The sequence below is a fragment of the Apostichopus japonicus genome, chromosome 5, assembly GCF_037975245.1.
Source record: "Apostichopus japonicus isolate 1M-3 chromosome 5, ASM3797524v1, whole genome shotgun sequence".
NCBI classification, from domain to species: domain Eukaryota; kingdom Metazoa; phylum Echinodermata; class Holothuroidea; order Aspidochirotida; family Stichopodidae; genus Apostichopus; species Apostichopus japonicus.
Window position 1 is genome coordinate 17194502 of NC_092565.1, and position 113716 is coordinate 17308217.

A 113716-nucleotide genomic window follows, 5' to 3' on the forward strand; every position below is an offset into this window, starting at 1 on the left:
AAGATTTACACGTATTATGTCATTAATTTTCAATACATTCAGATCCTTGAATAGAAGGTTGGTGTGATCACGTGGTGCAGCATGTGATATGTGGCGGACAGCTTTCTTTTGTAATATAATAAGTGGCTTAAGATTAGTATCACGTGTACCAGACCAAATTATCGAGCAATAAGAAAAATGTGGGACCACTAAAGTTTGATAAAGTGTCTTTAATATGTGTTGTGGCAGGTAGTGTTTCAATTTCGATAATATTCCTATATTCTTTGCAACTTTCTTGCATACTATGGAAATATGATCACCCCATGAAAGTTTATGATCAATATGTACACCTAAGAATTTATTAGAAAATACCTCTTTGAGAATTTTACCTCCCATAAAAATATTTTTATCCCAGCTAAAATTTCGGGATGTATTAAAAACGATATAATTCGTTTTGCCAATGTTAAGCGATAGCTTATTAGAGGCAAACCAGTCGTTAAATTTATTCAATTCAGAAGACACTTTAATATGAAATAAATTTTCATTTTCATTTGATTCGATATTAGTATTAGTTAATCCACCTAATATCTCAGTCCATACAGTGGCGCGATGGCTTGGCGCACTGTACGCGCTGATGATCGAGACTCTCTTTTGCGTCCGTGGTTCGAACCCCGGTGATGACGTCTTCTGCCGATCTTTTACAGCTCTTGCCGACACGTTCCGCTGTAAGTATTAGTTAATCCACCTAATATCTCAGTCCATACAGTGGCGCGATGGCTTGGCGCACTGTACGAGCTGATGATCGAGACTCTCTTTTGCGTCCGTGGTTCGAACCCCTGTGATGACGTCTTTTGCCGATCTTTTACAGCTCGTGCCCACACGTTCAGCTGTAAGTATTAGTTAATCCACCTAATATCTCAGTCCATACAGTGGCGCGGTGGCTTGGCGCACCGTACCAGCTGATGATCGAGACTCTCTTTTGCATCCGTGGTTCGAACCCCGGTGATGACGTCTTTTGCCGATCTTTTACAGCTCGTGCCCACACGTTCAGCTGTAAGTATTAGTTAATCCACCTAATATCTCAGTCCATACAGTGGCGCGATGGCTTGGCGCACTGTACGAGCTGATGATCGAGACTCTCTTTTGCATCCGTGGTTCGAACCCCGGTCATGACGTCTTTTGCCGATCTTTTACAGCTCGTGCCTACACGGGGAGCTGTAAGTATTAGTTAATCCACCTAATATCTCAGTCCATACAGTGGCGCGATGGCTTGGCGCACTGTACGAGCTGATGATCGAGACTCTCTTTTGCATCCGTGGTTCGAACCCCTGTGATGACGTCTTTTGCCGATCTTTTACAGCTCGTGCCTACATTGTGATCTGTAACTATTAGTTAATCCACCTAATATCTCAGTCCATACAGTGGCGCGATGGCTTGGCGCACTGTACGAGCTGATGATCGAGACTCTCTTTTGCATCCGTGGTTCGAACCCCGGTCATGACGTCTTTTGCCGATCTTTTACAGCTCGTGCCTACACGTTCAGCTGTAAGTATTAGTTAATCCACCTAATATCTCAGTCCATACAGTGGCGCGATGGCTTGGCGCACTGTACGAGCTGATGATCGAGACTCCCTTTTGCATCCGTGGTTCGAACCCCGGTGATGACGTCTTTTGCCGATCTTTTACAGCTCGTGCCTACATTGTGATCTGTAACTATTAGTTAATCCACCTAATATCTCAGTCCATACAGTGGCGCGATGGCTTGGCGCACTGTACGAGCTGATGATCGAGACTCTCTTTTGCATCCGTGGTTCGTACCCCGGTGATGACGTCTTTTGCCGATCTTTTACAGCTCGTGCCTACACGTTCAGCTGTAAGTATTAGTTAATCCACCTAATATCTCAGTCCATACAGTGGCGCGATGGCTTGGCGCACTGTACGAGCTGATGATCGAGACTCTCTTTTGCATCCGTGGTCCGAACCCCGGTGATGACGTCTTTTGCAGATCTTTTACAGCTCGTGCCTACACGTTCAGCTGTAAGTATTAGTTAATCCACCTAATATCTCAGTCCATACAGTGGCGCGATGGCTTGGCGCACTGTACGAGCTGATGATCGAGACTCTCTTTTGCATCCGTGGTTCGAACCCCGGTGATGACGTCTTTTGCCGATCTTTTACAGCTCGTGCCTACACGTTCAGCTGTAAGTATTAGTTAATCAACCTAATATCTCAGTCCATACAGTGGCGCGATGGCTTGGCGCACTGTACGAGCTGATGATCGAGACTCTCTTTTGCATCCGTGGTCCGAACCCCGGAGATGACGTCTTTTGCAGATCTTTTACAGCTCGTGCCTACACGTTCAGCTGTAAGTATTAGTTAATCCACCTAATATCTCAGTCCATACAGTGGCGCGATGGCTTGGCGCACTGTACGAGCTGATGATCGAGACTCTCTTTTGCATCCGTGGTTCGAACCCCGGTGATGACGTCTTTTGCCGATCTTTTACAGCTCGTGCCTACATTGTGAGCTGTAACTATTAGTTAATCCACCTAATATCTCAGTCCATACAGTGGCGCGATGGCTTGGCGCACTGTACGAGCTGATGATCGAGACTCTCTTTTGCATCCGTGGTTCGAACCCCGGTGATGACGTCTTTTGCCGATCTTTTACAGCTCGTGCCAACACGGGGAGCTGCAAGTATTAGTTAATCCACCTAATATCTCAGTCCATACAGTGGCGCGATGGCTTGGCGCACTGTACGAGCTGATGATCGAGACTCTCTTTTGCATCCGTGGTTCGAACCCCGGTGATGACGTCTTTTGCCGATCTTTTACAGCTCGTGCCCACACGTTCAGCTGTAAGTATTAGTTAATCCACCTAATATCTCAGTCCATACAGTGGCGCGATGGCTTGGCGCACTGTACGAGCTGATGATCGAGACTCTCTTTTGCATCCGTGGTTCGAACCCCGGTGATGACGTCTTTTGCCGATCTTTTACAGCTCGTGCCTACACGTTCAGCTGTAAGTATTAGTTAATCCACCTAATATCTCAGTCCATACAGTGGCGCGATGGCTTGGCGCACTGTACGAGCTGATGATCGAGACTCTCTTTGGCGTCCGTGGTTCGAACCCCGGTGATGACGTCTTTTGCCGATCTTTTACAGCTCGTGCCTACACTGGGAGCTGTAAGTATTAGTTAATCCACCTAATATCTCAGTCCATACAGTGGCGCGATGGCTTGGCGCACTGTACGAGCTGATGATCGAGACTCTCTTTTGCATCCGTGGTTCGAACCCCGGTGATGACGTCTTTTGCCGATCTTTTACAGCTCGTGCCTACACGTTCAGCTGTAAGTATTAGTTAATCCACCTTGTATCTCAGCCCATACAGTAGCGCGATGGCTTGGCGCACTGTACGAGCTGATGATCGAGACTCTCTTTTGCGTCCGTGGTTCGAACCCCGGTGATGACGTCTTCTGCCGATCTTTTACAGCTCGTGCCTACACGTTCACCTGTAAGTATTAGTTAATCCGCCTAATATCTCAGTCCATACAGTGGCGCGATGGCTTGGCGCACTGTACGAGCTGATGATCGAGACTCTCTTTTGCATCCGTGGTTCGAACCCCGGTGATCATGTCTTTTGCCGATCTTTTACAGCTCGTGCCTACACGGGGAGCTGTAAGTATTTGATTTTGATTTGATTTATTTTTGTTTTTTTCACGTGCAAATATACAAGGTGAAAGGAAGTCTTCTATAAAGCATACAATAGCTTAACAATGTAGAAGACTCCCTGAAGAAAGAAAAGAGAAGAAAAAAATTAAAGATCAAATTAAGCGTTTCGACAATAAATCAATTATATGATATTTAAATTATCAACAATAATCGACAATAAATCAATTATATGATATTTTAATTAATATGATGCAATTATTTCTTTAATATAACATTTTCTAAATGTCCTACACGATAATTTATTTTTAATAATGTCAGTAATAGAATTCCAGGTTTTTATTGCTCGATTTCTGAGGCTTAACATTCCTGTTGAGGTATTCGTGTTGTGATAATGCGCATGATTTGCATGTCTTGTGTTGTGGTGATGTATATCCGAATTACTGATTAAATAATTATGAAATGCATTAGGTAGGAGTCCATTCCAAGCCTTATAAGTGAAGGTGGCAAGATTTACACGTATTATGTCATTAATTTTCAATACATTCAGATCCTTGAATAGAAGGTTGGTGTGATCACGTGGTGCAGCATGTGATATGTGGCGGACAGCTTTCTTTTGTAATATAATAAGTGGCTTAAGATTAGTATCACGTGTACCAGACCAAATTATCGAGCAATAAGAAAAATGTGGGACCACTAAAGTTTGATAAAGTGTCTTTAATATGTGTTGTGGCAGGTAGTGTTTCAATTTCGATAATATTCCTATATTCTTTGCAACTTTCTTGCATACTATGGAAATATGATCACCCCATGAAAGTTTATGATCAATATGTACACCTAAAAAATTATTAGAAAATACCTCTTTGAGAATTTTACCTCCCATAAAAATATTTTTATCCCAGCTAAAATTTCGGGATGTATTAAAAACGATATAATTCGTTTTGCCAATGTTAAGCGATAGCTTATTAGAGGCAAACCAGTCGTTAAATTTATTCAATTCAGAAGACACTTTAATATGAAATAAATTTTCATTTTCATTTGATTCGATATTAGTATTAGTTAATCCACCTAATATCTCAGTCCATACAGTGGCGCGATGGCTTGGCGCACTGTACGAGCTGATGATCGAGACTCTCTTTTGCGTCCGTGGTTCGAACCCCGGTGATGACGTCTTCTGCCGATCTTTTACAGCTCGTGCCTACACGTTCAGTTGTAAGTATTAGTTAATCCACCTTGTATCTCAGTCCATACAGTGGCGCGATGGCTTGGCGCACTGTACGAGCTGATGATCGAGACTCTCTTTTGCGTCCGTGGTTCGAACCCCGGTGATGACGTCTTCTGCCGATTTTTTACAGCTCGTGCCTACACGTTCACCTGTAAGTATTAGTTAATCCGCCTAATATCTCAGTCCATACAGTGGCGCGATGGCTTGGCGCACTGTACGCGCTGATGATCGAGACTCTCTTTTGCGTCCGTGGTTCGAACCCCGGTGATGACGTCTTCTGCCGATCTTTTACAGCTCTTGCCGACACGTTCCGCTGTAAGTATTAGTTAATCCACCTAATATCTCAGTCCATACAGTGGCGCGATGGCTTGGCGCACTGTACGAGCTGATGATCGAGACTCTCTTTTGCGTCCGTGGTTCGAACCCCTGTGATGACGTCTTTTGCCGATCTTTTACAGCTCGTGCCCACACGTTCAGCTGTAAGTATTAGTTAATCCACCTAATATCTCAGTCCATACAGTGGCGCGGTGGCTTGGCGCACCGTACCAGCTGATGATCGAGATTCTCTTTTGCATCCGTGGTTCGAACCCCGGTGATGACGTCTTTTGCCGATCTTTTACAGCTCGTTCCCACACGTTCAGCTGTAAGTATTAGTTAATCCACCTAATATCTCAGTCCATACAGTGGCGCGATGGCTTGGCGCACTGTACGAGCTGATGATCGAGACTCTCTTTTGCATCCGTGGTTCGAACCCCGGTGATGACGTCTTTTGCCGATCTTTTACAGCTCGTGCCTACACGTTCAGCTGTAAGTATTAGTTAATCCACCTAATATCTCAGTCCATACAGTGGCGCGATGGCTTGGCGCACTGTACGAGCTGATGATCGAGACTCCCTTTTGCATCCGTGGTTCGAACCCCGGTGATGACGTCTTTTGCCGATCTTTTACAGCTCGTGCCTACATTGTGAGCTGTAACTATTAGTTAATCCACCTAATATCTCAGTCCATACAGTGGCGCGATGGCTTGGCGCACTGTACGAGCTGATGATCGAGACTCTCTTTTGCATCCGTGGTTCGAACCCCGGTGATGACGTCTTTTGCCGATCTTTTACAGCTCGTGCCTACACGTTCAGCTGTAAGTATTAGTTAATCCACCTAATATCTCAGTCCATACAGTGGCGCGATGGCTTGGCGCACTGTACGAGCTGATGATCGAGACTCTCTTTTGCATCCGTGGTCCGAACCCCGGTGATGACGTCTTTTGCAGATCTTTTACAGCTCGTGCCTACACGTTCAGCTGTAAGTATTAGTTAATCCACCTAATATCTCAGTCCATACAGTGGCGCGATGGCTTGGCGCACTGTACGAGCTGATGATCGAGACTCTCTTTTGCATCCGTGGTTCGAACCCCGGTGATGACGTCTTTTGCCGATCTTTTACAGCTCGTGCCTACATTGTGAGCTGTAACTATTAGTTAATCCACCTAATATCTCAGTCCATACAGTGGCGCGATGGCTTGGCGCACTGTACGAGCTGATGATCGAGACTCTCTTTTGCATCCGTGGTTCGAACCCCGGTGATGACGTCTTTTGCCGATCTTTTACAGCTCGTGCCTACATTGTGATCTGTAACTATTAGTTAATCCACCTAATATCTCAGTCCATACAGTGGCGCGATGGCTTGGCGCACTGTACGAGCTGATGATCGAGACTCTCTTTTGCATCCGTGGTTCGAACCCCGGTGATGACGTCTTTTGCCGATCTTTTACAGCTCGTGCCTACACGTTCAGCTGTAAGTATTAGTTAATCCACCTAATATCTCAGTCCATACAGTGGCGCGATGGCTTGGCGCACTGTACGAGCTGATGATCGAGACTCCCTTTTGCATCCGTGGTTCGAACCCCGGTGATGACGTCTTTTGCCGATCTTTTACAGCTCGTGCCTACACGTTCAGCTGTAAGTATTAGTTAATCCACCTAATATCTCAGTCCATACAGTGGCGCGATGGCTTGGCGCACTGTACGAGCTGATGATCGAGACTCTCTTTTGCATCCGTGGTTCGAACCCCGGTGATGACGTCTTTTGCCGATCTTTTACAGCTCGTGCCTACACGGGGAGCTGTAAGTATTAGTTAATCCACCTAATATCTCAGTCCATACAGTGGCGCGATGGCTTGGCGCACTGTACGAGCTGATGATCGAGACTCTCTTTTGCATCCGTGGTTCGAACCCCGGTGATGACGTCTTTTGCCGATCTTTTACAGCTCGTGCCTACACGTTCAGCTGTAAGTATTAGTTAATCCACCTTGTATCTCAGCCCATACAGTGGCGCGATGGCTTGGCGCACTGTACGAGCTGATGATCGAGACTCTCTTTTGCGTCCGTGGTTCGAACCCCGGTGATGACGTCTTCTGCCGATCTTTTACAGCTCGTGCCTACACGTTCACCTGTAAGTATTAGTTAATCCGCCTAATATCTCAGTCCATACAGTGGCGCGATGGCTTGGCGCACTGTACGAGCTGATGATCGAGACTCTCTTTTGCATCCGTGGTTCGAACCCCGGTGATCATGTCTTTTGCCGATCTTTTACAGCTCGTGCCTACACGGGGAGCTGTAAGTATTAGTTAATCCACCTAATATCTCAGTCCATACAGTGGCGCGATGGCTTGGCGCACTGTACGAGCTGATGATCGAGACTCTCTTTTGCGTCCGTGGTTCGAACCCCGGTGATGACGTCTTCTGCCGATCTTTTACAGCTCGTGCCTACACGTTCAGTTGTAAGTATTAGTTAATCCACCTTGTATCTCAGTCCATACAGTGGCGCGATGGCTTGGCGCACTGTACGAGCTGATGATCGAGACTCTCTTTTGCGTCCGTGGTTCGAACCCCGGTGATGACGTCTTCTGCCGATTTTTTACAGCTCGTGCCTACACGTTCACCTGTAAGTATTAGTTAATCCGCCTAATATCTCAGTCCATACAGTGGCGCGATGGCTTGGCGCACTGTACGAGCTGATGATCGAGACTCTCTTTTGCGTCCGTGGTTCGAACCCCGGTGATGACGTCTTCTGCCGATCTTTTACAGCTCTTGCCGACACGTTCCGCTGTAAGTATTAGTTAATCCACCTAATATCTCAGTCCATACAGTGGCGCGATGGCTTGGCGCACTGTACGAGCTGATGATCGAGACTCTCTTTTGCGTCCGTGGTTCGAACCCCTGTGATGACGTCTTTTGCCGATCTTTTACAGCTCGTTCCCACACGTTCAGCTGTAAGTATTAGTTAATCCACCTAATATCTCAGTCCATACAGTGGCGCGATGGCTTGGCGCACCGTACCAGCTGATGATCGAGACTCTCTTTTGCATCCGTGGTTCGAACCCCGGTGATGACGTCTTTTGCCGATCTTTTACAGCTCGTGCCCACACGTTCAGCTGTAAGTATTAGTTAATCCACCTAATATCTCAGTCCATACAGTGGCGCGATGGCTTGGCGCACTGTACGAGCTGATGATCGAGACTCTCTTTTGCATCCGTGGTTCGAACCCCGGTGATGACGTCTTTTGCCGATCTTTTACAGCTCGTGCCTACACGGGGAGCTGTAAGTATTAGTTAATCCACCTAATATCTCAGTCCATACAGTGGCGCGATGGCTTGGCGCACTGTACGAGCTGATGATCGAGACTCTCTTTTGCATCCGTGGTTCGAACCCCGGTGATCATGTCTTTTGCCGATCTTTTACAGCTCGTGCCTACATTGTGATCTGTAACTATTAGTTAATCCACCTAATATCTCAGTCCATACAGTGGCGCGATGGCTTGGCGCACTGTACGAGCTGATGATCGAGACTCTCTTTTGCATCCGTGGTTCGAACCCCGGTGATCATGTCTTTTGCCGATCTTTTACAGCTCGTGCCTACACGGGGAGCTGTAAGTATTTGATTTTGATTTGATTTATTTTTGTTTTTTTCACGTGCAAATATACAAGGTGAAAGGAAGTCTTCTATAAAGCATACAATAGCTTAACAATGTAGAAGACTCCCTGAAGAAAGAAAAGAGAAGAAAAAAATTAAAGATCAAATTAAGCGTTTCGACAATAAATCAATTATATGATATTTTAATTATCAACAATAATCGACAATAAATCAATTATATGATATTTTAATTAATATGATGCAATTATTTCTTTAATATAACATTTTCTAAATGTCCTACACGATAATTTATTTTTAATAATGTCAGTAATAGAATTCCAGGTTTTTATTGCTCGATTTCTGAGGCTTAACATTCCTGTTGAGGTATTCGTGTTGTGATAATGCGCATGATTTGCATGTCTTGTGTTGTGGTGATGTATATCCGAATTACTGATTAAATAATTATGAAATGCATTAGGTAGGAGTCCATTCCAAGCCTTATAAGTGAAGGTGGCAAGATTTACACGTATTATGTCATTAATTTTCAATACATTCAGATCCTTGAATAGAAGGTTGGTGTGATCACGTGGTGCAGCATGTGATATGTGGCGGACAGCTTTCTTTTGTAATATAATAAGTGGCTTAAGATTAGTATCACGTGTACCAGACCAAATTATCGAGCAATAAGAAAAATGTGGGACCACTAAAGTTTGATAAAGTGTCTTTAATATGTGTTGTGGCAGGTAGTGTTTCAATTTCGATAATATTCCTATATTCTTTGCAACTTTCTTGCATACTATGGAAATATGATCACCCCATGAAAGTTTATGATCAATATGTACACCTAAGAATTTATTAGAAAATACCTCTTTGAGAATTTTACCTCCCATAAAAATATTTTTATCCCAGCTAAAATTTCGGGATGTATTAAAAACGATATAATTCGTTTTGCCAATGTTAAGCGATAGCTTATTAGAGGCAAACCAGTCGTTAAATTTATTCAATTCAGAAGACACTTTAATATGAAATAAATTTTCATTTTCATTTGATTCGATATTAGTATTAGTTAATCCACCTAATATCTCAGTCCATACAGTGGCGCGATGGCTTGGCGCACTGTACGAGCTGATGATCGAGACTCTCTTTTGCGTCCGTGGTTCGAACCCCGGTGATGACGTCTTCTGCCGATCTTTTACAGCTCGTGCCTACACGTTCAGTTGTAAGTATTAGTTAATCCACCTTGTATCTCAGTCCATACAGTGGCGCGATGGCTTGGCGCACCGTACCAGCTGATGATCGAGACTCTCTTTTGCATCCGTGGTTCGAACCCCGGTGATGACGTCTTTTGCCGATCTTTTACAGCTCGTGCCCACACGTTCAGCTGTAAGTATTAGTTAATCCACCTAATATCTCAGTCCATACAGTGGCGCGATGGCTTGGCGCACTGTACGAGCTGATGATCGAGACTCTCTTTTGCATCCGTGGTTCGAACCCCGGTGATGACGTCTTTTGCCGATCTTTTACAGCTCGTGCCTACACGGGGAGCTGTAAGTATTAGTTAATCCACCTAATATCTCAGTCCATACAGTGGCGCGATGGCTTGGCGCACTGTACGAGCTGATGATCGAGACTCTCTTTTGCATCCGTGGTTCGAACCCCGGTGATCATGTCTTTTGCCGATCTTTTACAGCTCGTGCCTACATTGTGATCTGTAACTATTAGTTAATCCACCTAATATCTCAGTCCATACAGTGGCGCGATGGCTTGGCGCACTGTACGAGCTGATGATCGAGACTCTCTTTTGCATCCGTGGTTCGAACCCCGGTGATGACGTCTTTTGCCGATCTTTTACAGCTCGTGCCTACACGTTCAGCTGTAAGTATTAGTTAATCCACCTAATATCTCAGTCCATACAGTGGCGCGATGGCTTGGCGCACTGTACGAGCTGATGATCGAGACTCTCTTTTGCATCCGTGGTCCGAACCCCGGTGATGACGTCTTTTGCAGATCTTTTACAGCTCGTGCCTACACGTTCAGCTGTAAGTATTAGTTAATCCACCTAATATCTCAGTCCATACAGTGGCGCGATGGCTTGGCGCACTGTACGAGCTGATGATCGAGACTCTCTTTTGCATCCGTGGTTCGAACCCCGGTGATGACGTCTTTTGCCGATCTTTTACAGCTCGTGCCTACATTGTGAGCTGTAACTATTAGTTAATCCACCTAATATCTCAGTCCATACAGTGGCGCGATGGCTTGGCGCACTGTACGAGCTGATGATCGAGACTCTCTTTTGCATCCGTGGTTCGAACCCCGGTGATGACGTCTTTTGCCGATCTTTTACAGCTCGTGCCTACATTGTGATCTGTAACTATTAGTTAATCCACCTAATATCTCAGTCCATACAGTGGCGCGATGGCTTGGCGCACTGTACGAGCTGATGATCGAGACTCTCTTTTGCATCCGTGGTTCGAACCCCGGTGATGACGTCTTTTGCCGATCTTTTACAGCTCGTGCCTACACGTTCAGCTGTAAGTATTAGTTAATCCACCTAATATCTCAGTCCATACAGTGGCGCGATGGCTTGGCGCACTGTACGAGCTGATGATCGAGACTCCCTTTTGCATCCGTGGTTCGAACCCCGGTGATGACGTCTTTTGCCGATCTTTTACAGCTCGTGCCTACACGTTCAGCTGTAAGTATTAGTTAATCCACCTAATATCTCAGTCCATACAGTGGCGCGATGGCTTGGCGCACTGTACGAGCTGATGATCGAGACTCTCTTTTGCATCCGTGGTTCGAACCCCGGTGATGACGTCTTTTGCCGATCTTTTACAGCTCGTGCCTACACGGGGAGCTGTAAGTATTAGTTAATCCACCTAATATCTCAGTCCATACAGTGGCGCGATGGCTTGGCGCACTGTACGAGCTGATGATCGAGACTCTCTTTTGCATCCGTGGTTCGAACCCCGGTGATGACGTCTTTTGCCGATCTTTTACAGCTCGTGCCTACACGTTCAGCTGTAAGTATTAGTTAATCCACCTTGTATCTCAGCCCATACAGTGGCGCGATGGCTTGGCGCACTGTACGAGCTGATGATCGAGACTCTCTTTTGCGTCCGTGGTTCGAACCCCGGTGATGACGTCTTCTGCCGATCTTTTACAGCTCGTGCCTACACGTTCACCTGTAAGTATTAGTTAATCCGCCTAATATCTCAGTCCATACAGTGGCGCGATGGCTTGGCGCACTGTACGAGCTGATGATCGAGACTCTCTTTTGCATCCGTGGTTCGAACCCCGGTGATCATGTCTTTTGCCGATCTTTTACAGCTCGTGCCTACACGGGGAGCTGTAAGTATTAGTTAATCCACCTAATATCTCAGTCCATACAGTGGCGCGATGGCTTGGCGCACTGTACGAGCTGATGATCGAGACTCTCTTTTGCGTCCGTGGTTCGAACCCCGGTGATGACGTCTTCTGCCGATCTTTTACAGCTCGTGCCTACACGTTCAGTTGTAAGTATTAGTTAATCCACCTTGTATCTCAGTCCATACAGTGGCGCGATGGCTTGGCGCACTGTACGAGCTGATGATCGAGACTCTCTTTTGCGTCCGTGGTTCGAACCCCGGTGATGACGTCTTCTGCCGATTTTTTACAGCTCGTGCCTACACGTTCACCTGTAAGTATTAGTTAATCCGCCTAATATCTCAGTCCATACAGTGGCGCGATGGCTTGGCGCACTGTACGAGCTGATGATCGAGACTCTCTTTTGCGTCCGTGGTTCGAACCCCGGTGATGACGTCTTCTGCCGATCTTTTACAGCTCTTGCCGACACGTTCCGCTGTAAGTATTAGTTAATCCACCTAATATCTCAGTCCATACAGTGGCGCGATGGCTTGGCGCACTGTACGAGCTGATGATCGAGACTCTCTTTTGCGTCCGTGGTTCGAACCCCTGTGATGACGTCTTTTGCCGATCTTTTACAGCTCGTTCCCACACGTTCAGCTGTAAGTATTAGTTAATCCACCTAATATCTCAGTCCATACAGTGGCGCGATGGCTTGGCGCACCGTACCAGCTGATGATCGAGACTCTCTTTTGCATCCGTGGTTCGAACCCCGGTGATGACGTCTTTTGCCGATCTTTTACAGCTCGTGCCCACACGTTCAGCTGTAAGTATTAGTTAATCCACCTAATATCTCAGTCCATACAGTGGCGCGATGGCTTGGCGCACTGTACGAGCTGATGATCGAGACTCTCTTTTGCATCCGTGGTTCGAACCCCGGTGATGACGTCTTTTGCCGATCTTTTACAGCTCGTGCCTACACGGGGAGCTGTAAGTATTAGTTAATCCACCTAATATCTCAGTCCATACAGTGGCGCGATGGCTTGGCGCACTGTACGAGCTGATGATCGAGACTCTCTTTTGCATCCGTGGTTCGAACCCCGGTGATCATGTCTTTTGCCGATCTTTTACAGCTCGTGCCTACATTGTGATCTGTAACTATTAGTTAATCCACCTAATATCTCAGTCCATACAGTGGCGCGATGGCTTGGCGCACTGTACGAGCTGATGATCGAGACTCTCTTTTGCATCCGTGGTTCGAACCCCGGTGATCATGTCTTTTGCCGATCTTTTACAGCTCGTGCCTACACGGGGAGCTGTAAGTATTTGATTTTGATTTGATTTATTTTTGTTTTTTTCACGTGCAAATATACAAGGTGAAAGGAAGTCTTCTATAAAGCATACAATAGCTTAACAATGTAGAAGACTCCCTGAAGAAAGAAAAGAGAAGAAAAAAATTAAAGATCAAATTAAGCGTTTCGACAATAAATCAATTATATGATATTTTAATTATCAACAATAATCGACAATAAATCAATTATATGATATTTTAATTAATATGATGCAATTATTTCTTTAATATAACATTTTCTAAATGTCCTACACGATAATTTATTTTTAATAATGTCAGTAATAGAATTCCAGGTTTTTATTGCTCGATTTCTGAGGCTTAACATTCCTGTTGAGGTATTCGTGTTGTGATAATGCGCATGATTTGCATGTCTTGTGTTGTGGTGATGTATATCCGAATTACTGATTAAATAATTATGAAATGCATTAGGTAGGAGTCCATTCCAAGCCTTATAAGTGAAGGTGGCAAGATTTACACGTATTATGTCATTAATTTTCAATACATTCAGATCCTTGAATAGAAGGTTGGTGTGATCACGTGGTGCAGCATGTGATATGTGGCGGACAGCTTTCTTTTGTAATATAATAAGTGGCTTAAGATTAGTATCACGTGTACCAGACCAAATTATCGAGCAATAAGAAAAATGTGGGACCACTAAAGTTTGATAAAGTGTCTTTAATATGTGTTGTGGCAGGTAGTGTTTCAATTTCGATAATATTCCTATATTCTTTGCAACTTTCTTGCATACTATGGAAATATGATCACCCCATGAAAGTTTATGATCAATATGTACACCTAAGAATTTATTAGAAAATACCTCTTTGAGAATTTTACCTCCCATAAAAATATTTTTATCCCAGCTAAAATTTCGGGATGTATTAAAAACGATATAATTCGTTTTGCCAATGTTAAGCGATAGCTTATTAGAGGCAAACCAGTCGTTAAATTTATTCAATTCAGAAGACACTTTAATATGAAATAAATTTTCATTTTCATTTGATTCGATATTAGTATTAGTTAATCCACCTAATATCTCAGTCCATACAGTGGCGCGATGGCTTGGCGCACTGTACGAGCTGATGATCGAGACTCTCTTTTGCGTCCGTGGTTCGAACCCCGGTGATGACGTCTTCTGCCGATCTTTTACAGCTCGTGCCTACACGTTCAGTTGTAAGTATTAGTTAATCCACCTTGTATCTCAGTCCATACAGTGGCGCGATGGCTTGGCGCACCGTACCAGCTGATGATCGAGACTCTCTTTTGCATCCGTGGTTCGAACCCCGGTGATGACGTCTTTTGCCGATCTTTTACAGCTCGTGCCCACACGTTCAGCTGTAAGTATTAGTTAATCCACCTAATATCTCAGTCCATACAGTGGCGCGATGGCTTGGCGCACTGTACGAGCTGATGATCGAGACTCTCTTTTGCATCCGTGGTTCGAACCCCGGTGATGACGTCTTTTGCCGATCTTTTACAGCTCGTGCCTACACGGGGAGCTGTAAGTATTAGTTAATCCACCTAATATCTCAGTCCATACAGTGGCGCGATGGCTTGGCGCACTGTACGAGCTGATGATCGAGACTCTCTTTTGCATCCGTGGTTCGAACCCCGGTGATCATGTCTTTTGCCGATCTTTTACAGCTCGTGCCTACATTGTGATCTGTAACTATTAGTTAATCCACCTAATATCTCAGTCCATACAGTGGCGCGATGGCTTGGCGCACTGTACGAGCTGATGATCGAGACTCTCTTTTGCATCCGTGGTTCGAACCCCGGTGATCATGTCTTTTGCCGATCTTTTACAGCTCGTGCCTACACGGGGAGCTGTAAGTATTTGATTTTGATTTGATTTATTTTTGTTTTTTTCACGTGCAAATATACAAGGTGAAAGGAAGTCTTCTATAAAGCATACAATAGCTTAACAATGTAGAAGACTCCCTGAAGAAAGAAAAGAGAAGAAAAAAATTAAAGATCAAATTAAGCGTTTCGACAATAAATCAATTATATGATATTTTAATTATCAACAATAATCGACAATAAATCAATTATATGATATTTTAATTAATATGATGCAATTATTTCTTTAATATAACATTTTCTAAATGTCCTACACGATAATTTATTTTTAATAATGTCAGTAATAGAATTCCAGGTTTTTATTGCTCGATTTCTGAGGCTTAACATTCCTGTTGAGGTATTCGTGTTGTGATAATGCGCATGATTTGCATGTCTTGTGTTGTGGTGATGTATATCCGAATTACTGATTAAATAATTATGAAATGCATTAGGTAGGAGTCCATTCCAAGCCTTATAAGTGAAGGTGGCAAGATTTACACGTATTATGTCATTAATTTTCAATACATTCAGATCCTTGAATAGAAGGTTGGTGTGATCACGTGGTGCAGCATGTGATATGTGGCGGACAGCTTTCTTTTGTAATATAATAAGTGGCTTAAGATTAGTATCACGTGTACCAGACCAAATTATCGAGCAATAAGAAAAATGTGGGACCACTAAAGTTTGATAAAGTGTCTTTAATATGTGTTGTGGCAGGTAGTGTTTCAATTTCGATAATATTCCTATATTCTTTGCAACTTTCTTGCATACTATGGAAATATGATCACCCCATGAAAGTTTATGATCAATATGTACACCTAAGAATTTATTAGAAAATACCTCTTTGAGAATTTTACCTCCCATAAAAATATTTTTATCCCAGCTAAAATTTCGGGATGTATTAAAAACGATATAATTCGTTTTGCCAATGTTAAGCGATAGCTTATTAGAGGCAAACCAGTCGTTAAATTTATTCAATTCAGAAGACACTTTAATATGAAATAAATTTTCATTTTCATTTGATTCGATATTAGTATTAGTTAATCCACCTAATATCTCAGTCCATACAGTGGCGCGATGGCTTGGCGCACTGTACGAGCTGATGATCGAGACTCTCTTTTGCGTCCGTGGTTCGAACCCCGGTGATGACGTCTTCTGCCGATCTTTTACAGCTCGTGCCTACACGTTCAGTTGTAAGTATTAGTTAATCCACCTTGTATCTCAGTCCATACAGTGGCGCGATGGCTTGGCGCACTGTACGAGCTGATGATCGAGACTCTCTTTTGCGTCCGTGGTTCGAACCCCGGTGATGACGTCTTCTGCCGATTTTTTACAGCTCGTGCCTACACGTTCACCTGTAAGTATTAGTTAATCCGCCTAATATCTCAGTCCATACAGTGGCGCGATGGCTTGGCGCACTGTACGCGCTGATGATCGAGACTCTCTTTTGCGTCCGTGGTTCGAACCCCGGTGATGACGTCTTCTGCCGATCTTTTACAGCTCTTGCCGACACGTTCCGCTGTAAGTATTAGTTAATCCACCTAATATCTCAGTCCATACAGTGGCGCGATGGCTTGGCGCACTGTACGAGCTGATGATCGAGACTCTCTTTTGCGTCCGTGGTTCGAACCCCTGTGATGACGTCTTTTGCCGATCTTTTACAGCTCGTGCCCACACGTTCAGCTGTAAGTATTAGTTAATCCACCTAATATCTCAGTCCATACAGTGGCGCGGTGGCTTGGCGCACCGTACCAGCTGATGATCGAGACTCTCTTTTGCATCCGTGGTTCGAACCCCGGTGATGACGTCTTTTGCCGATCTTTTACAGCTCGTGCCCACACGTTCAGCTGTAAGTATTAGTTAATCCACCTAATATCTCAGTCCATACAGTGGCGCGATGGCTTGGCGCACTGTACGAGCTGATGATCGAGACTCTCTTTTGCATCCGTGGTTCGAACCCCGGTGATGACGTCTTTTGCCGATCTTTTACAGCTCGTGCCTACACGGGGAGCTGTAAGTATTAGTTAATCCACCTAATATCTCAGTCCATACAGTGGCGCGATGGCTTGGCGCACTGTACGAGCTGATGATCGAGACTCTCTTTTGCATGCGTGGTTCGAACCCCTGTGATGACGTCTTTTGCCGATCTTTTACAGCTCGTGCCTACATTGTGATCTGTAACTATTAGTTAATCCACCTAATATCTCAGTCCATACAGTGGCGCGATGGCTTGGCGCACTGTACGAGCTGATGATCGAGACTCTCTTTTGCATCCGTGGTTCGAACCCCGGTGATGACGTCTTTTGCCGATCTTTTACAGCTCGTGCCTACACGTTCAGCTGTAAGTATTAGTTAATCCACCTAATATCTCAGTCCATACAGTGGCGCGATGGCTTGGCGCACTGTACGAGCTGATGATCGAGACTCCCTTTTGCATCCGTGGTTCGAACCCCGGTGATGACGTCTTTTGCCGATCTTTTACAGCTCGTGCCTACATTGTGATCTGTAACTATTAGTTAATCCACCTAATATCTCAGTCCATACAGTGGCGCGATGGCTTGGCGCACTGTACGAGCTGATGATCGAGACTCTCTTTTGCATCCGTGGTTCGTACCCCGGTGATGACGTCTTTTGCCGATCTTTTACAGCTCGTGCCTACACGTTCAGCTGTAAGTATTAGTTAATCCACCTAATATCTCAGTCCATACAGTGGCGCGATGGCTTGGCGCACTGTACGAGCTGATGATCGAGACTCTCTTTTGCATCCGTGGTCCGAACCCCGGTGATGACGTCTTTTGCAGATCTTTTACAGCTCGTGCCTACACGTTCAGCTGTAAGTATTAGTTAATCCACGTAATATCTCAGTCCATACAGTGGCGCGATGGCTTGGCGCACTGTACGAGCTGATGATCGAGACTCTCTTTTGCATCCGTGGTTCGAACCCCGGTGATGACGTCTTTTGCCGATCTTTTACAGCTCGTGCCTACGCGTTCAGCTGTAAGTATTAGTTAATCCACCTAATATCTCAGTCCATACAGTGGCGCGATGGCTTGGCGCACTGTACGAGCTGATGATCGAGACTCTCTTTTGCATCCGTGGTCCGAACCCCGGTGATGACGTCTTTTGCCGATCTTTTACAGCTCGTGCCCACACGTTCAGCTGTAAGTATTAGTTAATCCACCTAATATCTCAGTCCATACAGTGGCGCGATGGCTTGGCGCACTGTACGAGCTGATGATCGAGACTCTCTTTTGCATCCGTGATTCGAACCCCGGTCATGACGTCTTTTGCCGATCTTTTACAGCTCGTGCCTACACGGGGAGCTGTAAGTATTAGTTAATCCACCTAATATCTCAGTCCATACAGTGGCGCGATGGCTTGGCGCACTGTACGAGCTGATGATCGAGACTCTCTTTTGCATCCGTGGTTCGAACCCCTGTGATGACGTCTTTTGCCGATCTTTTACAGCTCGTGCCTACATTGTGATCTGTAACTATTAGTTAATCCACCTAATATCTCAGTCCATACAGTGGCGCGATGGCTTGGCGCACTGTACGAGCTGATGATCGAGACTCTCTTTTGCATCCGTGGTTCGAACCCCGGTGATGACGTCTTTTGCCGATCTTTTACAGCTCGTGCCTACACGTTCAGCTGTAAGTATTAGTTAATCCACCTAATATCTCAGTCCATACAGTGGCGCGATGGCTTGGCGCACTGTACGAGCTGATGATCGAGACTCTCTTTTGCATCCGTGGTTCGAACCCCTGTGATGACGTCTTTTGCCGATCTTTTACAGCTCGTGCCTACATTGTGATCTGTAACTATTAGTTAATCCACCTAATATCTCAGTCCATACAGTGGCGCGATGGCTTGGCGCACTGTACGAGCTGAAGATCGAGACTCTCTTTTGCATCCGTGGTTCGAACCCCGGTGATGACGTCTTTTGCCGATCTTTTACAGCTCGTGCCTACACGTTCAGCTGTAAGTATTAGTTAATCCACCTAATATCTCAGTCCATACAGTGGCGCGATGGCTTGGCGCACTGTACGAGCTGATGATCGAGACTCCCTTTTGCATCCGTGGTTCGAACCCCGGTGATGACGTCTTTTGCCGATCTTTTACAGCTCGTGCCTACACGTTCAGCTGTAAGTATTAGTTAATCCACCTAATATCTCAGTCCATACAGTGGCGCGATGGCTTGGCGCACTGTACGAGCTGATGATCGAGACTCTCTTTTGCATCCGTGGTTCGAACCCCGGTGATGACGTCTTTTGCCGATCTTTTACAGCTCGTGCCTACACGGGGAGCTGTAAGTATTAGTTAATCCACCTAATATCTCAGTCCATACAGTGGCGCGATGGCTTGGCGCACTGTACGAGCTGATGATCGAGACTCTCTTTTGCATCCGTGGTTCGAACCCCGGTGATGACGTCTTTTGCCGATCTTTTACAGCTCGTGCCTACACGTTCAGCTGTAAGTATTAGTTAATCCACCTTGTATCTCAGCCCATACAGTGGCGCGATGGCTTGGCGCACTGTACGAGCTGATGATCGAGACTCTCTTTTGCGTCCGTGGTTCGAACCCCGGTGATGACGTCTTCTGCCGATCTTTTACAGCTCGTGCCTACACGTTCACCTGTAAGTATTAGTTAATCCGCCTAATATCTCAGTCCATACAGTGGCGCGATGGCTTGGCGCACTGTACGAGCTGATGATCGAGACTCTCTTTTGCATCCGTGGTTCGAACCCCGGTGATCATGTCTTTTGCCGATCTTTTACAGCTCGTGCCTACACGGGGAGCTGTAAGTATTAGTTAATCCACCTAATATCTCAGTCCATACAGTGGCGCGATGGCTTGGCGCACTGTACGAGCTGATGATCGAGACTCTCTTTTGCGTCCGTGGTTCGAACCCCGGTGATGACGTCTTCTGCCGATCTTTTACAGCTCGTGCCTACACGTTCAGTTGTAAGTATTAGTTAATCCACCTTGTATCTCAGTCCATACAGTGGCGCGATGGCTTGGCGCACTGTACGAGCTGATGATCGAGACTCTCTTTTGCGTCCGTGGTTCGAACCCCGGTGATGACGTCTTCTGCCGATTTTTTACAGCTCGTGCCTACACGTTCACCTGTAAGTATTAGTTAATCCGCCTAATATCTCAGTCCATACAGTGGCGCGATGGCTTGGCGCACTGTACGCGCTGATGATCGAGACTCTCTTTTGCGTCCGTGGTTCGAACCCCGGTGATGACGTCTTCTGCCGATCTTTTACAGCTCTTGCCGACACGTTCCGCTGTAAGTATTAGTTAATCCACCTAATATCTCAGTCCATACAGTGGCGCGATGGCTTGGCGCACTGTACGAGCTGATGATCGAGACTCTCTTTTGCGTCCGTGGTTCGAACCCCTGTGATGACGTCTTTTGCCGATCTTTTACAGCTCGTTCCCACACGTTCAGCTGTAAGTATTAGTTAATCCACCTAATATCTCAGTCCATACAGTGGCGCGATGGCTTGGCGCACCGTACCAGCTGATGATCGAGACTCTCTTTTGCATCCGTGGTTCGAACCCCGGTGATGACGTCTTTTGCCGATCTTTTACAGCTCGTGCCCACACGTTCAGCTGTAAGTATTAGTTAATCCACCTAATATCTCAGTCCATACAGTGGCGCGATGGCTTGGCGCACTGTACGAGCTGATGATCGAGACTCTCTTTTGCATCCGTGGTTCGAACCCCGGTGATGACGTCTTTTGCCGATCTTTTACAGCTCGTGCCTACACGGGGAGCTGTAAGTATTAGTTAATCCACCTAATATCTCAGTCCATACAGTGGCGCGATGGCTTGGCGCACTGTACGAGCTGATGATCGAGACTCTCTTTTGCATCCGTGGTTCGAACCCCTGTGATGACGTCTTTTGCCGATCTTTTACAGCTCGTGCCTACATTGTGATCTGTAACTATTAGTTAATCCACCTAATATCTCAGTCCATACAGTGGCGCGATGGCTTGGCGCACTGTACGAGCTGATGATCGAGACTCTCTTTTGCATCCGTGGTTCGAACCCCGGTGATGACGTCTTTTGCCGATCTTTTACAGCTCGTGCCTACACGTTCAGCTGTAAGTATTAGTTAATCCACCTAATATCTCAGTCCATACAGTGGCGCGATGGCTTGGCGCACTGTACGAGCTGATGATCGAGACTCTCTTTTGCATCCGTGGTTCGAACCCCGGTGATGACGTCTTTTGCCGATCTTTTACAGCTCGTGCCTACATTGTGAGCTGTAACTATTAGTTAATCCACCTAATATCTCAGTCCATACAGTGGCGCGATGGCTTGGCGCACTGTACGAGCTGATGATCGAGACTCTCTTTTGCGTCCGTGGTTCGAACCCCGGTGATGACGTCTTCTGCCGATCTTTTACAGCTCGTGCCTACACGTTCACCTGTAAGTATTAGTTAATCCGCCTAATAGCTCAGTCCATACAGTGGCGCGATGGCTTGGCGCACTGTACGAGCTGATGATCGAGACTCTCTTTTGCATCCGTGGTTCGAACCCCGGTGATCATGTCTTTTGCCGATCTTTTACAGCTCGTGCCTACACGGGGAGCTGTAAGTATTAGTTAATCCACCTAATATCTCAGTCCATACAGTGGCGCGATGGCTTGGCGCACTGTACGAGCTGATGATCGAGACTCTCTTTTGCGTCCGTGGTTCGAACCCCGGTGATGACGTCTTCTGCCGATCTTTTACAGCTCGTGCCTACACGTTCAGTTGTAAGTATTAGTTAATCCACCATGTATCTCAGTCCATACAGTGGCGCGATGGCTTGGCGCACTGTACGAGCTGATGATCGAGACTCTCTTTTGCATCCGTGGTTCGAACCCCGGTGATGACGTCTTCTGCCGATTTTTTACAGCTCGTGCCTACACGTTCACCTGTAAGTATTAGTTAATCCGCCTAATATCTCAGTCCATACAGTGGCGCGATGGCTTGGCGCACTGTACGCGCTGATGATCGAGACTCTCTTTTGCGTCCGTGGTTCGAACCCCGGTGATGACGTCTTCTGCCGATCTTTTACAGCTCTTGCCGACACGTTCCGCTGTAAGTATTAGTTAATCCACCTAATATCTCAGTCCATACAGTGGCGCGATGGCTTGGCGCACTGTACGAGCTGATGATCGAGACTCTCTTTTGCATCCGTGGTTCGAACCCCGGTGATCATGTCTTTTGCCGATCTTTTACAGCTCGTGCCTACACGGGGAGCTGTAAGTATTAGTTAATCCACCTAATATCTCAGTCCATACAGTGGCGCGATGGCTTGGCGCACTGTACGAGCTGATGATCGAGACTCTCTTTTGCGTCCGTGGTTCGAACCCCGGTGATGACGTCTTCTGCCGATTTTTTACAGCTCGTGCCTACACGTTCAGTTGTAAGTATTAGTTAATCCACCTTGTATCTCAGTCCATACAGTGGCGCGATGGCTTGGCGCACTGTACGAGCTGATGATCGAGACTCTCTTTTGCGTCCGTGGTTCGAACCCCGGTGATGACGTCTTCTGCCGATTTTTTACAGCTCGTGCCTACACGTTCACCTGTAAGTATTAGTTAATCCGCCTAATATCTCAGTCCATACAGTGGCGCGATGGCTTGGCGCACTGTACGCGCTGATGATCGAGACTCTCTTTTGCGTCCGTGGTTCGAACCCCGGTGATGACGTCTTCTGCCGATCTTTTACAGCTCTTGCCGACACGTTCCGCTGTAAGTATTAGTTAATCCACCTAATATCTCAGTCCATACAGTGGCGCGATGGCTTGGCGCACTCTACGAGCTGATGATCGAGACTCTCTTTTGCGTCCGTGGTTCGAACCCCGGTGATGACGTCTTTTGCCGATCTTTTACAGCTCGTTCCCACACGTTCAGCTGTAAGTATTAGTTAATCCACCTAATATCTCAGTCCATACAGTGGCGCGATGGCTTGGCGCACCGTACCAGCTGATGATCGAGACTCTCTTTTGCATCCGTGGTTCGAACCCCGGTGATGACGTCTTTTGCCGATCTTTTACAGCTCGTGCCCACACGTTCAGCTGTAAGTATTAGTTAATCCACCTAATATCTCAGTCCATACAGTGGCGCGATGGCTTGGCGCACTGTACGAGCTGATGATCGAGACTCTCTTTTGCATCCGTGGTTCGAACCCCGGTGATGACGTCTTTTGCCGATCTTTTACAGCTCGTGCCTACACGGGGAGCTGTAAGTATTAGTTAATCCACCTAATATCTCAGTCCATACAGTGGCGCGATGGCTTGGCGCACTGTACGAGCTGATGATCGAGACTCTCTTTTGCATCCGTGGTTCGAACCCCTGTGATGACGTCTTTTGCCGATCTTTTACAGCTCGTGCCTACATTGTGATCTGTAACTATTAGTTAATCCACCTAATATCTCAGTCCATACAGTGGCACGATGGCTTGGCGCACTGTACGAGCTGATGATCGAGACTCTCTTTTGCGTCCGTGGTTCGAACCCCGGTGATGACGTCTTCTGCCGATCTTTTACAGCTCGTGCCTACACGTTCAGTTGTAAGTATTAGTTAATCCACCTTGTATCTCAGTCCATACAGTGGCGCGATGGCTTGGCGCACTGTACGAGCTGATGATCGAGACTCTCTTTTGCGTCCGTGGTTCGAACCCCGGTGATGACGTCTTCTGCCGATTTTTTACAGCTCGTGCCTACACGTTCACCTGTAAGTATTAGTTAATCCGCCTAATATCTCAGTCCATACAGTGGCGCGATGGCTTGGCGCACTGTACGCGCTGATGATCGAGACTCTCTTTTGCGTCCGTGGTTCGAACCCCGGTGATGACGTCTTCTGCCGATCTTTTACAGCTCTTGCCGACACGTTCCGCTGTAAGTATTAGTTAATCCACCTAATATCTCAGTCCATACAGTGGCGCGATGGCTTGGCGCACTGTACGAGCTGATGATCGAGACTCTCTTTTGCGTCCGTGGTTCGAACCCCTGTGATGACGTCTTTTGCCGATCTTTTACAGCTCGTGCCCACACGTTCAGCTGTAAGTATTAGTTAATCCACCTAATATCTCAGTCCATACAGTGGCGCGGTGGCTTGGCGCACCGTACCAGCTGATGATCGAGACTCTCTTTTGCATCCGTGGTTCGAACCCCGGTGATGACGTCTTTTGCCGATCTTTTACAGCTCGTTCCCACACGTTCAGCTGTAAGTATTAGTTAATCCACCTATTATCTCAGTCCATACAGTGGCGCGATGGCTTGGCGCACTGTACGAGCTGATGATCGAGACTCTCTTTTGCATCCGTGGTTCGAACCCCGGTGATGACGTCTTTTGCCGATCTTTTACAGCTCGTGCCTACACGTTCAGCTGTAAGTATTAGTTAATCCACCTAATATCTCAGTCCATACAGTGGCGCGATGGCTTGGCGCACTGTACGAGCTGATGATCGAGACTCCCTTTTGCATCCGTGGTTCGAACCCCGGTGATGACGTCTTTTGCCGATCTTTTACAGCTCGTGCCTACATTGTGAGCTGTAACTATTAGTTAATCCACCTAATATCTCAGTCCATACAGTGGCGCGATGGCTTGGCGCACTGTACGAGCTGATGATCGAGACTCTCTTTTGCATCCGTGGTTCGAACCCCGGTGATGACGTCTTTTGCCGATCTTTTACAGCTCGTGCCTACACGTTCAGCTGTAAGTATTAGTTAATCCACCTAATATCTCAGTCCATACAGTGGCGCGATGGCTTGGCGCACTGTACGAGCTGATGATCGAGACTCTCTTTTGCATCCGTGGTCCGAACCCCGGTGATGACGTCTTTTGCCGATCTTTTACAGCTCGTGCCTACACGTTCAGCTGTAAGTATTAGTTAATCCACCTAATATCTCAGTCCATACAGTGGCGCGATGGCTTGGCGCACTGTACGAGCTGATGATCGAGACTCTCTTTTGCATCCGTGGTTCGAACCCCGGTGATGACGTCTTTTGCCGATCTTTTACAGCTCGTGCCTACATTGTGAGCTGTAACTATTAGTTAATCCACCTAATATCTCAGTCCATACAGTGGCGCGATGGCTTGGCGCACTGTACGAGCTGATGATCGAGACTCTCTTTTGCATCCGTGGTTCGAACCCCTGTGATGACGTCTTTTGCCGATCTTTTACAGCTCGTGCCTACATTGTGATCTGTAACTATTAGTTAATCCACCTAATATCTCAGTCCATACAGTGGCGCGATGGCTTGGCGCACTGTACGAGCTGATGATCGAGACTCTCTTTTGCATCCGTGGTTCGAACCCCGGTGATGACGTCTTTTGCCGATCTTTTACAGCTCGTGCCTACACGGGGAGCTGTAAGTATTAGTTAATCCACCTAATATCTCAGTCCATACAGTGGCGCGATGGCTTGGCGCACTGTACGAGCTGATGATCGAGACTCTCTTTTGCATCCGTGGTTCGAACCCCGGTGATGACGTCTTTTGCCGATCTTTTACAGCTCGTGCCTACACGTTCAGCTGTAAGTATTAGTTAATCCACCTTGTATCTCAGCCCATACAGTGGCGCGATGGCTTGGCGCACTGTACGAGCTGATGATCGAGACTCTCTTTTGCGTCCGTGGTTCGAACCCCGGTGATGACGTCTTCTGCCGATCTTTTACAGCTCGTGCCTACACGTTCACCTGTAAGTATTAGTTAATCCGCCTAATATCTCAGTCCATACAGTGGCGCGATGGCTTGGCGCACTGTACGAGCTGATGATCGAGACTCTCTTTTGCATCCGTGGTTCGAACCCCGGTGATCATGTCTTTTGCCGATCTTTTACAGCTCGTGCCTACACGGGGAGCTGTAAGTATTAGTTAATCCACCTAATATCTCAGTCCATACAGTGGCGCGATGGCTTGGCGCACTCTACGAGCTGATGATCGAGACTCTCTTTTGCGTCCGTGGTTCGAACCCCGGTGATGACGTCTTTTGCCGATCTTTTACAGCTCGTGCCTACACGTTCAGTTGTAAGTATTAGTTAATCCACCTTGTATCTCAGTCCATACAGTGGCGCGATGGCTTGGCGCACTGTACGAGCTGATGATCGAGACTCTCTTTTGCGTCCGTGGTTCGAACCCCGGTGATGACGTCTTCTGCCGATTTTTTACAGCTCGTGCCTACACGTTCACCTGTAAGTATTAGTTAATCCGCCTAATATCTCAGTCCATACAGTGGCGCGATGGCTTGGCGCACTGTACGCGCTGATGATCGAGACTCTCTTTTGCGTCCGTGGTTCGAACCCCGGTGATGACGTCTTCTGCCGATCTTTTACAGCTCTTGCCGACACGTTCGGCTGTAAGTATTAGTTAATCCACCTAATATCTCAGTCCATACAGTGGCGCGATGGCTTGGCGCACTGTACGAGCTGATGATCGAGACTCTCTTTTGCGTCCGTGGTTCGAACCCCTGTGATGACGTCTTTTGCCGATCTTTTACAGCTCGTTCCCACACGTTCAGCTGTAAGTATTAGTTAATCCACCTAATATCTCAGTCCATACAGTGGCGCGATGGCTTGGCGCACCGTACCAGCTGATGATCGAGACTCTCTTTTGCATCCGTGGTTCGAACCCCGGTGATGACGTCTTTTGCCGATCTTTTACAGCTCGTGCCCAAACGTTCAGCTGTAAGTATTAGTTAATCCACCTAATATCTCAGTCCATACAGTGGCGCGATGGCTTGGCGCACTGTACGAGCTGATGATCGAGACTCTCTTTTGCATCCGTGGTTCGAACCCCGGTGATGACGTCTTTTGCCGATCTTTTACAGCTCGTGCCTACACGGGGAGCTGTAAGTATTAGTTAATCCACCTAATATCTCAGTCCATACAGTGGCGCGATGGCTTGGCGCACTGTACGAGCTGATGATCGAGACTCTCTTTTGCATCCGTGGTTCGAACCCCTGTGATGACGTCTTTTGCCGATCTTTTACATCTCGTGCCTACATTGTGATCTGTAACTATTAGTTAATCCACCTAATATCTCAGTCCATACAGTGGCGCGATGGCTTGGCGCACTGTACGAGCTGATGATCGAGACTCTCTTTTGCATCCGTGGTTCGAACCCCGGTGATGACGTCTTTTGCCGATCTTTTACAGCTCGTGCCTACACGTTCAGCTGTAAGTATTAGTTAATCCACCTAATATCTCAGTCCATACAGTGGCGCGATGGCTTGGCGCACTGTACGAGCTGATGATCGAGACTCTCTTTTGCATCCGTGGTTCGAACCCCGGTGATGACGTCTTTTGCCGATCTTTTACAGCTCGTGCCTACATTGTGAGCTGTAACTATTAGTTAATCCACCTAATATCTCAGTCCATACAGTGGCGCGATGGCTTGGCGCACTGTACGAGCTGATGATCGAGACTCTCTTTTGCGTCCGTGGTTCGAACCCCGGTGATGACGTCTTCTGCCGATCTTTTACAGCTCGTGCCTACACGTTCACCTGTAAGTATTAGTTAATCCGCCTAATATCTCAGTCCATACAGTGGCGCGATGGCTTGGCGCACTGTACGAGCTGATGATCGAGACTCTCTTTTGCATCCGTGGTTCGAACCCCGGTGATCATGTCTTTTGCCGATCTTTTACAGCTCGTGCCTACACGGGGAGCTGTAAGTATTAGTTAATCCACCTAATATCTCAGTCCATACAGTGGCGCGATGGCTTGGCGCACTGTACGAGCTGATGATCGAGACTCTCTTTTGCGTCCGTGGTTCGAACCCCGGTGATGACGTCTTCTGCCGATCTTTTACAGCTCGTGCCTACACGTTCAGTTGTAAGTATTAGTTAATCCACCTTGTATCTCAGTCCATACAGTGGCGCGATGGCTTGGCGCACTGTACGAGCTGATGATCGAGACTCTCTTTTGCATCCGTGGTTCGAACCCCGGTGATGACGTCTTCTGCCGATTTTTTACAGCTCGTGCCTACACGTTCACCTGTAAGTATTAGTTAATCCGCCTAATATCTCAGTCCATACAGTGGCGCGATGGCTTGGCGCACTGTACGCGCTGATGATCGAGACTCTCTTTTGCGTCCGTGGTTCGAACCCCGGTGATGACGTCTTCTGCCGATCTTTTACAGCTCTTGCCGACACGTTCCGCTGTAAGTATTAGTTAATCCACCTAATATCTCAGTCCATACAGTGGCGCGATGGCTTGGCGCACTGTACGAGCTGATGATCGAGACTCTCTTTTGCATCCGTGGTTCGAACCCCGGTGATCATGTCTTTTGCCGATCTTTTACAGCTCGTGCCTACACGGGGAGCTGTAAGTATTAGTTAATCCACCTAATATCTCAGTCCATACAGTGGCGCGATGGCTTGGCGCACTGTACGAGCTGATGATCGAGACTCTCTTTTGCGTCCGTGGTTCGAACCCCGGTGATGACGTCTTCTGCCGATTTTTTACAGCTCGTGCCTACACGTTCAGTTGTAAGTATTAGTTAATCCACCTTGTATCTCAGTCCATACAGTGGCGCGATGGCTTGGCGCACTGTACGAGCTGATGATCGAGACTCTCTTTTGCATCCGTGGTTCGAACCCCGGTGATGACGTCTTCTGCCGATTTTTTACAGCTCGTGCCTACACGTTCACCTGTAAGTATTAGTTAATCCGCCTAATATCTCAGTCCATACAGTGGCGCGATGGCTTGGCGCACTGTACGCGCTGATGATCGAGACTCTCTTTTGCGTCCGTGGTTCGAACCCCGGTGATGACGTCTTCTGCCGATCTTTTACAGCTCTTGCCGACACGTTCCGCTGTAAGTATTAGTTAATCCACCTAATATCTCAGTCCATACAGTGGCGCGATGGCTTGGCGCACTCTACGAGCTGATGATCAAGACTCTCTTTTGCGTCCGTGGTTCGAACCCCTGTGATGACGTCTTTTGCCGATCTTTTACAGCTCGTTCCCACACGTTCAGCTGTAAGTATTAGTTAATCCACCTAATATCTCAGTCCATACAGTGGCGCGATGGCTTGGCGCACCGTACCAGCTGATGATCGAGACTCTCTTTTGCATCCGTGGTTCGAACCCCGGTGATGACGTCTTTTGCCGATCTTTTACAGCTCGTGCCCACACGTTCAGCTGTAAGTATTAGTTAATCCACCTAATATCTCAGTCCATACAGTGGCGCGATGGCTTGGCGCACTGTACGAGCTGATGATCGAGACTCTCTTTTGCATCCGTGGTTCGAACCCCGGTGATGACGTCTTTTGCCGATCTTTTACAGCTCGTGCCTACACGGGGAGCTGTAAGTATTAGTTAATCCACCTAATATCTCAGTCCATACAGTGGCGCGATGGCTTGGCGCACTGTACGAGCTGATGATCGAGACTCTCTTTTGCATCCGTGGTTCGAACCCCGGTGATGACGTCTTTTGCCGATCTTTTACAGCTCGTGCCTACATTGTGATCTGTAACTATTAGTTAATCCACCTAATATCTCAGTCCATACAGTGGCGCGATGGCTTGGCGCACTGTACGAGCTGATGATCGAGACTCTCTTTTGCATCCGTGGTTCGAACCCCGGTGATGACGTCTTTTGCCGATCTTTTACAGCTCGTGCCTACACGTTCAGCTGTAAGTATTAGTTAATCCACCTAATATCTCAGTCCATACAGTGGCGCGATGGCTTGGCGCACTGTACGAGCTGATGATCGAGACTCCCTTTTGCATCCGTGGTTCGAACCCCGGTGATGACGTCTTTTGCCGATCTTTTACAGCTCGTGCCTACATTGTGAGCTGTAACTATTAGTTAATCCACCTAATATCTCAGTCCATACAGTGGCGCGATGGCTTGGCGCACTGTACGAGCTGATGATCGAGACTCTCTTTTGCATCCGTGGTTCGAACCCCGGTGATGACGTCTTTTGCCGATCTTTTACAGCTCGTGCCTACACGTTCAGCTGTAAGTATTAGTTAATCCACCTAATATCTCAGTCCATACAGTGGCGCGATGGCTTGGCGCACTGTACGAGCTGATGATCGAGACTCTCTTTTGCATCCGTGGTCCGAACCCCGGTGATGACGTCTTTTGCAGATCTTTTACAGCTCGTGCCTACACGTTCAGCTGTAAGTATTAGTTAATCCACCTAATATCTCAGTCCATACAGTGGCGCGATGGCTTAGCGCACTGTACGAGCTGATGATCGAGACTCTCTTTTGCATCCGTGGTTCGAACCCCGGTGATGACGTCTTTTGCCGATCTTTTACAGCTCGTGCCTACACGTTCAGCTGTAAGTATTAGTTAATCCACCTAATATCTCAGTCCATACAGTGGCGCGATGGCTTGGCGCACTGTACGAGCTGATGATCGAGACTCCCTTTTGCATCCGTGGTTCGAACCCCGGTGATGACGTCTTTTGCCGATCTTTTACAGCTCGTGCCTACATTGTGAGCTGTAACTATTAGTTAATCCACCTAATATCTCAGTCCATACAGTGGCGCGATGGCTTGGCGCACTGTACGAGCTGATGATCGAGACTCTCTTTTGCATCCGTGGTTCGAACCCCGGTGATGACGTCTTTTGCCGATCTTTTACAGCTCGTGCCTACACGTTCAGCTGTAAGTATTAGTTAATCCACCTAATATCTCAGTCCATACAGTGGCGCGATGGCTTGGCGCACTGTACGAGCTGATGATCGAGACTCTCTTTTGCATCCGTGGTCCGAACCCCGGTGATGACGTCTTTTGCAGATCTTTTACAGCTCGTGCCTACACGTTCAGCTGTAAGTATTAGTTAATCCACCTAATATCTCAGTCCATACAGTGGCGCGATGGCTTGGCGCACTGTACGAGCTGATGATCGAGACTCTCTTTTGCATCCGTGGTTCGAACCCCGGTGATGACGTCTTTTGCCGATCTTTTACAGCTCGTGCCTACATTGTGAGCTGTAACTATTAGTTAATCCACCTAATATCTCAGTCCATACAGTGGCGCGATGGCTTGGCGCACTGTACGAGCTGATGATCGAGACTCTCTTTTGCATCCGTGGTTCGAACCCCGGTGATGACGTCTTTTGCCGATCTTTTACAGCTCGTGCCTACATTGTGATCTGTAACTATTAGTTAATCCACCTAATATCTCAGTCCATACAGTGGCGCGATGGCTTGGCGCACTGTACGAGCTGATGATCGAGACTCTCTTTTGCGTCCGTGGTTCGAACCCCGGTGATGACGTCTTCTGCCGATCTTTTACAGCTCTTGCCGACACGTTCCGCTGTAAGTATTAGTTAATCCACCTAATATCTCAGTCCATACAGTGGCGCGATGGCTTGGCGCACTGTACGAGCTGATGATCGAGACTCTCTTTTGCATCCGTGGTTCGAACCCCGGTGATCATGTCTTTTGCCGATCTTTTACAGCTCGTGCCTACACGGGGAGCTGTAAGTATTAGTTAATCCACCTAATATTTCAGTCCATACAGTGGCGCGATGGCTTGGCGCACTGTACGAGCTGATGATCGAGACTCTCTTTTGCGTCCGTGGTTCGAACCCCTGTGATGACGTCTTTTGCCGATCTTTTACAGCTCGTTCCCACACGTTCAGCTGTAAGTATTAGTTAATCCACCTAATATCTCAGTCCATACAGTGGCGCGATGGCTTGGCGCACCGTACCAGCTGATGATCGAGACTCTCTTTTGCATCCGTGGTTCGAACCCCGGTGATGACGTCTTTTGCCGATCTTTTACAGCTCGTGCCCACACGTTCAGCTGTAAGTATTAGTTAATCCACCTAATATCTCAGTCCATACAGTGGCGCGATGGCTTGGCGCACTGTACGAGCTGATGATCGAGACTCTCTTTTGCATCCGTGGTTCGAACCCCGGTGATGACGTCTTTTGCCGATCTTTTACAGCTCGTGCCTACACGGGGAGCTGTAAGTATTAGTTAATCCACCTAATATCTCAGTCCATACAGTGGCGCGATGGCTTGGCGCACTGTACGAGCTGATGATCGAGACTCTCTTTTGCATCCGTGGTTCGAACCCCGGTGATGACGTCTTTTGCCGATCTTTTACAGCTCGTGCCTACACGGGGAGCTGTAAGTATTAGTTAATCCACCTAATATCTCAGTCCATACAGTGGCGCGATGGCTTGGCGCACTGTACGAGCTGATGATCGAGACTCTCTTTTGCATCCGTGGTTCGAACCCCTGTGATGACGTCTTTTGCCGATCTTTTACAGCTCGTGCCTACATTGTGATCTGTAACTATTAGTTAATCCACCTAATATCTCAGTCCATACAGTGGCGCGATGGCTTGGCGCACTGTACGAGCTGATGATCGAGACTCTCTTTTGCATCCGTGGTTCGAACCCCGGTCATGACGTCTTTTGCCGATCTTTTACAGCTCGTGCCTACACGTTCAGCTGTAAGTATTAGTTAATCCACCTAATATCTCAGTCCATACAGTGGCGCGATGGCTTGGCGCACTGTACGAGCTGATGATCGAGACTCCCTTTTGCATCCGTGGTTCGAACCCCGGTGATGACGTCTTTTGCCGATCTTTTACAGCTCGTGCCTACATTGTGAGCTTTAACTATTAGTTAATCCACCTAATATCTCAGTCCATACAGTGGCGCGATGGCTTGGCGCACTGTACGAGCTGATGATCGAGACTCTCTTTTGCATCCGTGGTTCGAACCCCGGTGATGACGTCTTTTGCCGATCTTTAACAGCTCGTGCCTACACGTTCAGCTGTAAGTATTAGTTAATCCACCTAATATCTCAGTCCATACAGTGGCGCGATGGCTTGGCGCACTGTACGAGCTGATGATCGAGACTCTCTTTTGCATCCGTGGTTCGAACCCCGGTGATGACGTCTTTTGCCGATCTTTTACAGCTCGTGCCTACACGTTCAGCTGTAAGTATTAGTTAATCCACCTAATATCTCAGTCCATACAGTGGCGCGATGGCTTGGCGCACTGTACGAGCTGATGATCGAGACTCTCTTTTGCATCCGTGGTTCGAACCCCGGTGATGACGTCTTTTGCCGATCTTTTACAGCTCGTGCCTACATTGTGAGCTGTAACTATTAGTTAATCCACCTAATATCTCAGTCCATACAGTGGCGCGATGGCTTGGCGCACTGTACGAGCTGATGATCGAGACTCTCTTTTGCATCCGTGGTTCGAACCCCTGTGATGACGTCTTTTGCCGATCTTTTACAGCTCGTGCCTACATTGTGATCTGTAACTATTAGTTAATCCACCTAATATCTCAGTCCATACAGTGGCGCGATGGCTTGGCGCACTGTACGAGCTGATGATCGAGACTCCCTTTTGCATCCGTGGTTCGAACCCCGGTGATGACGTCTTTTGCCGATCTTTTACAGCTCGTGCCTACATTGTGAGCTGTAACTATTAGTTAATCCACCTAATATCTCAGTCCATACAGTGGCGCGATGGCTTGGCGCACTGTACGAGCTGATGATCGAGACTCTCTTTTGCATCCGTGGTTCGAACCCCGGTGATGACGTCTTTTGCCGATCTTTTACAGCTCGTGCCTACACGTTCAGCTGTAAGTATTAGTTAATCCACCTAATATCTCAGTCCATACAGTGGCGCGATGGCTTGGCGCACTGTACGAGCTGATGATCGAGACTCTCTTTTGCATCCGTGGTCCGAACCCCGGTGATGACGTCTTTTGCAGATCTTTTACAGCTCGTGCCTACACGTTCAGCTGTAAGTATTAGTTAATCCACCTAATATCTCAGTCCATACAGTGGCGCGATGGCTTGGCGCACTGTACGAGCTGATGATCGAGACTCTCTTTTGCATCCGTGGTTCGAACCCCGGTGATGACGTCTTTTGCCGATCTTTTACAGCTCGTGCCTACACGTTCAGCTGTAAGTATTAGTTAATCCACCTAATATCTCAGTCCATACAGTGGCGCGATGGCTTGGCGCACTGTACGAGCTGATGATCGAGACTCCCTTTTGCATCCGTGGTTCGAACCCCGGTGATGAAGTCTTTTGCCGATCTTTTACAGCTCGTGCCTACATTGTGAGCTGTAACTATTAGTTAATCCACCTAATATCTCAGTCCATACAGTGGCGCGATGGCTTGGCGCACTGTACGAGCTGATGATCGAGACTCTCTTTTGCATCCGTGGTTCGAACCCCGGTGATGACGTCTTTTGCCGATCTTTTACAGCTCGTGCCTACACGTTCAGCTGTAAGTATTAGTTAATCCACCTAATATCTCAGTCCATACAGTGGCGCGATGGCTTGGCGCACTGTACGAGCTGATGATCGAGACTCTCTTTTGCATCCGTGGTCCGAACCCCGGTGATGACGTCTTTTGCAGATCTTTTACAGCTCGTGCCTACACGTTCAGCTGTAAGTATTAGTTAATCCACCTAATATCTCAGTCCATACAGTGGCGCGATGGCTTGGCGCACTGTACGAGCTGATGATCGAGACTCTCTTTTGCATCCGTGGTTCGAACCCCGGTTATGACGTCTTTTGCCGATCTTTTACAGCTCGTGCCTACATTGTGAGCTGTAACTATTAGTTAATCCACCTAATATCTCAGTCCATACAGTGGCGCGATGGCTTGGCGCACTGTACGAGCTGATGATCGAGACTCTCTTTTGCATCCGTGGTTCGAACCCCTGTGATGACGTCTTTTGCCGATCTTTTACAGCTCGTGCCTACATTGTGATCTGTAACTATTAGTTAATCCACCTAATATCTCAGTCCATACAGTGGCGCGATGGCTTGGCGCACTGTACGAGCTGATGATCGAGACTCTCTTTTGCGTCCGTGGTTCGAACCCCGGTGATGACGTCTTCTGCCGATCTTTTACAGCTCTTGCCGACACGTTCCGCTGTAAGTATTAGTTAATCCACCTAATATCTCAGTCCATACAGTGGCGCGATGGCTTGGCGCACTGTACGAGCTGATGATCGAGACTCTCTTTTGCATCCGTGGTTCGAACCCCGGTGATCATGTCTTTTGCCGATCTTTTACAGCTCGTGCCTACACGGGGAGCTGTAAGTATTAGTTAATCCACCTAATATCTCAGTCCATACAGTGGCGCGATGGCTTGGCGCACTGTACGAGCTGATGATCGAGACTCTCTTTTGCGTCCGTGGTTCGAACCCCGGTGATGACGTCTTCTGCCGATTTTTTACAGCTCGTGCCTACACGTTCAGTTGTAAGTATTAGTTAATCCACCTTGTATCTCAGTCCATACAGTGGCGCGATGGCTTGGCGCACTGTACGAGCTGATGATCGAGACTCTCTTTTGCGTCCGTGGTTCGAACCCCGGTGATGACGTCTTCTGCCGATTTTTTACAGCTCGTGCCTACACGTTCACCTGTAAGTATTAGTTAATCCGCCTAATATCTCAGTCCATACAGTGGCGCGATGGCTTGGCGCACTGTACGCGCTGATGATCGAGACTCTCTTTTGCGTCCGTGGTTCGAACCCCGGTGATGACGTCTTCTGCCGATCTTTTACAGCTCTTGCCGACACGTTCAGTTGTAAGTATTAGTTAATCCACCTAATATCTCAGTCCATACAGTGGCGCGATGGCTTGGCGCACTCTACGAGCTGATGATCGAGACTCTCTTTTGCGTCCGTGGTTCGAACCCCTGTGATGACGTCTTTTGCCGATCTTTTACAGCTCGTTCCCACACGTTCAGCTGTAAGTATTAGTTAATCCACCTAATATCTCAGTCCATACAGTGGCGCGATGGCTTGGCGCACCGTACCAGCTGATGATCGAGACTCTCTTTTGCATCCGTGGTTCGAACCCCGGTGATGACGTCTTTTGCCGATCTTTTACAGCTCGTGCCCACACGTTCAGCTGTAAGTATTAGTTAATCCACCTAATATCTCAGTCCATACAGTGGCGCGATGGCTTGGCGCACTGTACGAGCTGATGATCGAGACTCTCTTTTGCATCCGTGGTTCGAACCCCGGTGATGACGTCTTTTGCCGATCTTTTACAGCTCGTGCCTACACGGGGAGCTGTAAGTATTAGTTAATCCACCTAATATCTCAGTCCATACAGTGGCGCGATGGCTTGGCGCACTGTACGAGCTGATGATCGAGACTCTCTTTTGCATCCGTGGTTCGAACCCCTGTGATGACGTCTTTTGCCGATCTTTTACAGCTCGTGCCTACATTGTGATCTGTAACTATTAGTTAATCCACCTAATATCTCAGTCCATACAGTGGCGCGATGGCTTGGCGCACTGTACGAGCTGATGATCGAGACTCTCTTTTGCATCCGTGGTTCGAACCCCGGTGATGACGTCTTTTGCCGATCTTTTACAGCTCGTGCCTACACGTTCAGCTGTAAGTATTAGTTAATCCACCTAATATCTCAGTCCATACAGTGGCGCGATGGCTTGGCGCACTGTACGAGCTGATGATCGAGACTCCCTTTTGCATCCGTGGTTCGAACCCCGGTGATGACGTCTTTTGCCGATCTTTTACAGCTCGTGCCTACATTGTGAGCTGTAACTATTAGTTAATCCACCTAATATCTCAGTCCATACAGTGGCGCGATGGCTTGGCGCACTGTACGAGCTGATGATCGAGACTCTCTTTTGCATCCGTGGTTCGAACCCCGGTGATGACGTCTTTTGCCGATCTTTTACAGCTCGTGCCTACACGTTCAGCTGTAAGTATTAGTTAATCCACCTAATATCTCAGTCCATACAGTGGCGCGATGGCTTGGCGCACTGTACGAGCTGATGATCGAGACTCTCTTTTGCATCCGTGGTCCGAACCCCGGTGATGACGTCTTTTGCAGATCTTTTACAGCTCGTGCCTACACGTTCAGCTGTAAGTATTAGTTAATCCACCTAATATCTCAGTCCATACAGTGGCGCGATGGCTTGGCGCACTGTACGAGCTGATGATCGAGACTCTCTTTTGCATCCGTGGTTCGAACCCCGGTGATGACGTCTTTTGCCGATCTTTTACAGCTCGTGCCTACACGTTCAGCTGTAAGTATTAGTTAATCCACCTAATATCTCAGTCCATACAGTGGCGCGATGGCTTGGCGCACTGTACGAGCTGATGATCGAGACTCCCTTTTGCATCCGTGGTTCGAACCCCGGTGATGACGTCTTTTGCCGATCTTTTACAGCTCGTGCCTACATTGTGATCTGTAACTATTAGTTAATCCACCTAATATCTCAGTCCATACAGTGGCGCGATGGCTTGGCGCACTGTACGAGCTGATGATCGAGACTCTCTTTTGCATCCGTGGTTCGAACCCCGGTGATGACGTCTTTTGCCGATCTTTTACAGCTCGTGCCTACACGTTCAGCTGTAAGTATTAGTTAATCCACCTAATATCTCAGTCCATACAGTGGCGCGATGGCTTGGCGCACTGTACGAGCTGATGATCGAGACTCTCTTTTGCATCCGTGGTCCGAACCCCGGTGATGACGTCTTTTGCAGATCTTTTACAGCTCGTGCCTACACGTTCAGCTGTAAGTATTAGTTAATCCACCTAATATCTCAGTCCATACAGTGGCGCGATGGCTTGGCGCACTGTACGAGCTGATGATCGAGACTCTCTTTTGCATCCGTGGTTCGAACCCCGGTGATGACGTCTTTTGCCGATCTTTTACAGCTCGTGCCTACATTGTGAGCTGTAACTATTAGTTAATCCACCTAATATCTCAGTCCATACAGTGGCGCGATGGCTTGGCGCACTGTACGAGCTGATGATCGAGACTCTCTTTTGCATCCGTGGTTCGAACCCCTGTGATGACGTCTTTTGCCGATCTTTTACAGCTCGTGCCTACATTGTGATCTGTAACTATTAGTTAATCCACCTAATATCTCAGTCCATACAGTGGCGCGATGGCTTGGCGCACTGTACGAGCTGATGATCGAGACTCTCTTTTGCATCCGTGGTTCGAACCCCGGTGATGACGTCTTTTGCCGATCTTTTACAGCTCGTGCCTACACGTTCAGCTGTAAGTATTAGTTAATCCACCTAATATCTCAGTCCATACAGTGGCGCGATGGCTTGGCGCACTGTACGAGCTGATGATCGAGACTCCCTTTTGCATCCGTGGTTCGAACCCCGGTGATGACGTCTTTTGCCGATCTTTTACAGCTCGTGCCTACACGTTCAGCTGTAAGTATTAGTTAATCCACCTAATATCTCAGTCCATACAGTGGCGCGATGGCTTGGCGCACTGTACGAGCTGATGATCGAGACTCTCTTTTGCATCCGTGGTTCGAACCCCGGTGATGACGTCTTTTGCCGATCTTTTACAGCTCGTGCCTACACGGGGAGCTGTAAGTATTAGTTAATCCACCTAATATCTCAGTCCATACAGTGGCGCGATGGCTTGGCGCACTGTACGAGCTGATGATCGAGACTCTCTTTTGCATCCGTGGTTCGAACCCCGGTGATGACGTCTTTTGCCGATCTTTTACAGCTCGTGCCTACACGTTCAGCTGTAAGTATTAGTTAATCCACCTTGTATCTCAGCCCATACAGTGGCGCGATGGCTTGGCGCACTGTACGAGCTGATGATCGAGACTCTCTTTTGCGTCCGTGGTTCGAACCCCGGTGATGACGTCTTCTGCCGATCTTTTACAGCTCGTGCCTACACGTTCACCTGTAAGTATTAGTTAATCCGCCTAATATCTCAGTCCATACAGTGGCGCGATGGCTTGGCGCACTGTACGAGCTGATGATCGAGACTCTCTTTTGCATCCGTGGTTCGAACCCCGGTGATCATGTCTTTTGCCGATCTTTTACAGCTCGTGCCTACACGGGGAGCTGTAAGTATTAGTTAATCCACCTAATATCTCAGTCCATACAGTGGCGCGATGGCTTGGCGCACTGTACGAGCTGATGATCGAGACTCCCTTTTGCATCCGTGGTTCGAACCCCGGTGATGACGTCTTTTGCCGATCTTTTACAGCTCGTGCCTACATTGTGAGCTGTAACTATTAGTTAATCCACCTAATATCTCAGTCCATACAGTGGCGCGATGGCTTGGCGCACTGTACGAGCTGATGATCGAGACTCTCTTTTGCATCCGTGGTTCGAACCCCGGTGATGACGTCTTTTGCCGATCTTTTACAGCTCGTGCCTACACGTTCAGCTGTAAGTATTAGTTAATCCACCTAATATCTCAGTCCATACAGTGGCGCGATGGCTTGGCGCACTGTACGAGCTGATGATCGAGACTCTCTTTTGCATCCGTGGTCCGAACCCCGGTGATGACGTCTTTTGCAGATCTTTTACAGCTCGTGCCTACACGTTCAGCTGTAAGTATTAGTTAATCCACCTAATATCTCAGTCCATACAGTGGCGCGATGGCTTGGCGCACTGTACGAGCTGATGATCGAGACTCTCTTTTGCATCCGTGGTTCGAACCCCGGTGATGACGTCTTTTGCCGATCTTTTACAGCTCGTGCCTACACGTTCAGCTGTAAGTATTAGTTAATCCACCTAATATCTCAGTCCATACAGTGGCGCGATGGCTTGGCGCACTGTACGAGCTGATGATCGAGACTCCCTTTTGCATCCGTGGTTCGAACCCCGGTGATGACGTCTTTTGCCGATCTTTTACAGCTCGTGCCTACATTGTGATCTGTAACTATTAGTTAATCCACCTAATATCTCAGTCCATACAGTGGCGCGATGGCTTGGCGCACTGTACGAGCTGATGATCGAGACTCTCTTTTGCATCCGTGGTTCGAACCCCGGTGATGACGTCTTTTGCCGATCTTTTACAGCTCGTGCCTACACGTTCAGCTGTAAGTATTAGTTAATCCACCTAATATCTCAGTCCATACAGTGGCGCGATGGCTTGGCGCACTGTACGAGCTGATGATCGAGACTCTCTTTTGCATCCGTGGTCCGAACCCCGGTGATGACGTCTTTTGCAGATCTTTTACAGCTCGTGCCTACACGTTCAGCTGTAAGTATTAGTTAATCCACCTAATATCTCAGTCCATACAGTGGCGCGATGGCTTGGCGCACTGTACGAGCTGATGATCGAGACTCTCTTTTGCATCCGTGGTTCGAACCCCGGTGATGACGTCTTTTGCCGATCTTTTACAGCTCGTGCCTACATTGTGAGCTGTAACTATTAGTTAATCCACCTAATATCTCAGTCCATACAGTGGCGCGATGGCTTGGCGCACTGTACGAGCTGATGATCGAGACTCTCTTTTGCATCCGTGGTTCGAACCCCTGTGATGACGTCTTTTGCCGATCTTTTACAGCTCGTGCCTACATTGTGATCTGTAACTATTAGTTAATCCACCTAATATCTCAGTCCATACAGTGGCGCGATGGCTTGGCGCACTGTACGAGCTGATGATCGAGACTCTCTTTTGCATCCGTGGTTCGAACCCCGGTGATGACGTCTTTTGCCGATCTTTTACAGCTCGTGCCTACACGTTCAGCTGTAAGTATTAGTTAATCCACCTAATATCTCAGTCCATACAGTGGCGCGATGGCTTGGCGCACTGTACGAGCTGATGATCGAGACTCCCTTTTGCATCCGTGGTTCGAACCCCGGTGATGACGTCTTTTGCCGATCTTTTACAGCTCGTGCCTACACGTTCAGCTGTAAGTATTAGTTAATCCACCTAATATCTCAGTCCATACAGTGGCGCGATGGCTTGGCGCACTGTACGAGCTGATGATCGAGACTCTCTTTTGCATCCGTGGTTCGAACCCCGGTGATGACGTCTTTTGCCGATCTTTTACAGCTCGTGCCTACACGGGGAGCTGTAAGTATTAGTTAATCCACCTAATATCTCAGTCCATACAGTGGCGCGATGGCTTGGCGCACTGTACGAGCTGATGATCGAGACTCTCTTTTGCATCCGTGGTTCGAACCCCGGTGATGACGTCTTTTGCCGATCTTTTACAGCTCGTGCCTACACGTTCAGCTGTAAGTATTAGTTAATCCACCTTGTATCTCAGCCCATACAGTGGCGCGATGGCTTGGCGCACTGTACGAGCTGATGATCGAGACTCTCTTTTGCGTCCGTGGTTCGAACCCCGGTGATGACGTCTTCTGCCGATCTTTTACAGCTCGTGCCTACACGTTCACCTGTAAGTATTAGTTAATCCGCCTAATATCTCAGTCCATACAGTGGCGCGATGGCTTGGCGCACTGTACGAGCTGATGATCGAGACTCTCTTTTGCATCCGTGGTTCGAACCCCGGTGATCATGTCTTTTGCCGATCTTTTACAGCTCGTGCCTACACGGGGAGCTGTAAGTATTAGTTAATCCACCTAATATCTCAGTCCATACAGTGGCGCGATGGCTTGGCGCACTGTACGAGCTGATGATCGAGACTCTCTTTTGCGTCCGTGGTTCGAACCCCGGTGATGACGTCTTCTGCCGATCTTTTACAGCTCGTGCCTACACGTTCAGTTGTAAGTATTAGTTAATCCACCTTGTATCTCAGTCCATACAGTGGCGCGATGGCTTGGCGCACTGTACGAGCTGATGATCGAGACTCTCTTTTGCGTCCGTGGTTCGAACCCCGGTGATGACGTCTTCTGCCGATTTTTTACAGCTCGTGCCTACACGTTCACCTGTAAGTATTAGTTAATCCGCCTAATATCTCAGTCCATACAGTGGCGCGATGGCTTGGCGCACTGTACGCGCTGATGATCGAGACTCTCTTTTGCGTCCGTGGTTCGAACCCCGGTGATGACGTCTTCTGCCGATCTTTTACAGCTCTTGCCGACACGTTCCGCTGTAAGTATTAGTTAATCCACCTAATATCTCAGTCCATACAGTGGCGCGATGGCTTGGCGCACTGTACGAGCTGATGATCGAGACTCTCTTTTGCGTCCGTGGTTCGAACCCCTGTGATGACGTCTTTTGCCGATCTTTTACAGCTCGTTCCCACACGTTCAGCTGTAAGTATTAGTTAATCCACCTAATATCTCAGTCCATACAGTGGCGTGATGGCTTGGCGCACCGTACCAGCTGATGATCGAGACTCTCTTTTGCATCCGTGGTTCGAACCCCGGTGATGACGTCTTTTGCCGATCTTTTACAGCTCGTGCCCACACGTTCAGCTGTAAGTATTAGTTAATCCACCTAATATCTCAGTCCATACAGTGGCGCGATGGCTTGGCGCACTGTACGAGCTGATGATCGAGACTCTCTTTTGCATCCGTGGTTCGAACCCCGGTGATGACGTCTTTTGCCGATCTTTTACAGCTCGTGCCTACACGTTCAGCTGTAAGTATTAGTTAATCCACCTAATATCTCAGTCCATACAGTGGCGCGATGGCTTGGCGCACTGTACGAGCTGATGATCGAGACTCTCTTTTGCATCCGTGGTTCGAACCCCTGTGATGACGTCTTTTGCCGATCTTTTACAGCTCGTGCCTACATTGTGATCTGTAACTATTAGTTAATCCACCTAATATCTCAGTCCATACAGTGGCGCGATGGCTTGGCGCACTGTACGAGCTGATGATCGAGACTCTCTTTTGCATCCGTGGTTCGAACCCCGGTGATGACGTCTTTTGCCGATCTTTTACAGCTCGTGCCTACACGTTCAGCTGTAAGTATTAGTTAATCCACCTAATATCTCAGTCCATACAGTGGCGCGATGGCTTGGCGCACTGTACGAGCTGATGATCGAGACTCCATTTTGCATCCGTGGTTCGAACCCCGGTGATGACGTCTTTTGCCGATCTTTTACAGCTCGTGCCTACATTGTGAGCTGTAACTATTAGTTAATCCACCTAATATCTCAGTCCATACAGTGGCGCGATGGCTTGGCGCACTGTACGAGCTGATGATCGAGACTCTCTTTTGCGTCCGTGGTTCGAACCCCGGTGATGACGTCTTCTGCCGATCTTTTACAGCTCGTGCCTACACGTTCACCTGTAAGTATTAGTTAATCCGCCTAATATCTCAGTCCATACAGTGGCGCGATGGCTTGGCGCACTGTACGAGCTGATGATCGAGACTCTCTTTTGCATCCGTGGTTCGAACCCCGGTGATGATGTCTTTTGCCGATCTTTTACAGCTCGTGCCTACACGGGGAGCTGTAAGTATTAGTTAATCCGCCTAATATCTCAGTCCATACAGTGGCGCGATGGCTTGGCGCACTGTACGCGCTGATGATCGAGACTCTCTTTTGCGTCCGTGGTTCGAACCCCGGTGATGACGTCTTCTGCCGATCTTTTACAGCTCTTGCCGACACGTTCCGCTGTAAGTATTAGTTAATCCACCTAATATCTCAGTCCATACAGTGGCGCGATGGCTTGGCGCACTGTACGAGCTGATGATCGAGACTCTCTTTTGCGTCCGTGGTTCGAACCCCGGTGATGACGTCTTCTGCCGATTTTTTACAGCTCGTGCCTACACGTTCACCTGTAAGTATTAGTTAATCCGCCTAATATCTCAGTCCATACAGTGGCGCGATGGCTTGGCGCACTGTACGCGCTGATGATCGAGATTCTCTTTTGCGTCCGTGGTTCGAACCCCGGTGATGACGTCTTCTGCCGATCTTTTACAGCTCTTGCCGACACGTTCCGCTGTAAGTATTAGTTAATCCACCTAATATCTCAGTCCATACAGTGGCGCGATGGCTTGGCGCACTGTACGAGCTGATGATCGAGACTCTCTTTTGCGTCCGTGGTTCGAACCCCTGTGATGACGTCTTTTGCCGATCTTTTACAGCTCGTTCCCACACGTTCAGCTGTAAGTATTAGTTAATCCACCTAATATCTCAGTCCATACAGTGGCGCGATGGCTTGGCGCACCGTACCAGCTGATGATCGAGACTCTCTTTTGCATCCGTGGTTCGAACCCCGGTGATGACGTCTTTTGCCGATCTTTTACAGCTCGTGCCCACACGTTCAGCTGTAAGTATTAGTTAATCCACCTAATATCTCAGTCCATACAGTGGCGCGATGGCTTGGCGCACTGTACGAGCTGATGATCGAGACTCTCTTTTGCATCCGTGGTTCGAACCCCGGTGATGACGTCTTTTGCCGATCTTTTACAGCTCGTGCCTACACGGGGAGCTGTAAGTATTAGTTAATCCACCTAATATCTCAGTCCATACAGTGGCGCGATGGCTTGGCGCACTGTACGAGCTGATGATCGAGACTCTCTTTTGCATCCGTGGTTCGAACCCCTGTGATGACGTCTTTTGCCGATCTTTTACAGCTCGTGCCTACATTGTGATCTGTAACTATTAGTTAATCCACCTAATATCTCAGTCCATACAGTGGCGCGATGGCTTGGCGCACTGTACGAGCTGATGATCGAGACTCTCTTTTGCATCCGTGGTTCGAACCCCGGTGATGACGTCTTTTGCCGATCTTTTACAGCTCGTGCCTACACGTTCAGCTGTAAGTATTAGTTAATCCACCTAATATCTCAGTCCATACAGTGGCGCGATGGCTTGGCGCACTGTACGAGCTGATGATCGAGACTCCCTTTTGCATCCGTGGTTCGAACCCCGGTGATGACGTCTTTTGCCGATCTTTTACAGCTCGTGCCTACATTGTGAGCTGTAACTATTAGTTAATCCACCTAATATCTCAGTCCATACAGTGGCGCGATGGCTTGGCGCACTGTACGAGCTGATGATCGAGACTCTCTTTTGCGTCCGTGGTTCGAATCCCGGTGATGACGTCTTCTGCCGATCTTTTACAGCTCGTGCCTACACGTTCAGTTGTAAGTATTAGTTAATCCACCTTGTATCTCAGTCCATACAGTGGCGCGATGGCTTGGCGCACTGTACGAGCTGATGATCGAGACTCTCTTTTGCATCCGTGGTTCGAACCCCGGTGATGACGTCTTCTGCCGATTTTTTACAGCTCGTGCCTACACGTTCAGCTGTAAGTATTAGTTAAGCCGCCTAATATCTCAGTCCATACAGTGGCGCGATGGCTTGGCGCACTGTACGCGCTGATGATCGAGACTCTCTTTTGCGTCCGTGGTTCGAACCCCGGTGATGACGTCTTTTGCCGATCTTTTACAGCTCGTGCCTACACGGGGAGCTGTAACTATTAGTTAATCCACCTAATATCTCAGTCCAGGTCGTCAGATGCACAATACCTTCTTAAATCCTTTAAACCATAATGGCGACCTACAATCGCTGTCAGACTGGCTTATGCAGTGGCGTAGGAAGGTACTTTTGAGTGGCGGGGGGGGGGGGGGCTGAAGACTGATGGCCGGCCTTGGGGAGGGGTCTAAGGGGAGACGCTTCCCCCTCCCATTTGGATATTTTTTGCATTTCTTGGTGGCCTCAGATGCAATTTGGTGCAATATAGCACACTTCAACACCTACTCCATTTTGTAAACTTAATTTTGTATTTTCACCTGGCCTTAGATGCAATTTGGTCCTCCGAATGAGTTTTTTTTCTCTCATTTGGAAATGAAAAAGGGGTTTTCTGACTTGCGAACCGGGGGGGGGCGGAATGATACTTCCGCCCCTCCACATTTTTCACTGGGGGGGCAGGCGCCCCCAGCCCCCCGTTCCTACGCCCTTGGGCTTATTTTTATGGCAAACAGGCAACAGTACCCACATTTGAACTTATGTGAACGTGAATGATATGTATAATCACTGTTTTGTCTTTAAACTATGTGTTCTAGAAGCAAATGATTGTTTGTCATATTTTGGGCGTTGGCTCGGTGAAAGACATCAGACACCGTGCCGGGGAGCTATATCCTAGACTCAAAGCTGTATTTTTATCAGTTTAATTGGCAGTGATGATAACGGTGAGGTTAATGGGATTAAAACGAAGTCGTAAACCAGTTGAATAATTGTTTACCTATTTTTTTGTTTGAAGGAGGGGGAGGGTGAATCCCGAGAGGTCACTATTATACATCGAATTCTTCCGCCTTTAGAGTGGGAATAGGGCGGATTTACCGAAGGGGCCATACCTTAATATCTAGCTCTTCAGGGTTATTTCCAAAAGTGGAAATATCATGGCAACGCAAGCAAAAACGCTATAATCAGTTGCCTTTCCAGAGTGATCAGAATTCGTGGTGAAATAATTTTGTTTTGGCCGGCCTTTATCCGCCTATCGTGATTTACTAAGTTGAGAACAATATATTTGAACCCCAGTCGATGCTTATGAAACACAACATTTAACGCAGACAGGATACGAAAAGTTATATTTTACTGCAGTAATAAAAGTGTATTATAAGTCAGTCACATCAATCGAATAACATAATCTGGTTAAATGTGTTACCGTAAAAGAAAGCAAAAAATCAGTAAAACACACACACCCGAACACACATACAACAAAAAGCAAAGACGGTATAAAAAACCAACAACAATCATTGCCACATGGTGTGCCACATTCTGCAGTCTTGAATAACATTCTTCATTTTGTCCATGGAACTGTCCATGTCTACATGAACTTAGGAATAGCTCTGAATGAAGAAGTCTTAATAAACATGTAATATAATAAACAATGCCATGTGGTGGTTATGTATACCTATAATTTATAAGTAACACGTATATACACCAAATACACTGTATAACAAAATAATAACTAACAAGACGCATGGAAATTTAATTTAATTTAAAGGATACCCTCAAACGAATACACACTGACCACATAGGCAGAATAACACAATGAGGGGAAGATGAGGACAATAATAAGGAAATATAAGTTGGTGCCGTTTCACATCTTTTATCATTTAGTTTGATTTCACCTATAATTTTTTTTAGCCTTTGGAGAAGATCCTGCTAGGATCGAAACGTCAGGCCAACTTACTTTTACACACCTTTAAAATTATAAATATATTAATTAATATATATACATGTATTTATATATATATATATATATATATATATATATATATATATATATATATATATATATATATTTACACTTATATATATCCAAGTAAACGCATATCGTTTTTCGTACTAAGTATTGGAAACGTGTCGTTATATGACATTAAAAAGCACGAATATCGGGCAATCTTTAAAGTTATGCATGTAACTTCAATTACAATAATTTAACACGTCCGAACAGTTGGTTATACATGAATACGAATATCGAAAAGTCTGTCTGCAATTGGCTCATAAAACTTAGTATCAAGGGATATCATATAACTTTTCCTTAATCAAATCAAATGTTCACATTTTTACCACTTTCCTTGTTGTCTCGTGATTTTATACAAATCTTCGTGTACCCATTCTGCTGCATCTAATGTACTTCTAATGAGCTTGTATCGCGCGTCGGAAATTTCTATCGCAGAACTCAAAGGAGGCATGCCCTCTCCCAGGCAAACATATCTAATTGCGTTACAACAGAAAACACCGCAACTGCTACTGTCTGGTTGCAATGTCATGACTTCATTCTTAATTTTCGATTTGCCCTTGTTGCATAATATATTTGGCAAGTTGCTAATTAATTCCCTTCTGTGCAGGCGGTTAAAAAAGGTTTGAAGATTATGAACAACTCTTCCATGAGTTTGGTTTTTCATGGAATCAAATATTCGTACTGCCTTCTGATATTGATCAATAACGCATAATATGAAGTGGTGAAAATAGTTAATCGGAACTAGAATTAGCCTACATTGCAAACATTAAGGTTATCTGTATAGGACGTAACGTCAACTTGTCGCTTCATAATTGAGGCCCATCCGTTGTCACTCAACCCAATTGTTCCGAACGGTAGGTACCCAAAGTCTCGACGGGTATTTCCATTGCTGGTATTTGCTATTGTTACTACAGTTCTGTTGTAACTTTCTACGAAAGAGTTGGACAACCACCCTGGTTTATTGTGTGTTCATGTTTTGCAAAGTAAGAGTCAGTGTTTGGTAAAATACCCCCGTGTAAAGATACAGCATATTCTAGAGGCGGTTTCGACTGGGCCAAATTGACGAGTTGCACATTTACTACCAACTCGACAAGATGACAAAATTCAGAAAATTGACGTTTTGACGAGATAACGGATCTCGTCAATGCATCAATTTTCTGAATTTTGTCATCTTGTCGAGATGGTATACGTAGTAAGTGTGCAACTCGTCAATTTGCAGAAAATTGATGCATTGACGAGATCCGTTAACTCGTGAAAACATCAATTTTCTGAATTTTGTCATGCTGTCGAGATGGTAGTAACTGTGCAACTCGTCAATTTGCAGAAAACTGATGCATTGACGAGATCCGATATCTCGTCAAAACGTCAATTTTCTGAATTTTTTCATGCTGTCGAGATGGTAGTAACTGTGCAACTCGTCAATTTGCAGAAAATTGATGCATTGAAGAGATCCGTTATCTCGTCAAAACGTCAATTTTCTGAATTTTGTCATCTTGTCGAGATGGTAGTAACTGTGCAACCCGTCAATTTGCAGAAAATTGATGCATTGACGAGATCCGTTATCTCGTCAAAACGTCAATTTTCTGAATTTTGTCATCTTGTCGAGATGGAAGTAACTGTGCAACCCGTCAATTTGTAGAAAATTGATGCATTGACGAGATTCGTTATCTCGTCAAAACGTCAATTTTCTGAATTTTGTCACGTTACCATCTCAATAACTCGTCAATTTGCAGATAATTGTCGTTTTGTCAAGTTGGTAACTCGTCAATACAATGTCCCTTCTACGCTTCCGTATATACAAGAGACGTACAGACATTATGTTAATAATCATGAGTGACAACTTGCTGTACGGTCACAGGTCACAGAAACGACCACGAAGTGTCATTTACCTCATACAGCATATGTTGGATGAAGGTGTAGCCACCGCCAAATATGATTTGGATAAATAATCTCACGCACAATTTCCTATTTATAGCCACAAATAAAAAACTATGCCACCAATTATAGGGGGATATTCCCCAACCTAAAATATTCGGGGAAATGAACTAACGGCATAAGGAGGTACTGGTACTTCAGGCCTACGAAATAGTGCTAATATGCTAACGTTCAACCTTATTTTCTTGAATAAAGGCAGGCCTTCTACATAATAGATCTTACTTATTAATACAGCTCCAGGGGCAAGCTTTGTCTCATATGGACTAACGTTATTACTACTTGCTATAAGTGAATGTAGAAATGGGAAATGTGGGGAAATGTTTAGTTCAGTGCAACCACGGAATTCTACATGGAACAGAGCCTAATGCTGCTCGACGGGAATATAGCTATCACGTTAGGCTACAGGCACGGTTATTGCTAGGTAACGGGTGTCGTCTGCTGCTCTAAGCACGCATACACATTTACGTACTAGTTGGGTGAAATCATCATGCGTAATGGGGAGAGTAATATATTAGTACCACCCTGGAACACATCACATGACCCTCCATGCATGGTACGTGCGTACGCGCGTATTTACTGTGTGATAGTTTCTCCAGATTCATTTACCTCGATGGTTTAAGGTACATGTGACTTCTAGAACAACGACATCCAGACTAATTTCTACGGTTTTCTTCTTACAAATTCTTATCATAATCTTTAGGAGCTTGTTTTACGTAGTATTAAGAACATTTTTTGTAAAGTTAAGAAACTAGTCTTGGCGTGTTAGGCCCAGGTTAAGTCAGTTCGTTCAAATTAATAGTCTATTTTGCCAGTCGTGAAACTAGTACTGCTACTACTACTAGTAGGACTACAGTAGTCTAGGTACAGTAGGAGTATTAACACCCATAGGCCTACTCAGCTGAGTAATGTGTGAATCATTAGGCCTAGGCTAGGAGTCGGACTACTTCATTAGGGCTTATCAGTAGCATGGTGGTCTCATAATTGACGCACTTAAGGATTTTTATATGTGTAGCTCCTCAAAAATGTAATGATCTCAATATATTGATTGTTCTGTGCATACGTAATACACTACAATTGACTATTGAGCATAGGCCCTAGTTTGACCACAAAATGTCTACCGTGTCAAGTTCTTTCATGGCCGTGGCTATTCTTACGACTAGTTGTAACAATTATTTATAAACTATTCTTACGACATCGGCGAATTCAAAGTAAATAAAGCAACTGCGCATTTAGTAGGGGTAACCCTAACTCTAACCCTCAATCCAACCCTAGCCCTAAACCTAACCCTAACCGGGAATTATTGTTCGTAAAAATAGTACTCCTAGTCATAAAATAGCAACTGCGCATGCGCAAAAGGGAATTATTGTTACAACTAGTCGTAAGAATAGCCACTTTGTTCTTTCATACCCCGAAATTAACATTCTTCGATAAGCCAACTGTAAGTATGTATACATCTATTGTCTCTGGATGCTGTTTGCTATGCTCTGGGCCTCTAAGGCCAGACAGGTCAGGTCCCTGAGAGTAGTGGTATCATGTTAAGCCTAGTTAAAGGCATTGAAATTGACTACAGTAGTCCCAAACCGCGCTGCCCCTGAAAAAGTTAACTTTCCGTTGCTTGCAAGTGAAGTTTTATTCTTTTCGCTACAAAATGCAGACAGTAATGGAACATGATACATCGTTATCTTTTATCTAGACCTGAGATATCCATCGCTGCTATGTACACTGTGTTGTGGGTACTCACCGTAGCTCCATGTATTGACTGTACACTATAGTGTCTAATTACCGACGGTAGCAAGCTGTGTGTGTATTTTCTGGGATCGAAGGTGGTGTCTAACACTTCTGTACACCTCATTCGAAACTAGGTCAGATTACCGGCATCAGACGTTTCTTTGTGCGCGAGTCTTCACTCCCTGTAGTTTAAGGTTACAAGTTTTGTTAATTTTAGGGAGTAAGATTTCCAGATGCCAAGAACACAACTGGGGGTGGGAGGGGAGGGTGTTAAAAGCTTAATAAGAAACACAATTTGATCAGCACATACAAAGTTTAGGTTGCCTGCTGTATCATTTCTAGTAATTATTTGAAGGTGCGTCATTTATGAAGCCTTTGCTACACATCTTTCGAACAGTGGCAGTAGTACCAGTATGATGGAGTGAATCATTACTTTGAATTTGAACTGTCAGCTTTTACTTACTGTACTGTCAAAAAGAAAGTATTATTGACTGATTAATTTGTATGATGTTGCTTTTTTCATTGTCAATGTGTAATAGTGAATTTTAGCCAGTGTGTCACGTAGTCATGAATGTCTAAAGTTGTAAATAACAGTATGAATTACTCCAGCGGCAGCAGAGTTCTAGCCATGTGTGTATCCTGTTTTGTACAGGAATTGAAATAGTTGAGATAAGCCTAACTAAGTTTCTATTCTGACAACCAGAAACTTGTGTCCATGGTTTTGTCAGAGTGACATCTAGTGATGCTAGGATTTCAAGGCTTTTGATTCTACATACAGTAATCTTTCTTTGAACAATGTTTGGACCAGCAGAAAAGACAATACGGGTGGTAAAAGGATGACTGGCAAACTTATTACAGGCATGAGCTTTTTCCGCGAATTCGCAGAATAATGGTGATTTCTTATCTACCTCGGGGACAAAAAGTATTATCATAACACTGTAGCATAAGCAAACTGGAGCCTATACCGCAATTTTTGCAAAGTTCTGGGATTTTTTTCTACCCCATGCTCATCCAGGTTATGTATGTGTTACCATGGTAATTGTAACTTTGTTATGTTGCTCCTATACTTACAGATTCAAGAGAGCACAAAATGTATGATGCAGAAAACTATAACAATGATGTAAGTTGGTTGTTACTTTGTTTCTTCTTTCAATATATACTTAACAATTCAGATATTCTTTTAGTTACATTCTTCATTAAATTTAGACATAACTAATGACATTCCATTATTAAATGGCATCTGGTTCAGTCGTTGAACTTATAGGTTTTGTAATCCCATATGGTTTGGACTGTGCCATAAGTGCTTTTGAAGCTCTGCCAATGGTCATCATGGATGATCATATGAAGCTGCCTAAATATTTGATCAAACCTTCCTTAAGTGTTGAACAAGTATCATACAGAATTACAAGGCATCCATGATTAATGCTATGCACTTTCTACAGCAATTGCTACCATATTATATTTCTGATGATAATGATACAAAAAAGGATTGTACCAGGTTGTGCAATGGAGTTTGCCAGAAACAGCAAACTGGAAGATTTTGATGGCCTATTGAGTTGTAAGATTGCAATCTGCATTGAATTCCCTGTAATGTGGTTCCACTTCTTGGCTAAGCAAAGTACGGTAATCTGCTGCGTTAGTATGTAAACTGAAATAGCAGCAAACACTGTGAAATGCTTGTCAATATTAAGGAAATAAAGTGTTACATTAAATCTACAGGTGAGGCAAGTACAAGATTATTTGTATTGGTGGTGTACCAAATGCAATGACTTGTTTATTAATTAGGAGTAGCCACATGGCCATTCACATAGATCACTCGTGGTAGGAGTGAGGGTTACTCAGCTAAATATTTTAAATTGTAATTATATATGACCAGAGACTTTTTCAGAGTGAAACAAAGTATTAAACAGCCCATTGCAAAATACAGAGCTTTATATTATAAGGTAAACGGTGGTAACCCTTCTATCATTCAATATGTTCATATGAACTAATTTGCTTAAATATGTATTTACTAACTCTGGAACTCTTTGTCTTCTATGCCTGTGCTATTTCTCTTGATAGGCTAGTGTGGAAGGTCTGTGGGCAGTACAGACTATGCATCATTGTGAAACCTACATGAATGTGAGTGTTTCATAAATTTTATGTGTTGATGTTTTTTTACTTTAATAGAAAAACTATCGTTCACTGTAGTTTTAAAGGGTAGTGAGGAACATAAAATATTCCTATAAAGCACCAAAATAAATAGTGTTACTACTGTATATGTCTGAGCTATATGTAATGAACCAAATGTTCTACAGTCTTATTGTACTTTGACCAAGTTTTGGTAGGGATGTGTAGAAGTTCATACAATATGTAATTTTCACCAAACCTCTTTAATTTTCAATTAAAATTTGAATTTAATACTTGTTGGAGCTCCAAGGATAACTGTCTTCTTTTTATGTAGGGGTTGGGGAGGGGGGAGGGGGGAGGGTGTGGATGGGGAGATGATGAGGCTACCCATTAAGACAAGATTTGTTGTAAGCTACTGTACTTGCTGTCTGCTGTGCATTCAGAAACCTGTTGATGTTCATACTCTGTTCTCTTGCAGCTCATATCTTCTGTTGATTCAAGAATCTTGAAACTAAGTGACAGGGATGACCTCATCCTGGAAGATTTCTGCAAAGACTTCCCAAATTTTGAAATAAGTCTTGTCAAAGAAGACCACTTGAAGAAACCATCTGCTAAAGTGGTAAGGAAGTTGAAAGACTGTAGCAGTTTTTGTGATGCACAGCTGATATCCCCATCAATTCTCTCCCTTGCACCTCCCCCCTCCCCAATCCCTCTCTTTCATCACTGAGTTTGACATGTTGGTGAGCTTTCTTTATTGGTACTATATTTCAACTGTTTTTGTCATATTTCAACTTCATTCATGCACAGTCATGGATGTGGAATATAAAACATACAAATTTTGTTCTACTTGTGTAGCATACTGTTGTGGAAGTTTGTCTTTGAAATTGTATTTAAATGACGATTTCAAAGGCCACAGTTTTGTGATGTTCATCTGTGGTTACCTATTATAAAGGAGCTGCAACAATAAACTTTTCTCCTATCTAAGTAAAGTATATCAATACGAGAGCCAGTATTTTGATACTGAGGGAGGGGATGGAGAGGAGGGCAGGGAATGCCATGCTAGGATCAATTCCTAGACCCTCTTTTCCGTTATGTTTATTTATGGATGCACGTTTTTACTGTTCCAGTATAAACTTCATTTTCTGGATTTGTCAGGGTCAGAGGTTGTTGGTTTAGAAAGAAAAGAACAACATCTCGAAAATCCATATTTCTTTACTATGATGTAAAACTTTGACTTTATAGTATTATAACAGAGAGCATTTTACTATTATCTGCCCCTTACCCCACAAGTTCACCTATACAATCTCTTAGTTGGTAGCACAGACAGGAAGTCCTCCAACATCACTATAAAATATTACTAACAGTTTCTGTTTACAAGCCATAAAGATAATAATATACTTCCCCATCTTCTAAGTCTTGATGGATCACTTACACTTTGACTTCCACAGCATAAAACTCTCTACAACAAAAACCCTACACCTGTCTGTGCATATATTATATCTCTACACAGATCTCTACCAAGAAAGTAACCTTCAATGTGATGTCATTGATGATGTCACAGTGTCAATTTCTCAGTAGCCCTGCCTCTGTTTCTTGGTAGAGTGTGTGTCAACAAGAGGACAGAGTAACTTCCAGTCCCATCCTCTGTCACCAACAAGTTTCAAGTTAATTAAAAATCCAGTATAAATTACATGAAAGTACATATTTATAAATTGGATATGACAAACATTTAAAAGTTATTATGCTTAAAATAGCATGTTCAAGCACCGGTGTGACAGAATCTCTGCAAGGTATATTATTGTGTGAAATACAGTAACATGTTTCAAACAGACTTCTTTTCAGTGTGTGTGTCGTTTTGGTACTGTAACTGCACAAGAGTACTGTAACTTCAACCTTCCCAACGTAGTGCTACTATTATTATTATTATGATTAATTATTACATATTATCTTTTATTCTTTTTCAGAAATGGCGGACATTTTGCAATCGTTATAAAGAAGAAATAAAGGACTTCAATCAAGGGTTACTCATCAGGTTAGACTGCAAGAAAGACTACTCAGAAGAGAATACTATTTTAGGTGAGCCTTGACCCTGGTTGTGCAATACAACAGAAGATATATTAATCTTGTCTGTAACGCATTGATAAAAATGAAAGAAAATTTCAATTTACATCATTCCTCTCTTACCCGTCTCCTATAAAATTCACTCCAATCTACCCCAGGTGATAAACTGGCAACATTCTGTCACTGTTCCCTCCTCCCCATGACCCTTGCCTATGTTACCTATGTTCAGATTATCTAAACATGATTTTCTAGCAAGGTTTTCCATCTGCTTGAAAGAATTTTGTTTAACAACGCACATCCATCTCATATGTAAAAGTAATGAAAATGTATTCAGAGAAAATGAAGAAAAGGGAAAAAAAATGAATCAATAATTTCAGGTCAAAAATTGGGCAATGCAATTGAAGCTTTTATATTAAAGGATAAGGAATCTTCCCAGCTTGCCTGCATAATGAACTTCTTTTTAAATTGATTAAACGTTAGGTTACACCGTTTATGGGGAATGAGAGCCTTGATAGACCTGGTTACATTCAGAACAATGAAACAAGCACCTATAATGTGTCTATGTAATGGGGGCACTGGTAGGCTGGAGTGTGGTGCACTATTCACCTCAAAACAATCCATTTTGTGTACATTTGAAATGGTCTTTCAAAGTGATAAAACCAAAAAGTGAAAGTCCAACCATCCTCGCTTGCTCCATGTCAAACACCTATTGAACTTGTATGTCTCCATTAATCAGATCACATGCACTCATTGGGCAAAGATGTCACTTATAATATAGTGTGTTCAGTAATTTAGTATATATTTAAATGTATCACAATGACATAAAGCACAGTTGTTATATTAATTCTTTCTTTCTTTCTTTCTTCAGTCACCAAAATCCAGTTTCTTGCTATTGAGATTGCAAGAAACCGGGAAGGGCTGAATTTGCATTTTTGGAAGACGAAAAGGAAAGATGAGCTCCAAGAACAAACGACTACAGATGCAAACAACACAGACACTAGCAGTGACAAGAACAGCTAATAGTCTGCTAGTAACACCGGTTAGAGCAACAGTGAGAGCAAGTTCACTTCCATTAACAACACTACACCTCCCACCATGCAAGGCCTCAGCGCTGCAATACCAATCTTTAAGATATCGCATTAGTATCATGTAAGAACATTTAAAATTGTTCCGTTTGAAGTCAAGGGTTGCCCATTTGCCCAGCCACACAACACAGACCTCGGTGCAACCATGTCTGTAGTTGTTGCATTAATGTCAGCTAAATAAAAAAGAGTGTTCTTTTGAAACCAGGTAGGAACATGTTGCCCAGGCATTCAACACCATTTGAGAGATGAAAGATGGTTTCTTTTGAAATCAGGTACGAACACTTTGGCTTACAACACTTTTGAGAGATGAAATATGGTTTCTTCCAACATCAAGTGCAAACACTTTGCCCCAGCCTTACAGCACTGTTAAAGCAGCCTAATTTACATGCAAGAATCTGTGGATTTAATTTTTATTAACTGGTAAGGATGACACATGTAATTAATGTAATGAATAAGGAATTAAGTTATTGTAAGTAGTCCCCCGTCTAGAGGGCAGAATCTTTAGGCCTTGATGAACTGTGATGAGAATTGGATTATGCTGATATGTCAAGTTTTGGGGTTGCCTGGGTAATCAAGTCATTCTGTACTTGAGTTTGCTTTTGCAATGGGAAGTTCAAAAGTTCTATGACAGTTATTGGTCCATAGTGATCAAGCATAAACCTTTTCTGCATTTGTGCTGTTATTTAGTACTTGACTGTAGTTGTGTTTTAACTTACAGCGTGGCACTTTGCAGTATTATGCATTACAATTATTAATAGTTTGATATCTGATCAGGAAAATCCATAATTCCCAGGTTTTCAATGTATCTATCCTATTGTATGTATTATCTACAGTAATTTAAAGAAGCTTCCTGATCTGAAAATGTGGTGTTGATTTCCAAACATGGTTTAGTTTGGACAGATTTTAATGTGAAATCATGATCTGTTTCTGAATTCTGACACCCAATAAAATCGTTTACAGCTTTGAAGGCAGTCTACTGTGAAGGTGTTTTTTTTTTTATTCTTGGTCATTAGCAAATCGGGGAGGACATTTTGTGCCACTAAGTCTTTCTACAATAACTTTCAGAGAACAACCTGTGGTAATCATTCCTCCGTAAATGGTCATTAGAAATATTCCCGTGACCCAGTGTCGTCTATTCAACTTGTATTGAATAAATTGAGTTTTGACATACATATATAGAGGTCATGACCCCTTGTCAGTAGTAAGTGTACACCAGTTTTTCTGCTTTGCTTTAAGCAAAAACATTACGATTCCGAACTTCAAAAGCTGAAGGCATTGTTTTTCTAAATAAGAAGACGTTGATAAATTTGATACTTAGTATTTTTTTTTTTTATGTCCGTAGCTTTTAGTCTGGAGATATAGTATCTGTAAAAGGCCATCTTGTCAAATTTCAATTTTACCAAAATGTCAACTGAACAGAAGAGAAATAGAAACACAAGAAGATAGAGAATGTTCTGTTATCTTTGTTATTTTCATTTACCATGCATTTGTTACAAGTTTATAATTGTTTTACATACTGTACAGGTCTGCTGATGGCAAAGCACACCAAATGAACACTGACACATCCTGACATTTGAACCACACCTCTTTGCACCCCCTCACCCACTACCATCATTAACTTTACATCCCATACAAGTAAATGTTTTCCATTAAACAAATGTAAACCAAGATTCAAATCAGACAGACAGTGTTTACACAGTTTAATGTATGCATAATATTAACCTTCCAGTGATAACAGTGAATTAGTTGACCATCAAAGAGGTGATAGGTTTCTATAGGTTAAATGAGTCAATCCCTTCCTCCCCCCCCCCCCCCACAACTGGATGTTCTTCGCAGCTGATAAGAGTGATGGAGAATATATGCTCAAATCTTCAAACATCACAGTATTCACTTCTGGTGTGTAACAGCGTTCAGACAGAGTTCTCCATAATTTCACTCTAAACTTTCTCAAACACTTTACATAAATTGCTTTCTTCCTATCACACTGAAGCTGGTCTTGGGTAATTACACAATGCTTTCATTTAATGGCCTATGGAGATGGTAGTGTCTTGGTATAACATAGCATATAGTAATAGAAGTATGGGAAACTACTGATGTAGATTTGATTCATAGAATGCCAGTTGTTCTTGGTTAGTTAGATTATTAGTCTGCTCTGTAAAAATGGAGAGATGAATGAAATGACCACACAAAAATTCATGCCTAACCTAAGGAAGGGGTGCCATTAATGTACTGCAGGTTGGATAAATATGAAATCTGAACCAGAACTAGACAGTGTAGAGTAAAGTAACAGAAAAAAAAAATTGAAAACGGAAATATGTATAATAAATAGCCACAAAGAGGACAAAATGAATTCTTAAACAATCAAGGATATAATATCTTTTTTTTTTAATCTTAGAACATATATCTTAAACTGAACCACAATTATTCAACCTTTTACTTTAATCTTGCTACTTCAAACTGAGCATAAAATAAATCAAAGTAGATCGTCAAAAATTACTGGATCTTCACCAAAGGCGACTTGAAAATATCCTGCTAGGAACAAAAATTTGGATCCTCTATTAAACTTGCTATATATTCAGCAACACAGACTGTTTGCAGAAGATAAGTAGCTTTTATAATATTGCTTTCTCTCTTTGAATGTAAAATAACTAGTTTTCTCTTTCTAGACACATTAAATGTGGACAATAATATAAATGTATATATATAGACATATTTCAGAATTATAACCAAATTATCATTTGATTGATTCAGCAGAATTGATCTCTGATATGACAAGACAAAAAAAGGAAAGTTAACAATAAATCTTTCTTCAACAGGGATGTAATTTTCACAAGATGGTTATCAACCTCTTACGTTGACTGTTTGGGAATACTGAGTTCCTGCCACTGCAATATCGCTTTTAAAGGATGACTGCAGGTCCGATTTAATTTTGATATGTTCTGGAACATTTATTGTACAAGCTGCTGCTATCAGTTCAGGAAGTATCTCTGTAACTCTTTTAATTTTTATGAGGAATGACCCTTTAAACAGGTGAGGTTCATCAATTGAACAAGACGCAACCCCAACCATCTAGAAATAACTGTCACGTACAACTTCCTTTCCCCAAAACAGCTAAGAAATTCTTATTCCATTCGGGTTGATATCACATAGTTAAGTGTTTCTTAACACATAAGGCTCCTCTTCACACATAAGGCTGGAGACTAGATCAAGTCTTTATGACATCATTGAGCATCACTTGCTTAAATGTTTTTGTTTTTTTTTGTCTTTGTTTATTACAATGGTTGACATTTTCTGTAGTAGAGATTAGTATTGCAATTGCTGAATCTAAAATATCTAACTATAAGTTTGCCCAGAACAATGGTGTTGAATGTCTTCCAAAGGCGTTCTGTTGCTAATATGAAGTTGAAAAAAAACATATTTTGGTTTCAGTTATTAGGATTTATAAAACCATGGCTTAACATTTATATTTGTCATCAGTTTAACCTTAAAGGAGCCTTCCAGGTATTTATCAAAATTTGAAGGTAAATATCTCCAACACCAGAATAGCTAGAGATTGTTTTCTCCTTTCTTTGACTATTATATATCCAGACTAAATTCTGCCTAAACGTTTTCCCTTAAGTCCTTGTATTTCACTCCTTCTTCTTAACTCTATCACTGAAGAGCTAACTGACTTGACAAGAATATTGCCTTCTATAATATATTGTAAGCGTGCATGTAAGCACAAGCCTATTGATTGTATCAAACTCTGTGATTTCACTGTATTGGTTGTAGAAAGAGATGTATTAAATAATCAAAATACGATGTTGGCGAAATGAAAGAGTTTTCTTTGGTCACCAATCAGGGTATATTAAATCCCCCTTCAAAAGTTCTAATGCCATGCCATACTCGGTAATGGTGCATTCAATATCTTACAAAAGATATATTCTCATCTTTTCAATACTGATTTGCTAAGCTATTCCCAAAAGACATGTCTAAAGTTGAATGTCCCATTTTAAATATAATATGCCACAAAACCCCACTTGGATCACTACTTCTAAGAGGCTGAGGACCACAATCTGAAGAAGTGGCCTGTTGTGATTCTGGTTCAACTCTGCCAACCACCTCCTGGGTTTCATTTGCATTATTATCATTCGTTTCCAGAACTTCTGCACTTCTATCTGCAGTTGTCTGGGGTATCCCCTTACTTTTATTCTTCTCCACAACCGTTTTGTTGGAGCAATCAATGTTGGGACCATAATCGGTCTCTTTCCTGGGACCCGCTTCCTGTGATGTTAATGGATGTATTTTGAAATCTCCCTCTTCGTGACTTGGAGTGTTACTCACATGATTATCTAAGTGTCCTACTTGGTTCAGAGTAGTTATATCTCCACCCCTTTTGATGTCCCTTACACTGCAAGAAGGAATATCATCAGGCTCTTCAGATTTTAATTTGTCTTTTGTTTGCATTTCAGATATTCCTGAAGTTACCTTCTCTTCTTCTCGACCTCTAACAAAATGTTCACCTTGTAACCCAACGCCGGGCGTTTCTACCATTTTATCATCTCTTGAATTTTTGACCAAACTGTAAGCTTTCTCATCGTCTTCCACCGATATTGTTGTGGTCTGCTGTCTGTTGTGATCAGTTGCCTCACTTTGACTAATATTTTCTGCATGTTTCTTTTCCCCTCTATCTCCTACATCTCTGATTTGATTTTCAGGGATCGCTGTCATGGTTGTGGCCTCGTTTCTTGGATTCACTGTTGTAGACAGAGGTTGACTGGCTTCAAGCTTAATAGAATCAGATGAACTAGCCTCAGACATAAGGATATCCTCAGATTGACATAGAAAAACGTCAGTGCTAGCCAGGCTTTTTGGGGAACTACTGCTAATATCAACCTCCACCTTGGTTTTGGAATTTTCATGTCCACTGCCTAAGTCATTAGTATCTGAGAAACCGTTGTTGCTGTTTCCCAACTGTACACAGTTCTCCTTCTTGGTAGAGACATCACTTCCTTTCTCTGGAGTTGACTTTGGTGTAAGACGAGGAGGTGATACATTGTCTGTACATGTTTCGGAGGACCGTATATTGCGCATCAGCTCTTTCACAGGCGATGATGGTGGTGTGACACGGCTGACTGGTAAGTTTCCTGATGGAGGTCTGGGTCTTATATTTTCAGCAGCCTCAGCATTCAGTCTCTTTGGAGTTGCACTTGGTGTACGACCAGGTGATACATTCTCCGCACCTGTTTCTGAGGAGCTGGTAGTACCCTTCTGGCCTCGCACAGGCTGTGATTTTGGTGCAACAGGGCTTGATGGTGAACTAACAGACTGTGGTCCTTGTGGAGTATTCTCTGATTTATCAAATTTTACAGTGCCTGCATCATGTTCAGTGCGGTTTCTGTTAGCTTGCTGCGGTGAGGGACCAATGTTACCTGCCATCCCCAGCTTTGATGCAGCAGTTGGTTCTCTCTGCTGCACCAGACTTGTGTTGTTCTGCTGTGGTTCTGAACCATATTTGCAGGCACTATGAGGTTTAGCAGTAGAATTGTTGAATGATGTTTCCATACCAGGCATATTAACTGATGGATATGATGCTTTTGTCTCATAGTTCACCATTGACCTCTTTTGGTTTTTCTCTTCCTGTCTTGCGTGACCCTTACCGGATGTTGCTCTTAGAGGTTCCTTCATCAGATCTCTGCTGGGATCTCTCATTCTGTTGTCAGGTGGTCTATGGGACTGTTGAGGTGGATGGCCCTGGACAGGCATCGGTTGCTTATTAACTGTCTTCATTCCATCACTGTTAAAATGTGTACCTGGGGATGTCCTTGTTGAACTATTCCACTTCTGCAATGCATCACTTTGCTGTGATTCCAAAAATGAAATTAAATCATAAAGTTATTCTACTGGGAGATCATACAATTGACATATCCAGAAGAGAAAGCATTGTAGCAATGATGGCATTTTGTCAAAATGAAGAGGGGCAACTTCAACTTCAATTATTTACTGAAGAAAGTTAAGCTACCATCACAACATTATCAACAAAGCACAACATAGATTACAGAAAGTACCCCTCCACCGCTAGATGCCAGGAGAAATCTCCCCTCCCTGCCCCCCTCCCCGCAGCCCCTCCCCCGCCCCCCACCTGCACACCATGGTAAGTTAAAATGTTTCTTTACATTTAGCTAACTACTAAGAAATAGACACATTTCAAAAAAGGCTATCTGATCAAATTTTCTCTGTGCAGCAAACTCACTCATATCCTTAGAAGGAGTAAGTTTAACCAATTTTTTTCCTATATGAAACAAAAATTGACATTGTATCAGTTATTGTTTGAACAGGGCATTTCTCTGTACAACTCAAAACAATACTATAAGTGCTAACTGCATGTAAAGCTATCAACATTTCACAACACAGATGACGGGATGAACCCTTCTTGAATAGCTAACAGTAAATCACATATTTCTTATCTGATTCCTGTGACGTCCTTTCAAGTCAATTTTAACCAACAAATACAATTTAAATATCCGACAGTCACTCACATCTTTTAGGTCAAGTTTCTGCCTTTTACCTCCTTTCAAATTGTTTTCATAGTGATGATGTTTCTCAATGCTCTGACAGAAATTTTCTTGTTCTTGTTGGGATGATAACTGCCGATTTGAGCCAGCACCATCTTCTTGTGTAATCTAAACATAAAACACATTTATTTAGCTCAATTGTTCATAATACTTTTCACATAGAGGAGTTCAACCTTGTCAACAATTTCTCAAGACCAATTGCTAAGTCGCTACGAAGTTTTGATATCAATAAAAAACCAAAGTACAGTAAACTCATTACAAATGCACTAATTCAATGTTTGCTGCTGAGCAACTTTACTGCTCTAACAATGATGAGAACTTCCTCACAATATTAAGACACCATTTGAAAGTCAATCCTATCCTAGACAGTAATATCCTCAGGACATGACAGGTGGGCGTGGTGGTCAAGGCAGTGGACTGGTGATCTAAGGATTACAGGTTCAAGCCTTGGCCAGATCATTGTGTTGTTTCCTTGGGCTAGGCACTTTATCTCCTTTGCCTCTCTTCATCCAGGTGTATAAATGGGGGGACGAGGTAACTTGTAAATATAGTTTCCTGCGCCGGTTTGTGGCTGCACCTTATGGGAAGTCCCCCGGGGGACACGTAGTTGTTGTGCACTGTGGTGCCCCAGGAGAGATCGATTGAATTGCACACACTTTGGTGTGTAGGTGTGACAAGTTACCAATGACCAAGACTAAGTTGTAAAAGTGCTACAATCTCGATGTAGCAGCGCTATATAAGTGTCTTATATGTATGTATAATATGTAATGTGCCATGACAGCACAGGTCAAAATGTTTATAACCAGAAAGTCAAATGGCTTTGTGATGCCTGGCCATATTTCATATGAGAATATGTAATTTAACAAAGAATACAATATTTGACCCTGGCTATATTCACATGATCAGCAAAGTTTCACCTTTGCCATCTGTTGACCTCTGACCTTCACAGAAATGGTGAGTCTACACACCAAGTATGAATTCATCCATCACAAACTTTTCTTGAGTTAAGAGTGTTATAAGGGTATAAGATACGCACATATCACACATGACATCATCATTGCATAGACTTATTTTGTCCTAGGGCTGGGGGTGGGAAAAAATAAGAAAGTAGTCTTTACTGACAGTACCAGAGCCAGCTATGTGGAAACACAAAACTAGCACATGGCCTTTAAAATGGGTTTCTCAAAATGAGAGAGCAAACATGAGATAGTTAAAAGGTTTTGGCACTTTACCGTCCTCCATCTTACCACCTCCTTAATTTTTGAGACCACGTCAAGCCTTTCAATACTACAAAGTCTCGAAATTAAGTTTCCAAGGTTGGCTTGGGAAGGGTTTTTCTGATACCACCTTTCAACCAAGCGAGCAGAACGATTGTCCAAAGTTGCAAGCCAATTCCTTTCTTCCCAAGTCATACCTGTTGAGAATAAACCAAGGATTAGAGTGTAACAAATATGTTTTGTTGTCATCTTCACCAAACTCAGAACCATATTGTCATTGTGTAACAATTGTAAAACTAAGGACAAAATGGTCAGTAAAACTTCATTTGAAAAAGGCTCCTCCCACCCTCCCCCCTCCCTCTCTCCACAGACATAAATATTCCATATAATTTACTAAATTATTTTCCATTACTACACAGGTGAAATTGCTGCTTACACAGTTCAGAAAATAGAAAATAGAATCCAGTTTGGAATTAATACAGCTAATGGATTCTCTCCTAGTTTAAGTGAAATCATGATTGTTCTCAGGATTTTGCCCATTGGTCCCTATTCATTTATTGGGTATGTGAGGGTCTTAATACTACGATTAACTGTGCTTTAAAGAAAAATAAAATGCCTTTTATTCCAGCTTTATAATCCTATGAGGTAGCCTAGAGGCTTAAATGTAGGTTAGCAACTTGATTGCATTTCTAAGTACATCTTTCATCCCTTACAAGGTTGTACAGTATGAAGCAGGTAGCACAATGTTTCATGTGACATCAAAGAAGTAGTTCTACTTGTCCAAACAAAGATGCTACTGTATTTAACATATGTCACTTTTTTGCCCTTTTACTGACATTATGAAGCAGTTTCTAGAACTTGCATTCATGGGCTAGCTGTGTCACTGGTGTGTTTTGGGTGACACACATGTAACATGCGTGCAGTGTACAGTGCGGAAGGGATGGACGGTGTCCTATGTACACCAGGGGAACTCCCTAGAACAGTGTGTGACCTAGCCTTTGAAACATTTGTACAGCTACCGTCAGAGAGTCCACAAGGGGCTATAAACTGGCAATACTTCTGACAAGTTAATGGTCACAAGTAATTCACCTACAAGTTTTATATGCACCGTAAGTCTAACGTAAAAGTAACGTCTACCCTGAAAGCATAGCAGACTTGAGAAGTCAGTTACATTTGTGGAGAATAAACACAACAAATTACATTACAATATACATAGAGATATCAACAGCCAAGTCAGGTCCTGGGAACGACCGTCTCATCATGCCCATATTTAGTGACTTTCAGTTTACGTTACATATATTATGTATATGAAATATCATTATTCTATATCTTATATCTTGCCTGCCACACCTGTATTGTCCCCAGCTCTCTCATGTACACCCCCGAAACCCCTCATCTGGCCTGCTCTCTGAAAGATACTATTACGAAGATGCAACCAGTTGCATCTTGCAGTTACAAAATACAAATCAGCATACCAAAACAATCAGCTAAGTCTTCCCAGCTGTGGCTGATACCAACATCTTGATCTAACAATCTGAGGGCAGCTCTCACACCAGCTGGCAAATCTGACACTGGAGTGTCTTCCGAGATCGACCTCCGATTAGAGGGTGGTGGTTGGTTCTCTGAGATCCTGTGTGTGGTCTGACACACAGTTGACCGGACAACAGGAGTAGGAGAAAGTAAGCTACCTGTGCCAAACAGAGGGCATAAAACACACAAAATTATCACAGAAAGGTACTGAAAATGTAATGACATCCATCAGCAAGAAATAATGAAGATTGTTTACGAGGAAAATGATATCGTTTGGTATCCTACAGTAAGCGACTCAACCGAATGCAGAAAATCCAGGTTTTGATAAACAATCTCTAGAAACCTCTTAATTGCTCAATTATCCCCTGGGAGGAGACAAAAATATTGCTCTGTTCTCTTATTTATTAAGCTTCCTTTTAAATAAACACTATACACTTCCAAGAAACATGTGCCTTAGGTACCAAATTCACATGTGGGAACCTGTGCTTAAATCCCTGAAAATTCAAGGGAGGTATCTGTGCAAAAGTGTGATTATGACACACATTTGCCAGTTTTCAACCTTTGTGACACATTACTATGTATAGGTTTTACAATGTGAAAGGGGTGGAAACTCCCAAAACACAGGTTGACAACAAAATCTATGACAACCAGTGGCAAGAAATCCAATTTTGTGATAATGTGTGAACTAGCAGAGTTTTCTGTGACACAGAATTCTCCATGTTGTCTATATTGAATTATTTATGAATAAGATTCTCAGGTACAAAAACATATTTTCAAATTTTGTTACATGTGTAAAACCACTGGTTTCCATAAATATTCACATGTTTTAGGAAGACATGGAAAAAAATTATTTTTTTATCTATGGAATTGGGCTCAATAAACACAGGTTTTTGAAGTGTATTCAAGTGTCTTTCCTTTCTGTGTTACCTGACAGCGTAATTGTTAGGGTTTGGTGGCAGTCAATGTTAATTTGACACTCAAATAATGCAACATTCCCGAGGGAAAAGGGGAAGTGATATTTTTGTTGTTAATTTCTGGGTAGTTATATTTTTACCTTCTGGATAGTAGTTCTCAGACATGGGTTCATCAATATTAGAGTTTTCTGGAGGTGTGTAACAGATGAACCAATCCCTAGTAGCTTATCTAGAGATAACATTCAAACACTAGACTTGTGAGTTGTTTACTCAACTTTGTCCCAGTCTCACAACCAATGGCAGTGCAATATTGTTCCTTACTTGAATATTACTCCTACTGTACAGTACTTCATGATTACAGTAGTACACTGAATGAGAGAATAGAAATCATATAATTACGATGAGAGAATATGAATCATATTTTTCCTGGGATATAATCCCATTCTATCCAAGTTAAAGGGACATCATCCCATTCTATCCAAGTTAAAGGGACATCATCCCATTCTATCCAAGTTAAAGGGACATCATCCCATTCTATCCAAGTTAAAGGGACATCATCCCATTCTATCCAAGTTAAAGGGACATTATCCCATTCTATCCAAGTGACAGGGAAATCATCCCATTCTATCCAAGTGACAGGGACATCATCCCATTCTATCCAAGTTAAAGGGACATCATCCCATTCTATCCAAGTTACAGGGACATCATCCCATTCTATCCAAGTTACAGGGACATCAACCCATTCTTTCCAAGTTACAGGGACATTATTGTACTTAAAAAACCAACCTTCTTTATCAGACTTCATCATCTCGAGAATTTCAACAGGACCTATTTCCTCTAAGCCTTCAATAAGTTGGTCATACCATCCTGTCTTCCCTACTAAGCAGGAGCAAAGCTCTCTGTTGGCAGTTGTATCACCTTCGTTGCGAGTGTACCTTCTTATTCTTTGCTGCAAACAGGGAAGCAAAATTGCCATGGTAACCATTATGTTATTCTACTAGCAGAAATCTTCAGAAACAGTTTACTTTGTCTTTGAAATAGCATCGACCACGTTTTAGGTTATAGATCAGGCCCAAATGTCAAAAGACAAGAATTTGCATAAAGTTACATGTTTTATTGCAGGATCTTCCTTCAGAGGCTAACTGAAACTTAAACAGACTAAGAATATATCTATTAACACTCAGATGTACAGACAACCTTTCAAACTATGTGCTTTACCACCTGTAATCTTAGCATTGTTTTGAGCCATTCATACAATGGCAATAAAATCATACATAGTAAGGGTGAATTAGGGACATCTTTGGCATATGCTACAGTTAAATGCTACCATGAGTTATTATATTCTAAACAAGAAGAACTGCCAGCGGTTATGACTTTTTAAGTTTTTACATAATGCGCAAAGTGCCACAGTCAAAGCCACCTCAGAAGGACTTTGTAATTGTCAAGTATACATAAAAAAAATTGCATAAAATTTTGACTTAGCAACCATCATTTCTTTTGCATTTAGCATAATAGAGTATAAAACCTCCTTTACAGCATCATTTGAACCTCAAATTAGCCTATATTTCTTTTCATTGGGGCGAGCAGCGAACGTTTTCATGCCACGGGAAAGAATAAATTATCACCTACTATTCAATTTATTGATGTTACACACAAAAAAATGCATATTTCTCAGAAAATTTTGGGTGACAAAAGCCTTCTAAGTGCCACCATTTTACATGTAGGCATCACCAGGATTAAAAAAAAATTTAATAGGGGAGGGGGACGCCCCCTCCCCTTATACCCTTCCCCAGGACGGCGATTCGTGGCATGGACCAGCATTTGCCTACTCAAGAGTTGGGAGCTATGACTGTGTGATATATTAATTCTGTAGATTTGACTTTTCAGTCGTTTAAAGGCCAGGTAGTTATAAATGTTGTCATCTAAGCACATCACATCAAAGTATTGTTTATACTGTGTCATTGTCTAAGAATTGTTTATACTGTGAAAGCTTCAGCATCCCTTGGGCAGTGTAATTATAATTAATTCCAAGGGGAAAAGAATGGGCCTGCCAGTCACCCTAGATGAAGTGATCATGGTCGTAAGTAAGAGGAAAAGAGGAGTGAGATAGGGACATAAAGGCACAGAGCAGTTTTGACGTAACTGTGAGGAACGTATCAAAGGTACAAATCAAAGGTTAATGGCTTTTGTATTCAAAGCCATCAAACCAAATATTCCTAGAGGAAGGCCAATTGTCGCAAAAGTTTGAGTAAATGCTGTACAGTAAGCTACTCACGATAACATCACTCTTACATACTCTGAAGCTCCCAGAGTGTACTTGTAGGCAACACTAGTTTACCAAACTATAAATTCAGTAATAGAAAAAGCTGCACAGGTAAATACTCGTACCATATCTGATTGTAAGCTGATGCAAGGTAGCTTATCCAATAGGTCACCTGGGGACACCTTATTATTGAAATCAAAGGCAATCTCTCTTAACCTTTTTCTTCGTCTCTTATCCAAGATGTTGTCCATCTCTTCCTGAACCTGTTAAGGACCTGTAGGGAGATGCAGTATATTTTAATTAAAGTTAAGTCTTCCTGAAGTTAGAATAGGGTACCGTAGGTGTGGAAAAGTGTATGATTTGTGTGCTCCATGCAAATTTACTTACCTGTATAATAAAGACAAATTCTGGGTTAGCCATTTGTGGCACCCAAACGTTACAGGGGACCATCATAAACAGTATAGATTCAATAGTTTCTCCTTATGTAAAAGGCAATGACTGCAATTTATAACCATTCCTTGACATTCGACAGGTGGGGGTACGGGGGAAACTCAAATCAGTAGGCCAAAAATGACGTGTGCGATACTTAATACCAAAGAAAGTGTCTAGGAAACTTTCTTGGTCATATCTTTATGAATGCTTGTAACATTGTAAAAGGGCTTGTAGCCTAAAAAGTAGTGAGAAAGTTTGAAGTAGTACAGCAGGCCTCAGAATGCAGGGGCTTTTTTGGGTACAAATGCTAGTGGATTTCCATGTTTGCCATGTGAAGAAAAATGGCACTTGCATTTTGCTGTTAGTAGATCCATATTTGCTTTGTATTAATTCATATAAAATCCCAGTTAGAATTTGATTTTAGCACGTAAATCTTTTTACACACTGGCATTTCTAGCAAGCGACTAAAATTGATAATTAAACTTTTTTTATAGAATAAAGCTACAATTATCAATGTGACTTTGTGACATTCTTTCCAAGCCTTGTCAATGAATGTCATTCCATACACAACCAACCTATTTGAATTTTTCTCCTCTTTTTGGCATAGATCTCAGATACATATTGATCTAATGCTGCAAATATGTGGATAATGAATAAAAAAAAAAACTCATCATCATAACTGAGCTTTAGAGACCTATAGTGCGTACCACATAAGTATATAAGATGCACTTGAATGTTTACTGTGTGCTACCCAAGTAATAACAAAGGGAGACAATGTGATACAATGCCAGGAATCAAAGAAGTTGAGATACAGCATGTACTGTATGAAAGTAAAAACAAATGGTTAGTCAAACATTGCTGTAAATTAGCAAATCTTTGTGCGATTCATCACTAGCATTAAATGTTTGTATGTAAGCTTACTTATATCAGCTAGACTGTTATTTATTGTGTCCAATATACAGTATATCAGAAGAAATATATATCTCCTTTCTAGTCAGATTTCTAGACCTTTCTTATACTGTATAATTTGTCACATTTTGCTTTAAATGAAATAAAATAATTCAAGGTCATCCCCAATTAAGTGAAGGTCTTGTCTATTGGTACGTTTAAGTGCCAATAACAACCGTTATTGTTACGTTAGCATACCAATAAGCATCGATATTCGCACGAACATGCTCGTGCTTATAGACAGTGACTTTGCACATGAAGGCGTACTAATAAGGATTGTTATTTGCAGGAATGTGTATGTGGGTATAGGTAGGCATGTAATGATTAGAAAAGCACTGCCAATAAACATTTATATTCGCACGAACGTGTTCGTACTGAGTAGGAGGGGAAGGTAAACCATGGCCACAACACCAGTGTTGGGTGTGCACGGTCGATTTGCCTTCCCTCACCCCCCCCCTGGCCCCCCTCAAGATTTTGGTCTACGAAAATTTGCTGATTCTCAAAAAATGGTTATCTTTTTCAAAATCAATAGCCAAATCTGTAAAATATGAGAGAAATAAGAGATGTGATCAATTCTGGAAAAATTCAGAAAAATAATTAAAGATTTTGCTGGAATATTTCAGAAGAGATTTGTTGCAAACGGAATATGATGAATTTAATTCATCTACAGTAGTCGCTTGTTTGCTGCTACAACCGTTTTGGAATCCTTTATTACAAAAATAGAACAAGAGCATCAATGACGCAGTATCTCAATACGGGAAGTTCTAATTTCGATTCCTAGTTTCTTATCTTTGCTGTCTCTACAATTATCTATATCAATATATATAATATTTTTGGTCTTGTATATACGTAGTTTGACGTCAATGACAACAGTCAAATAAGAAGAGGCGAACAACTCGACCATATTCTTGATGCCTGCCTTGAGAAAGCTAGGCCTATCGACCTACTGTAGGTTACTGTAGACTGTAGTGGTGACTACCATCAAAACTGTGTACACTTCCAATTATCAAAACAACCCACATTTTTCCATCTCAATAATTTTGACATGAAGATTTCTTGGATTTATGACTTGGAAAAAATAATGTGTACACATATGTAGAATATAAGTTTTAAATTGAAAGTGATGGATGGCCTCCTCCTCCCCTAATACTCACCCCAGTTCCTCTCCATTTTAGTATTTTCTTTTAATTCTTTGTATATTTGATGTCAAACATCACAGGTTCAAAAGAAAGTAGTTTCTTATAACCTTATTATATCCTTATAAATAAAACATAACCTTATCCAATTTTTATAGTCTTATAAAAGTTGTGATGCTATGGCCGGCTCCTCTTTTATACATACTCCAGTGAAAATAAAATGTGATAGATTATAATTTTTGTTTTTAATTCTTTTTGGGGGGGGGGGTTAAAGAAATATACCAAACAAGCTGTTAATTCATAATGATGCTTCATTCTAGAAATGCACAATATACATGCACTCTATTCCAAATGAATAGTTGTTGTATTATCCCATTAACATTATATTAAATTTATGGAGTCACAGTTAATATATAAGTTGGAAACTTAACTTAAAAATTAAAACACACTGTAAGGCAATCAAACAAACTTACTTTACCCTGGCCCAAAACTGCCTGAACAGCACCAGTACATGTACAATGCTAATGTGGCTATTACTAAATGAAGGCCTAATATAGAATGCATTAGGCCTAGCCTAAACTTGTAGCCTTCAGCAGCACAACAAAGTGTATACGTTGTAATGTTACCGACCAGGTAATATGTTGTTCAATGTCCAAATAAAGACAGAAATACTTCTATAAAGAATTACAGAAATGTATTGAGAGGTTAACACTCGGAAGGCCAGATCGCAAGAAGCCGATCCTTGAACATACAGGCTATGCACCAAACAGTAATGATGTTGGTGCGCGACATATAAAGTAGCTCTTAAACGTATAGCTTAATAATGTCACATACGTAATTATACAAAATACCTGATGGGCAATCAAACAAACTTATCATGACTCTTGCTCTGAAAAACTACCTGAACAACAGAACAATCCTTAAATTGATATTACTAAAACCATGGAGCTATAAACAGACGAAGTCCTAATATAAATTAAATGCACAACAATGTGTATATGGAATTAGTGTGCAATACACGACCAGTACCAACATCTCACAACAGTACAGTAAATTGGTCGTGAGGGTGACCATTTTCGTATATATCTAACATGTAGCTGCCATGAGGCATAGCCAATCTGCTACAAACCAGACTTGGAGGCGGGGCTTGAGTCATAGCCAATCTGCTACACAAGACTTGGAGGCGGGGCTTAATCATCAAAAACAATGAAACAAACAAGTTTTGGAGCGTGTGCAAGAAGGCCTTATTTCAACTGTTTTTCAGAGTGATTTGGCCAAATTTGGACATAAATCGGTGAAAAAGTCATAGAATGAGATACAATTCTGGAATAAAAAATAGTAACTTTTGTTGGCCTATATGATATGTTGGCCTATATGAAATTCCAGAGAAGGAGAACTTTGTATAAAGACGCTGAAAATTTTTAAGAGAAGAGAGAGTCCCACTTACTGTTACAATATCTCTATACATGTAATGTATTGAGATAAAAAGTATCTGCAGATATACTTTGAACATAACCCTGGATCCCCATAGTTATCAAATTCCTGTTCCATTGTTATGCACTGCTGTGTTATTGTCCATCGATGTCCTGTTAATCCCTCCCGACCAACACATATCGGGACAGTTCATTGTTTACATCAACCACGGGCGCTGATTGGTCAAGTTACATGAGTGCGAATAGTCAACGTTATTCGCACAATTACGTTCGTGCGAATAGCCACAAAGTTAAGTGAATTCCAGAATCCAGATATATATAAATGAGAAGCACAACCATCTAACATTTGGCCTAGCCAAAGCATTGAATAGTCAGTGCTATATTGTCTAAAATCCAAATAGCAGGCCAGACAGGCTAAAAGTTAGTGATAGGCCTATATAAATACTGATTTCATTGACTCAATCACTGAATAAATACTGTGTGGTGTGTGATGTTCACAAACCAATGATTTTATGTTAGGCTTGCTACAACAAAGTGCATAGGTTACGTTTTTTCATTATACAGGGCTATCTGCAACTTAGGCTTGGCTTGACTTAGTGTAACTTCTGTAAGGGCCTAACATTACCTGTTTCGAGAAATACATAACCTGTTACCTTTGTGTGTATTTTGATTCTTTCAAGGTTACTGATGTTCAAAGGATGTACTTGAAATATCTGTTGAGCTACTGTCGCATATCCCTAAATTTACTTCTGATACTGGTAAGGAACTAGGGCCTAACAGCGGCATAACGCTACTTTATTTTGCGTTACACAATTTTCCTATAATTGTTCGCACATTGCACAATTACAATTTACAGTCCGTTTGACACAAGTTTACTGTTAGTACTAATCAGGCCTACTGTAGGCTAGGCCAAAACTTATTGTAGTTACTAGCCTACCGAAGCGTTAGGAATACAATTATCATATGTTACGAGAACCAACTAATTAAGACTGGTTTCTATGTCTTGCTCTCCTTTCTAATTCGAAACATTGATTTTTGCAAACATGTCTTTACTTTAAAATTCTTTCAAAGATTACTGCGTTCTGGAGCTATGGTGCAACCTGGTTCACACCAGGTTTAATGTTACGGCTGAGGTTAGTTCCAAGGTGTTTCGACAACACAGCTAGTTGACCTCTAACGTCACCTCCGTTTCAGATTCGCTGATCGTATTGTGGTGTTTTGGGATGTGTTGGGAATACTGTACTAACTGTTTGCCTATGTAAGCGAAACCCTCAGATCTAGGCCCTAGGTAAAGATGGTACACGAAACACTCAGTGCGCTGTACCAGGTGTCTGAATCACTGTCTGTGATGTGGTGTCGAAACACCCTGCATGGAATTCCAAGTGTTTGAATCACTGTGTCCTGGTAAGTGAAATCCTCAGAATGTGATACCAAGTTTTGTTGTCGAAACACCCTGAAACTAGCCTCAACTCGCTTGACTTTTAACCTCTAGCCCGTAACAGTTGACACAATTTCCTCATAATAAACCAAACGTCTAATTTACTTCCTAAAATTTGTACATTTTGTAGCACAAACACACAGCAGGGGGGTTTGACATTTGAGAGCGGGGGCGTTCGGCCCCTAGCTGCAACCTCCTCTGGTTACGCCACTGGTGGAAGCATAGTATCAATGCAAGCCGCCCCATCCCCCTTGCGCAACTCACTGGTATCCATTATGAAAAGAAATGGCTATAAATTCTTTTTAATTCCTCGCTTTATCAAGGTAATATTACCGGTAGTAATATTTGTCTTACCAAGTGCTATTATAGACCTAATAGTTTCGGTCTCGCAGACCTCGGTCTCGAAGATCTTCGGTGTGGCGGACCTTTTTAATTTCGGTCTCGCGGACCTTCGGTCTCGCAGACCTCGCAGATCCTCAAAAAGAACAGTAAATTCAGGAAAAATTTTACAAATACTTCTAGCATCGGTAAAGACAATCTTCAGCTTATCCCTGTAAGTGTAACAAGGTGTAGCCTACCTTAGCATGCCTCCTGATATTGTTAGAAATGACTTACCTTCCTTTCAAAACACCTATAAGCACCTCCACTAGAAATATAATCCTTAAAAAATTTATGCCTGCCCCCATCGACCCCCAATTTCGTTTTAAACATAGCTGTTCAACAGAGTAATTCACCAACCATTAGGCTAACCAGGGGCGGATCCAGGATTTTGAGAAAGGGGGGCCGACATCCCGATGGTAGCACTTTAGTGATCTGCGTCCTGGGGGAGGGGTCTAGGGGAGGGGCCCCCTCCCCCTTGGAAATTTTTGGTTAATTGTGAGTGCTTGGATGCAAAATGGTGAAACATTTCGCCAAAAACTAGAAAAACCAGAAACGTTGCAGACACGCTTTTTTGTGCACATATTTTTTCTCGATAGACACATATTTAAGAACGCTCAACAGTGCATGTACAATGGATACACTATTATTGCGTCGATTCGTTTTTTCTTTTGCGAGAAAATTATGACGCCAGATTCACCCCAAGAAAAAACATAAAACAAGATATGTTCAATGAGATAATTATGATATACTTATTAATGAAAGGGGGGTGTAGGCGGTTTTACACTATCTACGCAACGTAGTCGCCAAGAACCTGAAGTATTTTTAAGGGAGGGCCCGATAATAAGCGGAAACGGATCACCGACCGAAAAAACATCGGAATTTGTGGACTATTTCTTGCTTCCTATTCAGGGGCGTAGCGAAGGGTTTTTTGTTGGGGGGGGGGTGTGGAGAATTTGATTTGCCGACGGATCTGGAAGAAGTGACTGAAATGGGGGAGGGGTATAAGGGGAGGGGGTCTACCCCTCCCCTTTGGAAAATTTTTAGTTTTGAAACGTCCTTAGATGCAATCTGGTGCATATTTTAAGTCAAATTTGATTTGCCGACGGATCTGGAAGTGGTGACTGGAATGGGGGAGGGGTCTAAGGGTAGGGGGTCTACCCCTCCCCTTTGTAAATTTTTTAGTTTTGAAACGTCCTTAGATGCAATCTGGTGCATATTTTAAGTCAAATTTGGCACCGTAGAATTTCCATTTCGATATTATTTTTGTGGCAGTCGGCAGAAGAAGAATTAATTGGGACCAATTATCGAACTGTGTTTTCTCTTTCTCCGATCGTTGAAATAGTGAAACTTCATGATGAAAATGTTCAGAAAACTTTCCGGTAATGAGGAAAAACAACATTCATTGATATACAAGCGAGAAACGTTAAAAATTGTGTACAATTCGTGAGCCGTGTCCTTAAGTTTTCAACGGAGAACGAATGACATCTGCGATGACGTCATTCTGAACAGAGGATAATAACAACACGTTGTCACACGATAGCACGACTCATGGGCTACGGCCTATACGGAAGCCTTTAATTCCATTTCTTTCACTGAGTTGCCGGCGATTCTGGCACTCGTCTAGCTGAGCCTGGCTACAGTAGCTATACTGACGGCCGTGACATTATCAGTTATTTGCCGAGAGGTTTTTAACTTGCAGGCGTCGGGTGATTGGATTGGTGAATGAGTTTATCAGATGAAGAACTGGAAAATCAAAATAACCGATAAAGGAGCTCTCGTTCTCCTTTTCTCTATTCAGCTTTCCTTCTTCTTCCCCTTCCGCTCTCTTCACCTTTTCTCCTTTTGCCGACAGACCCAAAATTTGCCGACAGCGACCAAATTATTATATACACCCCTCACACCCCCCCCCCCCCGCTCGCTACGCCCTGCACGCGGAATTATCCAAACTGTTTCCAAAAGAACCGATGCTAGCCTATACAAAAGGGCCCAAAATCTCAAAGGTTTACTTGTTAACTCAAGGTTTCATACTAACGAAGAATCAGCTGACTCTCAAGGTTCACACGAAGCTCTTTTAGATGCTCTTATAGCTGCACTATGAGTCCATAAAAACTCGTGCACAGAAAATAGATGCATTTTGAGAACGAGACGCCCAGGCCGAATATAAAATATTCAAAGGCTACTACTGATGAAGCTCCTTCTATAAAGTTTGAGAGCAGAAACCGGTCTAGTTGGTCATAAGAACCTACACTAGTCTCTCCTACTATTAACAGTACACTCAATTCACCTAAAAGGTGCAATTATGTTTCACCACGAGGAGCATGCTATAAGTTCATGTTCCTTGGGCCCTCCCTTAAAAATACTTCAGGTTCTTGGCGACTATACGTTGCCTTAGATCCTTGGTTTTCAACCTTTTTTCGATCACGAGCCCAATTCGTCTTCCGAGCCGTCCTCGCGAGCCCATACCCTACCCTGCAAAGTTATCAACTTCATAAAATCAATTTCACAGCGTTTATTAGTGTATTCTTGACACAAGTGACCCGGGGACTCAATCAGAGCTATGTATGTTCCTCCGTGATCAGATGACAGGTACTGCCCAATTAGAGCCTATCTCAAAGATTTCTTGCAACCCTCAATGGTACACTGGTTTCATAAGAAATGGGTGACCGTTATTACTATCAGAATAATGCAGAAAAATGGAGATGAACAATGCAATAAAAAAGCAGCAAAACCGTTTGACGTGTGCATATGAGGCCCAGTAGTATTAAAGGAGATATATTTCGAATCGGTGAGGTAATTTCTATTTATTGAAAACAAATTAAGAAATAAAGAGAACGTAATAATACTTTGTGTATTGACAATAGAACGGGAGAACTGTAGAAGTGTCGGACTGTATAGATATCACGCTGTATAAGTTATTCCAATTATTGCTCATATTCGAGGCAGAATAGGTCAAAGATCCGAAGAAAAAAGTGGATCATATTTGTCTACACTTGTAAAAATTGCGATAATTCGAAGGAAAGGGCTGTAGTAGAATCCTTCTATTTTCAATACAATTAACCGTTAATTGTATTGAAAATAGAAGGATTCTACTACAGCCCTTTCCTTCGAATTATCGCAATTTTTACAAGTGTAGACAAATATGATCCACTTTTTTTCTTCGGATCTTTGACCTATTATTAACCGATAATTAGAAGATTGATCGATCAATGGCTAGTCGTATAAAGGCATGTTAGTACTAAATTATTCTCTATAGAAATCGCGCAATACTTGCTGCGTGCACTGGGAAGAGCTGGGTTCGATTGAGCAAGGCTTCCACACATCATAACCTTGGTAAATACGTAATACGTAGTGTGCAGTGGTTGGTGGGAGTCACCGAATTCTCTTATACTAGTCTTATAGGGTTATAGGGTTGAGTAAATTTTACCCGTTGTACAAGGTTTCATCGATGAGGCTTCCTAAGAAACATCATCATGTGCCTTCGCCACCAGCCCCCAAAAATGCCACAATTTTTAATCATTACTGGGGCAATGCTCGCGAGCCCACAAAATCGGCTTCGCGGGCCCAAATGGGCCCGCGAGCCCAAGGTTGAAAACCACGGCCTTAGATAGTGTAAAACCGCCTACACCCCGTTTCATTCAGATAATTATGATATACTTGCTAACTGTGCATTGATTTTCCCTGACAGTAATAGTCAGCACTATAGTACTGAGCCGTATCTAATTAATACGTAATGTCGCGTAGGCCTGGTAATTGCCTTATAGTTTCAAATTTGGAATAAAAACGATCGCGTTTCAGGGAAGAGCAGCTGGATATATATTAGGCTTTTCTTTCACCAAGTTATGCCTTTTAGGAATTTGAAGTACTCCCACATAAAAAACGCAACTGATTTCTAAAAGGGGGGGGCGGGGCCGGGTCGCCCCCCCCTGGATCCTCCCCTGCTAACGGTTATGCCGTTACAGTACCTTAGGCTATGTCTTGGGGGCTAAGCTGCGTCAGCTACAACCTGCAACAAAGCCTGGCTCATATAATTTTCTAAAACGTTCAAAGTTCAAGTCAAGAGAATACACTAGTCCAGGCTTCAAACCCATGCTGCCCAGTTGCCGTCATCTGCAGGTCAGGGACGTCTTAACGCATGGGCCCACTGGGCCCTGGCCCAGGGCCCCGCGATGTCAGGGGCCCCGCAATCACAGTAACCCCGTGTCTTAATCTGGGAGGAAAACTTATTGAATAGGCCATTATGCCTGATTGAATTCGATACTTGACAACTTGTGACGAGAGTTGGTGAAACACTTGAGAGTTTGACATTAAATATTCAAATCTGAGTTGGCAACCCTGGAATATACAATGCCCCGAAGGCTTACACAGAGAAACTGTTACTCCGTAACTATAAGAAAGAGGAAATTGCCTCAGCCACGAAAGGCATAAAATTTGAAAACCGTGGGCAATACCTCACTACCAAACCTAAACAAAAGTAACCACCACTTGTGTTCAAGCTCACCTTTACACCCCATATCAAAACCACGCATTTGAAAAAAACACTTTAGAAACATTGGCACTTAATCTCGCAACACGCAACAATTATCCAAACTGTTTCCAAAAGAACCGATTCTAGCCTACAATAGGGCCCAAAATCTCAAAGATTTACTTGTTAACTCAAGGTTTCGTACTAACGAAGAATCAGCTGACTCTCAAGGTTCACACGAAGCTCTTTTAGATGCTCTTATAGCTGCACCATGAGTCCATAAAAACTTGTGCACAGAAAATAGATGCATTTTGAGAATGAGACGCCCAGGCCGAATATAAAATATTCAAAGGCTACTACTGATGAAGCTCCTCCTATGAAGTTTGAAAGCAGAAACCGGTCCAGTTGGTCATAAGAACCTACGCTAGTCTCTCCTACTATTAACAGTACACTCAATTCACCTAATAGGTGCAATTATGTTTCACCATGAGGAGCATGCTATAAGTTCATGTTCCTCGGGCCCTCCCTTAAAAATACTTCATGTTCTTGGCGACTACGTTGCGTTAGATAGTGTAAAACCGCCTACACCTCCCTCTCAGTTGAAAGACTAAACACAAGGGTGTTACAAATGGTAAGTCCAGTATTGTTAGGGAAGGGATGGAGGGCAACTGGAAGATTTCTCTTCTATAATGTATTTCATTTTTTAGATATATCACGTATGCTATTCAGCTAAAGTTTTATGCTTTATGCGCGACATAGGGAGGGGTGGTAAATGCAGGTGTAGCAGTACAAACTGTCGCAAATATTCCATATTCAGGATAAACTGTCCCGGTCCCACAGGACAGTTTATACTGGATTTACCAGTACGTTTGGTCTCCCCGGACCTATTGTACAAGGCCAGTTGGTACAGACTGTCTCCCCAGACAGAATATGCTATGGTTACACGGAGGGGGACATTATTTGACGGTCATATATTTTGTTGTAAATTGTGTCCCCCTGAACACAATGTCCGCCGTAGCATGTACGTCCGAGTAGCAAAAATTTAATTAGTAATGGACTCTGGCAGTATCCGTATTATTAGCAAATTGTCGCATTTCGGCTTCCGTATATTTAGCAGTAAAGTCGTGCGACAACTAAAAACGGAAAAGCTAGCAGAAAACGTGAGACAAATTGCGGATATTCTAAGAGATGAGAGCTATCCAAGTGGGTTTACAAGAATAAAACAGAGAAGAATCTTACGGAGACAAAGTCAGTCTTTCAGACTGGCTGAAAATGGAACTCTTGCGTACCGAAATTGAAGGAAAGTGTTGCTATCTAGGGCTACTCAACTCGCCCAAATCGAAGCAGCTCACACTGACTAGTGACATCTATAAGGTAATGTCTGTAACTTACAGTATAGGATACACAGTATGCCTTTGGTTGTTAAATGGCGAACGGCCATTCCACAGTTAAACTATAACCAGGCCTCTAGGACCTTTTTGGTGAACAAATCATGATATTCTTTTACCACGTTTGGTTAGTTGTAAAAACTCATTCGCAAAAGTCAAGCAATTGCTTGTGCAACATTATAATCAGTTGTATGCTTGAGCAAAGTTATTAGGGCCTATTTCTTTTCGTTTTGTTTACCCAATTGTTTACCCAAACAAATTTTTGTGACAATTATTATAAATTTCCACCTTTAATCGCCCTGCCTATCATAAAAGATAACAACAGATTACTAAAGCTTAGAGAACTAGTCTGGTTTGCATGCATGGGACACTATAAAATGCAATTATTGGACTATAGCATATAGCCGAGCCTACTTCTAGAGGAAAGTGGCACTAATACTGTACATAATAAATTCACGTTCATTAATTTTGGTTGGTAAGAACAGATATATTATTGAAGGCCTGATAGTACTTTTTTTAGGTGTGGCATATTCTCTACATGCCAAACCTCACTGCAGAAGAAAACTTCTTAAATATCTATAGATCCCAATTGTGGCCAAGCAATGTGTACAATAATGGGAATATTCCATTTCAAACACTGATATAGAGTTGTAATTCAATTTTAAGGCACTTCAGCTAGAACTACCAATTCTGCAGCCCATATATTTGTGTGTGTTTGTTTGTTTGTGTTTTTTTTTGGGGTGGGGGCAAAAACATGATATCTCCTTTGATCATGAATTTTCTTATCTCTTTGAAGGTGTTCATCTTTGCATAGATAAACCAGACAACAGACTATGTCTATTGTCTAGATTCTATTGGAAAACTATCAACGATGATGTAACAAGTTATGTTCAACAGGATGTCAAAGCGTCATTGTCATGTAGACCTACGAACAAGTCTCCATAGCATTCCTGTAACTGGATTATGGAAACAGGTAAATATTCAATCTGTTTTAATTGCACAGGATGTCCGCAGTATGCAGTGAAGGTTTAGTTTAGTTAATGTCATTCTTTCTGGACAAATTAAACATTTACAAGTTTAACGGTAGTCTGTATTGGCCCTAAATTTTGGCCACTTTAGTTGCTAGAAGTTTTCAAAAAGTACTTTTCTGGGGGTAATAACCCTTTAAATTGTGCTCAGACATTCTAAATGATGACACAAGATGATTGAATGTCCCAGTGAGGTAAATTTCCTTCAGGGATATAAACATACTTACAGAATTTTGTCCAAAGTGAAAATTTGGCATATTTAGGGCCCATACAGCAAACCTTTAAGCCACACTCTGGCCTAACTGCAGAGCAACCATCAATATAGGCATGTTGCCGCATGTAATTGTAAGTTGCAAAAAGTGGCGTATCATTTTACTGGTTTAGTGGTTGAAGCGATTGTAAATATATGGTACAGTATGGTGTAAGTTACATTTTCATATTTGCAAGGTAAAAATAATTGGCCTAAATCCACCAACACCCTGTTTCGATCAGATATCCCACTGTTTTTATCTAGATCTGTGTACAGCATGAAGCAATGGAATAGAACAACAGTCAAGGCAAAGCCTGCAACTTGTAAAAAAAAATTAAATTAGCACCTAAATGCTGTCTTCTTTCTTAACAGGTTGGTGTTGATCTTATTGGTCCTCTACCAGTGACAGCTGCCAATCGACTGTACATGATAACACTGTCTGACTTCTATTCAAAGTGGCCTGAGACAGGCTAAGGCAGTGCCTGACAAGACTGCAGCATCAACTTCTTATTTCATTACTGATGTGATGATGAGGTAAGCATGTCTTAAAAAGTGAACAATTTTCTGTAGTTAGTAACTAGTTCCAATATGAATGGCATCATATCTGTTATTTGTACCATGCAAATAACTTGTAGTGCATGGCAGATTCTATTCTATTCTATTTCCAAATAGGTATTAAGCTTATACAGAAAGGTCACGAAGGTAGGTGAGAACCGAGAAAGTGTACTGTAAATCTTTGCAGGTTAAGTCCCCATTAACAAGTTTATATGTAAGTAGTTTTTGTTCCTATATTTACTTGCAAAGGTTCCACCTCTGGTTTTTAAGTAGCATATAGCCTGACAATTGTCGTCATTTAATTTACATCCCCAAAAAGTGATTTTGGCTGGACATGTTTCACTGCAGCAGACACAGTTTATTTGTTCAAACAAATGATGAGTAAATAATTAAGACCACATTCCACAGCTAGACACCACCTTTTGTGTGTTGTTTTTCAAAAAGGTGTTGGACAGTTTGATATTGTAACCACAGGGAACTTTTCTGTTTAGAAAGTGTGAACTTATTACTAATTGGCTGTTTTGACAGGAACTTCGACAAGATAAGATAGATAATGTATCAACTGAGTTTTGGTACCATTTCTCTGTTAGGTCCGTTGTGGAAAATTGCTAAATGTGTTTGTGTGTATAGTGGGGGGATATTTCCTGAAACCTGGGAGAGGGACCCTCTGTTTTGGCAAAATAGGGCAATGTTTAGGTCTCTTGACGCAAAATGATGTATAATAGTACATTTTACCATAATAATGGTTAGCTAGCATTATTTGGTTTTGCATTTGGGTCATAGAGAGGGTGTTTTGAACCCCCATGGATCCTGATTCAGGATAATTAATGTTTGATCGGCATTAAACAGTCATGCCATGCACACATACATCAATAGAGCACCAAAAGGCATCAAACTTCTGTTGTATCCTAGCTTAAGCTAATTTGATAAATTTCTGATATTAAATTTCATTAATATGTCACAAATGTTGTATTGGCTCATGTGGTTAAAACTTTTCAGGTTTGGTAGTGAACTGTACAATATAGCGCCAAAATTATGACATGCAATCTCCAATTAAAAAAATGGACCCAGTATTCCCATAAACATGTAAGTGTCACAATAAAAGATCATCCAATTAACTCAATGCCTAAGCATAGTTCAGTTGTACACTATACAGTCTACACTTAACCAATATGGTGAATGTTAATTATCTTTGTAGTGGAGCTTACACATAACCTTTCAAGATGATAATTTATTTTATATATGACTTACAGTGTGGCATTCACTACTCATAATATTGCTTTCAACTTTTATTTTGCTCAGATTTGGTTGTACTGATATCTCATCTCTGACCACCAATGGAGGGAGTATGTATGAAGTTAACAGAAGACATGTCTAGACGATTTTCTTAGCAGTTAACTTGTTACCGACAATAATCTTGTCTTTCACTCTAACATATCATGAGAGAAAACTTTGTCGGCTGCTATATGTTTAAGCAAAGAGAGGCCATTGACTTTTCACTGCCAGTCGTTCGGTGGAAATCCATATATTTGCAGGTCAAGTTGAAGGGTTGTGACGCTTGAAATTCTTTATCACCTCATTACTTCATTAAATAACAAATACGAAGGCGTGTTTCTTGGTTCTGGAAAATGTGTTCAAGATAAGTTCTCATAGTAAAACATATAACTGACCATATTCTGCTTCCTGTTGTAACTTTTGCTGTTATGGATTTCTGTGTAAGTCTTAACGAAAAACCTGTTGGATACATGAGAATCAGCTATTTTATTTTGTAATTTACAATCAAGATTTAACTTTTGACGGTATCAAGTTGCACATTAAAGCATTTTATCTTACTGTCTGTGGAAAGCAGTTCAAGGGGGGGGGGGGGGGATTCTAATAGGGAAACTTCTGCATGGTTTTATTGAGGTCTTTACCAAACTCTAAAGAGGATTTTCTTCATGTGGATTATGAGAGTTTCAAGTACATATTGTTTGAAGAAGAGTGACAGTAGTATATCATTCTAACCAAGCAATACCTCCCTGCTTGAAGGATGCTCTAGAAAGCATGGATTATCTTTAGTTGCATCAGAGCTACAAAGGGAGAGTCATCATTCCAGTTAAATTTCCCCATGCAGGGGGTAGGAAGTGAGGGTGGGCACACAACATCAGAGGGACATTTTCTCATTCCACAACCACCACTCGTTATGCTATAAACCGATACACACCGGCCATATCACTTAAATATATATGATGTGTTAGTATGTTATCAATACTATTTATTGAGATTGTTTATTGTTAACCTTGCTATAAAAAGATATGGGATGCCATTTTAAAAATAGTATGTACAGACAGTGCCCCCCCCCCCCCCGGCTCCTGGCTCCCTGATCCCATGTATAATCATTTTTCACTCTTTGCCCAGTCTGATATAGATTCAGAATATTGTGTTTGTGCATGACTATCATCCAATTTCATGTTTTGATTTTTACTATATTAACTTTCTTTAAACAAACTTTTCTCTACAAGAATGACATATTTAAAGTGTGAGAAACATGATGAGACAACAAATCTAGCATATTGCATCCTGCTCTGTCCTATTTGCTTTATTCTTTCCCTTGTTTGGCTTTGTTTTGTTTCCTGTATGTTTTGCAGCTCTTTTGAAGAGAATATTGTCTAATACATCTTTTCTAATTTGAACCACTTTTGTCCAATAAGAAACCTTCATAATAAGAAACAACAAACCTTTATCACTGGAATTGCCTGGAATGCCATTTGTCTATACAAATGAAGATTTGCTTCGCGCATGGCCATCACAACGGGCTTAGGGGGCAGGGGTGGGGGAATGTCCTTCCACCCTGTTGAGAGGGAGAAAACCTTGACTCGACGATTGAGTGACAAAAATAAGGAACGGTTAAAAAGTAAACAATAAAGTAGTAATGAAAGTCAATAAATAGGTGTCAAGCCCATACGGAGAGGGTTGGGGCAGTGTTGACATTTTCAAGGTCAGAGAAGTATCTTCCAGCTAATTCACGGTTGTTATTAGCAAACAAAAATATTTTGGAACTCATCACAGATAGGTCACAGACTTAAGAAGACCCCTCCCCAGGACACAAATTCGATAACTTACCATCCCAACTCCCCCCCCCCCCCCCTTATCCTTGCACTCAAAATTATGTGTATGGGCCTGAGCTTTGTATATAGCGTTGCCGATTTCATTTAGGATGTAACTTGAAAACACTCTCGGTAACTTCCCGTCCTATAATGAGCTTTACGCACGGATGAAATTTCATATTGGCTAGGCAACTCTCGTAGACCCATGAAGTACAGTTACCATACTTGCCAAAACTTACCCACTGTGTGTCAGGGAAATACGGAAAAAATGAAGTTTGGACTCCTAAAGTTCGTAATATTTTACCTCTGCAATTATCATATTTTGTTGTAGCTGTTGCATTACCTATCCCGTACCCGCCCTCCGTTGGGGGAGGAAGTTAGGTTTATACTATCTCTCCCTCTGTAAAGATGACTATGAACGCAATGTAGTTGCCGAATACAAAATGCAACATATACGGAGGATAACATAGCAGCAATCACAACAAAAACATGATTAACATCTTCTACAGATGGAAGACTTGTTTCTTTTTCTTCTTTTTTTCCCGTTCTATTTTTTGTTTTGCAGCAACGCACAACGTCTCATTTATTTCCTGTAACATTTAACTCTGACGTATGCATCTGCTCTAATTATTGATATAATGAACTCAATTGCCTTTTGAATATCGAAATGCTTAAATTTTATGCGGGACAAAATATGCTATGAAGTATTTGCGGACATTCTGTACCAGGACATTTCGTCCGGTGGGACTATATTTGCTGTGAGGGTGGGACACAATTTTCAGCAGATAATGTCCGACCGGACTAAATATGCTGGTACAAAGTGTCCGCGGAGACACTTTGTACAGGGGGACACTCTGTACTGTCACACAGGCATGTCTATGCTTGAGCGATTGTCAAGGATGTCAATTTTTCACGCAACTTTTTTTCGAACTCACTTGATTGATGGGCCCCGCTCCATTGCCGGGCCCAGGGCCCGGTGATCACTTAAGACGGCCCTGCTGCAGGTTAATCTTCAGCCTGAGTAGCCGTCATCAACAACTTACAAGTAATTTACACTTTCCATTTCGCGCCATTGCCATACTGTTGGAATACTAGAGAGGGCTCTTGAAAACGGAAGTACTACGTCACAGGTCAACTTCTCTGTTGTCGAAACACCTTGTAGATCAGTGTTTGGAACTAACCTCAGCCATCGAGTTTAATTAAGGTACATGTGACTTCTAGAACAACGACATCCAGACTCATTTCTACGGGTTTCTTCTTACAAATTCTTATCATAATCTTTAGGAGCTTGTTTTACGTATTAAGAACATTTTTTGTAAAGTTAAGAAACTCGTCTTGGCGTGTTAGGCCCAGGTTAAGTCAGTTCGTTCAAATTAATAGTCTATTTTGCCAGTCGTGAAACTAGTACTGCTACTACTACTAGTACAGTAGGACTAGTCGGTTTCAGTTGTTTTCCGCATACGTTACTTTCCGCTGATTACTTTCCGCTGAAAAAATTCTTCTGCGGAAAACACCTTTTTTTCACCTTCCTGTATACTATATTTTCCGCATATTATAGGATACCAAATTCAGGCAGGATGATTAAAATAACATGAGAAAGTATCAAAGAACGTCGATAAAGGGTTAGACTGAGTTCATGTCAGAAAAGTTAAGCTGCTTATAATACAGAGGCAAGCTTGGGGGTGTGTAATTAGGGATTATTAAAGAAGTATGTGGTGGTCGGCCGATAAAAGGGCGGTACTAATTTAGAATCCGTACCATTCCTAACCCCTAACCCTACTTCCTAACCCTAATTCATTACCCCTAACCCTATTCCCTACCTCCTAACCCTTCTTCCTAACCCCTAACCCTATTCCCTACTTCCTAACCCTACTTCCTAACCCCTAACCCTACTCCCTACTGTACTTCCTAACCCTAATTTCTAGCCCCTAGTAAGCCTTCCCATTCATATGGTACAGATTCTTAAGTTAGGCCAAAAGGGCAAAGGGACACCCGCGTTAGGAAGGATTGACTATCTAATAAAGTATTAAAACTGCGGTCGGCGTAATGATAGTTTAAAAAAAAAGTTGTAAAAGGCGGTATCTTTGATTTTCGCTGGAAATGGCTGTATAAGTAAGGGCTGTTTTAATAGTCGAACACGCATTTTGCACCACCTTTCTTACAAGTTACATCTAAAATCATGGCCGATTTATCCTGTTACAGTTAAATCCTATCTTCTCCACCTTCCTAAATCATTCCATGTGCCTAATCAATTCAGTAAGTTATTCTGTCCCTCCAAAAAAAAACGTTACTTTCTGCTGAAAAAAACGTTGTTTTCCGCTGACAAATTTGTTTGCGGAAAACACCGTTTTGTTTCAGCGGAAAGTAACGTGTGCGGAAAACAACGGTACCCGGACTAGTCTAGGTACAGCCTACTCAGCTGAGTAATGTGTGAATCATTAGGCCTAGGCTAGGAGTCGGACTACTTCATTAGGGCTTATCAGTAGCATGGAGGTCTCATAATTGACGCACTTAAGGATTTTCATATGTGTAGCTCCTCAAAAATGTAATGATCTCAATATATTGATTGTTCTGTGCATACGTAATACACTACAATTGACTATTGAGCACAGTTTGACCACAAAATGTCTACTGTGTCAAGTTCTTTCATACCCCGAAATTAACATTCTTCGATAAGCCAACTGTAAGTATACATCTATTGACTGTGGATGCTGTTTCCTATGCTCTGGGCCTCTAAGGCCAGACAGGTCAGGTCCCAGAGAGTAGTGGTATCATGTTAAGCCTAGTTAAATGCATTGAAATTGACTAGCCCCAAACCGCGCTGCCCCTGAAAAAGTTAACTTTCCGTTGCTTGCAAGTGAAGTTTTATTCATTTCGCTACAAAATGCAGACAGTAATGGAACATGATACATTGTTATCTTTTATCTAGACCTGAGAGTGAGATATCCATCGCTGCTATGTACACTGTGTTGTGGGTATTCACCGTAGCTGCATGAATTGACTTGTACACTAGTGTCTAATTACAGACGATAGCAAGCTGTGTGTGTGTTTTCTGGGATCGAAGGTGGTGTCTAACACTTCTGTACACCTCATTTGAAACTAGGTCAGATTACCGGCATCAGACGTTTCTTTGTGCGCGAGTCTTCACTCCCTGTAGTTTAAGGTTACAAGTTTTGTTAATTTTAGGGAGTAAGACTTCCAGATGCCAAGAACACAACTGGGGGTGGGAGGGGAGGGTGTTAAAAGCTTAATAAGAAACGGAATTTGATCAGCACATACAAAGTTTAGGTTGCCTGCTGTATCATTTCTAGTAATTATTTGAAGGTGCGTCATTTATGAAACCTTTGCTACACTTCTTTCGAACAGTGGCAGTAGTACCAGTATGATGGAGTGAATCATTACTTTGAATTTGAACTGTCAGCTTTTACTTACTGTACTGTCAAAAAGAAAGTATTATTGACTGATTAATTTGTATTATGTTGCTTTTTTCATTGTCAATGTGTAATAGTGCATTTTAGCCAGTGTGTCACATAGTCATGAATGTCTAAAGTTGTAAATAACAGTATGAATTACTCCAGCGGCAGCAGAGTTCTAGCCATGTGTGTATCCTGTTTTGTACAGGAATTGAAATAGTTGAGATAAGTCTAACTAAGTTTCTATTCTGACAACCAGAAACTTGTGTCCATGGTTTTGTCAGAGTGACATAGATAGTTAACTTAGTGATGATAGGATTTCAAGGCTTTTGATTCTACATACAGTTATCTTTCTTTGAACAATGTTTGGACCAGCAGAAAAGAAAATACGGGTGGTAAAAGGATGACTGGCAAACTTATTACAGGCATGAGCTTTTTCCGCAAATTCGCAGAATAATGGTGATTTCTTATCTACCTCGGGGACAAAAAGTATTATCATAACACTGTAGCATAAGCAAACTGGAGCCTATACCGCAATTTTTGCAAAGTTCTAGGATTTTTTTCTACCCAGGCTCATCCCGGTTATTACGTGTATGTGTTACCATGGTAATTGTAACTTTGTTATGTTGCTCCTATACTTACAGATTCAAGAGAGTACAAACTGTATGATGCAGAAAACTACAGTATAACAATGATGTAACTTGGTTGTTACTTTCTTTCTTCTTTCAATACTTAACAATTCAGATATTCTTTTAGTTATATTCTTCATTAAATTTAGACATAACTAATGACATTCCATTATTAAATGGCATCTGGTTCAGTTGTTGAACTTATAGGTTTTGTAATCCCATATGGTTTGGACTGTGCCATAATTGCTTTTGAAGCTCTGCCAATGGTCATCATGGATGATCATATGAAACTGCCTAAATATTTGATCAAACCTTCCTTAAGTGTTGAACAAGTATCACACAGAATTACAAGGCATCCATGATTGATGCTATGCACTTTCTACAGCAATTGCTACCATATTATATTTCTGATGATAATGATACAAAAAAGGATTGTACCAGGTTGTGCAATGGAGTTTGCCAGAAACAGCAAACTGGAAGATTTTGATGGCCTATTGAGTTGTAAGATTGCAATCTGCATTGAATTCCCTGTAATGTGGTTCCACTCCTTGGCTAAGCAAAGTACGGTAATCTGCTGCGTTAGTATGTAAACTGAAATAGCAGCAAACACTGTGAAATGTTTGTCAATATTAAGAAAGTAAAGTGTTACATTAAATATATAGGTGAGGCAAGTACAAGATGCAATGACTTGTGTATTAATTAGGAGTAGCCACATGGCCATTCACATACTGTAGATCACTTGTGGTAGGAGTGAGGGTTACTCAGCTAAATATTTTAAATTGTAATTATATATGATCAGAGACTTTTTCAGAGTGAAACAAAGTATTAAACAGCCCATTGCAAAATACAGAGCTTTATATTATAAGGTAGTAATGGTGGTAACCCTTCTATCATTCAATATGTTCTTATCAACTAATTTGCTTAAATATGTATTTACTAACTCTGGAACTCTTTGTCTTCTATGCCTGTGTTATTTCTCTTGATAGGCTAGTGTGGAAGGTCTGTGGGCAGTACAGACTATGCATCATTGTGAAACCTACAGTACATGAATGTGAGTGTTTCATAAATTTTATGTGTTGATGTTTGTTTACTTTAATAAAAAAACTATCGTTCACTGTAGTTTTGAAGGGTAGTGAGGACTGAGGAACATAAAATATTCCTATAAAGCACCAAAATAAATAGTGTTACTACTGTTGATGTCTGAGCTATATGTTATGAACCAAATGTTCTACAGTCTTACTGTACTTTGACCAATTTTTGGTAGGGATGTGTAGAAGGTCATACAATATGTAATTTTCTCCAAACCTCTTTACTTTTAAATTAAAATTTGAATTTAGTACTTGTTGGAGCTCCAAGGATAACTGTTTTTTTTTTTATGTAGGGAATGGGGGGGGGGGGTGGTGAGATGATGAGGCTACCCATTAAGGTAAGATTTGCTGTAAGCTACTTGCTATCTGCTGTGCATTCAGAAACCTGTTGATGTTCCATACTCAATTCTCTTGCAGCTCATATCTTCTGTTGATTCAAGAATCTTGAAACTCAGCGACTGGGATGACCTCATCCTGGAAGATTTCCGCAAAGACTTCCCAAATTTTGAAATAAGTCTTGTCAAAGAAGACCACTTGAAGAAACCATCTGCTAAAGTGGTAAGGAAGTTGAAAGACTGTACAGTAGCAGTTTTTGTGATGCACAGCTGATATCCTCATCAATTCTCTCCCTTCTCCAAATCCCTCTCTTTCATCACTGAGTTTGATATGTTGGTGAGCTTTCTTTATTGGTACTATATTTCAACTGTTTTTGTCATATATATTTCAACTTCATTCATGGACAGTCATGGATGTGGAATATAAAACATACAAATGTTGTCCTACTTGTGTAGCATACTGTTGTGGAAGTCTGTCTTTGAAATTGTATTTAAATAATGATTTCAAAGGCCACAGTTTTGTGATGTTCATCTGTGGTTACCTATTATAAAGGAGCTGCAACAAGAAACTTTTCTCCTATCTAAGTAAAGTATATCAATACGAGAGCCAGTATTTTGATACTGAGGGAGGGGATGGAGAGGAGGGCAGGGAATGCCATGCTAGGATAAAATCCTAGACCCTCTTTGCTGTTATGTTTATATATGGATGTAGGTTTTTACTGTTCCAGTATAAACTTCATTTTCTGGATTTGTCAGGGACAGAGGTTGTTGGTTTAGAAAGAAAAAAAAAACATCTGGAAAATCCATGTTCCTGTACAACTGTATAGTGTAAAACTTTGACTTTATAGTATTATAACAGAGAGCATTTTACCATGATCTGCACCCTCCCCTTACTCAACAAGTTCACCTATACAATCTCTTAGTTGGTAGCACAGACAGGAAGTCCTCCTACATCACACTTCCCAGAAAGATTACTAACAGTTTCTGTTTACAAGCCATAAAGATAATAATATACTTCCCCATCTTCTAAGTCTCGATGGATCACTTACACTTTGACTTCCACAGCATAAAACTCTCTACAACAAAAACCCTACACCTGTCTGTGTATATATTATATCTCTACACAGATCTCTACCAAGAAAGTAACCTTCAATGTGATGTCATTGATTATGTCACAGTGCCAATTTCTCAGTAGCCCTGCCTCTGTTTCTTGGTAGAGTGTGTGTCAACAAGAGGACAGAGTAACTTCCAGTCCCATCCTCTGTCACCAACAAGTTTCAAGTTAACTCAAAATCCAGTATAAATTACATGAAAGTAAATATTTATAAATAGGATATGACAAACATTTAAGAGTTATAATGCTTAAAATAGCATGCAATATATGTACAAATAATAAATCAAAAGTTAATAAATTAATTAAAGGAGGTTTTGTGTAACAACACCCTGAATAAATAAAGCAGCCCTATAAATGAAAGAATTTTCAAAACGTACAGTTCGAAATTTTGGCGTGATTGTCCTATTTCTCAAATTATAATTAGTCTGTTTAGTATATAAGATCAAACTTTCACCAATTGTATTCAGTAGTATATATCTAGCCATATGAAGCTCTAATATACCCGTTTAAATCAACTGTTTGTTCATGTCCTTTTTTCATGTTCAAGCACCGGTGTGACAGAATCTCTGCAATGTATGTTATTGTGTGAAATACAGTACTACATGTTTCAAACAGACTTCTTTTTATTGTATGTGTCGTTTTGGTACTGTAACTGTACAAGAGTACTGTAACTTCAACCTTACCAACGTAGTGCTACTATTATTATTATTATTATTATTATGATTAATTATTACATGTTATCTCTTATTCTTTTTCAGAAATGGCGGACAGTTTGCAATCGTTATAAAGAAGAAATAAAGGACTTCAATCAAGGACTACTCATCAGGTTAGACTGCAAGAAAGATTACTCAGAAGAGAATACTATTTTAGGTGAGCCTTGACCCTGGTTGTGCAATACAACAGAAGATATATTAATCTTGTCTGTATCGCATTGATAAAAATGAAAGAAAATTTCAATTTACATCTTTCCTCTCTTACCCATCTCCTATCAAATTCACTCCAATCTACCCCAGCCGATAAACTGGCAACATTCTGTCACTGTTCCCTCCTCCCCATGACCCTTGCCATCTTTCTTACCTATGTTACCTATGTTCAGATTATCTAAACATGATTTTCTAGCAAGGTTTTCCATCTGCTTGAAAGAATTTTGTTTAACAACCCACATCCATCTCATATGTAAAAGTAATGAAAATGTATTCAGAGAAAGTGAAGAAAAGGAAAAAAAAATTAATCAATAATTTCAGGTCAAAAATTGGGCAATGCATTTGAAGCTTTTATATTAAAGGATAAGGAATCTTCCCAGTTTGCCTGTATAATGAACTTCTTTTTAAATTGATTAAATGTGAGGTTACACCGTTTATGGGGAATGAGAGCCTTGATAGATCTGGTTCCATTAAGAACAATGTAACAAGCACCTATAATGTGTCTATGTAATGGGGGCACTGGTAGGCTGGAGTCTTTCTACAATAATTTTCAGAGAACAACCTGTGGTAATCATTCCCCCGTAAATGGTCATTAGAAAATATTCCCGTAACCCAGGGTCTTCTATTCAACACTTGTATTGAATACTTTGAGTCTTGACATACATATATAGAGGTCATGACCCCTTGTCAGTAGTAAGTGTACACCAGTTTTTCTGCTTTGCTTTAAGCAAAAACATTACGATTCCAAACTTCAAAAGCTGAAGGCATTGTTTTTTCTAAATAAGAAGACGTTGATAAATTTGATACTTAGTATTTCGTTTATGTCCGTAGCTTTTAGTCTGGAGATATAGTATGTGTAAAAGGCCATCTTGTCAAATTTCAATTTTACCAAAATGTCAACTGAACAGAAGAGAAATAGAAACACAAGAAGATAGAGAATGTTCTGTTATCTTTGTTATTTTCGTTTACCGTGCATTTGTTACAAATTTATAATTGTTTTACATACAGGTCTGCTGATGGCAAAGCACACCAAATGAACACTGACACATCCTGACATTTGAACCACACCTCTTTGCACCCCTCACCCACTACCATCATTAACCTTCCATCCCATACAAGTAAATGTTTTCCATTAAACAAATGTAAACCAAGATTCAAATCAGACAGAAAGTGTTTACACAGTTGAATGTATGCATAATATTAACCTTCCAGTGATAACAGTGGATTAGTTGACCATCAAAGAGGTGATAGGTTACTATAGGTTAAATGAGTCAATCCCTTCCTTCCCCCCCCCCAACAACTGGATGTTCTTCGCTGCTGATAAGAGTGATGGATAATATATGCTCAAATCTTCAAACATCACAGTATTCACTTCTGGTGTGTAACAGTGTTCAGAAATAGTTCTCCATAATTTCACTCTAAACTTTCTGAAAAACTTTACATAAATTGCTTTCTTCCTATCACACTGAAGCAAGCTGGTCTTCTGTAAATACACAATGCTTTCATTTAATGGCCTATGGAGATGGTAGTGTCTTGGTATAACATAGCGTATAGTAATAGAAGTATGGGAAACTACTGATGCAGATTTGATTCACAGAAAGCCAGTTTTTCTTGGTTAGTTAGATTATTAGTCTGCTCTGTAAAAACGGAGAGATGAATGAAATGACCACACAAAAATTCATGCCTAACCTAAGGAAGGGGTGCCATTAATAGACTGCAGGTTGGATAAATATGGGATCAGAACTACACAGTGTAAAGTAACAGAAAAAAAAAATTGAAAACGGAAATATGCATAATGAAATAGCCACAAAGAGGACAAAATGAATTCTTAAACAATCAAGGATATAAAATCTTTTTTGTTTTATCTTAGAACATATATCTTAAACTGAACCACAGTTATTCAACCATTTCCTTTAATCTTGCTACTTCAAACTGAGCATAAAATAAATCAAAGTAGATCGTCAAAAATTACTGGATCTTCACCAAAGGCGACTTGAAAATATCCTGCGAGGAACAAAATTTGGATCCTCTATTAAACTTGCTATTTAATCAATAACACAGACTTTTTGCAGAAGTAGCTTTTTTAATATTGCTATCTCTTTTTGAATGTAAAATAACTAGTTTTCTCTTTCTAGACACATTATAAGTGGACAATTAATATAAATATAGACATAATATTTCAGAATTATAACCAAATTATCATTTGATTGATTCAGCAGAATTGATCTCTGATATGACAAGACAAAAAACGGAAAGTTAACAACAAATCTTTTTACAACAGGGATGTAATTTTCAAGAGATGGGTAACAATCACTTACGTTGACAGTTTGGGAATACCGAGTTCCTGCCACTGCAATATCGCTTTTAAAGGATGACTGCAGATCCGATTTAATTTTGATATGTTCTGGAACATTTATTGTACAAGCCACTGCCATCAGTTCAGGAAGTATCTCTTTAACTTTTTTAATATTTTGAGGAATGACCCTTTAAACAGGTGAGGTTCATCAATTGAACAAGACGCAACCCCAACCATCTAGAAATAACTGTCACGTACAACTTCCTTTCCCCAAAATAGCTAAGAAATTCTTATTCCATTTGGGTTGATATCACATAGTTAAGTGTTTCTTCACATATAAGGCTCCTCTTCACATATAAGGCTGGAGACTTGATCAAGTCTTTATGACATCATTGACAGCACTTGCTTAAATGGGGGGTTTTTTGTCTTTGTTTATTACAATGGTTATTTTCTGTAGTGGAGATGAGTATTGCAATTGCTGAATCTGAAATACCTAAAAAAACTACAAATTTTCCCAGAACAATGGTGTTGAATGTCCACCAAAGGCATTCTGTTGCTAATATGAAGTTGAAAAAAAAACATATTTTGGTTTCAGTTATTAGGATTTATAAAACCATGGCTTAACATTTATATTTGTCATCAGTTTAACCATAAAGGAGCCTTCCAGGTATTTATCAAAATTTAAAGGTAAATATCTCGAACACCAGAATAGCTAGAGAAACATTACAAGCCCAATTTTTTTCTTTTTTTTTAATTGACAGAAGTATTGCCTTCTATATACATTGTAAGTGTGCATGTAAGCACAAGCCTATTGATTGTATCAAACTCTGTGAGTTCACTGTATTGGTTGTAGAAAGAGATGTATTAAATAATCAAAATACGATGTTGGCGAAATGAAAGAGTTTTCTTTGGTCACCAATCAGGGTATATTAAATCCCCCTTCAAAAGTTCTAATGCCATGCCATACTCGGTAATGGTGCATTCAATATCTTACAAAAGATATATTCTCATCTTTTCACCACTGATTTGCTAAGCTATTCCCTGTAAACATGTCTGCAGTTGAAAATCCCATTTTAAATATGAAAGCTGACATTATGGGCAACAAAACCTCACTTGCATCCCTAATTCTAAGAGGCTGAGGACCACAATCTGAAGAAGTGGCCTGTTGTGGTTCTGATTCAACTCTGCCAACCACCTCCTGGGTTTCATTTGCATTATTATCATTCGTTTCCAGAACTTTTGCAGTGCTATCTGCAGTTGTCTGGGGTATCCCCTTACTTTTATTCCTCTCCATGACCATTTCGTTGGAGCCATCAATGTTGGGACCATAATCGGTCCTTTTCCTGGGACCAGCTTCCTGTGATGTTAATGGATGTATTTTGAAATCTCCCTCTTCGTGACTTGGAGTGTTACTAGCATGATTATCTAAGTGTCCTACTTGGTTCAGAGTAGTTATATCTCCACCCCTTTTGATGTCCCTTACACTGCAAGAAGGAATATCATCAGGCTCTTCAGATTTTAATTTGTCTTTTGTTTGCATTTCAGATATTCCTGAAGTTACCTTCTCTTCTTCTCGACATCTAACAAAATGTTCACCTTGTAACCCAACGCCGGGCGTTTCTACCATTTTATCATCTCTTGAATTTTTGACCAAACTGTAAGCTTTCTCATCGTCTTCCACCAATATTGTTGTGGTCTGCTGTCTGTTGTGATCAGTTGCCTCACTTTGACTAATATTTTCTGCATGTTTCTTTTTCCCTCTATCTCCTACATCTCTGGTTTGATTTTCAGGGATCCCTGTCATGGATGTGGCCTCCTTTCTTGGATTCGCTGTTGTAGACTGAGGTTGACTGGCTTCAAGCTTACTAGAATCCGATGAACTAGCCTCAGACATAAGGATATCCTCAGATTTACATAGAACAACGTCTGTGCTAGCTAGGCTTTTTGGGGAACTACTGCTAATATCGGCCTCCACCTTGATTTTGGAACTTTCACATCCACTGCCTAAGTCATTAGTATCTGAGTAACCGTTGCTGCTGTTTCCCAACTGTACACAGTTCTCCTTCTTGGTAGAGACATCACTTCCTTTCTCTGGAGTTGACTTTGGTGTAAGACGAGGAGGTGATACTTTGTCTGTACATGTTTCCGAGGACCGTATCAGCTCTTTCACAGGCGATGATGGTGGTGTGACACGGCTGACTGGTAAGTTTCCTGATGGAGGTCTGGGTCTTATATTTTCAGCAGCCTCAGCATTCAGTCTCTTTGGAGTTGCACTTGGTGTACGACCAGGTGATCCATTCTCCGCACCTGTTTCTGAGGAGCTGGTAGTACTCTTCTGGCCTCGCACAGGCTGTGATTTTGGTGCAACAGGGCTTAACGAACTAACAGACTGTGGTCCTTGTGGAGTATTCTCTGATTTATCAAATTTTACAGTGCCTGCATCATGTTCAGTGCGGTTTCTGTTAGCTTGCTGCGGTGAGCGACCAATGTTACCTGCCATCCCCAGCTTTGATGCAGCAGTTGGTTCTTTCTGCTGCACCAGACTTGTGTTGTTCTGCTGTGGTTCTGAACCATATTCGCAGGTACTATGAGGTTTAGCAGTAGAATTGTTGAATGATGTTTCCATACCAGGCATATTAACTGATGGATATGATGCTTTTATCTCATAGTTCCCCATTGATCTCTTTTGGTTTTTCTCTTCCTTCCTTGCGTGACCCTCACCGGTTGTTGCTCTTAGAGGTTCCTTCATCAGATCTCTGCTGGGATCTTTCATTCTGTTGTCAGGTGGTCTATGGGACTGTTGAGGTGGATGGCCCTGGACAGGCATCGGTTGCTTATTAACTGTCTTCATTCCATCACTGGTAAAATGTGTACCCGGGGATGTCCTTGTTGAATTATTCCACTTCTGCAATGCATCACTTTGCTGTGATTCCAAAAATGAAATTAAATCATAAAGTTATTCTACTGGGAGATCATACAATTGACATATCCAGAAGAGAAAGCATTGTGGCAATGATGGCATTTTGTCAAAATGAAAAGGGGGAACTTAAAACTTCAAATATTTACTGAAGAAAGTTAAGCTACCATCACAACATTATCAACAAAGCACAACATAGATTACAGAAGGTACCCCTCCACCTCTAGATGCCAGGAGAAATCTCCCCTCCCCCCACCTGCACAACATTGTAAGTTAAAATGTTTCTTTACATTTAGCTAACTACTAAGAAATAGACACATTTCCAAAAAGGCTATCTGATCAAATTTTCTCCGTGCAACAAACTCACTAATATCCTTAGGAGTAAATTTAACCAACTTTTTTTCCTACAACAAAAATTGACATTGTATCAGTTATTGTTTGAACAGGGCATTTCTCTGTACAACTCAAAACAATACTATAAGTGCTAACTGAATGTAAAGCTATCAACATTTCACAACACAGATGACGGGATGAACCCTTCTCGAATAGCTAACAGTAAATCACATATTTAGGTGTTATTATTGTATTTTAGTCATATTTTTTCTATTTATTTTTCTATTATGTTTTATTATTTATATTTTTCTATACAATCTTAACTTTTATATCCTTTTTAACTTTTTCTACTTCTAACAAATTTTTTTATCTTTTGCTGTAAAGCGCTTTAGAGCAATTTTTTTTTAATTGAATAAGGCGCTATATAAATCTTGTGTAATAATAATAATAATATTTCTTATCCGGTTTCTGTGATGTCCTTTCAAGTCAATTTTAATCAACAAAATACAATTTAAATATTCGACAGTAACTCACATCTTTCAGGTCAAGTTCCTGCCTTCGGTGTCCTTTCAAATTGTTTTCATAGTGATGATGTTTCTCAATGCTCTGAAAGAAATTTTCTTGATCTTGTTGGGATGATAACTGCCGATTTGAGCCAGCACCATCTTCTTGTGTAATCTAAACATAAAACATATTTATTTAGCTCAATTGTTCATAATAATTTTCACATCTATAGAGAAGCTCAACGTCGTCAACAATTTCTCAGTACCAATTGCTAAGTCGCTATGAAGTTTTGATATCAATAAAACCAAATTCTTAGAAAGTACAGTAAACTCATTACAAATGCACTTATCCAATGTTTGCTGCTGAGGGTGGGGGGAACCATCAATGAAGGCAGGTTGTGCGGACATAATCTTTTGTGCTTCACAGTTTCACACATTAGCCACTGCTGGTCTGCTCAGATTATTTGGTTCAGATTGCTCAGATTGATCTGCTCAGATTGATTCAGCCTTGCTGCGAGAATCTTGCAGCTGCTGCTGCATTTATTTTACACATGGCCAACCCTAAGCTGTCAGGCAACTCTTTAGTATAGTTGACGTTTTACATTTGCCATTAGTATGTACGTGCAACCCTCAATGAAGCCTTCGTAAACTAGCAAGGAAACAACTTTCTGTACTTCTCCTAAAGCCAAGTTACCTGACAGAAGAAGTTTAGAAGAGTGGTATTGCAACAACAAATAGAAACGTCTTCAACTGGCAGACTAAAGTCTCACGGTCAGCCTTGATCTGAAAGTAATCTCTACTTTATAAGCCATTTGACTAATTCGTTAGTAAATCCTCCACTTGCTGAAACCGTAGGTGCAGAAATTTGCATGTGCAACTTTACTGCTCTAACAATGATGAGAACTTCCTAGCTATATTAAAACACCATTTGAAAGTCAATCCTATCCTAGACAGTAATATCCTCAGGACATGACAATGTGCCATTACAGCAAAGGTAACCAGAATGCAAAAATGCATTGTGGCTTTGATGATGTAACATGAGCAGTTTTCTTCATGAATCTAATGCAAGATATAGTGAGGGTGTACATGTTTACAAGGGTTTCATGATTTGACCTCTAATGACCCCAAACGACCATTGACCTCCACCAAAAACAATAGGCTTCTTGTACTCAATGTGGTACTTCTACACACCAAATATGAAATCGGTCTGACCTTCCCTTCTTGAGATATCGTGTTTACAAGCTGGGCGTCACAAACGCACTCACACACATACACACAAATGCATACATACATATGCCATCATGAATGCAAAGGTTACGATTATCATCTAAACCAAAAATGTTTATAACCAGAAAGTCAAATGGCTTTGTGATGTCCGGCCATATTTCATATGAGAATACGTAATGTAACACAGAATACAATATTTGACCCTGGCTAAATTCACATCAGCAAAGTTTCAACTTTGCCATCTGTTGACCTCTGACCTTCACAGAAATGGTGAGTCTACACACCAAGTATGAATTCATCCATCTCAAACTTTTCTTGAACTAAGAGTGTTATAAAGGTATAACATACGCACATATCACACATGACATCATCATTGCATAGATTCATTTTGTCGTAGGGGTGGGGGGTGGGGGGTGGGGGGTGGAAATAAATAAGAAAGTAGTCTTTACTGACAGTACCAGAGCCAGCTATGTGGTAACACAAAACTAGCACATGGCCTTTAAAATGGGTTTTTCAAAATGAGAGAGAAAACATGAAATAGTTAAAAGGTTTGGCATTAACCCTCCTCCATCTTACCACCTTAATTTTTGAGACCACGTCAAGCCTTTCAATACTACAAAGTCTCGAAATTAAGTTTCCAAGGTTGGCTTGGGAAGGGTTTTTCTGATGCCACATTTCAACCATGCGAGCAGAACGATTGTCCAAAGCTTCAAGCTCATTCCTTTCTTCCCAAGTCATACCTGTTGAGAATAAACCAAGGATTAGAGTGTAACAAATATGTTTTGTTGTCATCTTCACCAAACTCAGAACCATATTGTCAATATGTAACAATTGTAAAACGAAGGGCAAAATGGTCAATACAACTTCATTTGAAAAAGGCTCCTCCCCCTCCCTCTCTCCATGGATATAAATATTCCATATAATTTACTAAATTATTTTCTATTACTACACAGGTGCAATTGCTGCTTACACAGTTCAGAAAGCTTGAGTCAAAAATGTAATCCAGTTTGGAATCAATACAGCGAATGGATTCTCTCCAAGTTTAAGTGAAATCAGGATTGTTCTCAGGATTTTGCCCATTGGTCCCTATTCATTTATTGGGTATGTGAGGGTCTTAATACTATGATTAACTGTGCACTCAAAAAAAAAAAGCCTTTTTATTCCAACTTTATAATCCTATGAGGTAGCCTAGAGGCTTATATGTAGGTTAGCAAGATGAATTGAAGCAACTGGTTGCATTTCTAACTACATATGGGACATCTTACATCCCCCATGAGGTTGTATCAAGGAGCTAGCACAATGATTCATTAGACATCAAAGAAGCTACTTGTCCAAAGATGCTACTGTATTTAACACATATCACTTTTTGCCCTTTAACCGACATTATGAAGCAATTTCTAGAGCTTACATCCATGGGCTAGCTGTGTCACTGGTGTGTTTTGGGTGACACACATGTAACATGCGTGCAGTGTACAGTACGGGAGGGATGGACGGTGTGCTATGTACCAGGGGAGCTCCCTACAACAGTGTGTGACCTAGCCTGTGAAACATTTGTACAGCTACCGTCAGAGAGTCCACAAGGTGCTATAAACTGGCAATACTTCTGACAAGTTAATGGTCACAAGTAATTCACCTACAAGCTTTATATGCTCAGTGAGTCTAACACAAAAGGAACGTCTACCCTGAAAGCATAGCAGACTTTAGAAGTCGGTTACACTTGTGGTGAATAAACACAACAAATTACATTACAATATACATAGAGATATCAACAACCAAGTCAGGCCCTGGGAACAACCATCTCATCATGCCCATTTATAGTGACTTTCAGTTTACGTTACGTATATTATGTATATGAAATATCATTATTCTATATCTCATATCTTGCCTGCCACCCTGTATTGTCCCCAGCTCCCTCATTTCCCCCAAGGCTGCCCCCCCCAAACCCCCACTCATCAGGCCTGCTTTCTGAAAGATACCATTACAGAGATGACCTTGCAGTTACAAAATACAAAACAATATACCAAAACAATTAGCTAAGTTTTCCCAGTTGCGGCTCATACCAACATCTTGATCTAACAATTTGAGGGCGGCTCTCACACCAGCTGGCAAATCTGACACTGGAGTGTCTTCCGAGATCGACCTCTGATTAGAGGGTGGTAGTTGGTTCTCTGAGATCCTGTGTGTGGTCTGACCCACAGGTGACCGGACAACAGGAGTAGGAGAGAGTAAGCTACCTGTGCCAAACAGAGGGCATTAAACACACAAAATTATCACAGAAAGGTACTGAAAATGTAATGACATCCATCAGCAAGAAATAATGAAGATTGTTTACGAGGAAAATGATATCGTTTGGTATCCTACAGTATGCGACTAAACCGAATGCAGAAGATCCAGGTTTTGCTAAACAATCTCTAGAAACCTCTTAATTGCTGAGCAATATTGAATTGCTCAATTATCCCCTGGAGAGGAGACAAAAATATTGCTCTGTGCCTATTTATTAAGCTTCCTTTTAAATAAACACTATACACTTCCAAGAAACATGTGCCTTAGGTACCAAATTCATATGTGGGAACATGTGCTTAAATCTTTGACAACTCAAGGGAGGTATCTGTGCAAAAGTGTGATTATGACACACATTTGCCAGTTTTCAACCTTTGTGACACATTACTATGTACAGGTTTTACAATATGAAAGGAGTGGAAACCCCAAAATACAGGTTGACAACAGAATCTATGAAAACATGTAGCAAGAAATCCAATTTGTGATAATGTGTGAACTAGCAAGAGTTTTCTGTGACACAGAATTCTCCATGTTGTCTATGTATTGAATTATTAATGAATTAGATTCTCAGGTACAAATTTCTTTTCATGTGTAAAACCCACTGGTTTCCATATATTCACATGTTTTTAGGAAGACATGGAAAAAAAAGTTTTATCTGTGGAATTGGGCTCAATAAACACAGGTTTGCCAAGTGTATTCAAGTGTCTTTCATTTCTGTGTTACCTGACAGTGTAATTGTTAGGGTTTGGTGGCTTTCAATGTTAATTTGACACTCAAATAATGCAACATTTCCGAGGGAAAAGGGGAAGTGCAATTTCTGTTTTTAAATTTATGGGTAGTTATATTTTTACCTTCTGAATAGTAGTTCTAAGACATGGGTTCATCAATATTAATGATTTCTGTAGGTGTGTAACAGATAAACCAATCCCTCTAGTTATTAAAGCATATCGAGAGATAACATTCAAACACTAGACTTGTGAGTTGTTTACTCAACTTTGTCCCAGTTTCACAACCAATGGTAGTGCAATATTGTTCTTTACTTGAATATTACTCTTACTGTACTTCATGATTACAGTAGTACACTGAATGAGAGAATAGAAATCATATAATAACTAGATCAGAGAATATAAATCATATTATTCCTGGGATATAATCCCATTCTATCCAAGTTACAGGGGCATCATCTCATCCTATCCAAGTTAAAGGGACATCATCCCATTCTATCTAAGTTAAAGGGACATCATTCCATTCTATCCAAGTTAAAGGGAGGGACATCATTCCATTCTATCCAAGTTAAAGGGAGGGACATCATCCCATTCTATCCAAGTTACAGGGGCATCAACCCATTCTATCCAAGTTACAGGGGCATCATCCCATTCTATCCAAGTTAAAGGGACATCATCCCATTCTATCCAAGTTACAGGGGCATCATCCCATTCTATCCAGTTACAGGGACATCATCCCATTCTATCCAAGTTAAAGGGACATCATCCCATTCTATCCAAGTTAAAGGGACATCATCCCATTCTATCCAAGTTAAAGGGACATCATCCCATTCTATCCAAGTTACAGGGGCATCATCCCATTCTATCCAAGTTAAAGGGACATCATCCCATTCTATCCAAGTTAAAGGGACATCATCCCATTCTATCCAAGTTAAAGGGACATCATCCCATTCTATCCAAGTTAAAGGGACATCATCCCATTCTATCCAAGTTAAAGGGACATCATCCCATTCTATCCAAGTTAAAGGGACATCATCCCATTCTATCCAAGTTAAAGGGACATCATCCCATTCTATCCAAGTTAAAGGGACATCATCCCATTCTATCCAAGTTAAAGGGACTTTATCCCACTTTATCCAAGTTAAAGGGACATCATCCCATTCTATCCAAGTTAAAGGGACTTTATTGTACTTAAAAAACCAACCTTCTTTATCAGACTTCATCATCTCGAGAATTTCAACAGGACCTATTTCCTCCAAGGCTTCTATAAGTTGGTCATACCATCCTGTCTTCCCTACTAAGCAGGAGCAAAGCTCTCTGTTGGCGCATACATCACCTTCGTTGCGAGCATACTTTCTTATTCTTTGCTGCAAATAGGGAAGCAAAATTAACATGGTAACCATTGTGTTATTCTACAAGCAGAAATCTTCATGAACAGTTTACTTTGTCTTTGAAATAGCATCGACCACTTTTTAGGTTAATAGATCAGGCCCAAATGTCAGTAGACATGAATTTGCATAAAGTTACGTTTTACACAGGATCTTCTTCAGAGGCTTACTGAAACTTTTAAAAACAGACTAAGGATACATCTAAAACACTCAGATGTACAGACAGCTGTTCAAGCAACAGTATGTGCTTTACCACCTGTAATCTTAGCATTGTTTTGAGCCATTCATACAATGACAATAAAATCGTTTACAGTAAGGGTGAATTAGGGACTTCTTTGGCATATGCTACAGCTAAATGCTACTGTAAGGCTTATTTTGATAGTTCCAGGTAACGGTAAGCCGGGCCTTACACTAATAACGTTGAACTGAGCATGAACAGGAAAGTCTTAATAAGTAATCTCCAAAAGAGGATATTTTGATAAGTTCCTCTTTATTAACTCTGAATATAACTTTAACTTGGGATGATTAAAATGCACAGGCCTGGCTCCATAATTTATATTTATAATCAGCATTAGGCTTATACAGAGCCCTCTGTTATACTTCTGTAGGCTTCGGGAGATAAACTTAAACTCCCCGATACGTCTTTAGGAGACACTTAAACCCCTGATTCTAAAATAAAAAATTACGACGCGATTCACAGGGCACACACTCTGCCCTTGAACCTGATTGGTCCAAACTTATGGCTAACCCCTCGCCCAACTCTCGATTGGTTGAGTGCCAACCCGATATGCAGTTGAGCACATGCAAATGGGCACTCAACCAATTTGAACCAGATTGGCTGTTTTCCAACCCCACAAACTGAATTATTTAATTCAAAACATCTGTATACGCTTCTAATAGCGTGTGATTCATAGCCTGCCACACCACAGAGCAAACCACCAAAAGGCGCGCCATGTGTGATGTCATAATAACAATAAGTAAACAATGTGTTAACACAAACTAGAATACGCTTCACACTACTATGAGTTATTATACTATACAAGAAGTACTGCCAGCGTTTTTACATAATGCTCAAAGTGCCACAGTCAATGCCACCTCAGAAGGATGTTTGATATCACTTTCCATTCATAATTCTTATCATTGGTCACAGATTTCTTGCAAGAAATTGTTCAAAAATAGGAAGAAACTGACAGGTTTATTCAAAATACTTGCTGATGATCAACCTAAGACTCTTGTAATACTGTGTGATATATTTATTCTGTAGATTTGACTTTTCAGTCGTTTAAAAGGCCAGGTAGTTATAAATGTTGTCAGCTAAGCACATGAGTGCACATCACTTCAAAGTATTGTTTATACTGTGTCATTGTCTAAGAATTGTTTGGACTGTGAAAGCTTCAGCATCCCTTGGGCAGTGTAATTATAATTAATTCCAAGGGGAAAAGATTGGGCCTGCCAGTCACCCTAGATGAAGTGATCATGGTCGTAAGTAAGAGGAAAAGAGGAGTGAGATAGGCACGTAAAGGCACAGAGCGGTTTTGACGTAACTGTGAGGAACGTATCAAAGGTACAAATCAAAGGGATTTGGCTTTTTTATTCAAAGCCATTAAACCAAATATTCCTAGAGGAAGACCAGTTGTCGCAAAAGTTTGAGTAAATGCTGTACAGTAAGCTACTCACGATAAAATCACTCTCACATACTCTGAAACTCCCAGAGTGTACTTGTAGGCAACATTAGTTTACCAAACTATAAATTCAATAATAGAAAAAGCTGCACAGGTAAATACTCGTACCATATCTGCTGGTAAGCTGATACAAGGTAGCCTATCCAAAAGGTCTTCTGGGGACACCTTATTATGGAAATGAGAGTGAATCTCTCTTAACCTTTTTCTTCGTCTCTTATCCAAGATGTTGTCCATCTCTTCCTGAACCTGTTAAGGACCTGTAGGGAGATGCAGTATATTCTAATTAAAGTTAATTCTTTCTGAAGTCAGAATAGGGTACCGTAGGTGTGGAAAAGTGTATGATTTGTGTGCTCCATGCAAATTTACTTATAATAAAGACAAATTCTGGGTTAGCCATTTGGGGCACCCAAACGTTACAGGGGACCATCATAAACAGTATAAGATTCAATAGTTTCTCCTTATGTAAAAGGCAATGACTGCAATTTATAACCATTCCTTGACATTCGACAGGTGGGGGTACGGGGGAAACTTGATCAGTAAGACAAAAATGACATGTGTGCGATACTTAACACCAAAGAAAGTGTCTAGGAAACTTTCTTGGTCATATCTTTATGAATGCTTGTAACATTGTAAAAGGGCTTGTAGCCTAAAAAGTAGTAAGAAGTAAAGTAGTACAGCAGGCCTCAGAATGCAGGGGCTTTTTTGGGTACAAATGCTAGTGGATTCCCATGTTTGCCATGTGCAGAAAAATGGCACTTGCATTTTGCTGTTAGTAGATCCATATTTGCTTTGTATTAATTCATATAAATTCCCAGTTGGAATTTGATTTTAGCACGTAAATCTTTTTACACACTGGCATTTCTAGCAAGTGACTAAAATTGATCACGAACCTTTTTTTTTCATAGAATAAAGCTACAATTATCAATGTGACTTCCAAGCCTTGTCAATGAATGTCATTCCATACAAAACCAACCTATTTTAATTTTTCTCCTCTTTTTGGCATAGATCTCAGATACATATTGATCTAATGCTGCAAATCTGTGGATAATGAATACAAAAAACACTCATCATCATAACTGAGCTTTAGAGACCTACTGTACAGTGTGTACCACATAAGTATATACAGTAAGATGCACTTGAATGTTTACTGTATGCTACCCAAGTAATATTTAACAAAGGGAGACAGTTGTGATGCAATGACAGGAATCAACTAATGTGAGATATGTACTGTATGACTAAAAACAAATGTGTAGTCAAACATTGCTGTAAATTTGCAAATCTTTGTGCGATTCATCACTAGCATTAAATGTTTGTATGTAAGCTTACTTATATCAGCTAGACTGTTATTTATTGTGTCCAATATACAGTATATCAGAAGAAATATATATCTCCTTTCTAGTCAGATTTCTAGACCTTTCTTATACTGTATTTGTCACATTTTGCTTTAAATGAAATAAAATAATTCAAGGTCATCCCCAATTAAGTGAAGGTCTTGTCTATTGGCACGTTTAAGTGCCAATAACAACCGTTATTGTTACGTTAGCGTACCAATAAACATCGATATTCGCACGAACATGCTCGTGCTTATAGACAGTGACTTTGCACACGTAGGCGTACCAATAAGGATTGTTATTCACAGGAATGTGTATGTGGGTATAGGTAGGCATGTAATGATTAGAAAAGCACTGCCAATAAACATTTATATTCGCACGAACGTGTTCGTACTGAGTAGGAGGGGAAGGTAAACCATGGCCCCAACACCAGTGTTGGGTGTGCACGGTCGATTTGCCTTCCCTTGCCCCCCCCCTGGCCCCCCTCAAGATTTTGGTCTATGAAAATTTGCTGATTCTCAAAAAATGGTTATCTTTTTCAAAATCAATAGCCAAATCTGTAAAATATGAGAGAAATCAGAGATGTGATCAATTCTGGGAAAATTCAGAGAAATAATTAAAGATTTTGTTGGAATATTTCAGAAGAGATTTGTTGCAAACGGAATATGATGAATTTAATTCATCTACAGTAGTCGCTTGTTTGCTGCTACAACCGTTTTGGAATCCTTTATTACAAAAATAGAAAAAGTATCCGCAGATATACTTTGAACATAACCCTGGATCCCCATAGTTATCAAATTCCTGTTCCATTGTCATGCACTGCTGTGTTATTGTCCATCGATGTCCTGTTCATCCCTCCCGGCAAACACATATCAGGACAGTTTATTGTTTACATCAACCACGAGCGCTGATTGGTCAAGTTATATGAGTGCGAATAGTCAATGTTATTCGCACGATTACGTTTGTGCGAATAGCCACAAAGTTAAGTGAATTCCAGAATCCAGAAATATATAAATGAGAAGCACAACCATCTAACATTAGGCCTAGCCAAAGCATTGAATAGTCAGTGCTATATTGTCTAAAATCCAAATAGCAGGCCAGACAGGCTAAAAGTTAGTGATAGGCCTATATAAATACAGATTTCATTGACTCAATCACTGAATTAATACTGTGTGGTGTGTGCATGTTCACAAACCAATGATTTTATGTTAGGCTTGCTACAACAAAGTGCATAGGTTACCTTTTTTCATTATACAGGGCTATCTGCAACTTAGGCTTGGCTTAGTGTAACTTCTGTAAGGGCCTAACATTACCTGTTTCGAGAAATACATAACCTGTTACCTTTGTGTGTATTTTGATTCTTTCAAGGTTACTGATGTTCAAAGGATGTACTTGAAAAATCTGTCGAGCTACTGTCGCATTTCCTTAAATTTACTTCTGATACTGGTAAGGAACTAGGGCCTAACAGCGGCATAACGCTACTTCATTTTGCGTTACACAATTTTCCTATAATTGTCCGCACATTGCACAATTACAGTCCGTTTGACACAAGAATCATGCCTACTGTAGGCTAGGCCAAAACTTATTGTAGTTACTTGCCTACCGAAGCGTTATGAATTCAATTATCATATGTTACGAGAACCAACTAATTAAGACTGGTTTCTATGTCTTGCTCTCCTTTCTAATTCGAAACATTGATTTTTGCAAACATGTCTTTACTTAAAAATTCTTTCAAGGATTACTGCGTTCTGGAGCTTTGGAGCAACCCGGTTCACACAAGGTTTAATGCTACAGCAGGTGTGTCAATGATCACAAACTGACTGTCGGGGAAATCCCTAGCCTGACTAAAGGTAGTCTGTATTTGCTTCGCGTGTTACATACTTTTGTGTAATACAAAACCATCTGCCTAGCCAAGCAGGCTACTAGTACTAGACCGCAGGAACGGCAAATATGATAGGTGACATATTCTTCCTCCAAATATGACGCGTCGACGAGTTATTGGGGACTCGCAACGTTCCTACTAATGGCCTGCAAGGACGTAGGAAGCGGGGGCTGGGGGAGGGGGGCGGGTGGAGCGAAATCCCCACCTGAAACATGGGGGCGGAAGTATGCTTCTGCCCCCCAGTCGTCGAGGGTAAAAAAAACCTTTCATTTTTGAACTATTTTCTGAAGTTCAGAACGTAGGCTTTCACCATTGTTCAGACTGTTTAGTACTGCGATTATTGGGAATCACTATCTCCGCCGGAAATTCGCAGCGTTTGAGCATACCGTCAAAATAAGTCAGGATCGAACCTCGTCCAGACCAATGTGCTGCATGTTTAGGTTGTGCTAGCTTATACGCCACAGTGTGTACAGAACTCCGTTTGCTTTGTTTATGTACAAATTCAGACATTTGTGACACTAAACAGCATCTGGTGGCCTCTAATTGTTCAATTTTTTTAAGACCCTCCCCCAGGACGGAGATCCCAATCCATCATGCATCATCAGGGGCGTATCCAGGATTTTCCAATAGGGGGGGCGCCAGGCATGAATGATCGCCGTCCTGGGGGATGGGTCTAAGGGGAGGGGTGTACAATTTTTGCTTTCAAAGAAGGGCTGAAATGCAAAATGGTGTCATATGCATGGGCGGCGATCCGTACTTCCGAGTGGGGGGGGGGGGGATATGACCTTGTTGACTATCTAAGCGTAGCGCCACCATGAGTTGGCGCGAAGCGTACAAGAAAATTTTGGGATTAACAAACCCTCTAGATGGCCGGAAACGGCACTTCCCGAGGTTTCCAAGCGGCATATACCCAACTTTAAAATAGGGATGTCATGTCCGAAATATCTCATAATCAGGATCCAAAATACTTTTTTTTTTTTTTAATTTCGGGTGTTATTTTGGGAAAATTGCCCCTGTCAATCTTGTTTCAGGCGCAACGTTAGAATGTTCGAGAGCTCTGTTATATTATTCGATGAAGAAAATGGCCTCATGCAGGCTATTATAGGCCTATACACATGCAATACACAATTACACATAGTTACATTCCTAGGTACCGATTGCTAGGGCATCCAGGTGAAACGTGTATTAAGCATTACCCTGGTTACATGAGATTCTCAGCTGTTCGAGGGAACATGTACGTGTGTAGGCCTACTATAGGGCCTATATGAATACTATGAGGGTGCATCAATACCGTGGGCGCAATAATACATTTTGTTGTTATAGGGCCAATGAAGCCTACAGTCAACTATTTTTGCTTTATAAAGACGCTTTATTTGAAAAGATCGCACTGCGTTTATGGTAGGCGAGAAATGAAGCTAAAAAAGAGCCGTACATTAACGAAGATGCATAAATGTAGGCATGAAAATATTCTTATCCCTGGCATTTGGTGGGGGGGGGGGGGGGATATGGTGCATTACATCCCCTCCACCCATTTTCATGGGGGGATATATCCCCCCTCCACCCAGGATCGCCGCCCATGGCCATATGTGATCCATTTTTCGACCTTAATAATAAGCAACATTTCCAGTAAATATGGATACAAAATGCACAATTTAGTATGGCTGGCATGTCATTTAGTGTTTATAGTGATAATACAAACACAATTACCATCTATGTTTCTAAAACTATTATGCCGCCGAACTTCGCCAGAACCTTTTTTTGGCAAACAAAAAATAAAGCATACGGGAGGGGGGGGGGGGTTGAGCGATCACCGACATCTCACATAAAGGTCGTCATCAATTTTTTTTTTTTTTTTTTTTGCTAAACTTTTTTTTTTTTGGTGACGGCCAATAGGGGGGGCGCGCGCCTGTTGCGCCCCCCCCCCTGGATACGCCCCTGCATCATCCCCCTCCCCCTCGGACAAAAATACCTTCCTACGCCACTGCTAAGGGCTCAGCGATATTGGTCCTAAAAAATCAGGTGTCGAACCTCAATTAATTGCTCCCGTTGATTGACACACTAAACTTTATTTACCTATTTTATTTTATTTAAACTTTAGATAATTGAGGTTGACTCGGTAAGCCAGAGATTATTTACCCCGAGGCCCACATGCAGGTATAAAGACAAATAAAAAGATATTGTATTAAGAATCAAACAATAAAATAAAATGAATATTAAGACGGACAGATACACATGTAATAGAAGCAAATGAAAGAGTATAAAAAGAGCAGGTATAGAAATACAGACAATAAGAAAAGCCGAAGAATAAAACAACAGTCAATAGAAAACATAGAAAACAAAACAATCAAACAAAACAAACAAAACCCTGTAGGATAGTAAAATGTGAAAGGAGCATCGGAGTTAAATAACATAATAAAACAAATACATAATGTTAAAGTAAATAAAACGTTTAAAACAACATAAATTAGGAGCTTCTCTGTTATTTATGGGTAAAATGTTCCACAGTTTTGCCCCAAGGTATGAAAATCGTTTTCTATGAAATTCTGTTCTTCCTCCGCACGTATATAAAGCTGACGTTGACGCAGAACTTAAGCCATGATTATGGATAAAACTTGTAAACGTGAACATATCTTTCATATATGAAGGAGTGTAACCATTTAGGGATTTATACACCATCAGCATGCAACCTTTTATATTTTACGCGTTGGTCAAATGTTTTCCATCCGAATTTGTCGAATAGGTCAGTAGATCTATCATATATGGTGCACCTATAGTATAATCCTAGTAGCACTCTTTTGAGGTTTCTCTTTCTGTCATAGCTACCTTTAATGGGACAGATGCTCAAAAATCCTGCAAGAAAGGTAACTTTAATCGTGTTCCATTCCGGAGATGTAAGGGTGCTATATTTGTGTGATATCATAATCTGAAGTGAAATCTTCTACTTCCCGTTTACATTGCTTTTCATTATTTCAATATGAGCGTCAACAGGTTTTCGAATGAAATCAATGCCGGGTCATACAGAGACACTATTATAATCTGCACTGACATATTATATTCTGCACTGACCTGCTCATATACTTATCATGACAATTAACAACTGATCACAGGCAGTAAATAAAATACATAATTATGGCTTATATATAGTTATCTAGCCGCTCAAGTGACCCGATGATGTCATAGCTGTTCATGCTCAAGGCGGTATAGTCTTGCCGTATACGGTATCCACTATATATTCAAAATTTAATAAGACTTTTTATGAGGGTTCTTCATTACTTTAATCACTTGATAGTAAAATCAAATTCGGTTACCATGGCACGAGTTGAATCATTTTCCAACCGAGTACATAATCATTTTAGTTTTAAAGAAACACAACAGTTGTAATGTTGGTTTAGCCCAAGTATGACGTCACGGGTGATTTCGCAATGCATTCATCAGATTAGAGTACATAACACTGTAACTTATTTTATACTTTAACAACGAAATTATCTATACGATGCTGGGAATGAGATGGAGGAGGGGATCGAGGGGCGGGATAACGAGCTTCGTTTCTTAAAAATAAATGTCAGTCTTTATGTAATCCCGCAGGATTTTCGTTTTGTGAATTGTGGAGAGTGACATTATAACAGTATCGTACGGTATTTTTCAGGATATTTATGTCGAAAGACAAAACTGTAAACATTGTCGTTGTGCAAAGATCATCGCTCCGTAACGTCACTTCAGTGGCGTAGCTAGGATTTTTTGAGTGGGGGGCCATGGGGGGGCTGTTCTTTCTAGTGGGGGGCCGGAGGTTACTATCTAAGCGGAGCGCCACCATGGTTGGTGCGGAGCGTACAGAGAAAATTTGAGATTTCAGCACCCCCCAGATCGCAGGAGATGGCACCTGTGAGGCAAAATAGCAACCAAAAAGATGTGCAACTTTGGTGACAGAAATGCAAAAAAAGTTTTTTCTCTTTCATGCTGACTGGCCTTGCCAACTCAACCAGACTTTTAACTTGAGGGAAGTTGGCATCATTTGCAGGAATTTCAGAATTCCCAATATTTTATATCTCTACCAGTAGTGGAAAATCCTGTTTCGACAGTTTCGTGGCCATAAAAAAGTTGTTTTGTGGATTATTCAATGACATATATTCATTTGACTCGAGGCAATATATGAATACCTGCAGGGGCGGCGATCTGTTTCAAATATTGGGGGGGGGGACATCTGCTTGGATGCAGGCGAATTACTGTCAAAGCGGAGCGCCACCATTGGTTGGCGCGCAGCGTACAAGAAAATTTCTGGTTTTGATAGCCCCCCAGATGACCGGAAATGGCACTTCTCGGGCTTGAAAATGACCAACCAGATGTACACTTTTGCCTGAGAACCAAGTTTTTCCTAATAGTTTTTTTTTTCATTCATAACCTTTTGTCAAGATTGTCACCAGTCACACATCATGTTCGACCTCATTGCATTTGTAGGTAATTCTACGTAACGCCCCACAATACCCGTCAGCCCCACTTTTCAAGGTTTTAAGCCCATTATTTGTTCAGAATTTGAATAATAAATTCACTTCAAAACATACCCATAATGTT

At 42.0% G+C, this 113716-nt stretch overlaps 4 protein-coding genes and 1 long non-coding RNA gene across 21 annotated transcripts; 3 read left to right on the top strand and 2 right to left on the bottom strand.

Annotated features, from left to right (window-relative positions):
• The first annotated feature begins 49420 nt into the window (after nucleotides 1–49420).
• Nucleotides 49421–57037, top strand: LOC139967875 (protein PBDC1-like). Of its 3 annotated transcripts, none has more exons than XM_071972048.1 (6): nucleotides 49421–49636; nucleotides 51885–51931; nucleotides 52873–52932; nucleotides 53399–53539; nucleotides 54885–54996; nucleotides 55850–57037. In XM_071972048.1, exons 1-6 carry the CDS (start codon nucleotides 49630–49632, stop codon nucleotides 55999–56001), a joined length of 519 nt encoding a protein of 172 aa, XP_071828149.1. In that variant the 5' UTR covers nucleotides 49421–49629; the 3' UTR covers nucleotides 56002–57037. The 3 variants fall into 3 exon arrangements, with proteins under 3 accessions (XP_071828149.1, XP_071828150.1, XP_071828151.1); XM_071972049.1 differs by lacking the exon at nucleotides 49421–49636 and adding an exon at nucleotides 49649–49748; XM_071972050.1 differs by lacking the exon at nucleotides 49421–49636 and adding an exon at nucleotides 49658–49703.
• A 472-nt stretch (nucleotides 57038–57509) lies between these two features.
• Nucleotides 57510–73692, bottom strand: LOC139967873 (uncharacterized). Of its 6 annotated transcripts, none has more exons than XM_071972042.1 (7): nucleotides 73547–73692; nucleotides 68670–68818; nucleotides 67068–67230; nucleotides 65313–65525; nucleotides 63868–64034; nucleotides 62585–62728; nucleotides 57510–61907 (listed from the first exon to the last, which is right to left on the bottom strand). In XM_071972042.1, the coding sequence occupies exons 2-7, from the start codon at nucleotides 68793–68795 to the stop codon at nucleotides 60000–60002; spliced, it is 2721 nt and encodes a 906-aa protein (XP_071828143.1). In that variant the 5' UTR covers nucleotides 68796–68818; nucleotides 73547–73692; the 3' UTR covers nucleotides 57510–59999. The 6 variants fall into 6 exon arrangements, with proteins under 6 accessions (XP_071828143.1, XP_071828137.1, XP_071828139.1 ...); XM_071972036.1 differs by having other exon boundaries at nucleotides 63853–64034; XM_071972038.1 differs by having other exon boundaries at nucleotides 63853–64034; nucleotides 73427–73549.
• A 5896-nt stretch (nucleotides 73693–79588) lies between these two features.
• Nucleotides 79589–84542, top strand: LOC139967872 (uncharacterized). Its single transcript, XR_011793173.1, has 4 exons — nucleotides 79589–80148; nucleotides 80959–81135; nucleotides 81813–81974; nucleotides 83298–84542. It is a non-coding gene; the product is annotated as an uncharacterized lncRNA (long non-coding RNA).
• A 1655-nt stretch (nucleotides 84543–86197) lies between these two features.
• LOC139967877 (protein PBDC1-like) lies at nucleotides 86198–102833 on the top strand. 6 transcript variants are annotated; one of them, XM_071972051.1, is made up of 6 exons: nucleotides 86198–86285; nucleotides 89139–89190; nucleotides 90110–90174; nucleotides 90629–90769; nucleotides 92419–92530; nucleotides 100813–102833. In XM_071972051.1, the coding sequence occupies exons 3-6, from the start codon at nucleotides 90169–90171 to the stop codon at nucleotides 100845–100847; spliced, it is 294 nt and encodes a 97-aa protein (XP_071828152.1). In that variant the 5' UTR covers nucleotides 86198–86285; nucleotides 89139–89190; nucleotides 90110–90168; the 3' UTR covers nucleotides 100848–102833. The 6 variants fall into 6 exon arrangements, with proteins under 6 accessions (XP_071828152.1, XP_071828153.1, XP_071828157.1 ...); XM_071972054.1 differs by having other exon boundaries at nucleotides 86258–86279; nucleotides 89137–89190; XM_071972055.1 differs by lacking the exon at nucleotides 86198–86285 and adding an exon at nucleotides 86313–86331.
• On the bottom strand, nucleotides 93516–109119 carry LOC139967874 (uncharacterized). 5 transcript variants are annotated; one of them, XM_071972047.1, is made up of 8 exons: nucleotides 108985–109023; nucleotides 106908–106972; nucleotides 106043–106191; nucleotides 104069–104231; nucleotides 101881–102093; nucleotides 100436–100599; nucleotides 98664–98807; nucleotides 93516–97802 (listed from the first exon to the last, which is right to left on the bottom strand). In XM_071972047.1, the coding sequence occupies exons 3-8, from the start codon at nucleotides 106166–106168 to the stop codon at nucleotides 95895–95897; spliced, it is 2718 nt and encodes a 905-aa protein (XP_071828148.1). In that variant the 5' UTR covers nucleotides 106169–106191; nucleotides 106908–106972; nucleotides 108985–109023; the 3' UTR covers nucleotides 93516–95894. The 5 variants fall into 5 exon arrangements, with proteins under 5 accessions (XP_071828148.1, XP_071828146.1, XP_071828147.1 ...); XM_071972045.1 differs by lacking the exon at nucleotides 106908–106972 and having other exon boundaries at nucleotides 108985–109119; XM_071972046.1 differs by lacking the exon at nucleotides 106908–106972 and having other exon boundaries at nucleotides 108869–109084.
• Nucleotides 109120–113716: the final 4597 nt, after the last annotated feature.

What these genes read in the sequence shown, in the direction of transcription:
- LOC139967875 (XM_071972048.1), top strand. An exon ending in CAGAAAACTATAACAATGAT is followed by an intron (nt 51,932 to 52,872) that starts GTAAGTTGGTTG and finishes TTCTCTTGATAG; the next exon opens with GCTAGTGTGGAAGGTCTGTG. An exon ending in AGAAGAGAATACTATTTTAG is followed by an intron (nt 54,997 to 55,849) that starts GTGAGCCTTGAC and finishes TTCTTTCTTCAG; the next exon opens with TCACCAAAATCCAGTTTCTT.
- LOC139967873 (XM_071972036.1), bottom strand. Translation starts at nt 68,795, where the DNA reads ATGGACAACATCTTGGATAAGAGACGAAGAAAAAGGTTAAGAGAGATT. An exon ending in AGACTTAGCTGATTGTTTTG is followed by an intron (nt 64,035 to 65,312) that starts GTATGCTGATTT and finishes TATTCTCAACAG; the next exon opens with GTATGACTTGGGAAGAAAGG. An exon ending in AGGTGGTAAGATGGAGGACG is followed by an intron (nt 62,729 to 63,852) that starts GTAAAGTGCCAA and finishes TTTTATGTTTAG; the next exon opens with ATTACACAAGAAGATGGTGC.
- LOC139967877 (XM_071972051.1), top strand. An exon ending in AGAAACCATCTGCTAAAGTG is followed by an intron (nt 90,770 to 92,418) that starts GTAAGGAAGTTG and finishes ATTCTTTTTCAG; the next exon opens with AAATGGCGGACAGTTTGCAA. An exon ending in AGAAGAGAATACTATTTTAG is followed by an intron (nt 92,531 to 100,812) that starts GTGAGCCTTGAC and finishes ATTACTACACAG; the next exon opens with GTGCAATTGCTGCTTACACA.
- LOC139967874 (XM_071972045.1), bottom strand. Translation starts at nt 106,168, where the DNA reads ATGGACAACATCTTGGATAAGAGACGAAGAAAAAGGTTAAGAGAGATT. An exon ending in GATGAAGTCTGATAAAGAAG is followed by an intron (nt 102,094 to 104,068) that starts GTTGGTTTTTTA and finishes TGTTTGGCACAG; the next exon opens with GTAGCTTACTCTCTCCTACT. An exon ending in AAACTTAGCTAATTGTTTTG is followed by an intron (nt 100,600 to 101,880) that starts GTATATTGTTTT and finishes TATTCTCAACAG; the next exon opens with GTATGACTTGGGAAGAAAGG.